Source organism: Chanos chanos, chromosome 12 (assembly GCF_902362185.1).
Source record: "Chanos chanos chromosome 12, fChaCha1.1, whole genome shotgun sequence".
Lineage (NCBI taxonomy): Eukaryota > Metazoa > Chordata > Actinopteri > Gonorynchiformes > Chanidae > Chanos > Chanos chanos.
In genome coordinates, this window is record NC_044506.1 from 16,285,066 (window position 1) to 16,416,950 (window position 131,885).

General features: G+C 42.1%; 5 protein-coding genes across 6 annotated transcripts in view; 1 reads left to right on the forward strand and 4 right to left on the reverse strand.

Annotated features, from left to right (window-relative positions):
* Positions 1-10,796: 10,796 nt before the first annotated feature.
* On the reverse strand, positions 10,797-13,461 carry LOC115824776 (progranulin-like). The gene is made up of 5 exons (XM_030788530.1): positions 13,456-13,461; positions 13,136-13,270; positions 11,959-12,234; positions 11,174-11,311; positions 10,797-10,802 (listed from the first exon to the last, which is right to left on the reverse strand). Exons 1-5 carry the CDS (start codon positions 13,459-13,461, stop codon positions 10,797-10,799), a joined length of 561 nt encoding a protein of 186 aa, XP_030644390.1.
* Positions 13,462-20,860: 7,399 nt separating this feature from the next.
* On the reverse strand, positions 20,861-85,945 carry elmo1 (engulfment and cell motility 1 (ced-12 homolog, C. elegans)). Of its 2 annotated transcripts, XM_030788956.1 has the most exons (23): positions 85,839-85,945; positions 64,842-64,973; positions 63,330-63,370; positions 63,092-63,164; positions 62,892-62,942; positions 62,010-62,179; positions 59,208-59,243; positions 57,118-57,217; positions 56,714-56,865; positions 56,441-56,519; positions 55,062-55,103; positions 54,771-54,821; positions 54,383-54,505; positions 54,154-54,282; positions 52,013-52,117; positions 49,964-50,072; positions 40,792-40,928; positions 29,332-29,495; positions 27,611-27,723; positions 23,173-23,280; positions 22,987-23,069; positions 21,462-21,539; positions 20,861-21,095 (listed from the first exon to the last, which is right to left on the reverse strand). In XM_030788956.1, the coding sequence occupies exons 2-23, from the start codon at positions 64,917-64,919 to the stop codon at positions 20,895-20,897; spliced, it is 2,223 nt and encodes a 740-aa protein (XP_030644816.1). In that variant the 5' UTR covers positions 64,920-64,973; positions 85,839-85,945; the 3' UTR covers positions 20,861-20,894. The 2 variants fall into 2 exon arrangements, with proteins under 2 accessions (XP_030644816.1, XP_030644817.1); XM_030788957.1 differs by lacking the exons at positions 55,062-55,103; positions 85,839-85,945 and adding an exon at positions 70,895-70,965.
* A 2,547-nt stretch (positions 85,946-88,492) lies between these two features.
* Positions 88,493-93,318, reverse strand: rp9 (RP9 pre-mRNA splicing factor). Its single transcript, XM_030789379.1, has 6 exons — positions 93,120-93,318; positions 92,833-92,863; positions 92,532-92,661; positions 90,957-91,048; positions 90,745-90,806; positions 88,493-89,173 (listed from the first exon to the last, which is right to left on the reverse strand). The coding sequence occupies exons 1-6, from the start codon at positions 93,266-93,268 to the stop codon at positions 88,969-88,971; spliced, it is 669 nt and encodes a 222-aa protein (XP_030645239.1). The 5' UTR covers positions 93,269-93,318; the 3' UTR covers positions 88,493-88,968.
* Positions 93,319-97,844: 4,526 nt separating this feature from the next.
* Positions 97,845-115,786, reverse strand: rmp24 (ribonuclease MRP subunit p24). Its single transcript, XM_030788531.1, has 6 exons — positions 115,729-115,786; positions 111,348-111,444; positions 105,741-105,760; positions 105,122-105,321; positions 98,200-98,399; positions 97,845-97,995 (listed from the first exon to the last, which is right to left on the reverse strand). The coding sequence occupies exons 1-6, from the start codon at positions 115,784-115,786 to the stop codon at positions 97,845-97,847; spliced, it is 726 nt and encodes a 241-aa protein (XP_030644391.1).
* A 14,472-nt stretch (positions 115,787-130,258) lies between these two features.
* Positions 130,259-131,885, forward strand: part of poc1bl (POC1 centriolar protein homolog B (Chlamydomonas), like) — a 12,825-nt gene continuing 11,198 nt past the window's right edge. The window contains exon 1 of the mRNA XM_030789099.1: positions 130,259-130,345. The gene's annotated coding sequence lies outside the window, so the exon portion shown is untranslated. The remainder of the gene's footprint in view (positions 130,346-131,885) is intronic.

The window sequence follows — 131,885 nt, forward strand, 5'->3', positions numbered from 1 at the left end:
TTACAAAATGTAGATAAATAAACAGAAACAAAGACCAGTAACAAAAAGGTGCAGCCTAACAGAGTGTATACAAACACAAGCAACAATAGACAAAGGACAGGTCAGACACAAGGGCTTAAATACAAGAGAACTAAACAGGGCAAACATGATTGGCTCAAATTAACAAGGGTAAAATGAGGTTAATAAATGGAATAAGCAGAATCAGGTGAAAGGCGGCGACACACACGGCACATTTTACAGTTGACCATGTGATTTCATGAGCATCATAAATATTGACCCATTTATATATCGTACTCCTCCTGCCACTGACCCTGGACCCATTTTGACCACCTGACACACATACAGTGCATTATCATTATTTGTTTATGAGTTTGGATTACTGGCAAGAGTGTTATTACACATGTCCTTGATTACTTATGCGGTGCCAGGTCTCCTCACTGACAGTCACACTCTGTCAGTCAATGACCAGAAAAACAACAACCACTCCTCTGACTACCACAGTTTGTGGTATGGGCATTGGCATGCTTTTTCTCTCACCAATTTCATCTGCACCTATAAATTTTAACTTGGGACAGATCTCAACACGGCGAACTGTGGGTTCACGTTTACAGAAATGCTGCTGACACCCAGATACAGCGCGTCAGGCAAAGACGAATGTGAGATTACTCAACAAAATTAAGAGCACACGTGTGTGTGCTACAGTTTTATTTACAGAGAAATTTGTAATAACAGAATTAGAGTTGATCATTTTGTTGATGTTTTCTTCTAGTACTTCAGTGTGGATCACTCTTTGGTACTGCGGTACCAAAGTCACCAAGTTGATAAGCCAACATAAATGACGACACCAGAATCTTCATTCATGTGTGTAATGCCTGCAAAAACACTAAAACTAGCCATCCCTGCTACAATGCATTTTTTTACCAATTTCACTGCTAATTTTACATCAGCCAGTTTATGTACGTTGATTAATCTTTCTACCACTATCTGCACAGCAAATGTGAGACTGTCAAGGCCTCAGTAGACATTGCTTACGATCTCTCTCCCAGACTCTCAGACTCCTCGTTCATCATTATTGTGCCACCTAAGGATCAATCCTTTACCCTGGTTTCCAATTGTCACCCTGTGTGTAAACCAAATGTAAAACCTAATCACACAGTACAACTTAATTCTCTCTGTTATGGATTTATGCATAGAATAATATTAACTTTTATTTTAGGGTGTATGTTGAAGCTGGTAAATACTTGTATGTGTTGGTATATCACCAGATTACAAGAGGGAAGCAGTTGGCCTGCTTTGCGATAATCATTATATACAGTAGCATAGTCATTTTGTGTGATACTAAGCTGGACTCTGAATTCTCATTGATCTCTAGATCTCTTTGGCTCATGAGACAAGATCCCCCCTTGTGAGTGAGGGAGGCATTCCCATGTCAAATTTGCAAATAATTATCACTACTAAATTGTTTATAATTATGTAGGAAGGATGCAAATTATTCCTAAACCATTTGACCACATATTTTCATAGGTTCCTGAAAATATGAGGGCAGAAAGGCAATACATGGCAATATGTTGCTGAAGTTTTCAGTTTGCACAATAATGTCAATACTGGGAATTCAATATCAAAGAGGGGACGTATTTTTGGATTAATGGTAAAGGGTATGTATCTCACTCAGTCAGACCATTTTTATCTGTGACAATGATGACAGTTTTGTGATAAAATTGCACTTTAATGCTATCTTTATTATTAGTCAGTGTTGTGGTGAAACCATTTTCTAAAGCACACAGACTTTGCAACAAACGGCCAATGTTTTGTTCTTCTGAAATGTGATGTTATTCTGTGTCAGCCATTAATCTTTCATACTACAAACTGTAATAAGATTTGATTCCTGATCTCCTGATCTCATATCATGTTTGAGAAACAATGTCAACATGGGCCCATTTTCACACCTTACTTCACAGGCGCTGAACAGTTTTGACCTCTTGACACACATACTGTGCCCTACCATCATTTGTTGATATCAGCTTTGACTACAGTCCAGGGTGTAAATATATGTGTCCTTGATCACGTCTTTTGTGCCAGGTGTCCACAGACAGGGACTCACGTTCTGTCGTTTGATGACCAGCAAAACAGCAATAGCAAAACAACAGCTTGTGCTATGGCCATGACAACTTTCTCTCAAACCACTTTCAGCCCCACCCCTAAAGTTCATTTGAGGACAAATCCTAAAAGGGGGACAATGGTTCACAGTCCCAGAGAGGTGGACAAAGTACACAACCCCATTGCTTGAGTCAAAGTATAGATACTCCTGGTCAAATATTACTCCAGTACAAGTAAAAGTCGTTCAGTTAAATTTTAACTTGAGTTAAAGTACTGGAGTACTTGCTTTTAAAAATACTTACGTATTCAAAAGTACATTTTCTTTTTAATGTCAACACATTGTTATATTGTTGCCATAATGCACTTACAGAGACTAATGATCCTGAAACAACCTACTGAATGCACTGACTTGCTTGTAGAACCTGTAGAATAAAAAGCTTGTGGAATATACTACAAAGCCTATAGAAACACAGTTGAATCAAATGCCTCCTCTATAAAAGACAGTATATTGCTTCAGGTAAATAGGCCCTAGGTTAACTCAGATCGGCCTTAAAAGGATAATGATGTAGGCAGGGTTAATTTAACTTCTACTACATAGCATTGCCTGTAATGTGAAACAGCTGGATGACCCTTGTCACCACTTGATTCCTGTCCCCCCTCGTACTGTTGGGACTGAGTCCTTCGTGAATCCACTGCCTTTGCGTGACCTCACTAATAGTACTGTGTTTGTCTGACAAGATTAAAACATATATTTCTGAAAGGACTTTTGCAGGAATGTTACTTGGCATTTTCACTAGCTAACTTTTAGTATGCATCAGCAGAGGATTCACACAGGACCTGGTGTTATGTCCCAAGCGGTTTCCAAGCTAATTGGTTTCCATACGTGTTCACATGCTGTGTTAGCAGTGGCAGTTGTGGTCTGCCTCTGTCACCAGAGTCGTCACACATTCACAAACATATTAATTGTGATTTTCAAGGCGCATCTCATATCTACTGGGGCGAATGATTTTAAGTGCGCAGTAAGCACTACATCACAGCCACCCATGGAAAAAGTTACGCAAACACAGTGCAGGAACGCGTATGGGCAGCAGTTAGGTTGAAAACCAGTTGATTTCAAATATCCCAAACATAGGCCTAAGATATAGCCATGGGTGCTCTGGTAAGGAACCTTTATCCTTATCATCTTTATCTGCCATAGTAGCAGCCATCACTAAAACCGCCAAGTCCAGTTGTTAAAAAAATGCAGCACGCACTTGACTGACATCATTGGAGTAGTTTACTGTGATTTGTTTTTGCCCTGTGACGAACACAATATGGCCTATCCCATTTTAGAAAAGAAAGTTCAACTTTTGAAGCGTTCAAAGTTACGCTTCAAAAGTAATAAGTAACGAGAACCTTCATAGAAACATAGTGGAGTGATATTTGTCTTTCAAATGTAGTGGAGTAAAAGTCATAAGTTTCCAAAAAATATAACACTCAAGTAAAGTACAGTTACTTGAAAAATGTACTTAAGTAAAGTACTCAAGTAAATGTACTTCATTACTGTCCACCCCTGCAGGCACACACATAGTCAGACAGAGACCAGTTTCTGATTACTCAACAAAATTAAGTGCTGTAGCCCACATAATGCCACTCTAGTCGGACAGCAAGAGGGAAGGCATTTAGAAAAGAAGCCATCACACATGAGAACAGTACAATGTTAACACTTCTACTGAAACTGGAAGTAATTGTGCATTTAGGGCTTGAGTGAGGTGTAGTAAACAAGACAGTAATACAGTAAAGCCATATTGTAGATTTTAAGGTCCTATTATTAACATATAAAATTTTACATGGGCTTGCACCTTCCTACCTGTCTGATTTAATTACTCCCTATAACCCACCTTGCACCCTGCGCTCTCAAGATTCTGGACTATTAGTCATTCCAAGAGTTAAAAAGAAGTATGCTGGCAACCAAGCCTTTTCCTACCGCTCTCCTTTCCTCTGGAATGGTTTACCTACAGAAGTTAGGGAGGCTCTCCATACCTTTAAAACCAGACTAAAGACTTATCTATTTTCTCAAACCTATGCATAATATAATTTTGATTTGACTTTGTTATAGACATGTAAAGCCCTTTGGGACTATTTATAGTGATATTGGGCTCTAAATAAACTTATATTATTATTATTATTATTATATTATTATTATAAACACCACTGCACAAAGATACACAAATAAATCACATTCAAATGTTCGATGTAAAATACAAATTGATCAGCTGCCTGTTCAGAGCTATGACTTCTCTCACAGTATATGGAAGTTGACTGTGTTGAGGACTTTCTGGAGACTTCAGGAACTTTTTAAAGCTCAAGGAAAGTTCTGGATCTTCTGGATGGGTTCTCTGGAGCATTCCTAAAGCCTATATTGGGCATGTCTGAGCCAAAACAGAGTTTGGTTTTACATAGAAATTTGTAATGATAGAACTGCAAAGATGTGATATCCCTGCTAGGGTTGGATGAATATTTTTAGTATTTGATTTTTCATGGATAAGGAGCTTGTTCTGGTACTACAATGTGGATCATTGTTCAGCACTTCAGTCACCAAAACAAGCCCAGAATACACAGAAAAGCACCAAAACTCCCTCCCTGCTACAGTGTTTTTAGTCAGTTTCAGTGCCAATTTGTACACCAGCCAGTTTATCAAAGTTGATAAATTTTTCCTGTCACTACCCTATGTGTAGCAGAAGTCAGACTGTCAAGGCTATAGTAGACATGCTGATAATATGAATACCAGACTCCCACATTCCCAGACACTGAGGTTAGTCTTTTGGTGCCACCTATGGGTGAATCAGCTGCTATAGCTGTCAGCTCTCATGCACTAGGCATAAGGCACACCCAAATGACACTGATCACACCATACCACATAATTCTCACATGGTGAATCCACAATAGCTCTATACCTGTTTATGGAGACCTCATCTTCACACTCACCTATTTTTTGACTGTGTAACAAAGCTGCAAAAATCATTCCAGCACAGACCAGGGACACCTGATGGGTTTTCTTTTTCTTTTTTCTTTTTTTAAATGAGGGATTCAAAGTAACCTTTACATTTGTCTGCTGTCGATCAAGTAGTGCCAGAGACTGTATTCACAGCTGAAAACAACCACATAAAGTTCAGTGAGTTACATTGCATCTTGTCATATGTAATAAATGAAAACTGTAGCTGCTTCCTTTTTCAGAATGTGAATTTGTGTGTAATCAGATGTCAGTGCTCTGTAGCAGCACTACACTCACAGATCAAACTACCCCAGGCCTAAAGGAACTGGGTGTTTGAGACTCTGTAGTCTCTAAAAACAAAATATGATCATTTTCAATCTAGTCCCAGACACTCAATACTTGACTGAATCCTGCCATTCCCTTCAACATAACCAGAATAAAATTCTCTCCTTGAAAAAAGCTGCGAATAGGATCAGTTGAATAGGAAGCATTTGAGTTGAACTTTGGGAAGGGAATACAGTTTTCTCTTTTAACATGGGTCCTGCCTTTTATGGCTTTGTGCATTAATTAATTCTAACTTTTATTGTAAGGGCGTATGTTGGCTACCCCTTGAAGCTGGTATGGATGCAGTGGTATATCACCAGATTACAAGAGGGAAGCAGTTTGACTGCCATAAGGTTATTACTGAATATCATAGCCAAACAAGGCCAAAACCAGCCTCTGAATTCTTACTGATCTCTTGACTTGCCTTTGGCTTGTCAGACAAGATCCCTATTTTTGGGTCACAGAGACATTTCAGGTTCAAATTTGCCAATAATCATCACCATGAACTGTGTACAAATGTGCCAGAGGGACACGTATTATTCATCGTCTGTTTGACCTTGCATTTTCAAAGTTCTAAAATATGTCAAACAGAGTAAACATGACTTTGCAGAGCCATGTGTTGAATTTTCACAATAATGTCAATATGGGGAATTAAATAAGAAAAAGGGGGCTGTGTTTTTGGATTAGTGGTACAAGGTATAGGTCTCGCTAAACTTTTACTTGTGGTGGTAATGACATTTTTGTGATCAAAGTAAACTTTAGTATTAACTTACAATGAACTTTACTATTAACTATTATAAAACACACAGACTTTGTGATAACCCTTTTATTTTGTTCAAAGTTCAAAGTTTCTTTTACTACCACATGACTAGGCTGGTGGAATTAATTCCAGTACCGAGTACAGGAATGGCTGTAAGAATATACCATATACAACACCAGTACAAACATAAGAACATGACATAAGTGCAAACATAAGGACATAAGTGCAAAAAGACAAAACATACCGTACATGACCCCACATATCATACAATCAGTCTGACTTCTGTGTAGTTAGCAACTGTACGGCTTCGGAGAAGAAACTCTGGTTAAGGTGTTCTGTTCTGCCTCCGAGTGACCTATACCTTCTGCCTGAGGGGAGACACTGAAAAAGATGGTGAGCTGGGTGGAGAGGGTCATTCGTGATCTCGATTGCTTGTGAGACGGTGCTTTGTGTGTATATGGAGTGCCATGTGGGGAGCTTGCAGCCTATGGTCATTGATGCTCTGGTGATAATTCTGTCCATTTTCTTTACTGTGCGTTTAGATGTGTTTCCATACCAGATAGTAGCCAGAAGTGCCAGGATGCTCTGGATTATGACTGTGTAAAATTGGACCAGTAGACTCTGCCTGACTCTGTGTTTTTTGAGTTGTCTCAGGAAGTAGAGTCTCTGTTGGGTTTTTTTGCATTGGATGGTTGGCGTTGAAGTCCCATTTCAGGTTATTGCTGATGTGTGTGCCAAGGAACTTGAAGCAGTCGGTTATTGTAATTAGTTGGCTGTTGATGAGGATAGGTGCTTTTATTGATTGTTTTGTTCTGAAGCTGATGATCATTTCAGTAGTCTGTTTTTCATTCGGGACAAGGTCATTTTCCCTGCGCCAGTTAACTGACTTCTCAACCTCCAGCCTGTAGGAGGTTAGTGTTAATTATTACACATTTTTAAAATTTAGTCATGGTCCTAGTCTTTTGGCTAAAATGTTCCTTAAATTTAGTCAGATATTAGTCATGGCATATTGATTCAATTTAGTCAATAACTCACTGACTAAAATGGTAAATAATAATATCATTTTAGTTGATGAAATTATATTCGCCTAATTGTAATAATTCTTTAGCTATAGATTAGAACTAGAGATGAGATGCATTTCCACTAGAAAATGCGAATGTGATTGTGCTGCATCATTAGTGTTTGATTCATACTGGTATGAGCTTTCTATTCGCTTCACGGAGCAAAAGTCCATTGAATCCAACCATCAACTGCCACTCTGTGCAATCCCTCGCATACCACTAGAAACCTAAGAGTTTCCCCATTCCCCTGTGATTGGACCGTTTAAATCATCCTTGCTCTTTCTAAAATGTTTTAGGATATAAATGTTGTTGTTTCATCATATTTTCGTCAATAATATAATGAAATCAAATTTACTTCTTATATCGTCATGGTACAGTGTTTCCTCTAGTTGTTGTCATCGTTGACTACATTAGAAATCCCCTCGTCAATGAATATTTTCATCATTAATTTCGTTGACGAGATTAACACTGTAAGTAGTTTCATTGTGTTCCAAGATCAGTCCTATGGTTGTGGTGTGGTCGCGTCGGCATATTTCTGATGGAGTTTGATGTTGAACTAAAGTCATTAGTGAAGAGGGAGAGGAGCAACGAGGACAGAACACATCCCTGTGGCACCCTGTGCTGGTGGTGAGGGGGTGGGAAGTGATGCTGTCGAGTCTGACAACTTGGCTCCTGTCCTTCAAAAAATCCAGAATCCAGAGGCACAGTGAGGTGTTAATGTTTTCCCTGATATGTGATGTTATATTATGACAACCATTAATATTTCACACTATAAACTATAAGACTTTATTCCCGATCTCACAGCATGTGAGAAATGTCCATCTTGATCTTTATTGTCTGGAGCCGAGGCATGTGTAACATATAGGGAGAAATGTTCATTCATAACCTGACTGATCATAAGATGGGGGAAAAAAAACAGATAGCTTGCTCTATATGTCCAATTAAAATTTATTTCCTGTGAATGCCGCTCAACAATGGCTTGTTCTCTGTTTAGATTTGGGGTAAATTGACTGTTTACTGCAGATCAACAGGAAGGCTGAAATATTACTTCTTACACTTTGAGAATTTGTGTTTCAGCAGTACTCAAATACACAACATTGTCTGCGTCCTTACAACAAGAAAGCCAAATACCTCAACTAAGCACTTTTTTTTTCCCGCACAAGATTTTTTGAGTTTAGTGAGGGAAAAGGGAATTGGTCACAGTTTTATCATAAGGGATATTTGAAGGTGATATATAATATTGGTTATGAATCACCACATGTGACACACTGGACTGAAACAAGTAGATGAAGTTGCAGTGCAGATATTTGTCACAGCTGGCTGAGTAACAAATACAGAAAACATCCCCACTAGACAGATAGCGTCTACCATTGTGTGGGCAGATGACATATCTTTATTACCTTTACTCTGTTAACAATCAAACAGTCTTGTGATGACCTCCCACAATCATTTAAGGTTTTGATTATGTTGTTTTTGCATTGATGTCATACATTGTTGGAGTTTGATAGGAAAGTGGAACACAGTAGCTACATTGGTTTCATAAATATATTGTCCAAGTGTTGTTCTGTCGCTGACATTACTGTACTATTATATGTGGATCCCTCAGTGGTACTGATCATCGAGAAATTTCACCACTAATTATCCAGCCTTTTTCCCAATGAAGAGATTCGATACATGTGTTGAGCAAGTTGTTTACGATACTCAGGTCAAAACAGGCCAGGTCCAGCTACCGGCAAACAGATTACTGTAGAGAGGAATTTAATCATAGTCATAAAACAGGGAAAGATTAAGACACCAAGCAAACCAAAATGTCACAGGAAAGACAAACACTTGGTAATAAACGTCGGCACACGGCTTATCAATAAGAAGACAATCAAAGGCTCGGTAACACAGGGGAATGTGAGACTTTGCAGAGACAAAGGGGCAAACAGGGAGTCTAAAAACAGAGATAATGAGGTCAGATGGCATGGAAGACGTGTGCAATGATGAACTAAAAAATCAAATGAACAAAAAATCAGTAGTCTGGTGAAGATGGCCACTGACAGTTTGGACCACTGAGGGGTGGTAATGAAGTCGTGGCAACTTCGTTAAGGGGAGATAACTAAAGCGATGCAGTAACAGCTGGCTGGATGTTTTAATACACTTTTGCTTTTTTTTATGTTCCTTCGGCATATTCTTTTCAATGTTAATCAAAAAGGAAGAAAGTGGTAGGTATACAGTTTTGGGCAACAGTGAAAAGTTACTGATACCTCCTTGAGAAGATTTCACAACTTCTCTCACACTTGCTTTACCTTTGGAACTTTGATTTGTTCAAAATTTTGTTTCAACACAAAATAAAATGCATTTCTAAAGGTTCTGTTTCTTATGTACGTAAATGTGTCAAAGGGAACAAAATGATAGAAGTATTCTTATCTGCAATTCTGAAAACAACGCTGAAATGTCTTAATTTCAGCTTTATGCTATGACACTCTGACCCGTCCGCAGGACACATAATGTTTGAGGGACATCATTTCAAACTTCCGTGAGGTCCACCTGTGATCATTTTTATGAACCAGTTTCATCCCAGGGCAGCCATCTGTTTATATTGGTGCTTGTTCATTTTGAAAATACTCCCATGAAGACCACGGAGCAATCCGCAGAATTCTGTCGTATTTGTGAGAATGAATTGTGGATGGAGGCACAGAATTTTGGAGCAATTAAACTACAGATATTTTAAGGTCAGGATATTTTGGCGAAAAATTAAAAAATGTTTGAAGTTCTGGAGCGTTGTATGGTAAAAATAAAATCCATGATCTTGTACCTTCTGAAGGCACTGTATATGCTCTCATTTCCTACAGGTAGCATGTATTATATTTAATATTGTATTTATATTATATACTACATTATGTTTGATGTGCACATACAATAAATTTCAATTAAATGCAATGAGGCCTTGCATTTTCTTGCCTCTCTGTACTTGACATGCCTAAATTGGACATGTTTGCAGTATCAGAGCGCAGAAGTAGGTATACATATCAGTTTCAGACCAACGTGACAGAGAAGTTTGACCCTTTCTAGTGAACATTTTCAGAACACTATTCCATGAAAAAGGTAGAAGAGACAATTTCATACAAACAAAATGAGGCAAAATATGGCACTTGGAAATGCTTTATTTTCTGAATCATCAAGATGCAATACATCACAATATAAGATTAGTGTTCAAGTGCTCAAGTGAATGATCAAATAAATCACAAAATAAAGTCTTCTGAAATTAATAAGTTTTTCATACATTCGGAGTGGGTTAGTGCACATCTTATTTTGCTTTTATTAATTGTAAACATATGTTTCCTACTGTTTAGATTTAAAGGAGCTGATCCAGATAACACCAAACCTCCAAAATTCTCAGGAATATTTGTCATCTTTCCAACATTGGCTCCAAAAGGCAAGACAACAGAAATTCATAAAACTAATTTTTCTGTATAACATGACCACCCTGAGTCTTGCTGTCCATGACCCAGTGCAGGTACATAATGGTTCTTCCTCTGGTTCTGTGTCACTCAGGGGACACAAAGGGACAGCAGCTTCTCTCACTCAGATGGAGCTACTCCTAAAGTGACCAAAACAAAACAAAAACACAATCAAAAACCCCCCCCTCTCTCTCTCTCTCTCTCTATGCTTGTGTGTGAGTGTATGCATGTGCACTTGTGTGTGAGTGTGTGTGCGTGTGTATGTGTGTGTGCCCTGTTTTGCTAACCAATCAGGTGACATTTCCTCAGGTGATTGAAAGTCATAAGTTGGATGACAGAGAAATGCATGGGTTGTGGCAACGTAATTGTTACCACAAGAGCAAAGACGGTAAGAATAAAATAAACTTCCATTTACAATAACACTAGAACGATTACAAAAATTTGTGAGCAATAAGTGATTAAGGTGGTTCTGTGAATGACATCACTGTTTTGCTCTGTTGCATTTGGTTACCTCAGTGGTCTCCACCCTCTGGGAGGGTAGACGTGGGGAGGCAAGCAGACTGAAACCTCCTCTCCGACAGTAAGTGGATGTAGGGTCACACTGGTAACCGTGGGGACAGCAGTGGACTCCATCCCTACAGCAGGAACCCTATTGGATGAACAATAAATAAATAAATAAACAAACAAACAAACACTCTTTCTTAATGTTCACTGACAACACAGGATTCAGATGCACAGGTTTTTAAAGAGTAACTTAAATATTATCCCAAATAACTGTAAAACAGTTTTATGAATGAAAAGGTATCACATGGCTGCCTTTCATGTTTTATGAGATGATTATGGAAAGTGTTAGAAATGTTTGTAATGATTTATCAGTGCACAATTTTTATTTTAGGCGGTCCAAACTCTTACTGAGAATCTCAGGTTCTGCTCTCATTAAGTTTTTTTTTTTTTTTTTTAAGTTTACTTTATTTGTCCACACAATGTGGAAATTTGACCTCTGCATTTGTCCCATCCAAGGTAGTGATGATGAACACACAAGCACACACACACACACACACACCCGAAGCAGTGGGCTGCCGCAGCGCAGTGCCCGGGGAGCAGTGCCCTGCTCAAGGACACCTCAGCCGTGCATATTGCGGGAGGGGAAAGCACCGCTCATTCACCCCCCACCACCTGCATTTTTCTGCCGGTTCTGGGACTCGAACCGGCAACCTTTCGGCGCCAATCTCTCTAGCCTTTAGGCCACGGCTGCCTCTTTACATACTGTAGCAGTAAAAGTCCAGACACACTCACCATCGAGTATGGACAGCAGTACCATTGTCCATAAGGACTCTTACAGCATGTTGTGCGATCTGGGCAGACAGTGTAGCTGTCACAGTAGACCACCGACACAGAGACGCTCTCGGAGCCGACAGCAGCTGAGCGGAGGGTCTCGGGCTCTTTTGCAGGTACCTGCCTCAGCAGAGGACCTTTGAAAAACGGCAGTCCCGCTTTGTCACACTGGCCCGTCGATAGGTTGCAGATGTAGCCTTCTGGGCAGCAGTGCTTCTCATCAGCACAGCAAACAGCCTGGGACACAAATGCATATCAAGCACGCTCAAAATCAAAATAGGCTGAGGATACAAACCTAGGCTTGGACAAGTGCTGATTGTGGCTTTCTCTGCAGAAAAATACAACTTAAGTTTATGGAGGAACATTAAATGGAGACCGTTGTGAACAGTCAGTTGTTATTTGGGCAGTTATTTCATTCAGGTTTTTCTCTTTCCAGAATATTCGTTAGTGACAATGAATATGTTTTAGAAAATCTTGGTTTTAATGTTAAGTTAAAGTCCAACCCCATGATTCAAAATAATTCTCTGAGGAACTTTCTATCGGTTTTGTGTGTGAATTGGATTTGTCTGCTTTATGGCTGTCGCCTTTCTCACCACTAGAGGGCAGAGGCACACAAGGTCAGGTGACTTTTAGTCAGGTGTCTTTAATCAGGTGACATTTCCTCAGGTGATTGAAAGTCATAGGTTGGATGACAGAGAAATGCATGGGTTGTGGCAATGTAATTTTTACCACAAGAGCAAAGACAGTAAGAATAAAATAAACTTCCATTCACAATAACACTAGAACAATTACAAAACTGCATGTCAAATGACATACTTAACTGTAGTTTACTCTAGGTGCATATAACTTGAGTACTACAACTGCTACAGCAGCCATTAGACATGTATTCAACTGTATTTATTTCTGCCATTAAAATAACCAGAAAAACCATTCATGTGCACTTACCTGAACTGCCACATTAGAAAAATGTAAAAAAAAAAAAAAAAAAATCCTGTACAGCATAGAGCGGCTAAAGAAAACGGCATTAGTCCATAGAATAGCTGTTATGTACCCATTTGATCACTTTTATTTTCTCTCACTTTTCCTGATGTTCTACCATTGAGAGCTTGACATTCAAAATATTAAAAATGTAACTCACATGGGGTGCAGGGCAGCATCCATAACCAGACTGAGTTTTGCAGCAGGTGTAGTCATCTGGACATTCATTTCCATCAGGACAGACCGTGCTGCTGGTAACCAGTCCAACCATCAGCAACATCACCACAGCGATCATCTGTGAGAGGAGAGAAAACAAGAAGACATGAGAGAAAAGAGAGAAAAAGGAGATAAAGACATGTCATAACCTCAGGTACCACCTGCTCTGAAATTGATGCTTTTTATTTCTATGCTCATGTAATGTTTGTTTTCTAAGTACGAATGTCCTTTAAATTATACATTCATTTAGATTTTCACGCTCACCTTCATGATCTTGTCTGTTACTGGAGCGATAGTGTAGTACAGTGGTTCCACTCAGAGCTCTGCGCGGTCTGTAATTCAGCTCAAACAAACTTCAGCGTATCCTTTTATGATACCATATTACTTCCCCATGTCAATTATGGAACAAGTTCCGGACATACACCTAGACGTACACCTACCGACAGACGATGAACAGAGTGTTTGTAGGGCAAGAGGTGTGGTTAGTGAACAATTTCATATAGTGTGAACAATGTCACGCCCCTGATTACGTCTGTAAAGTTAGCTTATCTGTCTCTGATTGCTTCATTCTGCATGTAAAGGGAAACTTGCACCCTGTTCACCTTTTAGTCAGCATTGTCTCGACTGACAGTGCTCACATGATTGTATGAATCATCATCTTAAATAGGCTTTTGGCCCCTAATTTCAGCTCAGGTGTTCTTCTCAACTCACTTGTATTTCTCTTCAAAATTCAGTCTGGACATAAATGTCAGCACAACATATGTTTGTTGATTCAGAAATGTGTAAAACAAAAGGTAAAAGATAAGTGAATGTGTCATGATGTACGGTTTATACAAACGCAGAAATTGAAATATGGAATATCTAGGCTTACGTTCAGTTGAGCCAGTCCCTTGGCAGTGCAGAACTGTGAGATTGAAATACAATGTGGTTGTCAGTCGCAATACCATACTACTAATCACTTATAAATGAATGAGTAAATCTCTGAACAAATTAAGGCAAACTTCAGTACGTCAACTAAGGCAATACAGTCCGTATTCACGGGGGATTGGTTCCAGGCCCCCCCTGCGGATACCAAAATCCAGATGCTCAAGTCCCTTGTATAAAATGGCGCAGTATTTGCATATAACTTATGCACATCCTCCCGTATACTTTAAATAATCTCTACATTACTTATAATGCCTAATACAATGTAAATGCTACGTGAATAATTGTTCTACTGTATTGTTTAGGTAATAATGACAAGGGAAAAAAAACTCTACATGTTCAGTGTAGACGTAACCATGGTACACCTCACTGCATAGTATGCATGTAGAGGTGTGAATGAACAGCACTCTCTCCTGCCTCAGTATGCACGGCTGAAGTGCCCTTGAGTAAGGCACCTAACCCTGAAATGCTCCCCAGGTGCTGCAGCTGTGTGTGTGTGTGTGTGTGTGTGTGTGTGTGTGTGTGTGTGTGTATGCTCACGGCCCCTTGTGTGTGTCTGTGCTCACTTGCTCACCGCTCTTAGTGTGTGTATGTGTGTGCATGTGTGCATGTGTGTTCACCGCTCTCGCAGATGGGTCAAAATGTAGAGGTCAAATTTCCCCGTTGTGTGAATACATATGGGGATTACACTAAACCACAGAAACTGGTCTGTTGCAAAATGCACTGCATCATATGATGTGGTCTAAAGAAGGTCTGTTCATATAAGCCTCTTCAAAGAGACATGGTACCAAAGATTGTTTGCAAAACAATATGTAACTTCGAGTCCATTATATCTTTAACTATGCATTGGTTGTTTGTACAATACTTATGACAATGTGATCTTCAGTCGTAAATACGACTGTGACTGCATTGCCTGCATAAAGCCTTAAAGAAAATTTAATCCAGCTGTACAAAAATATGGACAAATAACTAATTTTACGTCGTGTTATCTGTATCTTTATTGTGTTTTAGATTGTTTTTACTGCTCTGTGCAGATACACAACAATTAGATTTCATGTAAAACAAACATAGTGTTTGTTTATTGTTTTGCTCGTTCATGTTGTGGGCATACGAGCAATTAGATTTCACTTATTGATGAAACCGGAAGAACTTGAAAACTGAGGAATATTGCTCCTCCTAATCCTCCTATATTGCTTTTTTTTATCGAGTCCCACGCAGAGTAACACGAGGAATATAAATTCAGAATAATCGATGGTTTACGTTACAGTCATTCAGTGTGAACAGGGCTGTAAACATCTTATGTTTCAGATATTAAAAAGTATATGCAGACTGATTTGTGGAACTTCTCTCGCCAAAGCTCTCTCAGCATTACCATGATGAAGTTTTTTGGCGCACGTGTCCCAGGTGTCTTTTTTTCGCCATCTCTAAAGTGAGTCAAGAGATGATGTTGTGCAGCCTACACGTGAACACAGGAGGTTGTGAATTGCTAAATACCGAGAAGTTTTTTTCTGGCCTCTGGTGCCAGCGCGCGTTGCGTAGGCTTGCGCACAAGGCTGTGGTGCGAAGCGCCTCACATAAACAATTTATGGGTGACACGCACGTGCAGCGGCTGGCCATCTTCAAAACGTACAAAAGCACGTTAACAGCATGAAACAAAAGAGATCGTCCATGTTGCAACTGCAAATGCATATTCTGCCTGAGAAAGCCATCGGGACTTGACTCTGTCCAACTGGATTATTTTCGCAGTTAATCTTTACTTCCTTAGTGCTGATCCAGACCATAGCTCACCAGTGAGTTACATGGCTTCATCTGTCTTTCTTGGCTCAGCCAAAAGGCTATATGTACTCAGAAGGGTATGGGTTCAACATACCATTCATTAATTACCTATTCTGTAAGTTGAACGCATCAAAGAAGTTTGATTGTCCCTGACGTCTGGGTACATTGACAGACGAATAGGTTCTAGGTGATGTTTCATCTTGAAGCTGAAGTTAGTAGTCATGAAAGAAGAGCCCAGTGTTAATGCATATTTCAACACCTTTCAATTGACCTTTGAAGCACTTTGAGTTTATGATTAGACAAGCCCTTGTCAAAGTCAGTGAGAACTTAAAACTAAAAAAAAAAAAGAGAGAGAGTATTAAAAATCAAAGGAACAGTTCAAACCGAGAAAGTTTAAGGGGAACCATTTCCCCTCGGAAAAGCAAACTCAAAGTGATGATGTCCATTTTTTCTCTTCGTTAAACCTCTTCATCGTCCTTCTGAGTTCAAGCTGTCAGTTCAATGTGATCCAAAATCAAATGGCCCTCACTGTCAGTTTCCAAGTATCAATAGTCAACAGCTTTCTGACTGACTATGCAAAGAATGCAAACTGACCAAGTTGACAAACCTCTCAGGATAATAAACAACAGCTACACAGAATGACGAAAGTAGGGGGGTGTATGCTACTAACTTCAGCATGAGAAACAGATTCACGGACAAGTATTCACATGTATGTGACAAACTGAATTTGGCATGTAGGCAAAGAAAAACATCTGTCCTACGTGAAGCTTGCGCTGCTCTGAAGACCCACCGGCCAGATTTCGTAAACAGATTTAGAGAGAAAGCACACTCTGTTTTACATCTCGCTGAGAGATGTGCCAATGCACAGGCAGTCTGAACATTAAGACAAAAAGTAAACTAAGCATTGCCTACTGTGACCTCATTTAAACTTAATGCCTTCCAGTTTACACAGAAAAACCTTGCAGTGATCAACAAATGACCTAAATTAAAGCATGGTAAATGATGACTAAAATAGCTTTGTGATGTTTTGTTAATCAGTCCTGTATACAGTTTATGAACACAGGGGGAATATGCTGCCAAAAGGTACCAAAATCAATCCAAAATTGACTGAGTGACAGATTGACACCAAAAAAAATCAGAGAGACTGGATTGTCTCCGTTTGCCCCTTTTTCAGACAAAAAATTCAAGACACACTCAAGATGAGCTTTGTCTTACATTAATTACTCTGCTCTGATACAAAATACGAAATACAAAAACCCTACTTATTTCTACTCTGCTCTGATACGAAATACAGAAACCTTCTTATTTCAAGTGTCACTCCATCTCTGAGTGGAACATGTTCTTTATGCATAATTAATCCTTTTACTCAAGATTGTCATTTTAGTCATTGAAGCCTCACCTTTTTACTTCATTAACTAAATTGCTTTGTGGAAATCAGGGAATACCCTTATCCCAACTTACCTCTTCATACCAATGTCCCCTTGAGTAGGAAATATGCTGAAATCAATGTTTGTCCCAGAGTGAAAATATAGATGAGTGTTTTTGTGCTTGTTAAATGTCTGAGTAGAACAGTCATGATGCAGAGTTCCACCAGACATTGCATTGTTACATTTCCTTTAGCTCAGAATACCCTTCAGTCTCCTGAATTTGGCATCTGAATGTAAATTATGAGTTCATGTGCATGAATTGTGAGGATCTGATAAAACACTACGTCGGCTTTCCTCAGGTTTGTCTTGTTTGGGTCAGCCTAGATGGTTTCTGTGAAGGACAGCAGTGAAACGAGTGGGTGGAAGCACTTGGGCATGGAGACGCCGGCCCTCAGATTGATGCCATTTCTAATCTTATTTGATTAGCGTGGTTAGCTTGCAGGACGGAGTAGCAGCAGCTCCCCGCTGTGCCGAGGCCTCTTCCAACTGTTTTTTGCACACAGAGCACGATTTTCAGTTAGCCCGGGAGAAACGAAGCCACAGCTTCGCTCACGGACTGAAGGATGAGCCAGACTCGGGGGGGGGGGGGGGGGGGGGGGGGGGGGGGGGGGGGGGGGGGGGGGGGGGGGGGGGGGGGGGGGGGGGGGCGGGCTGAAGATGAGTGAATTATTCATCCAAAACCTTCTTCTGTTCGTCCTCTCCGTAATGCGTAATTGCCCTTTCATGTTCATATTCACTTCTGATGAATCCTCTGACGCTCATTTCTACCTTTCCTCCGCTTTGGGAAGAGATCACGACATAAACATAAAACCGCATGCGTACTGTGTAACACATTTATAAGCAAGACGTAACGCTCCGATAGGTAAATGAGCAAAAAAATGAGCAAAGGATGAACTCTTCCCCTCGCTACTAAATGTTAGTGTAATATATTTGGTTTTCAGCTGCTACCGCTTCAAGGATTGATTAGTTTGTTAAATAAAATCTTTGTGTTGTGGTATTGTCTATTAAGACAATAAGGTTCATAAAACCTTTCTTGACTGTCGTTTATGGAATCATAGGGCCGCCGTCGTTTTATGTGTGATTTACGACGCTAAATTAGAATTACCAAGAGTGTCAGTAGATGAACAGTAACGGCATGATTCAAAGTAACCTCAATAAATCAAACTTGAACGCCGACATCCGATTCTCTAGCTCAGGTGAGAACATAAATATGTGTTTTGTGTATTTTAAGAATACACATTTAAGTTTCCTCCCCGCATATACCGATTCAAACCCGAGAGAGAACTCCAGACAGTCGCTGATGTTACACTCTGTTCAGTAATGCTGTTAAGAGGGGAAGTGTTCAGGGCATTTGTGCAGTCTCTTGACTCTCACCAGCTTGTGCCACAACCTTACTGTCTGGTGCTTAGCACAGTTATGGGTCGCTAGAGGAGTAATAGCCAGAGCATTTCTCCCTGGAGGAGGATTAATGGTGTGGATCTGTGACCTGGCCAAGGTTTCAGTGAAGCACAGAGAAGGCTGGGTGCCTTTAATGATCGGGTAATAGACTCAGATCCCACTGCAGGCCTGGGAAGTCATTCACTCACATCTGAGGTCAGCACGCTACCATACCACACCCTGAGGGACAAGTGCTGGCATACAGTTGGAGGCGACATCTTCGCTATCTGCTCTGTGTGTGTGTGTGTGTGTGTGTGTGTGAGTGAGCGAGCGAGAAACCCAGTCCTCAAGTCCTTGGGGTGTACATATGTGGAACATGTAAATGTTCCATGCTTGTGTTCCAAAATAGACCTTACAAAGTGCATAACTTTATACTATGAATAACATGTCCTTAACATACCCCTCTCAGGGGGAATAGTGCATTCTATGGTGTGAGTGTATTCTGTTGCTCAGAACACATGCTCTGTATTACCCCCCTCCCCTCCCCCACACACACACACACACACACACACACACACACACACACACAGGTATTCTGTGAAGCATTCGGTACAATGTACAATGATATGATCTATGTTAAAGAGGAAAATGTTCTCCCAAATGCTCAGGCATGTAATAAGAAAAACCAGGAGCCGAATCTTGCAATGCACAGTTCTCCTCCTTTATCTGCTCCCTCAACTTCACTGCTCACAATCACATACCTGCATTCCACTACTCACACACACACACACACACACACACAGAGACAGACACACACACACACACACACAGAGAGACAGACAACCAGACAACTGAGCTCACACATGCATGTTACATGCATAATGTTTAACAGAAATGCAGTAACCCACATGATCAGACTGATTTGGGAGAGTATGGAGACTACAGTAGTGATGGAGCGAGTTATGTCACACACAGCTAAAAGGAGGACATCCTGAGGTGCTCATTTAATCAATCTTTAATGTAAACAGCAGGATGTGGGAATTAAACCTATAACATCTGAGGGGGGAAATCAAATAAAAATCTTACTAAATACAATAACCATAATCTTTTTTCAGTTAAATTAAATAAAACATAAGTTTTCAAATTGATGATGGTCCTGAAAAAAAAAACCAAACAAACAAAAACAAAATATAAACAAAAATAAAATCCCTTACCTAATCCCATAACCGACACACACAGACACAAAATAAAATCGTATAATACTGAGTACTTGGCAGCAATCACAAATATCACTAAATTTACACCAACTTACAAAACAGAAGCTCAATATTGCTTTGGAATGTTACAGCAGTCTAACAAGAGCCTGGTTGGTGTTGAGTGAGGAAAGGAGGCAAGTTCTGCAAAGCTTGTAACATCACCATACCGGCTGTGCCAATTTAGGAGTAAGACAACTCAAGAGATGTTCTTAGAGTAAGACACAGGAGGTTAGATTTTTTTGTACGACATTGCCAGGTTTGTTTTAACAGTCTACAGTTATGTGGCGAGATACTTTGAGACACCGGTAAACGCACACTTGGACGACGCTAGCCTTTGTTTTCCCCCCGTGTTTTGTGACTTTAGCTGCCGCTAGCAGAAGTGTGAGGCGCGCACCGCTGTGAGTGCTAAAAGCTTTAGGTTCCCAGGAAACTCTTCAACTACTCTGTAGAGGACGGTTATCCAACATCCAACAACAAAAACCAACCGAAACAGAACTAGGTCGACCGAGCTTTGAATAGAGCGCGTTTCTACGAGAGACCAAAAAAAAAAAAAAAAAGGCAGGAGACAATGTGCTTCTGTCAAGATGCGAGAAGCTTCAGAGCGAAGACGGCAGACACTTGTAAAACGAAGGCCGAAAGTTTAGGTAGGACCTGAGGACCTCTTTGTTTGTTTGTTTGTTTGTGGCATCTCTGTTGCTCTTTTTTTTTCCTTTTTTTTTTTTTTTTTTTTTTGCACTGATGTAAAGATTCAGTGGCGTGGAAGTTAAGCAAACCTATCAAGATGCGATTCTTTAAAAAGGGGATTTAGCATGTACAGCAAGAAAAAAAAAAGAAAGAAAATTGGATCCATTTTTTTTTGTTGTTTCTCAATCATTTTGTTTGTTTGTTTTCCAGTATGCATTAGAGGAAAAACAAAAAAAAACCACTTGGTCCAGTGAGGGTGTTAATTGCAGTCATACACAAAGTCATAGTTGCTGGGCTCTTTGGGAATGGGGGGCGGAGCCTCAGGTATCTGGATGTTCTCAAGATCCAAAAGGCGGAGCTTCATCTCCATGCTGAGTAGAGTGTCCAAATCTGACTTGGTGAAGTCACTGGTCATCTCCTTCCCCAATAGAGCATTCAGCCCATCTGTCCATATGCAGTACTGAAAAACATCCAGATGGAGAACAGGTTGCGACCATAACCCCTTAAACAGCATGTTTCCATGGGACCCCGGATACAGAAATTCTACCGTATTTCCAATTATTTCTGAAGTCGCCATGGTATGGTATTATTTGTTACCTATGTAGTTATAATTCAAATGCCCAAATAAATCCTTTTTACGGTCAAGAGATTCTTGCATCCAAAGTGAAATAAAAGCAAGTATATGTGTATTCTTGGGGGAAGAAACTGAAGGGATTTTGAACTAAACTGAATTATTTAAAATATTATCTGAGAGTGTCCGACTCTCGTGACGGCTGCTCTGTAAGCTTTTGTCTTATTTGGCGATCCTCTGATCACAGATGCTTACCTCATGCTTGTCAGGAGCGATGAAATTTAAGTACTCATCGGACTCGTAGAGGACAGAGAAGGCCAGCTCTAAGACTTCCTGCAAAAGAAGAGAAAGATGAGGAGGAATAAGAATAAGAATTAAAATGATGACAGACACACACACACACACACACACACACAATCAGACAGGAATGGGACTGCTGTGTTTGTGTGCTTCCTACCATGAGGTTTTTCTTACACGTTTCCTCTGCACATATTACCATGGCAGATGGCTGGTCTGTGGTGTGTGTGTGTGTGTGTGTGTGTGTGTGTGTGTCTTTTACTGCACGTGAGGGGGACAGACAAAGAAAAAAAAAAGCAACAGGACAACCCACAAAGGAACAGCTTAGACATGTGAAGAACAGAAAAAAAAAAGGACGTCATCCAAAGAAACAGAAGAAGGTCAGGTTACTTAAATAGAAATGACAATTTTGTCTTGAAAAAAAAAGAAAAAATTGTCACATATATCCCTGCCATAAAAAAAAAAAAAAAAAAAGATTCAAGAAGTCTACCAATGTAAATAGTTTTTTTGGCAGGCAGACAATAAAATGCTTTCATAACTTTATCAAACTTCCAGCAAAACAGTTTCCAAATATTTGTGCAAACATTTTACACAAAGGCCTGTTTGCTGAAATGCCTCTTTATGCCAGCGTGAAATGACTGTTATATTATATTAATTATATTAACTAAAAGGCCTGTCAGGACTGGATAACGGAACAGACTGCTACGCTGACAGACTGGCTCTCTTCAACAGGGCACTTTGCTGAGGTCTTGCCACGGTCCAGAGACTTTCCCCATCCTCTAGGTGAGTAATGAGCTAAAGCCCATCTATCGGCACACTCTCGCGGGCCTGAGCGCGGGTTTGGGAGAGAGCCCTCCCTCAGGTCTCTGCGGCCATTCTTTAAGACACGGCTCTATTGACAGGCTAATTAAGCGGTAGGCCGGGCAAACACAGTTGTCTTTTGTCTTCCCAAACGAAACCTACACACCTCAATCCGTCAGCGCCAGCGCGGCGGATGCGCCGAGCGATCGCTACGGAGACGGGACACGCCAAATACGGTCGCCTACCTGAATCAACAGCTCTTTCACCTATGAGATAATGTCTCCATTTCGGGGGGGGGGGGAAATGACAAAAAAAGGAGGCATATAGGGATCTATTTAGTCTGCAACATCAAAAGTCACTGCCTCAGTGGATCAAAGCGTTCCTGCAGGAGTGGGTGGAAGGTTCTGACAACTGTCACATGTTCTGTCTGAAGGTTTGATCTCCCGTTTTATTTCTATCTTTCTTTATTTATTTCCACAGCTCGTAAAGCCCATGGGAAAGGTGACTCTGGGGACGAGGTGACTTTTTTCATTAGTCTCACAACTACAGACAGGAAACGATTCAATCTAAACACGGCCCCTGATGTCTAACATGGGGCTCAATTTCTCGTTCTCTCTCTCTCTCACTCTCTCTCTCTCACACACACACACACACACACACACACACTCACTCACTCACTCACCTTATTCTGCTTGAGAGCACCCTTCTCTTTCATGTGAGGACAATCCTTCCCGGTGACGACAGCTTTGATATCTGCCACGGGAACTGCGGAGACCGGTGTGAGAAGATCAATAAGCAGTCAACAGCGTTCATACGTCTTCTCAGAGTAAGCACAGTTCAGTGTGACCCTGAGGCTGACGGCACTTACGTTTGTCCTGCAGTGAGTCGTGTGGCACCTCGCCCTGAGGGCTCTCCTCCAAATCTCCGTAGTGCAGGACTTTATGATTCGGCGACAAGCGACAGTACCAAAACTTATCTGTGGAGGGAAAAAAAAAACAAAAAACGAGGAGACTCAGTTTGAGGGCAAAGCTCGGTGACAAACGGTTGAGTCCTCCGTTTCACACCGTTCTATAGACAAGAGTAATGTAATGTTCAATAATGCATGAATAAATAGGATGGGTAGCATGCGGTGAGTGAGCAGGGGATGCAGTATACACATGCTCTTAAATCTTTCATTGTTGAAACAGCAAATGAACCAAGTGTCACAAACAAAGCAACATCATTTCAATAAAAACCAGAGGCATCAAAACCAATAAAATTGACCTGAAACAGACTTTGTCTGGTTTTCTATCACCTCAGATTCTCCATTTGTCTCTCTTTCTCTCTCTCTCTCTCTCTCTCTCTCTCTGTGTGTGTCAGTTTGTCCCTTACTGGACCACTGGCTGAGGCTTTTAGTGGTATGTTGTGACACCTTTCTCATACCTCATCCAAACAGTACCCAGGCTGGCGACAACCTGGCACTGCAAAAACACTTCATAAATTTGCTAGAGAGTGTTTGGTTGGCATGTGCCCACATGGCTCCATCCAATCCTTAACTGCCAGGAATAGGCTCTTGGCAGAGAAACGTAATGTTGTTCAACGTGAGGGGCTGAGAGTCGTGCAAGGCTTTTTTTTTGCTAAGCATGGAAAACTAGGAAAGAAGATTTTGATGGAAATAGATGGTTCATTAAGTGGTACTGTGACTGTGAGGCTTCCTTCTAGAAAAACTGATCCGACCACGGCTCAGCTTATCTATGAGAACAGTGCAGGGAACAGCAGAGGCAGCTGAACATCTGCCTATAGGAGCAGAATGTCACAATGCATATATGTCACTATCAGTTGAACATGCTGATCTCATGTATGTTCAATCAGTACATGCTCCCTTCCTTTAGTCTGGCTAGGTAACTGGTTGAGCACAGCAGAAGGCTCAAGTAAGAAGCAGTTTGCACACACACACACACACACTCTCTCTCTCTCTCTCACATATACACACGTATACACGCACAAGCACACACATGCACGCACACACACACACACACACACACACACATGCACTTCTCTGTTCCAACTACTGCTCAGCGTATCCATGAGAACAGTGCAGGGAACAGCAGAGGCAGCTGAACATCTGCCTATAGGAGCAGAATGTCACAATGCATATGTCACTATCAGCTGAACATGCTGATCTCATGTAGGTCCCAGCACACACGCACACACACATACACACACACAATCACTGACTTAATACATGCTACACATGTGACAACTGAACAAGGCTTCTAAAGACAGGTGGCACATTTGCTGAATTTCTGTAATTTTCTGCAAACGGAGGAATGACTGACGGAGAGAGATGGGAGGAGATTGGAAAGGAGGGGGGAGAGAAGAGAGGTCATTTCCTCTGAAGAGGGGTTTTGGTGAGTATAGGATGGTGAGATATGATTTGAGTGGAGCTCTTTAGGTAGACGTGCGGGGAGAAGAGAAGCAGAGTTGGGCTGAGTGATTAGGGGGCCAGCATAAGCAGGACAGAGGCCATCATTTCACTCCTTTCAATCAGTACACGCTCTCTTCCTTTAGTCTGGCTAGGTAACTGGTTCAGCACAGCAAAAGGCTCAAGTGAGAAGCAGTTCGCACACACACACACACACACACACACACTCTCTCCCTCTCTCACACACACACACACACTCACTCTCTCTCTCTCTCTCTTTCTCTCTCTCACACACTCACACACACACACACGCACACTCTCTCTCTCTCTTCGACCGTTAAAGACACAAATGTGCAAAGAACAACACAGACAAAAATACAAAATGGTAAGAGCATGTGGGTGCATTTCTGAGCAGATCCGGAAAAAATGATTGAGAAAGGCACCCCCCCACACCCTTTAATTTTCCCAAATGTAAAGGGAGCCATCGTACAACTGTTAGGGAGAAAGAGGAGAGGTTTGGAGGACTGTGATAGTGTGTTCAGCTCTGTGAGCTCATGAGATTTGACGGCGGTTGTTGAAAGGGAGACTCTAGCGTGAGAACAATGGGAAATATAAATGTCAACTCGGTACGATGACAACAGAAAGAAGTAACCAGGTTGTTCAAGAAGGCTCGAGTCCGTTTCAGAGTGTTGAATGAGACCGGTTTTCCAAAACGCTGTGAAAAGGTTAGTCAGACGGAGCATCGGCAGACTGGTGTCAGAGAACCGCTCTGGGTTATCTGGAGATTAAAGCTGTTTGAATTCTGTCTGCTTCCTGAGGGTTTTTTTTTTTCTTCTTTGTCTGCTCTTGTACAGCTTCTTCAATCTGAAGATGGTATTAAGAAAACGAACACGTTTTCGACGTGGCTCTAATGTCGAGCACACGTCCTCCGAGCTTACGCCAGGAGAGATACTCAATATCACATAGAGCTTGTTCTACCAAAAAAAAGAAAAAAAAGAAAAAAAAGAAAGAAGGAAACAAAGCAGGGTTTTTACTGTGGAGACGTAACCTTTAGATGGCGGATGACAGGCGACAGAATGAGGCAAATCTAACAGCGGGAATGATGATTATATTGACAAGAAGCTGAGTGGTTATAATTTGAGATGTCTCTAATCTAAGCAGAGACTGAGAGCATGTGACTATTACACTTGCAGAGAGAGGAGACAGAGAAAAGGAAAGAAGGACAGAGTGTCAGAGGGAGGAAGCAAGGAGGGAGAGAAACAGAGAGTGGGAGAAAGAGAGAGAGAGAGAGAGAGAGAGAGAGAGAGAGATGAGAAGTGATTTAATCCTGTATGACTGCAAGAAGCGTTAAATTATCCAGGCTAACTGATAAGACCTCCCTCTGTGGCTTAGCAGACAGAGCCCCTCTGGTGCCAGCCCGTGCGGAAACGGATATTACACTCAACACACACCCCAACACTCCAGTCTGGGATCTAAACACTTTCCTGCCCTCACCGCATATATAAATCTCTTAATATGTTACTGTTTTTGGCTCATTTTTAGAATATTTCTGCTTTACTCAAATAATTAGATTTTTCGTTCATATTTTTACTCTGGTTCACATTTTTGAAAAAATGATACCACAATCTCCACCACACGGGTCACACTGAGGAAGACGGTACTTTGTTTGGAACCTGACAAATCCAGTGGAGTCAAAAGTACAACATTAACCTCAAAGTAACCGGATAAAGAATCGGCACAAAATTTATACAACAAAAAGTATCAGAGCTGAAAAAACTGATTACGTGCTGTAAAAATGCACTTTTATGTGCTGGGGCATTTATACCGCTCTCACAAGTCTTTTAAAAGAATGCGAGAGTACAAAGACAAAATAATGGACAGTGTTATTTAAACATCACATCAGCACTGAAAGAATTCTTCCCTCTTTGCTTCAGTAATGGAAGTTGTAAAAAGATTTAGAAGGGCATCACATTTAAAGGCTATTATTTTATAACGTGATTACCCACAGCAAACTGAATTATTCCACAGCATAACAGGAACTGGCCACGTCATTTTCTTCTCACTTTAACATGGTTAACATGCCCCCTCTCTCTCTCTCTCACACACACACACACACACACACACACACCGCGACACATGCAAGCACATGCGCATGCACACACACACACACACACACACAGATTCCTATTTGAGAGGGTGTGACAGGAAAAGACTTCATATTATTCACAGTGGAGGATCATAGGCTTTTTGCTGCTAACCTCTTTTTCACCGTCTGCCTTTAGTCTGATTCCTTTAGAAGCTGAGGAATTGAATTAAAACCATTCCTCCATTACCCAAATCGATTCGTGTGCTTCAGAGCAGGGAGCCATACTACCAGAGTGCCACGGAAAAAAAAAAACAAAAAAAAAACACTCACTTCAAAAAGCAGTAGACTGAGATAAAAGTATTGTTAACCTATCCTAAGGCATCACGGCCTCTAAGAAGAGGCAACATTTAAATATTCATAACGCATTTAATTACCCTGTGGTGTTAAATTCCTAAAGTCTTTAATAATAAGGTCCCATTCTGCCAAATGAACAAAACAGTCCATCAGCTGAATTAGCGAGTTCTTTAAACAGGGTCCTGGGTCACTGCCCGTCGGACAGTCTGAGATCAAAAGCACATGGCCCACTGAAGAGAGCATGAGGGAGGCAATGAGCGAGAGATTAACTACATGTAGGGGTGGACATGGTAATGAGAAATGGAATTGGGGGGGGGTTTAAAAGCCCTGGTCAGAGTGTGAGAAGATGTGATGGACGAGGAGAGTTGATGATTTTTGATGAGGGCAGAATGTGTGTGTGTGTGTGTGTGTGTGTGTGTGTGTGTGCGTGTGCGCGCGTGCGTGGAAGTATCAGAACTGTACCTTGTCTCCTTCGGCTGCTGATCTTGCGGAAGCAGGTTCCCTCACACAGTCTGTTGAGACGCTGCTGTTTGATCAGCTCCATGATCTCCGGCTGAATTTTCTCCCGCAGCTCACTGCAGAACAACAGGAGAGGATCAGACATGCACACACACACATACACTAACACACGCACACACTAACACATGCACACACTAACAAACACACACTAACACATGCACACATATACACTAACACATGCACACGCATACACTAACACACGCATACACTAACACACGCAAGCGCACACGCAGAGGTACACACGCGCATGCACGTACACGCAAAAATGTACACAATACAAAGAATGTACAAGATGGACAAAATGTGCGAAAAATGTATAGGCACAAACACACACACACACACACACACACACAAACAACGCAGCTAAGACAGGTAAAAACCCTTAGAGGAAAGTCAATAACAGTATATGAAAAAAAAACTCAAGGAGAACAAAAACAGAGACATGGGCAGGTACATGAATGCACACACACACACACACACACACACACACGCACACACACGCACACACACAGACACACACACACACAAACACCTCCGTCTCCGTCAACATTGTAAAACCTCGGCGGGCTCCGCTCTGCACAAGCGCTTGTTGTTATCTGCATCATCTGCTTAGAGATGCTGTATGCATACATAAAGCATCAATTAAAATGAATTATGCATGCTTTTCATAACCACACAGCATGGCAAGGCCCAGCTTTAGAAAAACAGAGGAGAGTAATGAGGCTGCCGCAGAGCCGGCGTTCCAATCATATTCCTCTTTCATCTATGTGGCTATGCTAGCACCAATCTCATTTACCAAGCCTTGGTGCTTTAAGATCCTGAGTCCAGTGCATCATTAAATTGATTAGTGTTATGAGGGACTGCCATACATGATGCTGAGTCTAAGTCGAAGAGAAGGGGGAAAATGATCCCACACACTGTTAAACATGTCCATTTGGTCTTGAGAGAAAGGGCCACCTTTTCAGATTTTAGTGCACTGCCGTGCATGTTTTCAATGGACGGAAGGCATTTAAGGCCTTCTAAGAAAATGTCAGTGTTCATAATCGAATGGCAGACCCTTATCCTAATGCAAAGCACTTTCATACATAATTATTCTCAGTGGTTCTGGGCGTCCTAAAGTATTGAAAATGAATTCCCTAAAGGAATATTATCCCTGGTCTTATGTTAACCAGATAAAGATCAGAAGATTGATCTGGCCTCTTACAGGGCGATGCTCTTTACAGCGAGATGGCACACTGCTTTTCTCTGACCGTGCAGGAAATGTTCTCGGAACATTCCTGAACATTTTTGGTTTTGGTGAGTGAGGAGCCTGCAGCTAAGCAGCCAGTGACTGCTTTAATGGAGGGCCCACTTAGCCTAATAAGACATGGGCCATTAGTGGTGTCTTTATTCAGAAGTCTATTCAAGGGAAATTTTAATGCCTATTCTCAATCACATGGGGGTGGTGTGGGGGGGGGGGGGGGGGGGACGCAGGTGCACCAGGGAGATGCCAATAGTGAAGATTATTTTGCGCTTGGTTAAACCTGACTACAGAGAATCAGATGCTTCAGTTAACGGGATATTTTAAACTTTTTGTGTGTTTCCGAAGGCTCGTATGACGTCTGTGTGCTCTGTTGCCATAGAGACCTTATGGTGCGTCTGTGTGTGTGAGGCATGTCACTCACAGAATGGGGCGGGATTGGAAGTCCTCTTGGTTCATCCTCTCAGACTGACGAATCTTGAGGATCTCAGTGTAGCTCAGGTTCTGCAGGCGGCTTTTGAACTGGTCCAGTGAGTTGGGTTTAACTGTAAGAGCACGTGTGATCTGCTCCCTCACCACCTGCATCACCTGGGAGGGAGAGAGAGAGAGAATCACTATTTATTGTTTATATTTATCATGTGTTGGTGAAACTGACAAGGGGTAAACATCTCAAACAAGTCAAAAAGTCTTGTATAAAAAAAAGAGATTACAGTCACGTGACAACAGAAAGGTCATGTGATTTCCCCTAAACTTCTGCCCCAGACAAGTTCTTGTGGAAATTTCTGGAGACTTGATCTGTGTATCTGGTCATAGATGTGCAAGCAGCTTATGCAGAGGCAGGTTCTTTTACTTTAGATGCGACACTAGGAAATCAATCATCGTCCAAGAGGAAAGGATCATCCCCAGGTACCCCAACTTCAATTTAGAGACCAATTATTTTTGCTGAGCTTTATAAGCTTTCGTTGCTGGAATACACACTACACACTGAGGGGTATTGGAGATACACAGAAGAGTACGCGATTTGGGTGTGGAGGGAAGGGAAATCAGGTTTTCGAGTGTGTCTGTGGAGAATAGATCTGTTCCGGCAGATTCCCACAGGAAACGTGGAGCCCTCGGGCTGAAAAAAAGAGAGGTGAGAAAACCAGCTGTATGGTTTATGAGGTGAGAGACGTCCAACCCTCCCACAAATCTGCCCTGAGCCCTTCTCTCGACGGAGACGCCACCTTCTGAGCTCTGCTCCTGATCCGCTACGCTGCACTTACTCTTACGGGAGACAAACACGCAAATACGTGACCTCATACCCACAAAAGCCTTCCTCTGACAATCCTCACTCCTAGTGTGTTTATCCTACACGGGCAGAGGCTCTGGTTCTGGCTTTCGGCAGCCGCGAAGAAGCAGCTTCAGTTCCAGCAACCTTACAAACATGCCCTCACATCCTGCAGCTTCTCAATAACGCATAACTTGAAATATGCTAATGTAAGGTGAACTAATAGTGTATGCTGTGGGCAGTGAAGGGGAACTATGGAGAGAGGGAGAGAGGGAGAGAGAGAGGGTTTGGGGGGTGGGGTTTGACTTTAACATAGCCTTTAATAACTTGTACTTTGATTTTGTCCATATTAATTATTGCACCCTCGACCCCTCATACCCACACAAAAGACGAATTCACAAAATACGAGAGCGCGCGTGCGTGCGAGCGAGAGAGAGACAGAGAGAGAGAGAGAGAGAGAGAGGGAGAGAAAGCGAGAGAGAGAGAAAATACTGGATCCAGCTGCCTTCCTCACGACAGCTCCATTATCTTCCAGCATGAGCACGCGTGGCTCATTGAGGCTATGTGATTAGATGCAGTTTAATTAGAGATAAGGCCAGGCCAGGGACGAGGTCCTCCCCAATCACTTGGCAGATCTGCGTGTTCTCTAAACCGAGCAGGAATAACTGCTTCGGGAATAAATTGCTCCGAATTTTGAGATCCGCACAATGCATTTGAAAAAGCTTGACTACCTTCTAAAACAGCGGCGTATGTGAGAGCCTGTGGACACGTTCAAGCTGTCTCACTGACTGTCACCAACGCAGCCACTCATCTAGAGAGAAACGTCAGTTCGACAGGTATTTCTGAAATTCACAGGACCGTTTCTCGTGATATATCTAAAGCTCTTCTCCCTGAAAACTGCTCTCTTTGTAGTCAAAGTTTATATGCAGCAGTGATGCTGAAGGTCAAAGCATTAGGATGAGCCATTTCAGGCATTCTTGTGCAATTTACTGGAGAGAGATGGAGAGGTGAGAGGAGAGGAGAGGAGAGGAGAGGAGAGGAGAGGAGAGGAGAGGAGAGGAGAGGAAGAGATGTCGCTGCCGGGAAAGGTGGGTGGCATGATTTGTGAATAAAGCAAAAAATAGCTTTTTTTTTTTTTGTTATTCTCAGACGACCAGGATACAGACTCCCCCCTCCACACACACACACACACACACACACTCGGAGACACTTTAGACACCCGTCATCTCATGATAGTCTCCCTCATCTTCCTCTTCCTCTTAGAACCATCAATACACAGTGAATGAGTTCTCCCACTGCACAGGGATCTTGCTGCCTGACACACAGAGAATAGGAGAAGAGGTTCTGTGTGTGTGTGTGTGTGTGTGTGTCTGTGTGTGTTGTGGAGACATATAGCTCTCTGGAGACAAATGCTGTTGTTCTTCCTAAGCCCATAACTTTAGATTTATTGCCATCCTTTCTGCCTGCATTTATTCACAAAACATCATCATCCTTGAGTCTTTCTTTTTTGGGAATCTTCAAATGTCAAACTCCTGCCGCACATAAACCAAGCTGTCTTCTTCTAAACCCTACAACACAAGGCATTAAACCTAGTATTAAAAAGTGTTTCTAAAAGCAGCTTTGAAAAACAATTAAGTGATATTTACACAAGTCTGATCCAGCAATCTTATTTCCCCGAGCAGGAAACGTACAGTGGGAGAATTATAACGCACGGCAAAAAAGGATTCCTCACAAAACGGAAAAAAAAAAAAAAACGGGAGCCAAACCGCCGCGTCAGAAAACAAAAACAGCATTACTAAAACTGGATAAACCTGTTCAGAGACGCAGCTTGCCTTTTGGTGGATGCAAGTGGTGCTGGTATCCCTGCCCAAATGCGGCGGAGAATATGCGGAGAGAAGCGCCACAAAAAGATATTACCCATTTCCAATTTCATATCCCAGAGGCTGAGCTGCATCGCTAAACCCCAACAACAGATCTGGATTTTTTACGGCTGATTAAACACGTTTTAATCCAAAAACGTCATTTGGGATCCAAACAGGAATCGCAATGACAATAACAATTCGACTGTCTAGAGAATCTGAGACCAACCCGGGAGCAGCAAAACAAGAACCAAATCAAACGTGACCAGACACTGATGATTCGCTGCGGACAGGGCAGAGCGGAGCTGATGTTTTAGATTCATTTTTCATAGGAGGTGCATTTTACCTATATTTAATGAGGTGGAACGGTTGGGTCACACATACATCCACAGATCCACACACCTATACCTACCCACACAGAGTACAATCTTTTACGTTAAACAGAAGGGTGACTAGCATAGATAAATTCATAGCAAATGTTAGGAGGCCACATACAATGGGATTTATTGCCTGCCTGTGCTCTAGCTATGCTTTGCAGTCTCAGCGTTTCATTCATAACCATCCCACACAGCCCTGACAGCCAATCAGCACACGTCTCATCAGCAATCAGAGCATGTAAGATTTATCGCTCCTGTCTCAGGTTTTTAATTACAACTTTGCTAAGTTATCCATCACAGATTCACATGTATGTCTCATGGACACATAATTAAAACTCATATTTATTCTCAGATTATGGAAAGTCTGTGAGTCAGACAGACCAGCTTCTCCTAATCGACTGCGGAACTGAGCGACTTTTAAAAAGTCTTCCGTCAAGGTCAAAGAAAAGGCCAGTCCAAATGCAGTTATAGCCCAACAGGACATTCACGTTTGTCTGGACTTTTAGAAAAACGGAACAGGTGTATATCTGGGCTAGAAGGTCTACTGAAAACAACCCCCCCCCCATATGAACCTGAACTATCAAAGCTTTTACTTGTGATGATAACTATCAGCGTTTTTGATTGAGATGCTATCGACTTAAAGGTGGCATTATACAACTATATTAACGTTTAAAAAAACGTGAGGAAGCAAACGGTCCGACATTAACATTCGCTCACGGTGCCGGGTCATTTTAATAGACCTGTCACATCATTTTGACGCTTCTCATTTCTCTCTCGAGGCTGTTTAGTGTGCGCGGTCCGTCTCCCGGCCTGGCCAGGTTTCAGCAAATCCCGACCATCACAAAAAGGAGTACTCGCTCCCTTTGCTACGTCAACGCTGTCAAACCGGAGCCAAATACACATGAATGTCCAATCTGTCATCTCCGCTGGCTCAGCTTGCCTCAGTAAACGTTAACAGCATCATTCATGGCCTGTCGCTCAGTCAAGTTTGAGAACAGGGCAAACAGAACGCGTCCGTCATAAACGCAGGTATAAACGAGACCCTTCCCGAAAGGGCCGAGAAAGCAAAGTGCAAACATGATCTGGGACTTCATTCATTTGTTTATCCATCTGTTTATTCTTTACCACGCTCCACTAACCTCTTCCTCTTCCCCCACCCCCATTTCTCCATATTCATTTTTATAATAAGGGTCTCAATGCTGTAAGCATAATTTAATATATAGATGAACCTACTGACATGCTAACTGTATAATTTCTCTCTATCATTCTCCTCATCACCTAATCAGTTCATTCACTCCAAAGCAAAGGATTCACCCCAAAGCAAAGGACATCATTAATAATTGCACTATTATGACAAAACTCCTCTATAATTAGACACAGACTGTGTGACATGAACATATATGTGCATGCTTTTAAAGAAGAACGGCACTATTAGTTAGACAGTTAAAGGATAGACGATATCATGGTCACTCAACATGAAAATACAACACAACACTGAATACATTTCAACGTAATTGATATGGATTTAAATAAATGTGTGTCTTCAGAGAGGCAAAGGAGTAGCAGATTCAGCAGTAGTAAAGCTCTCTGGATATTTTCTGTACATAGCAGCAGGTCTGAGAACATCCTCCCTGATCTATAACAGATAAAACAGCAGGACTGAGTCCCACACCAGCACTGGGAGGAACACTGTATCTGCTCTCTCCACAGTTTCCGGTTGATGAATTTCAATCTGGCGGGTTGATGATTTCTATACACTGAGAGGCATGTCCTCTCAGCCTCACAGCAAAAGTAGAGAGAGCAAGAATAAAAAGAAAGAAAAGTGAGAGAGAGAGAGAGAGAGAGAGAGAGAGAGAGAGAGGCTGAGGGAGAATGAGGTCTGCAGCCTGGTGTGTGGTGAGCCATCGAGAGCTGTGCTTTTGTCAGGACTGTGTTTAGATCTGAGAAAATAGATTTGTCAGAATGAGAGATATATATATATACATAAAACTGATAGCCTTGTTGGTATGCAGCTGCAAATGGCTACGAAGACAAACCTGATTACAAACAGTCTCCCTCTCAAACAAATAAGTTCACAGACAGACTACCCAATAAAAAAACAAGACAGGGTATATTTTCATTCTTACTGAAAAAGGCTTTTGGAGATTTTGCAATAAACACAGCTGAGCCTTAGGGTGTAGTCTGCTGCATGCTGTAGCGAGTTCCCCTGCTCTAGCACAGTGATGCTGTTTTCGTAAATATTAGACACAAAATCCAATGAGCAGAGTACGGTCACTAATCCCTGTGAGACCTCTGGGCTGTGGTGTGTGACACTTCAAAATGAATTCTCTCAGAGGCCACAGGATTCAGCTGAATTATTTCCTACAATGATCAAGCCAACCGTTTCAATCGCAAAAGGACCTCGGAGATAAAAACCGAACCGAAACGCCCATTATAAATAAAAATGTTTTCTTCCGTGTTTCGATCCAGGTCTGTTTTTTTTTTTTTTTTTGCTTATTCTGACCTATATCTCTCTGGTCAGATTAGTTAGCGCGTAGCCGTAAGCCGCGGCTTTGACTGAAGGCAGTCAGCGCCCGGTCTGGACAGAGAACAATGCTCTCACCTCTCACATGCTAGGCTGCATCAATGCCATCTCCTTCAGAAGGGGAAAAAAAAAATACAAAAAACAATAAATGCAAACCTCGTTAAGGGTGGAGAGAGAGCCAGCGCGCAGACGGGTAGGGGGGTGGGAAGATATAAATAGCCTGTCTGAATTTAACAGAGGCAGAGAAAGAAAAGCAAGGGTGGGGGGAGGGAGGGAGACAGGAAGGGAGGGACAAATACAGAGAGAGAGAGAGAGAGAGAGAGTGAGAGAGAGGGAGAGAGAGAGAGAGAGAGAGAGAGAGAGAGGGAGAGAGAGAGAGAGAGATAGGTGGGCTGCAGATACCAAACACTCCGGGGGGTCTTTCAGAACCCGCGTGCAGAGACAGAGTCAATGGCTGTACCTGAACCGTGTTTGACAGGCTGCCTGAACAGCAATCGCTGTTCCTTAGAACCATCTCAGAAAACGCGCACTGAGAGCTCTGTGCTCAGCGGTGCCTTAAATACTGCAGTCAGTATCGTGAGTTGAAATCATCAGGTGGACAAGGCTCACCAAACATACACCGCCGCGAGCGAGGTTTGGCGCGCCCGCATGTGCTAGGATTGCAAGGCTTCACATTGCAAGGCTTCACATGTGAGGACACAAATGAACAGGAAAACAAAGGGGATTAACTCTACTCTAAAACCACAAAGACAACAATACATGCGGCAGTTCAGTATTGAAGACGGTATCTCTTAATTCATATGTTCAACAGGAAAAATAATCCAGACACATACGCTCCCTACTGACACACAATCGTACAATTGTATAAGAAATAATAGTTAAGAAAATGCATTAAAAAAAACAAACACTCATTAAGAATAACTGAAGGAGGAATGGCATTGAGTTTGTGTGAAAATGACAGTTAGCCCTGGTGCTTGCTCTGGATTGGGGCGCATTTAATAACTAACTCAAATCTGCCCCTAACCTGATTACGGCTGACGGCCATACCCATCTTCCACTCCATCTGTCTATCTGAACATTGCTCCGCAGCCAGGCAACAACACAAACAACCTTCCTGTCTCCCCCTCTCTCTCTCTCTCTCTCCTTTTCTCATCTCTCGCCTCTTCTAGTCTTTTCCCATCCTCACTCCATCCACAAACACGTCACATCTGCTTCCCCCTCAAGTTCTCTGCTTCCCCTATCTATTCTTACTTCTCTGATTCTAAACACACACACACACACACACCATCAGCCCTGCCCCTTTTCTCTCTTTTCCACGCACACATACACACACATTTTACATGCTGTCCCTCCATCCACTCGTGTCCCTTGCAGTCACTCAGCAGGGATCTGGCTTTTCCTGTACTCACATATTACTGTCACCTCCATGTCTGTAGGCTGGGCTCCACGCTGCCTGATCAGAGGCCAGCTGCTCTGACCCTTTAACGAGATGCCTGGAAACCGCCGTGCGCAGGAGGGGGGGGGTAGAGAGAGAGAGAGAGGAAAAGAGAAAGAGAAAGGAGGGGGGGCAGCGGCGAAAGAAGCAAAAGGGGTAACGGACAGATGGTTCCCCCGGTTTGTTTGTGCGCTGGAAACTGAAGCTTGGTTTTAGCCACGGTTTTGCGAGTAGCTCAATCGCCCATCCTCCCTCGCTGGATCAGCGCTCTTAACTCAGAGAGGATCGAAACGCCGAGCAGCTTATACCCGTTTCTGAGCGTTTAAGCCCTATTGGGCAGACGCCACGGAGGCGACAGCCAATGGCAGGCCGTGAAGGGGGGTCACATGTGCAGCGCTGTGTGGTTGAGGGTGAGGGAGGGTTTTTTTTTTTTTTTTAGAGGAGGGTGGGGGAACAGAGGAGAAGAGGAGGTGCTGAAGCGCTAGCTTACACAGAGTCGCCACATCACTAGCACTCTGCTTGGATGCTCTGAGAATGATTTTTTTTTTCCCCCCCAGTCAGGTGTCTTTGTCAGAGCTGACTGGGTGAAGACAGGAATATATGAACGTGCAGATGCCGGTGTACATACAAACACACGCGTACATACACACATATGTACATACAAACACATAAAATAATGCACACTGACACACATATGCCAGCAGTTCCATCTTGTCGTGGTACAGCAGGAACAATTGGAATATGGTCACCATGGAAACAGGCAAAATGTTGGCCCTGTCAGATTTTATTTGTGTGTGTGTGTGTGTGTGTGTGTGCGCATGCACCCTAAGAGCACCAGCATCAGCAGGAGAAGACCTGCCTCCTTTCCCTGAACCCCTAACACTCACACACACAACCTTCCCCATTTACACGATGTGACAGGCAGGGCTAACAGAAAGGGGGGGGGGGGGGGGCACACAACATGAGAGCAACTGTGTGTGTGCATATTTGAGAGAGAGCTTGTGAGTATGTAAATGTCAGTCTAGCATGTGTTAATATGAAACGTGTGTGTGTGTGTGTGTGTGTGTGTGTGCGCGCGTGCATGTGTGTGTGTGTTTAGTGTGGAGGTGTTGTGTTGCCCAGTCAGCTGTAAATAGAGCAGTGGTGAGCAGCCCGTCAGTACTGTAGGAATATGCATTCATAATGAGCCATGCTCAGAGACGCCAGCTGCGTCATGTAATCATTATTTTAAGGTGTATTGGAAGGTGCAGAATTGACCATGAATGCAAAAACGGGGAACGAGAAAACGGACCGCGCTTCACACTTATGCTGGAGTGGAGTATAAGTGTAAAGACTGTACAAAGGATAGAGGGGATGCCTACTTTAACGGGAAAAAAAAAAGAAAATAACAAACACACACGCATACACATATACATACATACACACACACACACACGCACATGCACGCACACACAAAAAGGAGTGAGAATAAATAAAAATATAGATTTTTCTGATAGCAATGATATAACCTGTAGAATTTTCAAGATGAATCAAAGTCAAAAGTCTCTTGAGATTGACCAAGGCACAGTCAATGAACTCTGCACACTAGATGTATTTCACCCAACAATCTTAAATATACACTGACTTCTCTGAAGGGATCTCAATGAGCCACAGTCAAATGATTTCCAAACAAATAATTCAACCTATGCTTGTAGGACTGTCCTTTCACCTAATTCAATTTTGATACTGATACTATGATATTGAAATTTAAAATTTTAATTTCAACCCGCATTTGTTCAATCCTGATATTAAAATTTTAAATTCTGATGAATTCTCATCACGACCGAGTCATCCGTTAAGCAGAAGAGATCCTTGCGTGTTTCATTCAATCACACGCCAGTGAAATATTCATATGTAACATGTGGCACCACTGAGCAGTGTTTGGGCCCCAAATGAATCAGACAGAGACTTCAGGCTTAACCTCCCACACATTACCCAGCTGGGGAGGGGAACAGGGAAGGCAGGCTCTAATCTCAATTCAATTTCAGTCATTGCTTACGTCTGTAGATGGCACAGAAACACATTCACAGAACTCAGATATCAGAGGAGACCCGGGCACAGCAGACGTGTTCCCGAATTCCCCCCGTAAGGATGGTGGCTAACGCGGTCTCACACCCGCTAAACTAACGAGACAGTTAACGGTGGTGGTGGAAATCACTTCTCTGTCACGTTTACACAGAGTTCCTTATTAATGACACGTTCGCGGTGAGGCGTCTCCATTGGCCGTGGGTAGAGGGGGTCTTAGGTGGGCTGGTGTTCTTGTGGTGTGGTCCTCCATTATTTAGATATGCCCCATACTGAAGCCAGAGCTAGGGATTCTTCTCAGGAGCACCACCACTTGTATGTTGGTATGAGGTTCACAACTTATGGAGCAAAGAACAAACTGTATTTTTTCCCCCATCTGGCCAAAGAGATAGTCTCTCTTTTACATTAATGAGGTCATAAGCTTGGAGAAAACCATAAACAAGGGAAAGCTCTCTGAAACTACCCACTCGACAGATTCTGGCAGGAGCCATCCGTAGACTGAGACTTAGAAATATTCAGGTTATGAATGTGCCTTAGGGCAAACAGGAACTTCATGTTGTTGTTGTTGTTGTTTTTTTTTTCCTTTTCTCTGTCTAGCGCCTCATGCAATCCGTCTTTTGCTTAGAGGACGGATCCGACCAGGACTTCAAAAACCATCTTTCTCATAATGCTTCCCTCCGCTGCAAAGCCCCACCACCAGTGATTACGAAGGGATTTTTTTTTCTTTTTTTTCTTTTTTTATGAGGCCTTCACATTGCACCAAGAGAACTGTTTGCTGCAAGACCGCCAAAAAGAAATGGAACCAAAGCGAGGGAGTGAGAGTTTGTTTCTTTTCCGTGAGATGGAGCGTTAGATTTGGTATTATATCTCCCTAAATCCCTCATCTCTTTTACTCAAGCCGCCACGGCGGGCCGCTGAAAGGTGCAACGTTCTGAAGCGAACAAGTGTTAAAAGGAAAAAAAAAAAAGGGAAAAAAGACAAGACAAGAAGAAGAAGAAGAAAAAAAAAAGCCTGGGCCCTGAGAAAAAGAAGAGGTAGAAACAGGCTGCAGAATTAGCTCCCAATTAGCGTCTGGCTCAAACCGTATCTTTATGTGAGCGTACGCCTAAGAAAACTGCCTCGCAGTGCATTATACAAGGAAAATATGACACTATGGTAGAATATCTCTCCCATTAATGCTGACCAGAGCTGGCAAAGAGAGGAGACAGTGATTTAGTTGGTTCAGCTCACCGCAGGGTAGCAGTGCAAAATAAATACATAAATAAATCAATTTTAAAAATTGCAAGGTAAGAAACGACCACTTATTTCTCCATGTTAGACTTTAACTGGATTGGAATTTTTAACTGCTTACCTACGTTATTAACTCATCACCTCTCCACATATAACAGTGGCCTTAAATTTTCCCGACCTCATATGAAGCGACGAAACATGAAGCACACTGAAACAACCATGCCATCCCACTTGGAAATAAAATGAGTTAAAGATTATTTCAGGAGAAAACCGATGACTCTAAAGAAGCGCTTAAGAGGAAAACTGGTGTTGAATTATGTCCTTGTAAAAACCAAGCAGTGGAACTACTGAGGAAATAACAGCTCTGCTGATCATACCCTCGCACGCATAACTATGGTATTTGATTCAGAAATATTTCTGAAAATGGCCAGTCTTTCAAAACCATGAGCTTTTTACTCAGTTGGCTGATAATGTACAGTATTTCATAACAAGACAAATTTCTCACAAGAGCTTCTCAGCATCACAGACTGCAGTCATACAGAGAGAGAGACACAGTCAAGAGCATCTGCCATACCCATCCTAGAGCTTCATGTTTGGTAATGAGACCCAATACGCACAGAGACAGAACTGGGACTTCTTCTGATCGCTAAATTAAACACTGTTCTTTTTTTAAAACCTCTATGCAACACTGCTACTTTTAATGAAGAATATGGATGAGGAGTAGAACACGACCAAAAATTCTCAAATGTGCTTTTCATCTAAGAAAACAAATGACAATGAATTTAATCAGAGCTCCCTACAAGATTGGCTTGAGGGACATGTTTTTTTTTTTTAAATTAGTTTTCATGTCTGTGCATCTTAATTAAGAACAACTACTAAAAGTTCAAACCAGCTGTGGGTTTTATAATATTTTGCTACATGCACAATTTAAGAATGATCTTTGATTATCCTAATTATACAAACGAAGGCCTTAGCCAGTATTATTTACAGATAGTATTTAACTCCTGCAAAGCCTTTATCAATCTTGAAACATCAGAGGTCAGGCTAATCGTGTGGCTAATGACTCATGTTGTCCTACTGTTGGAACTGAGAGACAGAAAGCAGTTAAAATCATAGCGTGATTCTTACCTTGTTGAAGTCCTCAGATGTGGCTCTCATCTCCTTCCAGGTCTTGTTGAGTAGCTGGATGCAGATACAGAAGAACTCCTCAAATGAGCGGTCATGAGTGAAGAACATGGGGTGGAAGTCATGGCAGTTCTCGCTGGCTGCACAGACACAGAAAAAGAGAGAATGTAAGTATTTCCTTAAGGTTTACACGATTTCTTGTTAAAGGTGCAGTTAACTGAGGTCATTCAGTGTTTTTTGAGACAAGACTGATTTTCTTTGTAAATTTAAGTGGTGTGTACGCATGTGTGGTCACAAGCTACCCCAAAGAGCTCTTGGTGACTGAAATTTCTGTGTCATTTTCACTTGTTCAGCTTCTTATTAGTAAAGATTCATTCTGAGGAAAATGTCTGAAAACCTCTCAAGGATATGTCTGTCTATATCGACTTAAACCACTTCAATTCACAGGAGTCATTCCTTAAACTCAAACTGATTAATTTCCAAAACCTGGGCACTACAAAAGACAGAAATAAACAGATTCATCTGACGAATATGCTGGAAAAAAAAAACAAGTTTCAAACAAAAACCTCCAGAAAACCCAGGTGTGTTTTGCTCAACAATGTTTCGCCTCTCAAGTGTGCTAATATTGTCTCAGCACACGAAGACAACGAGAGGAATGGACGGCGAAGCCTCATGATATCTCCCTCTGAAAAGAGACGTTTGGCAGGGCAGCCGTTCATTCTCAACCCAGAGGCTTGGAGCTCGGAGCTCTTAGGACTCCCACACACATGCTGAAAATGTGAACGCCGGTTTATAAATGGTACAGAGACTGGCACATTTTCTCTCAATGCTTTCCGCCTGACTTGGTAAAGCTGTTGCCTATTCAGAAAATTCACATATGCTCCTGTTGCAGGCCAGAACCTTTTGCCTTTCCATCCATCTTCTCAGCGCATTATGTACCCAAACACTAACATGATTGTTTTTTTTGTTTTTTTTAAATCCCACTCACGGCACACAACATCTGAGCAGGAATGTGCCTTTTTCCAGCAAAGTCTTCAGGCTATACTCATCAATAAGGGCTTTGGGATCAACCTAAAACTGTCTGTAAAGTGTTAGGATTTCTATTTTAATCACTTTATCAAAGTGAATTTAGGAACCATCTCAATTATTAAGCCTGTAAAAAAAAAAAAAAAAAGGCAAATGTTTTAAGCAACCATAAGCAGGAGATGATAAATAATCTTCCTTGTACTCTGCACACAGCTCTGTACCTCATAAAAAGTTCATCAAAACGTTACCTGAGGGGATGTGAAAATATTACTCTAGAGAGAGAAAGTATGTTCAGTGCATTATATAGCAAAAGATTCACAGCTTATTAAAATCCTCTTAAAATCAAATCGCCGAATCTTCCGAAAAGAGATCTATTAAAACCGCTGGTGGCATTGTTTTATTCTTAGAATTTATGGGCAAATTAAAGCAAGGGTAAGTGCAAGGGACCCTGCAGTATAAACCCCTGCACATTGTTACAGTGAAGTCACGCTTTAACGCCAAAAGCAGAGGGCTGACTGTGAGCAGAATTGTGCTCTAAATTGAAGGTCCTTCTTCAGGAGTGCACATTTAGTGGAACCATAGGCATCGCAGTTGGGCACGGGGGCCCCTGCAGAGGGCAAGTAATTGCATTGGCTTGGCCGAAATTGAAACTTCATCGCATAATGAATGATGCCCGTAGGGGCAGTCGGGGCTTTTATTTGGAGTGATGTGGCCAAATGCCAGTGCTATCGTTGTTTTTGGGGGAGGGAGAGGGAGGAACTTAACGAGAAGCTGACTGCTCAATCAGCAGGACCTTGTCCTTTGCCCTGACAGTGGAGCTAAAAAAAAATTCAGACTGATACCATCTACCTTTGTCCCTGGTCTTGTAAAGTCATAGGACCTCCAAAGTCATGTTAGAGAGGAGCGGGATCTGAAGGGGATCCATGTGGTAATGCACTTGGCGGTGAGGGACCAAAATGTTGTTTGTTTCTGAGAAGCAAGCTGAAGACAAGTTTAGACAAGTTCAGTAAGTTGGTCTGACTCCAACACTTTCTCTTTCACGGTTATAAACTGTGATATAAACGTCTCCCAGATGACGCATGCACTAATTCTAAATTCTTCACCTGAACAATGGAAATCTCACTGAGCTTATTTAAAATGCAATTGACTTTGCTTCGACAGACTTTTTTTTTTTTAATCAGGCCGAACCCTTACGAGAAGATTAAGTCCACAGCACTTCAAATTCGCAGTTACTCTCTAAACGGGCTAGCAAAACGGCAGTAAGCATCCTCAACATCCTGCTTCCAGTTATGAACATTCAAGACTGACCAGCAAGAAAGTTTCATCAAGTCTGTTAGGGATCACTGTGCGGCCCGATGGCTAGAACCCCATGTGACGAACGAGGAGTCCCGGGCTGCAAAAGATGACTCATCATCACAGGGATACAGCCAGATGGTCACATCACTCCAACTTAGAGCTACAATAACTTAAATCTTCTGAGATTCTCAACTATGCAACCACTTCACTGGAAACTTTATTTTGGATTTGTTTTTTGGTTTTTTTGTGACATCTGATTGTTTCCTCTGTGAGGTTTGTTTGTGTCACTGCTGAATCATCCTTCATTCACTTCTCCTTGTGTCGGTCCTCTCTGGCCTAGCGAAAGGGTGAGTGATCTGGACGATTGGCCTTCTACTGATAGAGTAAAAATTTCAATCCCAGACACAATCAGACCCCATCTGCTTGTTCATCTTAAGCCATATGCCTGGTTTCATCCTGGTTCATTCTGTGGAAATTGAAATGGGAATTATCTGGAACCTGATGAAATGCATCTCTACAGTCTTAAGTCTTACTGCGGTTAAGGTTGAGCATGGTGTAATATCAGAAAACAAAATGATTGGTTCTGAGTATCAAGCAACTCTGGATGGGACTATTTGGCAGAACTATACAAATTAGCTTTTTAAATCACCATACAAAATTAACACTTTTATCGACTGGCTAACGAGAGGCATCAAACATCATACTAAGAGACTGCTTTTTTCCAAAACCCATGGAACGAGCGAGCGACCTGCTTCAAGGTCAAAACAGAGCCACAGTGAAGCAAGACATGTCTGTGAGAAAGACAGAAACATGGGCCATTCACGTCAGTGTGCCGCATGGAAAGCATCAAATCGAGACATCAGGTCATTGCCAATTACGGCAGTGAACAGCCAGCCACACAGATGTGTCCCGGGATCAGAGAGGTGACTAACCGAAATAGAGAAAAAGCAAGCGAGTGACTGCCTGGCTCTGGGGAAAGAGAGACGCTTGCAAACATCTGTTTAAATCTCAGTCACAAACAGAGAGAATGAGAAAACAAATAAATATGCACTCTAGAGTCACCTTGGAGTATTAATGAACAACGACAAATAGAGACTGACAGTTGCCATTCTAAACTTAAGGACCTTTTGCACTCCTTGTGAGAAAGGGATGAAGGGTATGAACAGAATAGGTGTACAATGTGCCTTATGAATCCTTCCTAGTGCTATGGAAATCCAAGGTTACTCTGCTAATGAAGAGTTTTGTAATCTAGAGTCTAAAGAATTTTCCCCATTCACAGGCTATTAATTAAAATCAGACCGCAATTCAAGAACTGCTGTTAACAAGATAGATGATGTATATGTCCGAATCTCCAAACTCGGTGAAAAATGTTCCATGCAGAATGAATGAAAAATGACAAACATGTTGTCAGAAACGGTTTCTGAATCTTCCAGCTGTGAAAAACTAACAATTATGTTGTCAGAGCCACTTAATGTTTTTTTTTTTCTATTTTTAGGGAACCTCTAATGAATCTGAAGTTTTGTGCAGGGACAGGCACTTGGCCTGTGATGAAGGGTAAGAAGTATGAGCTGGCGAGAAGGTGAAAAGACAAGGAATGCTATCACTCTTGGCAGGTCACCCACTGTGATGTAAACAACAGACTGGAGAGCAGATGAGACCCACAGACAGCTGTCCAATCTGTTCACACATTTTTTTGGTCTGTCAAAGTGTGCCTACTAACAATACACCAACAAGACTGCCGCCATCACATCACAATGCCCCTCTCTCTCTCTCTCTCTCTCTCTCTCTCTCTGTCAGTTCCACTTCTTCTAGCGTATTTGAAGTTACACAAAACAAAATCTGTTTAAATCTTTAATATAACAATACACGATTATCTGTCTCTTCCAAAACTCAGTTTTAGAGTGTTAAGTGTACAAAGATACAGGTAAACTGTTAGAGGACACATTAGCATTGTTTAAACAAATTCTTCATTTCTACCTCACTTGGTCAAACCAGAGGAAAGCTAAGCTTACTGCTTGACAAAAACACCACATTTATGTGGTCATTTCTAATCTGTCTGAGCTGATATTTTAGATGTCAAGTTAAGACACAGGGAATTAAACTCAAAGGCAGTACACAGAACTGTCTAACTAGATTTCAAACTGTCTCTGTCCATGGTTCTATTCCACATAATTGCCTCCAGTGTGTGTTTTAGCAGTTTCAGCTCCAAACAGCCTTATTAGTGAACACACAAGCAGTGAAACTGAAGTGCTGTGTAGCACATTCTGTCAATACTTGATTTATGTCCTGTCCCTATTTTATGCCTCTAATATGCGAACAGTGGAAGCACAGCATGGGCAGAAATCAAAGCCAAGGCAAGCTTTTCCATGAAAGAAAAAAAAAAAAAAACCTTCACCGAACAAGCACACGTCTGTGGTTAACAAGGGCAGAAGCGTGCCAAGAGACAGAGGCTGCAATTACTCTCAAATCCAACAAAGATGTATCTTTTCTTTTGGCATCTGAGAAACCATTAGCTACAGCAGTTCTCTGGCATTCACTGCAGACTTGAATGAATGATCCTGGGGTCTTTTTTTTTTTTTTTGCAGGGCTAGTCGAGGCATGGCGCCCGCTGCCAATCTAAAAACTGTGCGGTATCTCAGCGGGAAGGTTATGCTGGCAAAGCGGGTTATCTTAGAAATGTCATCAGAGAGAGGCGTACTGCTACTGGTACGCCCTATTGACTGCTGCATTAAGATACACTCAGTCATCACAGCTGAGGCTGGTGGAGCATCACTGGTCCTCCACAGATCACAGCATCACGCTGATTGCGCACATACATACCAACACTGCACTGCTACTTGTACCTTTGTAAGAATGCTACTGTCTTGGCGAGTATCCACTCGCCTTTTACATCACCTCCGTATGCTCTGTAATTTTCCGCCATCTTCATCCCAAGCTTTCAATCAAGCCCTCGCCAAACTGTCAGTCTAACCAACCTGTCAAGCTTCTCTGGTCTCCACGACCAATCCAAGCTAAAGAACACCATGAACCAATAACCAGGGCCTTCCTACATGCTGCCATGGTCATAAATATTACATTTTCCTTTTTAAAATAGAGAAGCAAGAAATCACCGCGTAGCGCCTGACCGCTGCGGATTCCATTAAAACGCTTTCTAGAGTGACACAGACAAGCATAAATCTTTCAGCGCGCTCTCGTTTCAGACGGCAAAGTGACGGAGACACACCTTGGCGGCTTTTGAATAATTCACGAGCGCGTCGACACAAACCCTGTCCGAACAGAGCCCTCTCGCCACATTTCGATAGCAAAATCTCTCTGTGTGATGAGGGAAATGTCGCATTACCAGACCTCGGTGCACAACGGAGAGGTTCAGGCGAAACCGACCGCCCACGCCGATGAGGGGAAAGTCGGTGGAGTGTTTGACAAACAGCTTTTCTTTCTGATGAGCGTTAAATGAGCAATTTTCAACGCATTAACAGCGGATGCTGCTCCTCTGACTGAAAAATAGGTGGTGCCCTTCCAAAGGGTACTGGAGTGACCATGAGCTATTTCGGTTCATTCTCTGGATGGGATCGGAGAGAGACGTACATAATAATAGTAGAGAATAGCCTACTGGTACCGTAATCTGAACGCCCATTCTAGATTGTATAATTTAGAGGAACTCAATTATAATGACCGCTGACAATTTAAGTGTGTGAAGAAACACATCCGTTTTATATTTATCTAGCAAGATTGATCTGTGTGCAGATTTATAAGGAGAAAAATATCATCCGTCGACGTCCATTCTTAGGCCTCCCGCTTTGTAAGGTGTGCCTTTTTCACGTATGCACCCATTATAACCCTCATCTCGGTATCTGCCGGACCTTATGCGCATTTTTTTTATCATTTTATTTTTCTTAAGAACGCTCATTTCCCATAATGAGGTAAGATGCACTCAAGCTGCACAGACTAGCATTGTAACGGTACTGACTTTTTCTTCTTGCCATTGTCGGTCTTCAGAACTGCTGAATGCTCTGACTGGTCTGGCTTGATTGCCCAGCTAATGAATCAACTCCCTCTCTGACCATTTTTGTCTTCTTTTGATAATTATTTTGAAAATTATGAGGCAAACTTTAAGATTGGAGCCATCGCTTGGTACAGATTTTTAATCAACTTTTGGATCAGTTTTAGTGTTTCTCTCCTCACGCTTACAGTCACACAGTGATCAGCGTTATCCTCACTCATCTTGTTTCACATCCTCTGCCATAACAACACCGATTTCTTCGGACCCTTTTGTCTGTTCACTCCATAATACGTAAAAACTGAACTAAATAACCCAGCACTCTGAGGTACAACAAAAAGAATCGTTTATGACCATTCACTTGAATTAAAGCCCCAAATGGTGTGTTCAGCAAAAAGAAAATGCTCAGCTGGAAAAGAACCCTTAGCATTACTCTTGCTGTACAATATTGTAATGATTACAGTGAATCACTGCATATGCTAGGGAGTTGCTGGAGATTTCACAGTGTACCGCAGGAAACCACAGTTCAGGTTTCTATGGGAATTAATACACCTTGCATTCTTAAAGGATACCAAATTGGAATATCGATTCTCATTATGACTAAAACTGATCGAAACTTATCCATGATTTGTATTAGACCAGATACCATGAAAGCAACGAGACAGTGAGACATCAGACTGATTTCCTCTTCTTCCTTTGATCATTTGACATGATGCTACGTAGATCATACGGACACCATCTTCTCCATCTTCAAAAATTGTTGAATCTTGAGTTAACAGCCCAACCTTTGGCACTTAATTGGTCCAATTAATATTCCTCGGTGATCTTTAAGAACAGCTTTGAATCACAGAAAACACATGCTTTACACTCGCCTACACACTGAGATGAGCAAGCAGAGGTAGACAGATCTTTGCACTGATATGAGAGACAGTTGTTGTCGGCAGGTACAGGGCAGTATTAGATCTCCGAGAATGCTGACTAAGGTTAAGAATGTCCTCATTCGCATCACATGATTTACTGCATAATCCACACACACACGCATAACCCCTGTCTTCAGTTATGTATTGCAATGCCATCGACATAAAGGAAATTTACAAACAATAAATGACTGATTGGGCAATAAGGCGTACTGAGAGGGAAGCAAAGATACCTGTCTCATACAGACTGATGAATAACTGCCGAGAGGACGCAAACACAATGGATCACATGAGCTTTGGGGTTTTTTTTTTTCCATTTTTTAGGAATGACTCATCGATACTCCTCCTAACATTAAAAAAAAACAACAAAAAAAAACACACAAGACACTCCTCCAAAACCACTAAAAATAGGCTTTCCATCCAACGAAGAAAACAAGTCAAACAAGGAAGAGATCATTTATTCCAAAATGATAATAAAGCAGTAAAACATGTACTTTTTTTATTTAAGTCTTACATTCTTCTCTGGGCAAGCATTATGAGAAAGTTTTTTGGGTTTTTTTGTATTAGGAGCTTTGGTCCATTTTTGGATCTTGTTTGCGGATGTGTTCTGTCAAAAAGGGGTGAAGCTAGTCATCCAATCAGCAGCAGCTAAGACCCACAGGCAAAAGCAGTGGGAGTTTATCCAAAGGTCACTCCATCTAAACAACATCCTGAGGTCATCTGGAGAACAGTTGACACTGCCAGGAGAGATCTACCTCACACCTCTCTAACCCACATTACCACAGAACCACATCTCTCTCTCTCTCTCTCTCTCTCTCTCTCCCTCTCCCTCTCTCTTTCCATCTCTGTTACGTTCATCTCCTGCTTCTACTTTTCTTTCCCCGTCTTTCTCCCTCTCTGACAATCCTATCTATTCAACATGAGAGAGGTCAAAGAGATGTCAAAGTCTGGAAGTTTGCGAGCTCTAGTTCAGCCTAAAGCCAGGCTTTTTCCTCACTGGGCATATCAGAAACTTCAGGTGTTAAAACAGAATCAGTCGACCCTACACTCCAGCCAAAAACTCAGCAACTCAGCCCAGTTACAAAGACCAACATTAACGGCCCAGATGATGTGGGAGGGGGACGGGATGAACATTAGGCCCTCTTCATCATTTATTGATGGACTAAGCCACAATTATAAAGTCTAATGGCTGCTTTTATCTTTGGAGTGAGATAAGAGGCACACCCTTGCCACAGGAGAAAAAGAGAGAGGGATGAATCGGGTAGACAATCTTAAAGCTGGGTTGGCTGTTATTTTCTCTCACGGGCACATTTCTCGAAGGCATGGCATGAAAGCAAGCAAGACCAACAAAAACTTTTCAACTTACTTCCAAAGTCCTACTAAAAACCACTAATAAGGAATCTGTTGTCTCATTAAAGATTTAAAAAAAAAAAAAGAAAAAGAATGTTATATCCTTTATTTGACTTCCACCACTCTGACTGACTTTTCATTGTCTTGAGGTGGTTCGTTCACTGCTTCAGACAGAGCTTATGATTAAACTGAGACAGTCCACGTCATGGGTTTGTGAAGGTGCCCTCTCCAAACAAATAAACAAAGAAATCAACCAATAAAGAGCTAAAAGGTCATGTGTGGATGCTGATGCAGACATGCACAGAGTACAAACGGAGACTATGAGACTAAAGCATTGAATGTAGTCCAAAGGTAAGAGCAGAGACAATGGAAAAATACCAGTATTCCTTTCATGGCAAGGGTGTGAACACACATGCTGCCAACAGCCCCTACATATACATACATACATACATACATACTGCACCCACAATGAGATGGATTTAACACTAAAGAGATGGAGACTGAGGAATGGATACAGTAGAAGAGTGTGTGTCTTGTGTTAACAGAGAGGAGGGAAGAGTTATGGGGGGGGGGGGGGGGGACGACTTACGCAGCTCGCCCACTTTGAGAATCTCACACAGCATCTTAGTCAGTTCGATGCTACTGCGACCAAACGGACACTCGTGCTTGTCTTCTCGACTGCTGTTCTCCAAGACAAACTGAAAAGAGAAAGCACACATACACGCACGCACGCACGCACACACACACACACACACACACACACACACAAAGACACACAGGGGTCAAGGCTGGGTCTCTGATGATCCTCAATTTGACCTTCTAATCCAATAAAGTACAACCTATGGGTGCTCTTTGAGCTAATACTCAAAAGTGAGTATTAACTCAAAGAGAAGTCAGAGTCAGGGTATGACGGCAGGCTGTCAACTGGAACACTGTGCTAATGGGATTAAACATGATGTAGAAGAGCGCTGCATCCTCTCAAAGACACACACTCTACTCATGCTTTCTTACACTTTGCATTTGGAAGTCAACATATACCCTAGTGATAACACACACGCACACACCACACAAGTGTGTGTACGTGTAGATGCAAGCACATGCACGTAAACACTAAGCTACTGACAGCTTTGTTTAGGAGTGTCTGGGGGTTTCTCCTTCAGTGAGTGGCTCATAGTCTGAACCAGAAAGTCACAGCACACAGCAGATCTGTTAACATTTGTTTCCCAGTGCGATGTCTCCTGGAACGTGAAGTTTCTGTCATATGTATTTTCCCTCCATAGCACCACCACCTCAGAGTTGGTTAAAAAAAAAAAAGGCGTGGTTTTCTAGCGCTTTCATAATTATATTTCCTCTTGAGCGTTAAATTTCATTAATACCGTAATGTGTGCCAATTTATATTTATATCAACAAAGTGTTTATATGATATACAAATCACCAGTTTGGAGTTACATTAACACTGGTAAATTTGCTGGGTGATTTTACTTTAGTTTCTAGCACTTCTCCTTTTCTGTTCTTGTAGGTTCTCTCCATGAGACTACGCCCAGGCCATTAAATTACGGCTAAACCTTAAAAAAAAAACAAGTCAGTCTTTCTTTCTTCATATAGCACAAGGGAGTCAGAGTCCCATTTCTAAAACTGAAGTTGACACTGAAACCTCTCTTGTCCTTAGAATACCCTCACCATACGATGGACAAGTAATTTGTTTTTCGAGTTGTCTTGAGGTTATCTAGAGGAATAATTCCTGGTAGCCAAGGTCAGTACACCTCAAAACAGGTAGAATTGTATTGTAGACCAATAAAATTACAATTCCAGACTCGCCTTATCCTATTACGATCTGTCCAACTTGGGCAATCAACTTAGCAAGTGGTAATAGGGAACTGCTGGCTTTGGTTTCGTCACATTTACCTTGAAAGGTGATAGTTTAGATATTTGATGGGATAAGTGTCACTCTGTTAGAGTTGTTGAATTAGCAGTATTTTCCTAGACCCCTTTCTGTTTTTTTATATGGCAGTATGCGTGTCCCTGTCTCTCAGGGGTGAGGAAGAAGTCTGAGTATCAGTTTGAGCAGATTTAGGGAGGCAGTGTAGTGAGGTATTATAGAAGATGGGTAATCCACAGGGACAAAGTCTCTCTCAACTATCAGCCAAACCCAAACTCATTTCTTCATGTCTCCCTCTGGGACTGTTAGAGGGCAGACTGTTAGAGAGAGAGAGAGAGTGAGAGAGAGCGCAGAGAGAAGACCCAGAGATGGGTTTTCTATTTCTGCTCAGTGTCCAAAACACATTTCTCTTCACCTCAGGGATCAAAAAGTTACAACAACATTCTCACTTTTACCCAGTGGTGAAAAGTTCTGGGATGGAAGGGGAGGGTATTTTTGAAATTCGGTTATGTAACTAAATGTGTTAAAGTTATTACAGCTGTTCATAAAAGCACTGCGTGTCATACAAAAAAACAAAACAGTACATGTCATACAGTATGTGCCATACAAAATCAGATGAGAAAAGGCAGCGTTATTAAAACCCTCAGCCGCTGAAAAAAAATCTTATTTAAGAAAAAAAGTAATAAAAAAGTCTTGACTTGACTCTTAATTTAGTCACAGAATGAACCGGAGTGAAGTGGCCATGTCGGTGGCGCTTACTCTGATGTAGGCGTCCTGATGGTTTCGGGCAAAGTACAGCATGTTATCCAGTGCCAGCATCCCAGGAGGAATCTGAGTGAAGTCCACAGCAGGGTTTACATGATTCTGCGACAGAGAGAGAGAGAGGTGTAGGGGGGGGAGAGAGAGAGAGAGAGAGAGAGAGCAAGAGGGCGAGTTAAGAGAGAAAGTTAGCGCACACGCACACGCACAACCCGAAGCACCATTTTACTTGATGCTAAAAAGAAAAAAAGCTTCATCATGTTTCACACAGTATTTAGACAATAGTTACACTAGTTACTGTTTCTTTCCATCAAGTTTTCCTTTAGAGGTTTATGAACATAGAAGTAAAACAAACAGCTAACAGTGCTGCCTTTCTTTTTGTGTGTTAATGCGGAGACAGTGACATCAAATCTCTGTCTACTTCAAACCAATTTGCACATTTCAGACAATGAAAGATTGCTGTCACTGAACATCCCTCTTCTGTCTGTCTGGCTACTTTTTAAACTGTCTCTTCTTCTCTTGTCTCTCTTTCCCCAAGAGCACTTTGGGCTTCTGACAGATGACAGACACGCAGTTCTGAAAGTGGCAAGAAACCCAACGAGACACACGGCTGATTGCTGAGTGGTGCCAGGAGAGGTAGGCAGGGTCCTATCTCCATCTGCATATTAGCCACACACACACACACACACACACACACACACACTTTCATCTAAATGCCTATAGACAAGCAACAGAAAGACAAAGAGAGAGAGGGAGTGAGAGTGAGAGAGAAGAGGGAGGGAGAGAGAGGGAGAGAGAGAAGAGGAGGGAAGGGAAGAGAAGAGAAGAGAAGAAGATATGCAACAGAGAGAAAGAGACAGGGAAACACTGCAGCGGAAGAAAAAAAAAAAAAAACAAAAAAAAAAAAGCATGAACAGAGAGATAGAGAGGGGAAAACAGAGAAGAGGTTTTCTGTGAGTATGAAAGATAGCGAGCGAGCAAACGGAGTGTACTGCAGTGTACACTTCCCCTCTTGGAGCATGTCCTCAGAGAGTGCTCTGTTGACTGCTTACACATTCATCAATATGACAGTGCCCTGGGATGCTCTAAGCATCACAACAAAAGGCTCATTAGAACTCAGTCCTACTGGCCAAGACTGCAGCACCCAACAGCTTCAAAATACACAGAGAGACAAACTCCCATACTCCCACGCCACACTAAATACAAGATACAGCAAAAGAGAGAGACTCAATCACAGCGCTGTGTCACCCCTGCTGTACATTACAGGAGTACGTTGCATGTTCGTGCGTGTGTGTGTGTGTGTGTGAGTGTAAGAGAGGAGGGAGTTTTCATACAGTGCTGCAGGAATTAAAAGCAGGCCTTATCGGTGGCCAGCACACGGCAGCATGAGATGGGTCTTAGCGAGTCTCTCACGGCTTTGGGGGATGGGGGGTGGGGGGGGGGGGGGGGATGGGGGGTATGAGTAGAGGACGGCTTTAGCTCCCTCCCACCTCAACATGTCACTGACAGCGATACGCTTTTTGCACGCTCCGAAAGCAGCCCTCGCCGCCCGTAGCATCAAGTCAAGCTTCACCATCCGCCATCAAACACAGCACCTGCTGGACATTCCAACTTAGCCCTTTAAACTGGGTACGTGAAGCGGCTGGCAACACATCATCCCAAAAAAAAAAAAAAAACATCCATCCACAGCAACTGCGACCATGCACAGTGTTGCGTGTCAGTGGAGTGAGATAAATTGCCGTGTCTTAAACACGCGTTCAGTCTGGTGGGTGTGTAACGGACCGCGGAAACAGTTATTGGATCCGACACCCGTTTGACAAGCAGTGCCGTTTCCAAAGCTACTTTGACAGTGGCTTTAAGATCCCTGAGATTTTCTGACAAAGCACGATATTGAGTCTCACTTAAACTTTTCAGGCAGAGGCCAAACTAAATGGAGCTCGCCGCTTAACCGTTTCAGAGACGCAATCTGAATCGTCAAGTAGTTCCCTTAAATCAGGTGTTAGCTGACAACATTTCAAAATTTCACTGTTGCCAATTGTATTTCATCGATAAATTATTATTTGTGAAGGCGTCGTATTGATTTCCTATAAATATCCACCGCTAGGGGTTCTAAAATCTTCTCTGCTGTGAAAGTGACTTACAATGAAGCCCAGTTTTTTATAGTCTCTGGTGTACATGGACTTGCGCTTCTCGATGCTTCCGCTGTTGTTAGACTCGCACTCCACGTCAAAAGCAATCCTCCGCAGCTCAAAGATAATGTCCCTCTGAGCCTGTGAATACAGACAGACAGTCAAACAGACAGACAAGGGTCATTTTAGAGGCGGTGACTGGCAGGTTAGAAGGTTCATCTTTGGGGGGGGATGTGCTCACCTGGTCCTGGGGGTCCATTTTTGTCATCATGCGGTCCTCCAGAAGGTTAAAGGTTAAGACCTGCAGCACGTACAGCTGGTGTGCCATTTCATCATTAATGGGCTTTGGGCTCCTAATCACATTCTGAGAGAGAGAAAGACAGAGAGAGAGATTCATTAAAATGAGGTCCATTAGACAGAGACAAGGGCTGAGTACATTTGAAACGAGGGAAAAAGTCAAAAGCTCAGAAAGGGAAGAACACAAAGAACAGATGAGGCTGGACAGAGGGAGGGAGAGGGATGGGGGGAAAGAGAGAGAGAGAGAGAAAAAAAAGAGAGAAAGAAGGTGGGAGAGGGAGAAAGAGAAAGAGAAAAAGACAAAGGTCAAAGTAATTTGAGGAAGCACTCACAGTAAGGATGATGTTTCGCAGCTGCTTCTGTGCAAGAATGTGAGCCATCTCCTACAAAGAGACAAAGAAAGACTCAGTTACACACACACATGTATACACACACAATTATATTTTCAAGAGGCATGACACTCTTCTAAGGGTACAAGTTAGGGAACGAAACATCGATGCGACCGCAGAGAGGCCATTAAAGTTTTGCTCGGAAACACAGTAAAGCACTGGACAAATAGCAGTATCATTTTAATGATACACTTCACCTTGAAAAGCTCTGTTTAAATCAAACCAGACACTTACTGTTAGAGGACAATCAAGGATGTTCACATTTTTCTCATCAAACTACCGTTACGAGAGCAGCGAGGAAAAAGAAATACAGTGTGAGAGAGAGAAATAGAGGGAAGAAAGCAAAGCAAATTTTGTTAGCAGTGAAGAAACGTAAAAGGCAGCAGGTCTGCGAACAGATACAGGAGTAACTTTACACAGACAGTCGTGAAACACTGAAGATTTATCATAGAAGTCAGTGAGGCCTCTTCACATAAACTTAAGATAGCTCCTTCACTGCAAATGAATTAAACAACAGGGGCATGGACGCAGTCATCCCCGGCTTAAACGAACCTCAATCTGATTTCTTTAAGATAATAGTTACCTCTATAATGTGTACTGGTTTAGTGAGGAGGACAATGCTGTCTAGCGGGTATATTTAGCTGCTCCACGTTTCGATTTTTTGTCTTTGATAGCAAGTTAAGAAATGTTCTGAGCCTTGCACATGCAAGGACTATCAATTTTTACTGACTGCGTGAGATACATTTAATAACTACATTCATTTTTTAAGGGCTGAAGCGAGATTGGGAGACATGGGTAGGAAAAAGTCAGAACTACTCTCCGCTCTTGTCCCATTGGCTCATAAAGGGGAGGGCACTGCGAGCGTGGCATGTGTCTCATTGACTTGTCTCACTCTGCGAGACAACAGTGAGGGAAGCTTTCTTTAGGAGGAGCGGCCTTCTGTTGTCATGGCAACTGAGGGATTGACAGGCCAGAGCGGTAGAATAGGACTTTGACGTCAGCATAGCTGAGAGTGGTGGGAAGGTTGGCATGGATTAGCAGTGTTACAGCCTTCATTTACACACACACACACATACAAACACTAATGACCCTGTTACATTAAGCTATTACCAAGCACGAAGGCAGACTGACACGCACGCACACACGTGCAAACTTATTAGCACAAAATACACTGCTAGACAAAAAAAAAAAAATACAAACACACATTAAAACACCACTGAGGACAGCTACACATGCAGACCAACACAGACACACAAAATCAGAGGGCACAGAAACATTTAGGTAAACACATCTGTACGGACACATGTGAACATACAGACACACACACACACACACACACTTTCTCAAGACCTCTATTATTGCTGAGATTTGCAGATGTGCTGGCACTTGCACTCTGAACATTTCATACTTTTGGAGGTTTACCTCATGAAAAAACAAACAAACCTAAAATAATTTTAAAAAAAAAGAAGACCAAAACCAGCTGTACAGTGATGCACTGAGGCTGTCATGCACTGAGGCTGTCATATCAGCTCAAGAGATCCATTCTTCACTTTTAATGTCGGAAAAACACATCAATTAAGGGAGGGAGAGAAAATATGAGCATGCACAAGTACCTGTCTCTTCTCCTCAGGAGCTTTCAGAAACAGAGCGTTAATCACAGCTATGGTGTACGTCTGAATATCCTGATCCGTCCTGAGAGACAAAGAGAGAGAGAGAGAGAGAGAGAGAGAGAGGGACAAAGAAAGAAAAAAGAAAGAAAGAAAGAAAGAAAGAAAACAACATTCAGCCTACAGGTACACTTTTATGTTTACTGCTAACAAGGGAGTCATATCCTGCTGCAGTATGTGATTATTGAACTGTCCTTCCTGAAAACGGTTCCCCCGTACCCTTGTAAATGGGGTATGAGCTGCCCAATGGTGATCTCTTGCGCCACCTTCTGGTAGAGATCCTGACTGTTCAGCACCATGGACTCCAGGATAGCCAGAGACCTCTGCAGCACAGCCGTGTCCATGTTCGACTTATACACATAACTAGCAATCTGTGGTTCAGAAAGCAGAGGAAGTGCAAATTAGAGGAGGACTAATTTCCCTAGATTAAGAGATTAAAGATTAGACCTGTGTTATCCAGAAGAGAAAAAAAGAAGATATTCTTTGTGTCTAATAATGCAGACATGAGCAATGAGAGAACCTATGTTTTATTAAGTTCTCCATGAAGACAGAAGCAAACATGAACCTCTACAACATCACAGAGAAAGGTGCGAAACGTCGGACTCGTGGTCCTGTGAACGAACCTTCTTGATGAAGGCCACAGAAAAAGTGTCCCAGGATACAATGCCGTGGTCCATCAGCTCCACGAAAGCGGTCAGTGTGAACGACAAGAGGTCACCGAAGCTGCAAGAAACCACACGACAACAGCCAATAGCCTCGTCTCTAACCGCTGACACGAGCGTGGGCCAAGCCAAGCCAAATGAAGCCTCAGCTCTTTAATCGAGGGGGCGGGGGCAAGAGGCAAGAGAGAAGAGGCGCGATCTGCCGGCAGTGAGGCCACAGCACAGAGAAATGTAATGACACAGACGGCGGCGAACGCTCTGGCCCTGTGGAACAGCGCGGTGAGTTGCTTCACACAGAACCAGTGTGAGCTTGACAGCAGCACAGCAGATGGACAATATTGTCCCATGCAGATAGTTGGATTTTGGAATGATGGAGGGATGCCACAAATATATGTCAAATACAACAAAGCAGGGTTAGTCCCTACATAAATTGTCATTAAAATACACTGTACGTAGTTCTACAATCATGTCTGTTTGCTAATAAATGTAAATATGAAAAATAAAGAAAAACCCTAAAACAAACCACTTGGAGTGAGACTTAAGAATCTCATTGTTTAAGACCTGCTGTAAATTAGTTCCTTGTGTTCAAGAGAAAAAGATAGTATCATAAGTGAATTTGTACTTAATTTTTGTTCTTTATTTATTATTTGAAAAAAAAACCCCAAAACATAACTATAATGCCAAAACGCTGGAAATATTTGTCTGTCATTGTTGGACCACACCTTTATGTGTGGTCTTTTACTAAACACTGCTGCCCTCTAGTGTTACACCTTAGTAAGTCCAGTCAAGTCTGTATCACATATTGTGTACAATCCTGTTGTCTACATTATTCGATGCATTGCTCTTCACTCGCCACACAAGTCTATGGGCATATACAATCAACCTATAAACAGAACATAAAAATTGCCTAAAATAAAGGAATAAAACAAAATACATTATTTCATGTGAAAATAGTCCCGATGTTTCATTTACCAAGGTTACAACAACATATTCCTGTAGATTTGGTTAGAGTTAGAGAACATTTTGCCTTTGACAGATCCAGACGGCAGCACACACAGTCAGGCCTCACAGTAATATAGACAGTAGTTGGAGGACAGCAGTCCATAGATGAACCATTTGGGTGAGTAAGCGTTTTGCACCTGGCAATGGGCAGAAAAGTCTAACTGACTATGTGTACTAAATTCATGGTGTTTGTAGAAAAAGGGCGTCCAAGAATCTGTAACAATCTTATTTATGCCTCCCTCCCCCTAAGGTTTCACTTACCAATGGCAACGTAAGTGTAATATGTAATGCAAAAAAGACCTGAGATCAATGGTTGTACTTGACAACCACTTCTGGTCAACAGAACCCTCATAGACAAGGTGCTCTGCAACTTCCACAGGCAAGTGAATAAAATGTTTCATTATCTAACAGTGTGAAAATTTGGATAATCCTGCACTCTTTGTATCATCAATATGATGTCGGTAATAAACCTGCTATTGTCCCAATCAGTTGGGAAAACCTAGGTGTACAGAGTACCTGCACCAAATTGTGCTTCATTCGACCAAGTAAGACACTATTAACCAATCACAATACATTTCCAGTCAGTCATCCAACTGGAAGGAGTAAACTGAAAGTTAAACGAGACATAGGAGCATGCAGTCTCAGAGCTAGTGTCTATGTAACAGCCAGTCACAAATCCCTTTGGCTCAAAGTTTATTGAGGTTACTCTTGAGAATGGAATTGTGAGAATGTTAAAGAGAGAGAAACACCCTTCAGATGGGTTAGTGTGCTACCTCTACTACCATTGCCCAATACCACATGCAAAATGAGAAAAAGGACTGATTGGGTTACATGGGGAAAAAAAAAAAAGATATTTGAACCATACAGGTGAATTATTTGAAACTGAGAAGGCTGTTTTCTGCTGTGTTTTTTGGGCTCGGAGACCAGAGCTGAATCATGCAAACTCTGTCAGCAGGTTAGGAGTACAGAGACAGTGGGGTTTCTCCAGCCAAAGGGCGGGGGGGGGCGGGGGGGGGCAAGGGTGGGTGGGGGGGAGGAAGGGAGCTTACCATGGCTTCATAATCTTCTGTAGTTTCTGATACCGTCTGCAAAGGATTTAAAAACTTTGGCGTCAGGGAAGACAGCACAAGCAAACATGGACTCAAACTTACAGAGGCCAAGGTCCGATCTGTTAGCTTCCTGCTGCTAGGATCGCAAACTTAGACAGACTGTTGACCATTTGACATCACAAGTTACACTTTAAATATGTGCATACATTTTGGACCAGAGCTTGAGCCCATGGCATAACAATCACACAAGATAAATCATTTTTACATCATGTGTGGCATTAAACATGAGGGAGAGAACGCTTAGGTAATAACACACTTTAAATAAACCAACCCACTCTGAGAGACAAAAAGCATGCAAAGCAGAAACAGAGAGAAAGCAAAGGATTAGCTCAAAAACAATCTCACCAAGACAACCATCTAACAGATAGTGAGTAACAAATTCATTTGACTGAACATAACAACTTGCATTTGACTGAACATAACAACTTGCATTTGAATATAAATGATAGCGCTTACATTAGCGTTTCTCAAACTATGGGGTTGCAGATCGGCGCCAGTCCATGATGAGGAAACTGCTGGTCTGCAGAGCCCTGCCACAGCTAAATTATGCTGGGTGTTTCTGTCAATCACCAGATGAAAACAGTAACATTTTATTCAAGATTCTAGAACGTGGACAAGTTTTCCCGGGCGAGAACACGTAACATTCCAGAATCTTGAATAAAATGTTCCTATTTTCAAAGCAAGTTGTTAGGTCAAGGGGGCGGGGACCCGGCAGTTTCCTCGGCGCTGGTCCGCGGCCCATAGTTTGAGAGACGCCGACTTACATGACAACATTTATATCTGGAAAACATCTACAATGTATTGTACTACATTTATATTGTTGACAATTAAACTCTCTTTTTTGGGTGACCCCTCAGCGAGGCATTGGCTCTCTACATAAGACAGTTTATATAAAGACATGCTGTTCTTTGCTGTGGCCCGCTACTTTGCACTGTATTCTGAACACAAGTCTGGCTTTGGTGAAACAAAGAGAGTGTATATCTGATGCAAGTATGTACCAGTAGGTGGCGCTGAGCCCTTTCCATTCCTGCCCTGACATACATATAAAGTGATGTCATCAGCAGAAGCCTAGAGCTTAAAGTTGTCTGCCCTTAAGAGTGCTGTCATGCTCAAGTCTCTTGAAGAATCGTATCATGGTCAGTGGCTGACAGGAATTTGTGGCAAAAATTTAAGTGTGTGTGTATGCGTGCCTCTGTGTGTGCGCTTGTGTGTTTCATTTTGGTATGAAAGGACTTCATAGAAACCCACACACAGACCAACTGAGGTCATGAGCTGTTGACACAGAGCTCCTTTATGTAATGTGTGCTCACGGAACATGGAGCCCTAAGGACACTGCCATAATTTACTGCGCTGTTCAAAATCTCACCCCCCCCCCCCCCCCCCCCCCCCCCATCCCACCCTCCACCGGGGACTCTGCTACTGAGGTGAGGAAGGAGACAAAAATGAGATGAAAATTACAATGGTGTTAACATAAGGTGTAACCCTCACTAGCGTGGGGTGAGAGGGTTATCTCCTCAGCTAGCCTTGAAGGACGCATGACTAAATTATGCGTTTAAAGATGTGTTGCACAACCCAATCCCTCTAGAGCTTCAAGGGAGGTCAGAAAAACATCGACCAATCCGGTCTGACCTTGGCTGTGAGTCACGGTAGGGAAGTCTCGATAGGTGGAAGAAGAATAATTAAGCTGGTGCGCAGCAGAAAACAAAAAAAAAAAAGAGGCAAGATGCCCACCTCTGTCTGGCTATGAGTAATTTTCTCTGTGCACACTGGGGGTTAAGCCTCACCGTGGTGGAGATACTGCTGGGAACCTTGGCCATTCATCTGAATAAAGTCATTTGTGAAACTGCTCTGACTGACTGCATTACAGTTGAAGGTGTGTGTGTGTGTGCGCGCGCGCGCACTGTGGTGCTGCTGGCATCGCTGTATTTGTGCTGTTTGGCTTTCATATGACATAACCTTCAGCTCATCTCTCTCTCTCTCTCTCTCTCTCTCTCTCTCTCTCTCTCAGTTCCTTTCCTCAACCTTATGCCTCCTTCTCCCTTACCGTCTACTGCTCACTCTTTTTGTCTCTCTCTCACTTTCTCTGTCTACCTCCCTCCTACCCTCCAGCGAGGGATTTTGGTCTGCTAGCAGAATGCTGTTTTCCCGAGGGGTATGCGTCAACATGAGGGCTGCTGAAAAAAAAAAAAAAAAAAATCCAGCTCAGCAGTTAGTTGACCCTCAGTATAACCTTCAAGTGATATGACCTGACTAGCCGCCGCGCTGGCGAAGCTGCTCTGTTCTGTACTGGCAGAGGAATGAGAGGTGTGGGTTTTAATGAATCATTAATAAATCTCAGCGTGAAAGACAATCTCCCCAGCACAGTGCTTTCCTTTCTAGAATTTCACAATGCCAGTGAAAGTGTGCTGAAGGTTACGATTCCTTCCCCGCAGTCGGATTTCATCACTCACGGATTTTTTTTTTTTCATTTCCAAAAAGTACTGTCCTTTAATAGTGTGGATGTGGACATTTTTGGCACTAGAACTAGACTAGACTAGAACTGTCAAATAAGAACCTCATTCCCCATTGTCTCCATAGGTGTACAACGCAAATTCACTTTTCGCAATGTACAGTGCAAGTCAATGGGCGTGACTGATCCTCAATGCCTGCTGTTTGGTCACACCTCAGAATGGTTGGATGAAAAGAATGAACAGAGCAGTAGGAGGAGGAGAGGAAGAAGTAAAGGATAAGAGCGGGACTTACTCGGTGCCACTCTCCACCATCTGTGTGAGCAGAGAGATGCCATCCAGGTTGATGAACTCCTGGGCAAAGGTGATGTCTCGTGAGGCATTGGCCAGATCCTTCAGCGCGTCCAGTTTCATGTCCATGCTGGCTGATTGGATGCGTTCATGAAGTTGCTGTGCCATCTGGGCCTGTTGCCGTGGCATCAGTAACACAGACAATAGAGAGAGAGACAGAGAGAGAGAGACAGAGACAAACAGAGAGAGAGAGAGAGAAAGAGAGAGAGAGAGATGGGGGGGGGGTACATTCAAGAGTCAGTGTTGATACAGGTACTTGCACATAGCCGTGTGGGAACACAGCTGTTTATTCTGGAACGAGCCCATGGTTCAGTGAACTGAGATTATGTTTTGCTCTGATACCCTGCGCATATTTTCGCACTTTAAATCGTCTTCTAAATACAATCGCTTCAGGCTACAGATGGTTATGTGAGGAAATTGGCTATGAATTCTCATCACTATTACTAATGTAGATATTTAAAGGTTATATCTTTAAATGACGTACTAAAAAAATGAAACCTTAAAAACAAACAAACAAACAAACAACAAAAAAAAACATTGATGTCCAAATTCTTTTGTTGTGGGCTACAATATTTGTGCAAGAGACAAAATGTGGCTGTTACCTTTTTTGCCTCAACATGTCAGGCAAGAATTTCTAAAGCTGCAGACACTATTACAGGCTCCGGCAGGACTAACCTATCGCCCTTCACATCTGGAGGATTATGGGTCACGAACAGGAGTGGGCGGCACTTACAGGGATAAAGCTAGGTCTCTCTCTCCTACTGATAATGAGCTTGTGGAAACCGAGAGAGATGAAAACTTAGACAAAAGCAGATCTGACACTCACGGGCGATGTGGTAAGACGGAGGATGGAACCGTTCTTGATGTTGTTGCGATTCTGCGGCGAAAAGAAGAGAAAAAGAAAAGAGAGAGAGAGAGAGAGAGAGAAAGTCATTCTAAAAAGCCATTTAAAGTCAGCATAAGTTTGATGAAAAAGCAGAATTTTTGAGGGGAAAGAAAATAGAAATTGAAAAAGCACGAGGCAACCTTTTCAGTGATGTAAAAATTTGTGGGATCAGCATTTTGTAGGGCATAGGTTTCAGGGTTTGGCAGCTGCCACCTACAAGCAAACAAACAAACAACGGGAACAGCTATTTTAAATACCACTCAGGCATTGCGAGAGGTAATGCTCTTTGTGCAAAAAAAGAAAAAAAAACCAAGTCCATTACTGTCAAAAAGCCTTCAAAAAAAAAAAAAAAAAAGAAACTCAACTCAAATGACTTACCCATCACAAACTTCTTTAATGATGGCTGAGAGTGGCTTTTTCTGTGAGTGATAAAAATGAGAGACTTGGTTAAGGCGGGTGTTTTCTCTTTGGAAATTTGGGATGTAGAGATGTCGGAGAGGGAGCATTAGACGATATTTGCACGTCACGACAAACAACACTACAGACTAGGCCTTTGATTCCTAACGTGTATCAACACAACATGATCTGGTTACTGAACATACAGTTCAGAAGTGAGGTCCTAATACTGCTGAAGAGCGTCGGAACTGTAGCGTGAATAAAGAGGGTGAGCATTAACTCAGCAAATGTCGTTCTTAACAAACGGAGGCTCAACCCTTGAATACCGACACCCCCCCCCCCACCTCCAGCTCTGTAATAGACGGTTAGCGTGGGCCAAGTACAGCTGTTGTGGTCACTTAGAAGCGTGTGTTAAGAGACATGGGCCACCTTTTCAGCCTAATGAACTATAAACAGAGCTAAAACTTCCTCTATAACCTTATTGGCCCATGCTGTCATTAACATAGCTACGCATAACCGAGAATAGACTGGCAATCTAGCGTTGCAGAGCTGATGGGAAAACATTTTGACTGTGAGACAATAAGGCCCTAGGATATTCATGAAAATGAGAGAAAGACAGAGAGAGAGAAAGAGAGACAGAGAGACAGAGAGAGAAGAAGAGAGAGAGAGAGCGAGAGAGAGAGAGAGAGAGAGAGAGAAAGAGAGAGAGAAAAGAGAGAAAGAGAGAGAGAGAGAGAGAGAGAGAGAGAGAGAGCGAGAGAGGGAAAGGGAAAGAGAGAGAGAGAGAGAGAGAGAGAGAGAGAGAGAGAGCTAGCTGTGAGTGTGTGTAAATAAGGGAGCCAGCCGATGAGATGGTGATTTATGCATAGCTAGTCTCAGTAGGAACTGGAGCTTCTTTAGCACATCCTCACAGCGACTCAGCCAGGCATACGCTACAGGCTTAGCATCGCCACACTCATGACACGAACGTAGGATTAAAAGAAATATGTTTTTTTTTTCCCTTCTTTTTTTTTTCCCAAGCAACCATGCGTAGATGCCTCACGGGCTGAATGCCGCCTGAACAGAAATGTTTACATGTAGAATCATTTCAAACAAAACACGCAGATTTCACTAGTCAATGTAATGTTTTGTCAGGCATGACTCATAATAAAACACGACCCTGCTGCCATACTCTCTCTCTCTAATTCCAAGCAAAACAAAGCCCTGTGCATTGTGCAAGCGCTAATACAACAGGACTCACTACACTGAACACACAGATTATAAATGAGTTCTACAGGTAAAACTTCCAACTACACAAAACTACACACAGCAGCATGGCTGACAGACAGAGATGTGGCATTTTGTTCTCAGCTAATGAACAACAATCCATAGAAATGTATTGCTAAAGGCTATTTATGTCAACATTATCCATTTAACATTAAAAAGAACGTCAGAGGCATGTGAGAGGCAGTCACTGGCGGGGCCGAAAACCCCCGTCGCTCCTCAGACACCCACCTGGTCGATCTCCATGAGTTTGGGGAAAGCTCCCGGCCACTCGATGGCCACCTTCACTATGTCAGCTGGTGGCGGCATGGCTGCTGTTTTGGGTTGCTAGCTTCTCACTTCTCACCCGGCTCTCATCCAAACCTGTTGGAAAAGCACACACGTAAGGAGGGGAGGAGGGTAAGTCAACACACGCGCATCCAGTACAAATACCCGCTGTACCTCAGAGCTCTGTCCTGACCGAGCGAAGAAAATATTATCCAGCTCTTCACCTGAAATAAGCATATCCCAAAACTCAACTGGTAGCAAGGAAAGAAACACGAGCGAGATCAAAGTTTAAATTTGTAACTGTTACATTTTTCAACTGCGTCCGTACTAACGAGATACATGCAGCGAGGAGACTTCTGGATCGCGGCTGGAGACCGGCCTTCACTCAGCTGCACGATCAGACGTTTTCTAATACACACGCTGTCTTGCAGATTCATTTGTGAGGGTCATTCCAGGAGACACACTTTGTTGTGGTTGACTCCCTGAATAGTCTGTGTGTGTTTGTGTGTGTGTGTGTAAGAGAGAGACACACACAAATCTAAGGTGCTAAAGGCCTCAGGTATGAAATAGCTTTGGCCTTTACATCCACAACTCTGTGGGTTTTAATCCCAAAAGGTCTTGGACATTACCAGTGAGTATTAGGAGTGTGCAGACTGACTGGTCTGTTTAACAAACTGGAGATGTGATTGGTTAAAACTCTCCTGAGCTTGACAGATAGGGAGTTAAGCCCCTTATCACAGGAGGACTACAGCACTGGAGCAACAGAAATGGGTTTACACGCACCCCAAGCTGCGAGGTTGACAATAAACTATATGATTATACAATGGAACAGCATAACATTTCTAAACTATTCATAGAGCCAATAGGTCAACCAAAATTAATGAACGAATGAATAAAAGTGAAAACAAAAAATTACGAGACCTCAAAGCATTGTATTAATTATTCAGTTCTCTAGGCAGTCTGGATGGCTTGGATCATCTTTGCTCCATGTGGATAAACCCCATTACATTTTTAATCCCCTTTCATAATGCATGGGGCTAGTTCCCCTGGTGAAAACAACCACACATACACACACATACATGCACACTCGCACACACACACACACACACACAACCTCCCACACATGCATGCACGCACACAACCACACACACACGCACACGCACACACACGCACACGCACACACACACACAAACACATAACAACACGCTATCCTGCATCACTGCTGTCTATTCAACCTTGCTGCCATGTCACCCGTCTGGCATGACTCATCCCATAATAATCTGAGCAGACTTTACCAAGGGTCTGTTGCCATGGCATCCATTACATCAGTAGATGCATCACCTCCTTTTTTTTTTTTTTCCAGGGTGTGTTGTTTTGGTCGTGCTCATGCATCTCATATCATCAAGTTTCCATTATTCCTATTAAATCTGTAATGTTTTCTTGGCAAAGAAAAAAAGCAAGGCGTTTTTGTTTTTTTTTCTAAACAACATTTCTAAACAGCTTCGTTAAAAGTTGACATTAACTCCGCTCTCTGAATCACAGCTGAATAATAGGCAGGCAGTGACGCTACACTGTCTTTAAAAGATTCTCATTCTATCCTTCACCTCCCTGTTTTCTTCTCCAACTCTTTAACTGCCTATTTTCTCTTCTCAGAAGAGATGAGGAGGAGACCTGGCAGGGAAGCGAGAGTGAAAATGAATGGATAATAAGAAATAGGCACAAACTATCTAGAGAAACACAAGTTGCCCTTTTTTTTCTCTCTCCCTCTCTCTGTCTCTCTCTGTCTCTCTCTCTCTCTCTCTCTCTCTCTCTCTCTCTCACCCCTCTGGGGAAATATAAGTCTGACTTCACCTTGCCTGCCTCTATATTTAGGGTTTCAGTCACAACACATTCACGCTTCTCCAAAAAGCATAGCTGCCTAGCCTTCAGAACCTTCCCTACCCTTCAGGTATCCATCCAACCCCCCCCCCCCCCCCCCCCCCCCCCGCCACAACACCACCACCACTACTACTATGCACCATTGACCTTTCTCATACAGGAGAGATGAATGAAGGGTTCTCTTCGGTAAAGGCCAACAATAAACAAAACTGTTAAAGTGGAGCGGTGTGTGTCAGTGGGAAGGAAGGCCAATCAGCTCCCGGTGAGTATGAATTAGTTGGAGTCACTGCCGGGATTCAGCAGTGAAGATGCAATTATAAAGATGTTATTAGGCAGGATGAGGTCAGTGGCAGACTGAAACACAGTGTGTCATTACTGTAAATTTTGTTAAAGGGGCAGAGCAGATTCCTTCTTGTTCAGTTTCGAAAAGACTGATGCATATCTGCCCTTTTTTTTTGATGAACTTATACAGCGAATACAGGGTCTATACAGGGAAAAAATACACTATGGACTTGGGTGAACTCTTTCTCTTTTTTTCCTTTTTTGGTCTGTCAAACTGGACAGTGGTCATCTTTTGGATCCCAATCTGCTTAACCTCTTTCATTCTATGGCCTCATGCTTCAGTGTATCAAAACATAGTAACGGTTAAAAAAAATTACATATTAAACCTTTAAAAACCATTTGTTTTCTGAACATCAGGTCCTGTCAATCAATACGTAACGTTCAGAACTGATAGCAGAAGGGCTGATTCATGTTAAGCTTCGCCAGTCAATTACTGCAGGGAAGGGCGAGAGGTTTGAAATCCTGTTCTCATCGATTCGGTTTCCCTGGACACTGACTCAGTGAAAGTGAGGCTTGTCAAGATGCTACTCGAAGCAGGCCCACCCTACGCCTGTCCGTCTAGAATATTCCGTGTGTGTGTATAGCTGAGCGGTTAAGAGCTGACTGTTAATCAGGGTTTGACTCACATAAAAAAACTCTCAGTGTCATCCCAGTCCAAGAAGATTTGTGGTTTAAGGTCAGCCAGTAAACATTTTCTTTCTGTGGTGTTGCTGTGTTTGCCAAAGCTGCTGGGGTTATTAAGAATGTCACTGTCACGCTTAGTCAATTCCTTTCTCTGTCCTTGAATCATAGTGAAGTGAAATAGACCTCCCTCTACAACTACCAAAGGGGTAAAGCTAGGCTCTAATCCTCTCTCTTTCTCGGTCTTCCTCTTGCAGCATCTCTTCATCTATTCCCCCCCCCCCCCCCCCCCCATCTCTTGCCTGTCTTGTGGGCTCAGCTACATTGTCAATTCTCAGTCTTGAAATTCTGAAAGAGAGAGGGAGAGACAGAAAAAAAGAGACAGAAAAAAATAGAGAGAGAGAGAGAGAGAGTGAGATGGAGAGGGAGAGGGAGAGTGAGAGCGAGAACAAGAGAGCAAAGAGCAAGAAAGAAAGAAAGAACGACACACAAACAAAACAAACAAAGAGACAGAGAGAAGCATATTGGTTCCAAGCAAACAAACAAAGAGAACAGAGACAAGCACATTGACTAAGATGCACAACATTCCATTACAAGTCGCTGCATACCATATCTACCTGACCTCTATATCTACCTAACATCTATATCTACCTAACCTAACATCTGACCATGTTGACATAGCACTGACAAGAGAAAAAACAGGAGTAATTCAGCCACAGACCAGAACTTGATTACAGAGATTTCAAGATCTAAACACCCTCCATTCTGCATTAAACAGAAATGGCTTAGCATTTCTCACTACAATACCACAACAGAAAAAGAAAAATTCAATAAGGCACACAGCTTTCTTACTGACTTTCAGAAATTGATATGTGCACTACATCAAAAAACATAATGACTATGGTGTTAATTCATAAAAAAGAAAAAAAAAAAACATTTTATGAGTGCATGGTCAACGCCATAATGGAGACCTGATGTGTGGCTAGGCTTTGTCTTTTTCTCAGCAAGAGACTGAACTCTCAGTTTTCATCTTCTGAGGTAATTTAAGAAACAAACGCAGCAGCCTCACAGTCGTACGGTCACCCATAATTCTGTGGTTAATGCTTCTCATCTTCAAAGGGCGACACAAAAAAGACAAAAGAAAGAAGAAGAAGCGACTCAAGAAAGAAAAAAACAAAAAGTACACAATTCAAAAGTTCTCACTGATAAGCAAAAGGAACTGTATTTTGTCAGACCGGCAGTTCTCCAGACTCCTCACTCTGAACGCTATAGCAAGGTACTTCAGAGCGACAGTCAGTCAAACTTGCTAGTTTGTCAGGTTTCAAAACACAGAGGGCGAATGAGTTTTCTTTCATGTTCAGACTGGTTGGATTTTGTGTGTATGCACATGAGCAGGGCTGTGGGGGACAGTCTATAAAAGGGTCTTTTACAGATTCATCTGACACTTCCTCAAAGACCCCCAGGCTTTACAAAATAAAAAAAAAGGGGGGGGGGGGGGGAGCGACAGGATGAGGGGCCAGAAAGGCTCAGAGGCCTTTGTCTGTGGACTGAAACAAAGGATGAAGAGACAGCTACTGAGTTATTACTACTCGGTTTCTCTCTTACACCCAACACGAACACACACACACACACCCACCCAACACACCCAATACACACACAGACAGACTATAAAAGATATGTCCAAGGTCTCTTCTTTCTCCCCACAGGGTCTGTGTGTAACATATCCCTCCAAACACTTCCAAAGCAAAGAGCAATGGGACTTGTCTTCACTATGTCGGATATTCACTCATACATACATGTATTCGCCTCACTCACTCAACCAGTTCAGAGGCTCTGGAGGAAAGCAGATATTTCTCACTCACACACACAGAGAGCGAGAGAGAGAGAGAGAGAGAGAGAGAGAGAGAGAGAGCAAGAGAGAGAGAGAGAGAGAGAGAGAGAGAGAGAGAGAGAAGCAGCACCTCTCCACACGAAGAATCTAAGTGAAGTGAACTGTGGATTTGAACCCATATTCCAGCCTTATTAGCCGTTGGGTGACTGACAACAGCTGAGAGAAAGAATAAATAATGTACAACAGTGAAACATAAGCAGAATTTGAGAGTGTGTTGAGAGAGAGTGTTGAAATTTGGATGTTCCAGAAGAGATAGGAACTCATCTTAAGGATGAGCTCTACCAAAACAAAGCCTTCACTCTATACCAGTCTTTACTGGGGAGTCTTTACTGGGGAAATTAGTTTTTCTGTAAGTTTAGTTTTTCGTTAAGTGGAACCAAAAACAACAATTGAAGTGTGCTTCAAATGTATTTCACTACAGTATGTATGAAAAAAAAAAACAACAACACAAAAACACTGCAAAAACAAACCATTCGACAATTCCTCCCGCGCTCTCCTTTTTTTTTTTCTTTTTAAATATATAAACGCAGGCCGCAGTCGGTGGCTTTGTTTCACAAACAAGTGCTCTTTTTTTCCTCATGCACTAACCAGGATATCCTGTCAAAACGACTCCACCAGAGGTTACATGTCTCTCACTGAAAACAGCACTTAACACTTCTACGGTATCTATCTCTCTCTCTCTCTCTCTCTCTCTCTCTCTCACTCTCTCACTCTCTCTCTCTCACTGCAGAAAGACTGCAGTGAGCTCAGAAACTGCACAATAAAACAAAGTCTTAAAACAGTAAGAAGCACATAGACATGTGAGGACATCCGACAACAAACACCATATCCATTCAATGCATTTGCATCAAGAACTATACATGACTAAGGGAAAAATGTGTCTGATCTAACTTCAACCGACCGTGAGGGTAGCACTTCCTACAAAAGACCACGCCAAGTAAGTGTGATACTGCAATAAAATCAAGAACGTAAGAGACTAAAGGGAAATCTGAAATGATGTTACATGCACATCCTTGAAAGGAAGGGTGTAAACCATAGGCACATCCATACCTCAACAGCACATCGAAAAGCAACTCTGAGACTGAACAGGTGGCTCATGCCAGATACTCCAATTGGGGTCAAAGTTGGGCCTTCAGCGTGGTGCTCAGTCCAGAGCTCTGACCACGGGTACACACTCAGAGAGAGAAAGGGATGTGCACAGGAGCTGAGCAAGGTTTCCAACGCCGAAGGCCACACCCTGGAGCTCAACATGACCCGCCGCTGTCCGCAGTCGAAGAGAACTCACCCGGAAATCCTCCCAGCGAGCTGCCAGAGGACAAACTTCTCCTCTCTCTTTCTAGATTCCGAAAAAGAGACAGCGGAAAAAGAGGAGAAAAAAAGCTCTTCATTCAACTGTGCATCCTCAAAGATACAAAAGCCTCCAGGGTCTAAGGTTCAACCATCCAACTTCACCGGGTCTCCACTTGGCCGGTCAAAGACAGAGTGAAGGGAAAGAGTGAGAGAGGGAGAGATGCGAACAGAAGGAGGAAGTAGGCGTTCGTCACGAGAAGAGGAAACGGGCCCTGCCGAAGCAATCTGAAAAAGCGCCAAAATTCAAAGATAAGACACAACTGAAGCAACGTAGAGGAAACTGACTCAAAAGCTGGCAACTGCGTTGTTTTGAACCCATTCTACAGCTGTAGGGTGTTGCCGATATTCAAAACCCTTAACAAAAGCCAGGAAAAAACAGCTGATCCCCTTTTAACTGGAAAGAAACAGAATCCAGTTACAGGATAAACTGATTGTTTCTCTATGCTTCACTTAAAGGACAAAAAGATATTGATTTGACTGTCTTTTCCCCTCACCTATAAGCATACAATTACATTGGATCAATGTGGACTGGTCACTGCATCTAAAAATAGACTAGTTAATTACTCAGTCATCAAATGCAGTCCATGACACTGTGTTGTTTTAGTGCCTCAGATGGACACACAACAAAACAATCCCACAGATTGCTTAATTACGCATTTAAATTTCAACTTTACTGACAGACAGCCTCAAGGCCCAAATATTAAACCTAACAGATGTCTCATGTCCGGAGGTAAAGCAGTAAAAGTGTTTAATACACTGTGTGAGTTCACTGCAGAAATATTTACAGAATTCCTTTCACGTCATAACACGAGCAGGAGTTCTGCAGCAGTCAAACACACAATGGCAGTAAGAGAGTGCACATTAGCTTTACCCAGGTGGCTGTTTTCAGATCCTTAACAAAAAAGAAAAAAAAAAAAAAAAAAAGACTGATCAAGAAGGACAAGAGCCACTGATTACACCATTCCACAGACTTTCATTTCAAACATCACCACGCTTGCAATAGCTCAAATGCTTCCCTCATTATTGATGCAACAGTAGCAGCTGGGTCTTCGAGATGAGATGAAAAAGGGGGGGGGGGGGGGGGGGTGTCACAAGCTTTAGAGTCTCTAATGTCTCAGTGGTCATTAAAAGTGTAGGGGGATGATGAGTTAATTGGCTCGTGTCTGTAGAAGACGAAGAACATATGTTTGTCCCACCCAGTGTGGGCTTTTTGGAGAGATTTGAGCACCGGTTTCTAGGCTGTGGTGGATGTGTTTCTAGGTTATAAAGCGGGATGGGCTGCAGGAGGAGCAGGGGTTGGTCTATGTTTAGAGAGGAGAGACGATCGCTAAGCGACGGAAAGGGCTGGGCAGTGGCTTTCGCCGCCGTGCGGTTCTGTAGATCAAGTGAGTACAGTGATGAATGACACACAAACAGTGGAAAAATTACAGCCTCGAATGGTCAAGGCTACGGTCACCAGAGAGAGAGAGAGAGAGACAGAGAGAGAGAGAAAGAGAGAGAGAGAGATGGAGAGGAAAAATGAGTCACAAATCTGTATGGCTCTATAAAACATTTCCACAAAAAGATGAAGACTTCTAAAATTAAACCGTGACCTTTCTTCATGTCAAGGTCTCCAACACAACAAATCCATGTAAGAGCTTCGCACTGAAGTTTACAGCATACTTGAAAAACCTCGTTAAAACACATTTATACACCTGTGTCAAGCGCTATTTATTCCTCAGATTAAAATCCTCCTCACAAGGCTGATCGCTACCGAGGATATTCAGGACGCAAAGCTCCTCCCATTCCAAACACTCATATTAGTTCATATTACTCTGAAATATTCACTGCATCCACTAACAGCAGCCCTAGTGGAGATTCACTCTTCCAGCTCATCACTGAAGCAATCATGTCCTTGGAGATGCATGTGTTCCAATTAGCCTTTTCTATATTTCAGTAGCTTTGCATCCACCCTCCCCCACCAAGCCAGAGGCACCCAGGGGCCATTCTCCCAACCCTGTGGGGTGCCTGACAGTGAATATTAACTTGCTAAGTCTGAGCCCTTTGTTGGAACATACTGAACGTCGGTGACAGAGTGGATGCCACAGTTTAATACATCTACCCATTGGCAACTAGAATCTGTCTCATCTGAAGGCTTTTCGATCTCTTCCAGAAAACAGTGATTACTCAAACCCTGAAGGATCATAAAAAGTTTCAGACATGGATGCACAGACACTACGTAACTTCAGAGATGGGTAAAAGGAACATTTTCAAACACTGTCTTTCTCACACTTTAATTAAATTTCATCTACTGTACATGAAACTTTAAAAAAAAAAAGGGAAAAAGAAAAAGAGAAAGGCCGACTGGATCTATGCCTGCCGTACAAAGCAGCCTCATTACGTGAGGCCACGACCATCAGGAGTTCTCTCTCTCTCTTTTTAAACCAAGACAACAATTCTCCGCATTCACAAATTCAAATAAGAAAAAAAATATTGTTTAGAGGAAGTATGCGATCTTGGATAACCTCCTGCAACACGAGTCCTCCAGAGGGAAAGAGGCATCAGCAAGAATAACATTACAGCTAATAAATGGATTTCAAACTGGCAAAGTCCTGAGGAAATGTCGATCTGGAAATCTGCAGTGGACTTACCCAAAAAAATGCTGGATCTGATTTAAATTAAAGAAGGTTAAAGATTCGGGTTTTTAAGAGAGTGTTTGAATAATGATCAGGTCTCGGAGGAAACATCAAGGGGAGAGGAGAATCAGAAGCATGAGGCATGGAGAGGAAGACAAGCGAGTCGCTGACTGCGTGACCTTCTGTTTGTAAGCTCCGCAACCCAGCGGGCGCTACTCAAAGCAGGTCAGGCCCTGCCTTATCGCCGTGGAAACGCAACCAAACCACTGACTGCAGGGAGGTGGTAGAGACAACACAGCAGTCTTACTCTCACTGACAGAGAGGCAAGGGGGGCAGTGCCACACACACACACACACACACCCCTCTTAAACAAAAGGAGTTCACTACAACACTCCCACATTGAGATGCAGGCAAAAGATATAACACAGTTAAGTCATTCGCGGGTCATGTTTTTTTTTTAGTTTAACACCAGGAACTCATGCAAGGTAAATGGATTATATAACACAATGTTATTTTAAAATGTGGCCCACAAGTCTAGTGGTACATTCATGAACATCCTATTGTGCAAGCGAACCAGCAAAGATAAACACAAAACAGAGTATTACACAATACACTTTTCGACCTTGACACCTTCATGGTGTTCACCATTATCTGCTTCTGATCAGAGTATCATATACTTCACCCTCATAAGCCAGTCTGCATTTGATAATGGTTTCTTTCATAAAATTATGTCTACTTTATGTCGAAGGGACAGGACAGCAGAAATTCTAGAATTTTCTCCCACTTCCCCACAAATCTTCAGCCAGTTTGGCTTTTGGCTTCAAATATGGGTAATCTACATAGCTGAGAGATTAGGAAGGGGCTGCAGTCATGTCCCACAGCCGTGACGGAGGAGCAGCTAGTTCCATATCAGGAATGCAAAGCTCAGCTCCTTAAAACCCTAAGCTTTTGGATATGGACCTCGTAACCCGTCTCAGCCATACAGGCCCTTAAAGAGTTCCAGAGCGTTCTTCTGAATCATATATTTGCATAATTGTACGCTGCATCACAGCAGGTATGCTAAACATCCATGGTACGGTCGTTTTGCTGTCCAAAACACATGACCTCAAAACACAGAACTAAATTCAGTGGAATATTTGTTCAAATCATTTGAACGGAAAGGGAAAAAAAATGAATGACTGAAAACTACAGGACGAGTCTCATGAACCCCCCCCCCCCCCCCCCCCCTTTTCTGGAGCCCCAGGACAGTTCACAGAGGTCAACTCAGCCTAAAAGTAAGCGGCTGACCTCTGGTTGTGTGGGCATATCAAAGAGGCGTTCTCAGCTGTCTAAACCCTCCCTGAACCTTCCCCTGACAGACGACCGCGTTTGGGTTTGGACTTGGGGGGGGGAGGGTGTGACCATCTGCATTGTGCTCAAGCTAAAAGCTGATGTCTGTGCCCCGAGGAGGCGGGAGAGGTGTGGAACTCTCAAGGGAGCGACAAAGAGAGAAAAGAGCTTTATTTAGCATCACCAAAACTCTGAATGTTCCTCTCCTCCCCGCAGTGCAACGAATGCACGGATACGAAGGTTTCACTGCCCTCGGTAGCACTTAACATAGAGTGGGATGGAGTGGGCACCAGCGCTCCGGCAGAAAACAGAAACTAGGGGGGGGAAACACACGTAAAACTGCTCTTTCAAAAAAAAAAAAAATCTCTCACTCTATATATAGTCCTGCATGTCAGCGGTTATGAAACATTTCTCTCCATTGAAAAAAAAAAAAAAACCAAAACAAAACAAGGTATTGGATAATTGCAAAAAGTGAAACAACTGTCCATTTCCGTATACCTCGGGGCTATGGTGTTTAAATGGGTCCATAGCAAAGCTGCGATACCGTTTCCAATTACGCCGTAAACAAAGGAATAAAAGGTAAAGCCTGGTAGGTGGGAAAGACAGTAACATCAGGAGTTTGTCGGCTGGTCCATTTGGCATGACAGCAGGCGCGCAGCATGCCGTCTCTCACTCTTATACCTTGTCACTGGCTCTCCGCCAGAGAGGGCGGCCGAAGTATGGCAACATCTGAGATTACAAATACAAATATTGCAAATACAAATAGGGACTGGTCACAGTTCTAGACTAAAGCAAAAAAAAAAAAAAAAAAAAAATTGCAGGGGAACGCACATACGAAAAAAAGACTGCTGTGGTGGGCTAAAATGTGTGTATGGTTCGCAAGAATAAGGAAGTGGAACAGCGTATTTCCCCATAAATTTAAAAATATACATTTGAGGACAAAGGCGAATGTCTGTGTGCTCGCCGGTATTGTCTGCGATGGTTTGTCATAAAGGGATGGAGGGGAAGTCTAATAACACACAGGAACGAAAACATGTACATGCTAAATTTTGACTTGTTCAGACTAAGCAACTTCATAGGTAATTCTGTATACAACTGGCTTTCAGAAGCTGCATTGGCAGCAACTAAACAGATTACAGGTCCAATCAAGGTAGAGAAAGTGTGTGTGTGTGTGTGTGTGTGTGTGTGTGTGTGTGTGTGTGTGTGTGGGAGGCCGGGGATGTCCCCTCTGTCATGGTTTCTTGAATAATAATGCGCTTACATTTCAGAGTGAAATTAAGTGTACTGATCTGGATTTAACATGTTTCAACATACCTCAGCAATGCCTTCATATTATCAAATTATCCTTGACATGAACCACACTAAAGCTAAAAAGATCCAGCTCTTCATTATTGAAAACTAGCCGAGAATCAAGGAGGAGCCCTTGTGGGAGTCATTAAACAATATTCACAGTGAATCGAGACACAAGCAAAACTGGAGGGAAACCCAAAGTTCTAAACACTGGAGAGGGTTGGAGAGAACTCATCTGAAGTGCCATTGAGCAGGTTTGGGAGTCTTGGTGAGTCACTGTGTATGTTGGAGCTGGTACAAAATAGTGGGATTAAACCAACACAATAGTGTAACTAAACGGTTTTGGTTCATTCATTTACATCGAAACCACACACGCATGACTTAAACGAAGCTAATCCGCTCCCACTCCCCTCTCCCTCCCCTCCCCAACGGGATGAGAAAATACAAAAATTATCGTAATTGTGGAGGATTCACATTCCATTAAGCCCATTCTACCAAAAAAAAAAAAAACCTCAGGCAAACAGATCAAAATATTTGTGTCATCACAAATATTTTGTTTTACAAATAGGTAAAAAAAAAAAAAAAAGAAAGAAAGAAAGAAAGAAAGAAAGAAAGAAAGAAAGAAAGAAAGAAAGCACACGACTTCCTTTTGAATACCACCTTTCAATACTTTTCATTCTTTCAATACGTTTCATTCTTTCATCGCTGTGGAGGTGTCTGTGTTTACATGAATGGAAGAGATTATTGTTGCAACCTGAAGAGAACTTGTCAGGACCTGACTCGCGGACACTGCAGCAGTCAGAGCGGAGTGAGACAGGATGGACCTGACTCGCCGACACTGCAGCAGTCAGAGCGGAGTGAGACAGGATGGACCTGACTCGCGGACACTGCTGCAGTCAGAGCGGAGTGAGACAGGAAGGACGTGACTTGCGGACACTGCAGCAGTCAGAGCGGAGTGAGACAGGATGGACCTGACTCGCGGACACTGCAGCAGTCAGAGCGGAGTGAGACAGGATGGACCTGACTCGCGGACACTGCAGCAGTCAGAGCGGAGTGAGACAGGATGGACCTGACTCGCGGACACTGCAGCAGTCAGAGCGGAGTGAGACAGGATGGACTTGACTCGCGGACACTGCACCAGTCAGAGGGGAGTGAGACAGGAGGAGGAAAACCTGAAGTATCAAGTTAGTGTCGGTTGTCCATCACGGATGGTTGAAGGGCCACAGAAGGTTAAAAAAAAAAGAAAAAAACCCTGCTGCTCCAAAAAAATGACATTAGACCATAACTTATTCCATAATCTGTCATGCTGTTTAAGATTAATTAAACCTGTCAAGTTTGCCAATGGCACAGACTTTGCTCCCTGGCCAAATTTCTTTTGCTCCTATTAATTACATTCTTGACGTTTGCATTAAGATTCATGATGAAAATGTCAACATATTTTATATTAACCCTTACACTACGCTTTACCTTTGATTTAATGTCCTGCAGGTCAACTCCTAAAAAGAGCCATATTTTCTATTGAACAAAGACAAACCGACAAGATCCCAGACTACGTTGTGTGTTTGCGGCGGTGGAGTATGTCACCTGACTGTGCTATTTCCTACCCAACCGACAAAAAAAAAAAAAAAAAAAGTTTGTTCTTTTTTCAATACTTATTTATTTATTAACATAGCAACCAGCCTGTGCTATGCAACACACTTGAAAAAAAAGGAACACGGGAAACTTACTGAATAGGATCTGCTTAGTTCCGAATATTAAATATGTACTTTTTAAGAAGCTGCGTTTTCCACACGTTTTTTTAAGCTGAGTTTTTCATGTTCTGCAGTTTCAGAGTGACATGCCATTGAATCTCTGATGGATTTTGCTTAGCCTAGATTGAGGCCCACAAAGAGAGTCGGACATTTTTGATTGATTTGTAACTATTTTTACATGCCCTCCTTAAAGAAAATGGTTCAAGTATGCAAGCTTGCTGTGGTTTGTGTAAAAAGAAAAAAGGGGAAAAAAACCCCCAAAAAATGGATTTGGTATGAACCCCCCTGGGACTACTATTAACCAGCAGACTTGGCATAACTGGAAAAGTAGTCATATCCCTGCTGCTACCCACCCCCCCTCTCCCTCCCCCCTCCCCAACCACCCATTCTAACCAACAGCGGAAAATATTCTTGGTAGTAACAAAAATAAACACCGTTTAAGCTACGTGTACACACAGTCTTAAAATGGAGTGGTCAGATGCAATGGCTCACTTCACAGCAGTTTTTCTCCTGCCATGGAGCGACTGCTAAATGTTGAAAACACTTTTTTTATAACAGTAATCATGACATATTGTGTTACAGTAGGCATGGCCAAACTGTAGAATATACTGTAAGTAACACTCCAGTTATCAAGGGCACTATCATTTCAGAAATGAAAGACTGCAATACAAAACCATGTGTTCCGGGCACTGTATTTAGCTGTCTGGCCTCAATACACTTCAATCCCCAGTCTCTCTGTAGGCACCGTATGAACAAGAGACTGTGAGCCAAGCCTACTGATAGTAGGACGTAGGTGCAAGACAGAGTCAGTGACAGCAGTCTGAAATGATACAGTTTGTGCCTAGCACGGGAGCAGAGAAACAAAGGAGACACTGTGATTAACCAACACACACACACACACACACACACACACACACACACACACACTGTGCCAGCTGTCCCCTGCCCATCTCCTCCGCCCCCAGCTGTGCCTGACACAGCTCTCTTTCTCACACACACACACACACACACACACACACACCTCTTTCCCCATTTTGGTTGACTTCCAGAGGCCTTGCCCATGACAAAAAACATGGGACCACACCCCCAAGTTGCCACTGCTGTCTGCAAGGGCCAGACAGTGCCACACTCCTGAGAGAGAGAGAGAGAGAGAGAGAGAGAGAGAGAGAGAGAGAGTGAGTGAGTGAGTAAGTGTGTGTGTGTGTGTGTGTGCGCGCACACGTTTGTGGACATGCTTTTCATCTCTCTCCCTCAGACTAACCCACTCATTGAGGTTTGCCTCAGGCTGTTATTCTTTGCTGTCGTAAAGCATTTTTCGCCAAGGGACGCCCTTCATTTACGCCACTGATGTGGGTATATTTTGGGACAAGAGGCACGGGTACAGGGAACTCAAACTGAATCATTTGTAACCTTTCATGGGTTAATTGTGGCTTATGCATTTTCAGTGTGGCAAAGAAAGAAAAAAAAAATACTATTAGTTGAAAACATCTCACACACACACTTCACTCTTTGCTATTTTCAGAGGGCTTTTAACAGGCTGCAAAGCGTCATTACGTAAATGGTTGAATGAATTCCATTAAATCAAAACAATCCAACTAAAAACTGGTCTGAACGCTGGTGAATTATTCAGTCGACATCACTCTATAATGACCAAACGTATCGTGCCAACAGGACCGGGCATCGGTGCTGAAACCAAATGATACGGATCATCTCGGGACAGTTCTCTGCTGGTGGAGGAAGCGGATCAGCATGCACCGCTGGCAGCGACAGGAAGCAGTTCACCTAACATTAGGACCGGACATTTCCTCCATGCCACAGACGGATGTTTCTTTTTACACTCAGCATTTTTTCTTTTTTTTTTTTTTGCTCAACCATAGCAAACATCCCGGTGACCTGTGAGCTTTGGTCTATAACGTCTACATCAGAGGTGCCCTAAATCCAGGCCCCCGTTCTCACCTCTTAGCGTGCTCTTCAGCCAATGGCAGAGCATGTGTAGTTGGTTGCAAAAGAAAAGCAGCGGTACTCTGGCCCTCCAAGACAGGACCTCTGGGCACCTCTGGTCTACATCATCCAATCAAAACACTACCTAACACTATCACAAAAGAAGGGTCTCAGACAGTTCTGCACAGAGAAAACACGAGACCAGCGCGTCGCAACAAGATCAGCAAAAGCCCAGAAGCTTAAGTTAGTCCATCCCTATTAAGCAGTACCGAAGCTGGCTCAGGGAACACTGCCACTGTTTGTTTGTAGACACACAGCGCTGCGAGGAGCAGCCTCCGTGGCAAAACTATGCAGCAGGTGGCTCACAGACAAACGTTTGGCAGGGCCAGAGAGGGCTGCAGCCAAAGAAAGAAAAATAGGTGGGGGGGGGGGGGGGGGGGGGGGGGGTGTCGGGGAGCTGCCGAGACAGCGCTCCACTCCAAAAGATGCCTTTAAAAAAAAAAAAAAAAAAAAGAAAAGGAAAAAAGAACATCTGAGGTGTACATTCCAGCTGTGACGGTAGCATCCTACGTCAAGCGTGTCTGGAGAGGAGCTGCAGACGGGAGAGAAGAGGGGTGGGGGCCTGGGGGGGGGGGGGGGGGGGGGGGCGGTTACGTTCCAGAGGCTAAGGCTCCGTGACATCGCTTCACAGCCTGCTACCCCCCCGAAAACAACCACTCATCTGCCTCAATTTCTGGCCTTACAGAGGAGACCGGATGGCCAGCTCACACAGATGTGTTCTGTTATAGGCTCTGAATTCCATTCGGCTCTGCTGTGCTGCTCATAGCAATATCACTGCGGACAGAGCCCTGCTTAAGAAGTGATAGCATTCATTTAAAGAATTAGACTGCACCTTTGAATTGGAATGCATGTAACTGTTAGATAGGTAAAGTTATCCCTTCAGTCCAATCAAAAGAGGAGAGTCTGTGATCAACTTTAGTCTCACAATAAAACTGAAATTAAAACAGGGTGCAATTTGCATGTGAGCTAGGACGCCGGGAGAGATGTTCATTGCGACACACTACATTTGAGTTAATGAAAGGATGACATTAGACTGCTTCTGCAGCTCTGGCAACCTTTCAATCTGGAGAGTAAACCTATCTCTACCATCATTCAAATAAAGCAGCAATGGCTCCTACCTAACAGATAAACAATACTTTACCGAATTAGGAACCTTTTAAGTCTTACCGCCAGACACAGGCAAAACATTTGGCAAATGGGCGAGATGATACTGGCTCTCCGCTGCATCTGCTCAATGACAAAGACTCAAAATTAGTGTCAAAATTAGACACCACTGGAATGGAATCGTGCTTCCCACAGGATTCCTTATCCCTCTCCCTTTCTGACAGAGCCCAGCGGTGCTGAAAACTGTGTTCAAGGTGACGAATCGAGAACGTTGATCGACTGGGAAACTAGCTCTGCCTATTTATGACAGACAGTCATGTGACGTTGCAGGTCAGTCAATAACACTAACCCAGAGGGAAGGTGGGGGGGGGGGGGGGGGGGGGGCACATATCATTAATCAGATAACTTTACATCAGAGTTAAAACAGGTCACTGTCAAATACACTGTGCCAAGCAAACTCCCCACAAAGCATTGTCCCAAAAAGTCCTTTAATACCCTACAAATGTGCATCAACAAATATACTTGTATGTTCAAGAAAAAACAAACAGTATGATAATCTATGTTCTTCACACGAAACATCCATCTATTAATAACTGTGTCTCTTCTTCACGTGGGTGGTGATTTATTTTTTGAGTTTTGAAATATAATCAGTTTATATGAACCATTGGGTTAACTAGATATTAATCCCTTCCTTTTTTTAAAATGGAAAGCAGCTGTAAAAAAAAAGACCACATAATCTGCAGAAATCATTGCAAGAGTCAATAAAACTTGAGCTGTAGCAATACATACTGCAGCATCTGCTGGACTTTGGCGACAAGTTTTAAGACTGAAGGTCAGGTGGCCATGACAATTCCAATCACACCGTAATATATACAGCACATCTTCCCATTCAGTTTGACGATCTTGTTGGAAATGCACACGATGTACTTGCCTAGGGGGGAAAAAAACCCTATGAAATGTCCTAAACAAAAATGAAGTGGTTCAAAACATTTTTTCTGATGGAGAGTTTGAAATTTAAATACCTTGTAAGGAGATTTTAAGTAAGAAACACAACAAAACTGTTGAGCAAATCTCTGGAAACTCAAAACCAAATGTTGCTTTGTAACAGTGTTGGGGGGGGGGGGGGGTAAGCTGGATCTAAGCTTTTGCTGATCAGTAGGATTATATAACCAAGTAAGACTGTGACTTTCTCCAAGGAAACTAACGAGCAAATTTGGAAATGATCCTTCCATTGCAACGTCTGCCTGAAACCAAACGAGAGAGAGAATGCTAGGGGACGAGTGCGGATCATAACGGTTTCTTGGAAACAACAGTGTGAGATGATGTGGATGCTGTTGCACCAAAGAAGTTTCCTTCCACTTCACCTCCCAAGCCATCCATATGTGCTGTCCACTCCAATCAAGGCCTCCGTTTGATGGGACCTGCACTCCAAGAGGGCATAGCCTCCCCCCCCTCCCAACCCCTCTCCCACTCTCTCTGAGTCTCTGAGTCATGAACAGCACAAAGGCTTCATCATGCATGGCCCCCAATGCAGACAAGCATGTAATGTCTCCTCTGTGTGCAGGGAGCCAGTAAAACGTTGTCATGCTGCATATACTACATCTTAACTCAGTAACAAAGTCACAGCTAAAGAAACTGGATCAGAGAAAGAAAGTGCCATCAGCGGTAGAACTCTTTTTCTTTTTTTTTTTAAGGTCTCTGATCCACAGGAAGCAGTCAGGATCACGCCTTGGATTTGCCCTGATCCACGCTGAGGCGCTAACATCATTAGCATCTTCACACAGTGCCTTCACACAGTGCCTTATGCTCTTTTCGCAAGGGGAGAGAGAGAGAGAGAGAGAGAAATGATGAACTGAAGAGACAAGGAGCTAGCTTGCTTTTAGTACTAAACTTGACATGCAGGTCTGTGGTTGGAGGCGAAGGGTGGTGTTGGTTCAGACAGCCGGGTTTCTGACATCTGACAGTGATCAGAGAGAAGGAAAACTTTAGAAGAGCCAGAAAGGCAAGCCACACAGCTGGACCATACAGACAAGCACAGCTGGACGATTCACCATCACGCAGCTGCAGTCCAACGAGGCAGAGAAGGAGGCCGTCGCAACAAAGAAGATCTGTGTCCCAGTGGTGGCGGCTGATGTTTGCCAAACCAGCACTTGCAAAGCCAGATCGTCCGTAAATGAATTCCGCTTGCCACAGAAGCTGTGCCACCACCAGGTCATTAACAACACAGGTGCAGAGAGACTTCCAGCCAAAAATAGTAGGAGCGCGATCAAATTAGTTAGAGTCTGGAGAGCCAGTTAGAGAGATACTAGCTGAGGCCTGATTATCTCAGTGTATGAGGCTACATCCCACAAACCACCCCCCCCCCCCAAAAGGAGAGAGAAATGGTTCGATCTCTGTGCAAATCCACGACGGCCTGGTTTTGCACAAAGCATTAATCATGCCAGAGAGAGAGAAAAAAAAACAATAAGTAGAACAGTTTGACAGTGTGCTGTTGGGTACAAAGAATTTGTGTGCGCTACCGCAACACTAACTGAAAAAAAGTGACTAACACCTTAATTTACACCTGTCTGGTTTGGTAATTAATGTTGTACCAGAGGCGGTAATTATATGCACAGCAACCCTCATCTGAAATGGCACACAAATTTAGCCAATCACAGGCTGTATTGAGGTGGGGTGCTGAAATACCATCAGATAGTGACTGGGGTCTCCCTATGGAGTCAGTGTGAACAATGACAGTATACAGTGCCAATGTTCCACTACCACAAAAGGGTTCAGAGTGCTTAAAACTGCTACAAAAAACAAAGTGAGACTCATATTTTCAAAACACTGAAATGAAAGAAATGAAAAAATTCAAGGAGGAACGTATCAATCTGACTGCAATAACAACGAACAGACCGCCATCATCATTTCTCTCAAAGAGAGTGCTGAACAGAAATGGATGTAAAAGAAAGAAAGAAAGAAAGAGAGGGAGACAGAAAGAAAGACAGAGAGAGAGAGAGATGACTGTCAGTGAAAAGTGCTTATAAATTGGCAAGGTTGCACTGAGAGGTGAGAGATTGAGATAGTGCAGAAAAGTAATTCATACACACAATCACACACTCCACGCATGTGTGTGATGAATCTGAATGAGGTGAGGCTCCCAGTTTGGATCTGTAAACTTGGAGTTCTCCATCAGGGGACTCATCTGATCTCACTTACGGAATTTATCACACACACATACAATGATGTGCTTGGGGCTGAAGAAAAAAGGAGAAAAAAAAAAACTCCCAAACCGAAGAAAAAACAATGTGTGCACACAACTCATTGTTCTCTACTTCATTTCTCAACGTGTGAGATGTTTTCCCTCAAAGGCAAAACACTGTTTAGAAATCTTCAGTCCATCAAACAGACCAAAACTTAAGTTAATGTTGCCATAACAACAAGCTTTAGGAACAGATGGGTGCAGATGCTGTGCTGTCCATCAGCATGACCATCACAGTTTTTATCCAGGTGGGGAGAGGGGGGCTGTATTCATCTCTGGGGGGAGGGGGGGGGGCTGCCCCCCTCCACCCATCATTACATCAATGATCCAAACCAACCATTTGAGAGCAGTTCCATGACTGGAGTTTTGATTGAAAGCAGCCTGACCTAAAAATGAAGCGTACACAATGTAACTGCCACACACAAGAATCTCAGTTATGGCAAACAGACCGTGTAGCTAAGGAATTGGCCACTGGGAAAAGGCAGTGAGGTCATCGAAGCCTCGGGCTACTCGTGTGATTCAGTAACATGAAGTTGAAAGAAACTGACTGTCACAGTTAGGAGAAAAATTTTCATCTGGTGCTGACGAAGAAAATTCCCAAAGAGACAAGTACATGTCCAGAGGTTGAAAACTTTTTTAAGCAGAAAGGTCATTTCCAATAGAGATTTCAAACAAACAAGGGGGGAAACAATGACTTAATAATGACACGACTTCCGTAAACATTCACAAAGTATCGCTCTAAGCTCCAAATATCTGTCACATTTTGTATCTGGTATAGCGACTAGAAAATACAGCTTTGATAACCAGTCTAACACGATTACAGTATGGTTAACTCAGAAACCATGTTTAGCAAATTCTAAGACCGTCAAGACGCGTAAAACTAGACTACGTCAAACTGACGACGGATAGATACTACATGGAAAACCACAAGCGAAACTCTCATAGTTGACTGCAACCTCCTCCAATTGTTGAAACTAATGCCCAGATTAGAGAATAGCTTACATTCATCACAGAGGCAAATGGCATTTGCTTGTCTACCAGGCTTGCGCACACCCTCTGAAAACACGAGATGGACCCAAACGGATAAACACGACAAACACAGCAGCCTTAAAACAAAACCAAAAAAAAAAGTTAAAAAGCTTCGTTACAGCGTAACAACTAAACTAATATTTTTCAAGCCCCGTCGTGTTCGATAGAACACGTCTCTTTCACAGTTGTAACCCGTGAAGTTTGTAAGATCGTGGATATTAAGCGTAGTGCTGTCGCCGTGCCTGTTCCTTTTAATAAACAGGAGCGCCCTGATACCGCGTCCACCCTTTCATTAAACTGTGCAAGTCTAACAGCATCGTGAGTATAGAGTATTGTGACAGCAACCCGCGTTATGGTTACACTCGCTAGACGTGTTCTTGTCATGCAATCAGTTGCCAGTCCGTGTTGTCGACTAGTTCGTCTGACCGCATTAACTTGAATGAGCATTCGTGAAATGGCAAGAAGCACATTAGATCTCTGATTACGTGCTAAAACGAAATGGTCAGAAATTAGACTAACCTGGTGAGATGCGGGGACTTTCCGTCCACCAAAGTGCTGATGTTCGGAGTTTGTAGTAGTCTCTTTCTCTCTCTTCCCTCCGCACTAGATAGTGCTGATGTCTCACTTCCTCTTTCCTTCACCGACTGCTGGTTGGTTCCTCTCCTCCGAAGAGCGATGCGCGCGACATTGACCAATTACAGCACCACAAATCCTGACAATTGAACAGAGACGCAAATAATTCGTCAATTAGTGGAGGTCACTAGAAATATACTCAGTTTGATCTAATTGCGTGTATCAAGAAATATGTGGAACGAGAATAAAAAGTTCTCATTTGCAAAGCATTTTAATGAAATTTGATTAATGATAATTTGGTCAATGATGTGCTGCCTACTTCTCTTTAAGGGAAGGGCTTAAAATGAACGATGGCTTTAATAATAATTTATAAGCCACTTTTGTATTAATTCAAATGAACGGTATGGTGGAGTATGCATACTTCTATATTTATCCTACTCTTTTCTTTTTTTACAGTCCCTATCTTTCTTTCTCGCTCTTCTGATTTTTTTTAAATCAATTACAGTCAATTGATACATTAGTGATTTAAGACGGATCCTTGCAGACCTTTTATTTATTTGTTTGTTTGTTTGTTTTTCATGATAAGCGTTGGCGGTCGTCTGATGAGCTACAACTTACGTATACAGCTGGAAGACAGTCATAGCATTAAAACTAAACCAATGTGTTCTTATATAATTCGTGTTAATACCAACTGAGTAATCTAAAAAAAAAAAAATTGTGCATATCTGATACAAGTGTATGTACACCTGAGCTATACCACAGATTTACTGATACTGTTTAAGGCATGGAAAGAACATGAATTGTGTAGCAGATATGCTTTTTGTGAGGTGTTTTACATGTTCTAGGAGGATTAAATCCTTTGAAAGCCCTCTAAGAATCTCCAGTATTCCATTAAGTAAAGCCATGTGATATCAAAGATTATATAATCCAAAAAAAAAAAAAAAAAAAACTGGTGAGAGGCACAAAACAGAGAATGTTATAAAACATATGACATATGTGTTCAAATTTTATGACCCTGTCAGTAGTCATCACGATTAGATCATAAAGGTTGTTTTTTTTTCTCTTTCCTTTCTTTAAAGCACATATGATAGTCAGTGTCACAAGAGTCCATCCACTCGGAGAAAATCCGTTCATGTTAAAATGGATACTTGTGTAAATAGGCACGCTGGTGTACAGCAGTCCTCTCTTGTTTTACTTGACAAAGCACAAAAGAGCTTGATTACATTTGTCACTATTGTTTCCTACTTACCTTCAACTAAGTTCAGCACAGATTCACTCTGATTCATGTTTTCATGAGCGGCTCCCAAGAAAACATTTACTTTTTTATGTACGACGTTTTTACTTCCTCACTACTTCGATTAAGTGCTCAGTTTTATGATGTTTATTAGAGTGAAGCTTTGAATGAGAAAACGCAATGTAACGACACCTAGCTCATTTTTGAACTTCAGTCTCTATCAGCTTCTTCGACAGGACTTAACCAAATACAGATAGGAACGTTTTTTGTTGGGGTTTTTTTTTTTTCAGATGAGTTTAATGCCCCTCCAAAGAAAGACAAACCGGTTCAATAGCAGGCGTCTACTTTCTCTCACACTGAGAGTCACAGGGGGAACGTGCCAACGAAAGAGGTAAATCTGGGAGATTCATGCCTCTAGTCAGATGAAAAGGGTTACATGTGGCACACAAGGTTCCAATGCTGTTGATTTATCTGACACACTTGGCAAAAAAAAAAAACCCCACAGAGAACCAGAGTTACAATGGAAAACTGGGAGAGGAGAAGAAACATAGCTGACTGTGAGCCCCACTTCCCCAGCAGCCAAGAGACAAAGTAAAAATGGGTCTCAGCAGGTTGGACATATATATGAAAAATAGGAGCAAACAAATTAACAAAAGATTTTATATTCAAACAAATGTGTTTCCCCAGAGACATTCAGTGGTCTTCTTACTGAACTCTGTAATATGCTCAGTGAATAGCTCCATTCTTTTTTTTTTTTATTATTATCATTATTATTAAGCTCATTTTAAAAAACGATGCTCTAATTAAGGAGGAGTGCATTGAAGAGCTCTTTTCATGTGTATCACTTAATACAAAATGCCGCATGTACTTCCCAGACTACCAGGGGGGTTCCAGCATTCAGAGCTCAGTTTGAAGATCAAAGAAGTTTTTTTTCCCCACCTCCTTTACAAGAGGCCAGTGTGGAAAGCGATGTCACTTCTTCAAAGCAATGGTAATTGGCTGGACTTAAATCATGGACGGGATGCATAAGGTGTTAAAAGAAGGTCATTCGTCTGAGGCAGTACGAGCTGGTAAATTACCCAGACTTAGGCTTTCAAATGAGAGCAAATAACGAGCTTTAAATGTTATTAGAAAGACGGCGCGGACACACAAGGAACGCGACACGCTCTACGGCAGCAATCAAACAGTACAGGTGGATGGCATGGTAATCCCACATGTGAAACTGAAATGTCTAATGAGGAACTCTAAGAAATACAATCAAAACTTCAAATACATTTCAAACAAGCTTCCTCAAATTCATTTACTGGAGTTTAGATATTGTTGAATGCAATGTGGACCGGCAAAACACAGAAGAATAGGAATTCGTTATCATCTGTTTTCAAAAACTTGTCTGACAGGAAGGTTGAGAACGGGATGAGTGACACAACAGTCACTTGACTGCCAGACGCAATGGTCTTGTAAAAGCATTTGCAGCAAACAAAACAATCCAGTATGAATGAATAACGTCTTTTGACATAGACAATCTTAAGTCGTCACGCTTGTATCCCAGTATTGCACATGCAACAGTCTGACTGTATCCCTTTAGTCACAAAGGGCTGATGAAGATGCCTGCTAACTTCACCACACTTGGCGACAGGCCAAGCAGAGATTCCATGCATTATTAAGCAGGTTTGACTCTTAGGTCAGGGAGCTTTAAGGTAAAGAGAGTCAGCAACATCTACTGTCTGTTCACCAGTTTATACTGAGAGCTGCAGGGTTACTAGGTAACCAAGCTTCTTTTTTGTTTGTTTGTTTGAAGCTGGTACCGCTGAACACCAACTGATTCAAATCTTTCTTCATTATTCAGTCAGAGTCTGTGTTGTCACTGCCTTTAGCCTTGTGCTGTTTCTTCTTTTTCTTCTTGTGCTTTTTCTTTTCCTTCTTCTTCTTGTCTTTCTTTTTCTTCTTCTTGCGGGCTCGGTCAGAGGAAGAAGACGAGGAACTAGAAGCGGAGTCGGAGTCAGAGTCGGAGGTGGTGTCTTGGAGCAGTTGCCTGAGCTGCTGTATCCTGGGGTAAAGAGAGAAGAATGGATCAATACACTCTGAGTGAATCCAAACCTCTAAAACATATTGAAAATGCCAGCAGAAGCTATTTATAGGTAACTTGTCCAAAACATCAGGGTTCCTAAGATAGAGCCTCGATGATTCAAAGTCCCAGCTAGTTTTCATATCTTTGATTGGTTAATGAGCAAACAAATCCGTCAACCAGTGGATGAAAAAGGACTCTAGACCACCGAGACCTGTCAGAGGAATCCTACTACAAATATAACTTAAGTAGGAACTTCTTTCCTCCCCTTTAATTTTCTGACAGGAATAAGTACATCTATAAATTAACAGGAAGGCAGTCAAATGCTCTCAAGCTCCACAGTGAGTCTGTAGAAAGTTCTCACTAAGCTACTGACAGAAACAGCTGCAGATTTTAAGAGCAAACATAAAAAAAAAAGACAAAATGCTGACTGGTTAAAAAGGGACAAGAAATAACAACAACAACAACACCATCAACATCTCCACAAACAATGGTACTTGTCAGAATGGAACGACCATCCAAAAAAACTGAACACTTTCATGAGACTTCAATTCCAACTGATTTACAAAAGTATATTCCAAAAAAGCACTTCATTCTAGGAAAGATCCCAAACACAACTGTCCTAAAAATGTCGCTTGCGAGAATCGTGGAAAAGGCTGAAAAAAGCCTTATTAACAATGCATCAAGAGAGAAGCATGTTGTTTTTCTGAGGGCCGACATCCTCTCACAGAACCTGCTAAACCCTGGGAACCGCAGACAACCCCCTCCCTTCAGTCAGAGCCACAATTCTCAGTGATTCATTTCTCATCACACTGGCACTGTTGCATCAGTTTAAAAAGAGTCTGACTTGTGGGTTGTTTTTTTTTTTTTTTTTTCAACTGCACACTTCAACAACTTTCTCCTTCTTTCTCAACGCGAGACTAAAAATACTAGCCGTTAGTTCCTCTGTCATAACCAAAGGGGCACGCAACCAACCAAATGACCGAAATCGCTAGAAATGCACACGCAACCGAGTTTATTACCTCGTAATAACTTTTAATTATTCCCCCATAGAGGCAGTTTCTTGTCATTACACAGTACAAGATAATTAGAGAGGAATGGGGAGTTATGTAATCTTCTGAGCTGCACACTCTTTTGTTGCAGTGACACAGTTCAGCCTCGTTGGCATTTGAAAGACCCCCATACACTGGGATACGTTATAAATAACCACTCCCTGTAGAGCCAGGGACTATTAAAACCTCTTCAAGTCACCATTTATTTGATATAAGCCTGCTCTAGATTACATCTTTTCTTGCTGGCCTTTTGAAGTTCCTATCACCTTCAGCATCGGTTCACGCTGAGGACGTGCAGCGTCGCCCCATTCTATCTGAACGCTGGGGCATTAAATAAATTAAAAAAAAAAGATATCATTTAGAGAAGAGAGACATGCAGTGCTTTGTACACGGAACATTAGGCAGAGCACAAAACATGGACTTCATTCAAGCTGACTTTAGGACTCGCAAGTGAAATTGTTTAAGATGATTAAAGTCTGTTTAATGTAAAACAGAATTCACCTGCTCTCTTTTTCATTCCTTTTGTTTTCTCTTATCAGGTCGTACATTGGATCCTCGTGTGCCTGGAAACAATTACACATCATATCAGTTGAATGAGACCATAGCAAGGACAACTCTGATACAGTTAGCTACCAAATCTCTTAGCGCGACAAAGATTCACAAGGTCAATGAGAGAAACACTAAAAGAAAAATCAGCAAAAGCAAATACTTACAACTCTGAACTGTTCAAGTTTCTGATTTCCTTTAATAAAGAAAGGACACTCTCTGTCTCCTGTCCGGTGGCCATAGCGCTTACATCTCCAGCCTGCACATAAAACCAGATCCCCTAATCAGTCCATCTGCTTTTAGATTTTAAAAATATATATATATACATATATATAAAAATATACACACACACACACATATATATGTGTGTGTGTGTGTGTGTGTGTGTGTAGACATTGCTTTATGAGACATTTCTTAAATGCATAACCTCATTCAAGAGGTTACACTTCCAGAAAGTTATATGTGTATATCCCCTCCCCATATTTACTTCCACTAACATAAATAAATTGCTTGCCACTGAGTCTAAACAGGCAATCAGTAGTGTCAGGAAATACCTCATTATCAGAATCTACAGGAAAACAATCAGACAGCTCTCATTCTGTCCAAAGTATATTTTACTGAAATTGACTTCCACATATGTATATTATGCACACTCCACAGGAAAACTGACACAGTATTTTAAGTCTCTGTGATAACATGAAGAACTGTGGGTAACGCAATATATAATCAGTGTCTTATAATAGTAGAGCATAGGAGAAACGGATCATGTCTAGACTACGTTCAGCTCATTAAATGGATCATCAAGTAATACAACCAGCTTTAAAGAGCCTTCTTCTTTAGCTTAGTCATTAAAAGCAGATCAAAACCAACACTCGACACGCCGAAGGCACGTGCCTTCCCTTGGTACCATCGATTTCTTTTCTCTTTTATGCTGAAGCACTGCTGTGACACCTTCTGGCCAAAAAGAGGGAGTTTAACAGTTATTTTTATCACTGGTGCCAACTAAAGGCTTCCAGCGGGGCCATCTCACTTTTAAATGCTGCGTTACATTTGTGACTGGATTGACTGAAGCAGCATTCTCAACATAAAGGCCTTAATGAACAAGATTCGTCTGAGCAGCATTTGGACATTTTCTGACGAGGCTGCAATTGTAGCACAAGAAAAAAAAAAAAAAACCTCCGCTTTGCAGTACAATGGAGGTAATTATGACAGTCATATTACACATGCTTCTGTCAGTCTGGAAGCAAATCATTCAGTCTGTTCCCTCACATCTTGCTACTGTCGCCATATAAACAACGTTCACCCAAGACACGCACAGCAGTGCAGCCCTCCACAGAGCGCTAGATATGAAGAGAGAGAAAAGTAGATAGCGTGGTGCAGAGCATATGCAATCAGGCAGACATTTCGAACAATGGAGTTAAGTTCTTTCTCTGCAATCTAACACGACACACAAAAAACATACGTCTTTGATTTGTCCCCGATGCTGAACAACATGACTTGGCATTTATTTTAATATGCTTCTGTATGACTGAGGCAAGAGATACTGCTGACACTCGTACGGTCACGGGGACACACAGGGTCTAATAGTGTGAAAGAGCATTTTTGGGACATGTTACTTGTTTTAATACTGTTCCCAAATCTGAGATGATTCTTCTGTAACGGTTTACACTTTGAGTCTACTAAACAAAGCTGTTTACTGATAACTACAGTTTTGGGGTGTGTGTGAATAACTGCTCACTCACACTGCATGACTTTGACTTCCTTCCCCAAAGGCATCCAAAGCCCTTTAGTAGGTGCATGGGCCAGGAAGTCCCTGGCTTCCTCATTTCCCGGTGTATCAGGAATACAATCCTCAGGTCGGGTTTCATCCTCCTGTAAAATTACAATTAGATGCATTACAAACAGATACATTTCCACAGACATAAGTTCTGCAAAATATTAGGATACACTTACTATTATTATTATCATTTTTACTCAATGCCCATTTTATATGAGTAATGTTAGTTCATACAGCACAGTCCACAAACATATGTCTCGACAAACCTTAATAAGTCCTGGGGGAGGATTCTCATAGCTGAAACACAAATAAAAAAACATGGTTATTAATGTTCTAATTCTGAATGAATCACCATGTATGATTCACTGAAGCCTGTCCAACGGACAACGCAACAAGATAGTTATGAAGGCTGTTCGCTGCTAACTAGCTGTCGTGCGTTAATGCAACGTGACGATGAGCAACTGTCTAACCATGCTTCAGTCTTCAAAGGTGAATGCAATTCATTATTGATATACGAGTTTCGCACTGTCGTAAACTGAAACCTGCCACTTACAACGTCTCCACGTGTTTGATCTTTTGCACCTCTTGGCAAAGTTTTGTCGTTTGTTTTTTGAATTTTTCAACCTCATGTTTTGATCCTTTATGCTTCTTTCGTTCTCGACTATGCTCCCTTTGCTCTCTTTCTCGTTTTCTACTTGACATTTCGATAATATGCTAACGGACACGTTAATATGACCTTAAGCATAAGATGGTGGATTAAACGGCAACCGTTTGTAGAGTTTTTATGGATTACTCTGCTCAAGAAATGGTTTACCATCAACAATGTATCTGAAGTTGATTGAACGTTTTCTTCCGGGTAACCTGTTGGGTGACAGTCACGTCATGCCATAATAAAAGTCTTGCTGTCGCCACAGATTTGTAATGCAGCCTTTAGATAAAAACTTTCAAAATTAATTTTAAAAATTTTAAAAATTAAAATGCTTGAAATGGTTTTCGACTGGTACAATATGCAGAATCGACTAACAACCATTAGAAATTCTACTTTTTCCACAATTGAACTGTTTTAACTCAATCTGATCAAATGGTGCTCGAGTGTCGTCCAGTGTCCAGATGGACGTAGAAGCTTAAGGAATAGGTTTACTTCTCTGAGTATGGAAACCCGTTTCCGCCACTTAAAAGAAAAAAAAAACAGATCACAACTCTTTATTTTCAGATGTCATCTCGTTCTTTACACATAGTATCTCATTATTTAGAAGATATATGTAGTTAATTAGAGATAGTATCACGTTATTTCGAGATAGTATGTCTTTATTTGTAGATAATATCTCATTATTTTGAGTTGGTATTTGGAGATGGTATTTCACTAATTTAGATAAAGTATCTCGTTATTTAGAAATATTATGTCGTTATTTTGAAATATCATTTCATTATGTTGACATAGTGTGTCGTTATTTAGAGATACTACCTCGAAATTTAAAATACTATCTCATTGTTTGGCGCTACATGCAGCAGAGTTAGTTGAATGCCAGGCCTGTACTGTTTCTGCAGAGCTTCCCATGCATGATTCCGTTGAAACCAAATGATTTGCTGAGTACATCAGCATTTAGAATGAACCTGTGCCTCAACGCCCGTGTATATATATGATCACGAGTCTCCTCTGCTGTTGACGACAGACCGAATTAGTCTGCTATCTCGAAAAATGAGATAATATCTCGAAGTACTGTCTCTAAATAATGACATACTATCTCAATATGTCGAGACAGTACCTCTAAATAACGACATATTATCTCTAAATAATGAGATACTATCTGTAAATAATGAGTTGTGATCTGTTTATTTTTTCTTTTAAGTGGCGGAGACGGGCTTCCACATCTATACTTGTCATATTTAATTGATCCGTGTTGAAGTAACTGTGTCTAATGTTTTTATCATCTTGGATGCCAAGTTAGTAGACTATAATTTCTGCCTTTTGGGATGACATGTTTTACATACGTTAAGCATGACCATTTCCCGTGTGTTTCCTTAGTGCTGAAAAGTTAGTTTTCCATAAATCACAGGGGAAATAATATTGTTTAGACTTTGCAAGTTATGCTACCAGTGACATTTTATTGGGTTTGTTAGACCAGCTGAGACCAACTGTATCCAGCTGAAATAAACAGCAGACAATGCCAGTTACATCTTTTTGGTTTCAACTGGGTGGTGAAGCAACCAGTGCCCATAGCTCTGTTGGTTTAAATGGGTTTTAAATGGTTTCAACTGGTTCTTAACTGGGTAAACCATTAGAATCTGAAACCCAGCTGGATCCAGTCGAAACCAGTACAGACTATTTGAGACCAGATCATTCCAGTAAGACTAGCTACTGGATTTTCAACTGGAGTTTCCGCTAGGGACATACATTTTATATTATTCCATGTAATATTAATAAAGTCTGAAACCAATGTGAAAGGAGAGAAAATCCTTTGACTAAAGAGAAATTTGTCTGAGAGGGGACATTTAAAGTTTAAGAGAGCGGGGTGAGGTAGAATTATTTTCCTTCATATAATCTATAAGAAAGTATCGCGGTAGTGTTGCTCTCGGCTTTGCCAGGTGTCCACGCGAACACGTTAAATGTTTGCGGTTGGGAAACCGGCAGGGGATTGTCTCCCCGGTCGCTGCAATAGCGACTACCACTGGTTGGTCATGAGTGGACCAGCGACAGATGGACCTGGGGAGCGATGGATGGACCTGGGAAGCATAACAGAACCTCTGTGATCATTACGGCTCCCTGGAAAACTTTTCCATGGCCTCCACCTGCAGTGGAGGAGACATGTCATTGTCTACGCCGTCCCTTAGTTGCAAGTGAAAAGTGACGGGGAATCGAGAAATACATCCATTTAGTGCAGGGGTCACCAATCTTTTTGAAACTGAGAGCTACTTCAAGGGTACTGAGTAATGCAAAGGGCTACCAGTTTGATAACACACTTCTGAAAGAACAAAGTTGCATGGTTTACCTTTAATTTTATATTATTATTAATGATATTCTACGTGAAGCCACTGATCACCTTAATGATTCATCACAATATTTATTCAGAATGATTCAACAAGGTAGGAAACAGACTTAAATAAACACAACACAATTAAATAAAATTTTAGACTGAGCTCGTTGGTGATTAGTGCTATATTTAGAACTGGCCTGCAGGCGACTGATGTGGTCCCTGCGGGCGACCTGGTGCCCGCGGGCACCATGTTGGTGACCCCTGATTTAGTGTGTCACCAAGCAAGTCACCTGGGCTACAGACGCATTATACGTCAGACGGCTACTCAAGGAACGTATATGGCAGTAAGCACAATAAATATTTACTAAATTTAGCTATGCTTATTGCTTTTATTTTGGGTCCTAAGTAAAACTGCACAGGAATTCAACCACGTGAAAAAGAACATTTGTAATTCTTCAAGTCTGTCTAATCCTGACACATTTAAAACATTTCAGCCGATTCAAGCAAAATGTTTCTCCACCCTCTATATTTTACATCATGCAGAAAATAACAGAAAAGAACTTAAGACATCACAACAGTGACTTGATATTCTGCTCACATTTAATCTACAAAAACTGCCTCATACACTGTTTACCCTGACAGATCAGATTTGAGACTTAAAGATCTACATTTTCTGGCACTGAAAAGTAATTCTGTTGCTTTTTTGAATGCACTAGAGCCACCAACACCCTCTACCCAAAGTTATTTTTTTATGTCTGTTTGTCACTTACCTTTTGATCAGTGTTTTTGGTCTGTCATTAGATAAACTATTACATGACATTGGTTACTTCTCTGGCTCATATGTCAAAGACTGTTCAGTGGTCTGTTTCTGAGATGCACTCAGCTGAAATGTGGCTCACACAGGTCTTTGGCATTGTATGTTTTGCTTTGTATTGGTGTTCTCTTTGTTAGTGTATTTGTTTTTTTAACAAAAATCATGTTGTATCTTTTGTCTGTTGTAAAATAACAATTAAAATAGAAACATGGATATTTATGCACTACCTGGTGTCGCTATTAATGTAGTCTGGGCTTGCATAAAATGCATTTGGAACCCTTAATGACTTCATAGCTGATATGGTTATTGTTCTAACTTATGATCTGGGGCAGATTAAAAAAACAAGGATTGAATTGGAGTAATTGCATTTCTCTTCGCAAAGGAACCTTTGTGAAGTAGCTCCCCAAAGTCCAGAAAACATCATGTCAGTGCAATCACATGTAAAATTTGGTCATTTCCTAACTGCCTGCTCCCTCTGTCTCTCTCTTTCTCTCCCTTTCACACACACAAACCCCAAAGAAACAGACAATTTCAACTGTTGTACATTGGATTTATTGCAATAATTGTGTTTATTAAAAAGTGAGACAGATACAAAAGTAATGATTTGCATAAAACACTGCCAAGAGCAGAGTGAAAAACAGTGACTGACCAATATAGACAAAAAAAACCATCTTTGGTCTTTGTGATGTGGTATCCTGGCAACATAGCCTATCAAATGTAAACAACTCTGTGAGCACCACTCCCAAATATCATTACATGATAATCAAACATCAGACCAATGTTCAAAGCCAAAGAGTACAAAATTATTCTTACAAAAAAAAAATACGTCACGGTGATCCAAGGATAATCTGCCCGCACTGGCAAACGTATGAATAAGAGAGCAGTTCTCTGCGAATCATACTGTGCACAGATAAGTGGTACAGGTAGCTCATTGCTTTGCTTACTTTGCATACATGCTAGGAAATTGAATCTTGGATACCACGGTAAACAGGACAGAGTCGGTTGAAACATCACGTGTCTTCGGCACATATTATTATTAGACGGAGGTACCAGGGAACAAACAACCCCATAAATCTATTTATATATTTTTTTTTTTCAAAGCAACACTCTTACAAATTGGCTGGTTACTCCACTCTTCCCCCCGTGAGCGATGAGCTCACATACTCTTAAGAAGCAGGGTCGACCCGAAATGCGCCGAAAGTCTCCTGAAATTTGCCAGCAGGTATCGTTTAGCAGTGGGGTTCGTGGCGATCCTGCCCGGAAGCACAAATTCTAGTGCGCTTTAAACCACGCCGTGGACACGGGTCCACTAGGGGGTGCTGCAGCGTTCGCCAACAGGTGATCACCCTCCCCTTTTTTTTTTTCTTTTTTTTTCCCTTCTCCTCCTTCCACTTCTTCTCTAGGGGCTGGTTGTTCTGAATTTCAGGAGTGTGGTTTCTAAGTAGGCCAGAGCCCGTTGCTGTGGGGCTTCTGTGCTGTGCCAGCTCCCTCAGAGGGAGGATAAGAAGTCCTTCAGTCCCCTCTTCTCACTCTTTTGGTTGTCATCTACCATCAGGAGCTTCTTGAGGCGAGAGAAAGCAGACTTTTTCACGCTGCCCGACTTTGACGCGGAGGAGCCTGTGCTTTCAGAAGATATGGACCTAAAGAGAGGGGGGAGAAAAAAAAACAAAAAAAAAAACGGAAATACTCGGTATTATTAAGAATGCTTACGGTAAACTGAAATGGTTCGCCAGAGGTTTGTTCCGAGGTCAGAAAAGCGGTATGCGCTCATCTAAGCGGGAAAGCCGACAACAAACGTGGCGAATGATGAGCAGATATAGCCAAATAAGGTCAGAGATGTTTACCTTGGCGTGCCGTTAGGGGTTTTTGCACCGGAGCCAGACTTTGGGGTGGTCGCGATGCCACTGTTTAGAGGCTGGTAGTGGGCTTTGCGTCTGCCGCTGCTTGCAGGAGTGTTCTGGCTGCTCTTTGACAGAGATGCCAACAAGTCCCTGTTCACTCCAGCACGTCTGGACGTTTTGCTACATGTGTTGCAGGTGGCCATCTGACAGAGGGGGGGGGGGAAGAACTCTTAATGAACAATGAATATGTTTTTTTTTTTCCCTGTGAGAACTACTAAAAGAGCAGTATAAAAAAATAGCTCTATCAAAGCACACTCTCGTCCCAGTTTCAAGACGCTAACTGATTTGGCATTGTTATTATTCTGACACCCACAAATTCTGAAAATTCAATCTATCTACAGATATGAAAGCTTCGGGTTTTTAAGACTATGCAAATATAATTACAACGAATTACAGATTCATATCTTGTTTAGGAGCAATTCAATTCAAATCGCTCCACTTTTACGTTTAGTCTGGAAACCTAAAATATTTGGCATCTCTGTGAAAATCAAGATATAAAAGTCCCTCAAACACGAGAAAACTTTTATCGCTTCATGTAATCTGCCGGAGCTTCTGACAACTTCCTAGCGCATCAACCAGTATATCAGTTGCTGAGGTCTCTACGGGTGGTCAGCGAATTTTAGGGAGCAGAAATGGGGGTGTTGTCCTATACGTTTCCCCTGACTTAGCAGCCCGAGGCACTTGAGCTGGAAGAGGCAGTTATGACAGAGAGCTAAAACCAGCCGTCTTCATACATCATGTATGTCGAGACATAACTATGCTGATGTGTGACTGTCAATACGTGCAGAAACCAGAGGAGGGGATTTCACAGATGGATCAGCGAGGGGGAAGACATGCACCTCATGAACCCCACCTCAACCTCTGTCTCGCTTCCTTACCCTCGCCCAAATACAGAATTTAGTCTACGGCTGGGAGGCTGAATTTTGTCTGTTCCAACTAAAAATAGGAAGCTACAGTCCAATGGCATTGAATTGTAAATGTCATTCAACAGAATATGCGCTACTTCAGTTTGAGTAATCTTATTCACGGACAATTTATGCAAAACTTGCCCTGTTTAACAAATGAGCTGTGATCTGAATAGTCTGACAATGCTGTGTGAACAGCTCTGAAAACCGATTTACTCTGAATTGGCCTTTTTAGGAACTCCTCAGCAAAGAGCCCAGACCAAACCTCAGTGACGCACTAAAGAGATGCCTGACACATACTCTTCCACTGATGTGCCGACAGCCAGAGGCCATCAGCAATTTAAACAATTTCTAATGATTGTACTTTGCTGTGCAAACAAACTTGAATGACCCCTTATACTATCATTCTTAAAAGCTTAAGAGGACTCTAGGTGCTAAAGCATGACCTGGAAACCAAACAAGCCTCTTTTTAAAGGCAAACGTAATTGCTTTCAACAGCAGTGCATCAAAAACATACAAACAAATTCATTCAGTAAAATAACTTGTCCCCACGGGCTAACAAAGACTTACCGAGACAAAAGTAGCCATTGTGGTTGAAAGTAACAGGTGGCTGGTTTGAAGACCGGTTGAATCAGATGATCTAACAGTACCGTACATGCAAGTTCCTATGTTTACTGCTGCTCTTGGCATGCCTGCCGTTATAAAGCACGGCTGCTGTGACACAAAGCCACTCAGCCAATCAATCAGAGAGGAGGCAGAGTCTCTGTGACTCAATCTTTACTCCTATTGGCAGTTTTAACTGCACTCTCCTGTTGCTTATGAAGACTAGCTTTGCCAAATTCCAGAAAAACCTGGATCAAGTGAGTGGGAAAAGCCCAGCGTCACACATTAATACCCACAACAATGGAAAAGTCCTCCTTTTTTCTATTTCAAATATTCAAACGCTACTTTGGTCATTTTACGACTCCCCATAATTAAAAGTGAGGTCACATTGGAAAGTTATCCAACCTCTGCAAACTGCCTTTAGGAGGGACAAATCGATTCATTTAATGGATAGAGCAGGGCACCCACACAAAAACTCTTTCAGTTGGACTGACTAATAAACTAAGGTTTGAAGCTAAAAGACAAACACAGTGAAAAGGTTTTTTTCCCTTCCAATCAAACAAAACACTAGAGTTGAAAAAGAGTTGACTTTCAAAATTATTTTTACAGATCTTCAAAACATTTGTGTCAAATTTAGTGTTTTTGTATGCTACTCAGAATAATTACCTGTAGGTATGAACCTAGGAAATCTACATTCTAGAAAAACAAAACAAAAAAAAAACTTTCAACTTTTCCTTGATGTCCACATTACCCAAGCTTTATTAAGCCATCCAAACTGTTTGTGTTACTGTGTTTAAACTCTTACTGATTAAAAAGATTGATTTATTTATACTTTTAATGGAAATGTTTTGCAGCTGTTTACAGAATAAAAGAGCTGAGAGGAAAATCACTTTTGTCCTTTGTTAAACCACTCAGAGAGACCGAGCTGTTCCGACTATCCTCACATGATTGCTGATGAGATGCCAAAAACAGCATAATGATGAAAAAAGTATTTTAAAAACAACGAGCTATGATTCATAACAAAATAAATAAATAAATAAATAAAAAAGCTAAAAAGCTGTGGTGTCTGTCTCTAATCTCCACCACAAATCCAAAAATCATATCAGATTCTCCAAAACAGCAATCTGCCATTAAAACAGATGTGGCCGGGCTTACTATGAGTATCTCTGGCCAGGTTTGATTAATTACAATCCCCAAGGATAAAAACTGCCAAAAAAACAAAGATGGCCAGAGATCATTCAAAATGAGCACAGACTGGTGGCGTCTCTGAATTCCAAAACAGATATGCCCTGGGAAGAAGAAGGGGGAGCTGAATTCCCTTTTCCAGATCCTCAGTAAGAAAGAGGATCTGCCACAGATTCTTTATTAGATATGACTAATGCAGGGACTTCCATTTCTTTGGGCTCTCATCCAGGTGCGAGACGGTACACGAGAAGTAACAGCGTTGTCCGGAGAAAAGCGCAAAGCAGGGGCGGGTCAAACGAAATCTTCTAAACCCATCTTAATTCGCCCCCCTCAAAATGCTTACACACAACCCGAAGTCTCAGGAGGCTATTCGTGACACGTTGGCCAAATGGTGACGTGTATTTTGATACTCAATATGTGATCCCGGGTCATCACGTGCCAAATTTCTGCAAGGGTTCTAAACGTGGTCCCGTTGCTATTTTGAACATATATGCAATGCCGCTGCTGCAAATCCGAGGTGTATGCATTTTGAAACCTTGTTTAATCCAGATTAACTGCTTCTCAAGTGATACTGCTACTCTAAAACTGCGGCAGCTGATTGGGTTGAGAGACCTTGCCGACGGGGAGGAAAGAAACAGAACAAGCCTTTATCTGCTTGTAGGTCTACGCCGTGTAGGGTGCAGAGTCGTGACTGGAATGTTAACACAGCCAAATAAGTCTCTGATTGTGCTTAGAAAAATTATGTGTGGGAAAAACTTTACAGCTGAAAATTTGTAATGCAGAAGTCATGATAACTGCAATAACTGCACTGAAGATCATTTCTTTTAACCCAAAACGGAGGACAATGCTGTTTTTAGGACTGATTCCTTATGGATTAAAGGTGTAAAGTTTCTTAGGTCAGAAGGACATGTGGGGAGAGGTGAACACACAAACTCAAAGTTGCCAGTGGATCTGCTCAAGAGGGGAATCACAAAAGCCGCGGGAGACGCCAGTTTCTGCTCCTCTTCTTAACTTACCTACATTCCTACACACAAATCAATCAGCAGACGGAGTCTTTGTTATCTATTAATAGCTCAGACTCTTAAAATACCCTCCTCCCCCCCAACCTCTCCCCCTCCTCCAACAGCCACAAGCCAGGCTAGACTGGCTGCTCTGACCTTCCTGCTGAGAGTCTAAAAGGCACAGCTGCCCTTGACATGCAGGGGGGTGGTGCAAAACTAGTGCATGTGAATGTATCAATACATGGGAACTGATGTGCCCACCCTTACCAATCGATGTCCCACCCTACATGCCCTTCCTTTTCAACTATTGCCAAGTCAACCATTACAACCTCCCCCCCTCCCCCTTACCCAAGGGCAGAAAAGCGAGATGGCACGAAAAACAGGGGGCTGGATGCAGAGTGGAAAAATCTGAGCCTGGGTGTAAGGACACCCTCCAGAACGGTGACTGACACGTCCAAATTGACTTGTACATTCTGTTTACAAAGTTCTTCTCAATCATCACAAAGATTATGATAATGGATTAGCACAGATGCACGTGGAGAGTGGGTCTACGCAGGAATTGCCTATAGGAAAACTACCTCCGGTTCAACAGTCGTTAAAAACAAAAGGGCTTCCCCTCCCTGGTCCCAGGGGCACAGAGATCCCCTGCCTACAAATTCTCACTGGATGACATCCCAAAGAGGAGGATTCACCACCTCCTCGTTGAGGGTTTATGATGCTGAAAATTCCGGTAATCGGAGCAAACCACAACAAAGTCAGGTTTAACGCTAATCCAAATGCTAGGTGTGTGTGTGTGTTTGTGTGTCTATTATTATCTCGGCGGATGAATGAACTATGAACATAGGTTATAGAGATAAGTATAGCAGAGATGCCTAAAATAATTTTGCTGAAGACCAAACGGAACTTGCACGTGAGGCATGTCAAGCCTGCTCACTTTCGACTTATTAAAAATCCAAGGCTACCCCCTCCCCGCCTTTTCCAGCCTTCACCTTCGACCCATCAGTTCACACCTGCGGTCGCCCCAGACCATCTCCCCCGCACCGCTCAGAGGCTGAGCCAGACGGAAAACCGCGGGTGAGATATTGTTCCACAATCAGCTCTTGGAAATGGGCACTTGGCGGTTTGGAAACACGTGGAGAGCATGAAGGTTGCAGCAGATGCGGCGGGGAGACAAGAGGACCTACTCTCAGTCATCACCTCTATCTAGGTCTCCACTGTTGATTTTCATATAGCTGCACCCAGAGCTACTTGAACACAAATAAAATGACTAGATTAAAGCCAGACAGACACCCAGAGGAATTATTTGTTCAAACTGAAGCCCAAGGAGCTCCTCCAGATGCTATATGTTTACTTATGAAGGTTTACGCTACCGAGAGCCTGTTTGGACATGTCTAAATTTGTGGTGTGGACTTGGCAGCACTGAGCAAGTTTTTAAGACGCGCGTCTATTATGGGTGTATTGTAAAAGTCTAACTGACGTTCTAGCCACAGCAAGAATGAATACATAAACATTACTGAGAGACTTAAAAGCATACAAAAACATTAAAAATAGCACGAAAAGGTCAACTAGTTCACAAAACAAAAGATGGATGTACACATTGGACATCCACAAAAAAAAATCACAAAGTTCTTATTCTCCCTTTGCCAAAATAAAAACAAAAAAAGTTTGATCGCCTACAATCAGCCTTCCATGGTTAAACTGTGGTGAAACACAGAGGCGTTAGGATACAAACAGAAAACAGACGCCCGTGCTGTTCAGGGTTGTATTGTGCCTGTCCAACTCCATCAGCACAGCGTGTTTAATGAGCTCGGCTACACCATTATAAGGAAAAGGAGATGTTCTGTGAGTGACAGGGGAGTAAAGCAACCTGACCTACGCACCCCTCACATGTGCATTATACCTGCTCACACTGCCAAGCGCTGACACACACACCTCTCAAAAATATGGGCAGAATCCGCACACACCAGCCTTCCCCTCCTCTAGATGCTCAACTCTTCCCTGTATCACTAACAACCACTCGCTAATGTGTGAGCACCAGCACGTACACAAAACCCGTGAGGACGATACAGACTCTTCATGGCCAAAAATACCCCCAAATAAACTGTTCACATTCCCAGCAAGCTAATGTAAAGGAAGCTGAAAGAATGAAATTATTTTCCAGGCTTAGAATGTTTTTTAAATGACATGCTTGGCTTTTGGATGAACGTTGTGCTGACCAGAATCAAATTACCCACAAAAAAAAAAAAAAAAGTATTGCATAATTCTAATCAACCCTTAGCAACAGTTTCAAACTGAATATGTAAGGTAATGCACGCTATGGAATGCTCTTAAATCTCTGTGAGTGTTGCTTTTTGCAGACTGACGTGTGAGAGACCCGTGGTTAAAGTATGCTGAGGGTGAACAGCGTACCAATCACATGGACAGAAAGGCGGAGATGGGAGGTATTTGGTGGACTGCGTCAATGTCATATTCACCGCCTCAGGCAGAGAAACAACCCCATTAATGGATTTCAGCTTTCCCAGTTACCCAGACTCAAAGTCAGAAAGCCGCTGCAAACAGATCCTCCCTGTTAACTGAACCTTAGCGGTCTACCCAGTAAGGGCATGAGCGAGAATGATAGTGAACAGGGACCACAGATGAGTGCAGCTCGGAGAACTGAACCACCCTGACCAAAGATCACATTTCTGCTTCATTACTTCTCCTAGCATTAACATGTGCTCTTAGTTAAATCTGTGTTGAAAAGTCACATTAACACGCTAGAACTGAGACATTACCGGTATGCGTGCACGACTGACTTTCTGTCGAATAACATTCAGTGATGTCAGGTGTGTGTAAATATGTGATCACCAATGAGGTGAGACAGATAAAAGAACTCTTGCTTAGAATACAGATATAGAGAGCAAGCCTTTGTAAGTTTATTTGCTGTTTATTTATTTACATATTTTTTTAGATAGTGTGGGGAAGGATTTGGATCACTGACTAAATGACCATAACATTTAGTCAGTGACACACATTCTCAGGGTGAGCATATTGTCACATCCCGAATAAAATGGTTGACTGAACTCAGGCCTGGATCATTAAAATGAAGGACATAGGGTATTGAGGGCTAAGCTGCACTGTGTTTTCGGGTTGTGAATATAATCTAGTTAAGAGTGTTGTGTAGACTCTCACCAGAGTGTTGGAGGAGTTCCTGAATCTCCGGAGGATGTCTTTCTGCTCCAGGCTGAGTCTCCTGCCTGCTGCCTCCTTTCTGAGGAGCTGCTGGATCCGCACGGAGGGCTTTCGTTTGGGCCGCAGCCGCACACGGTGGTTGTCCGGCTGTCGCCACTGGAAACAGAACGGACAGACTACAGTCTCTGGGACATCTGGGACTAAAACAGAGAAGGACGAAAATCGCCTTGAACCGGATGTGCTTTAAGCCCATGGGCTAAAATAAAACAAGTGATTACATGCTCTATTCTAGGGACAGAAAATATTTCTTTCATGTATTGGATCAAAGGTCTGACAACTTTTCCAATATGTGATCATCCCAGACTGCAGTCTCTCTGGCTTTTAGGCCTGGCTTCAGCCCAGAGCAGTGGAGTCTTGTTTTACAGCAGGGGGTTAGGAGGGCACCATCATCCTTGCTGAGATTAACACTACTTTTCAATGCCAGGACTATTTTTATGGGCACTTGGATATATATCTGAGTTGATAAAGGAGTCCAGCATGAAAGACTTAGACAAAGAACAGGCTACGAACAGAATCCATACCATAAAAGTATAATGTAATGAAATCCAGCAGAACTTACCCTCCATCTGATGTCTTTGCCTAAAAAAAAAGAAAAAAAAAAACATGAAGGATAATAAATGAAGCCAACAAATTTATAGCTATATTAGGTCTGCGGTAGAATGCATGAGCTTGGGTGAATTTCTTTTCCCTGGTGAGTCTGTCTCATTTTAATATAGGATTCAAAACTGTATTTTTTCAGTATTCCTCAAGGCACGATAAGTAAAGTGGAGATCTAAATGGAGAATGGTGGAGAAATGGAGGTTAAGAACTGTGGCCCCTTCCCCCACATTACTGTCCTGCTGCTCAGCGACTTTCCAGTCGTTGTCATCTATTTGACTGCTTTTTACAACTTAGGAAGAAAAAGAGGCTCAGGTAAAAACAAACTTCACAAAACCCTTTTCTCTGGATTCTGTTTCGAGACAAAGCACAGGGGCTGAGAATCAGACAATACGAAATGTTTTCGAATGGCTCTGCTGGCACTGAAGCTAAGGAGTAAATTCTGAGGAAGAGTACGAATGAGGCCAGCTACATCTGGTCAGACTTTATAAACCTGGCTAAGATTAGAGCGCGGTACTAAAACCAGTTGTTAGTGTTTGGAAGAGCAGAGGCACGTGCTGACAGGGGGGTGGGGGGGTGAGGGGTTGTATTTTCACCAACCTCTGCCCTGGTGACAGCTGTGCACAAGGCAACGACAGTTTCCTTACACCCCCAATTCTCTTGTTTACCACAGAGTCTGTGACAGAGACTGTTTACAGGAATAGTGGACCCAGTCACCGAAATTTCATCCCAGGCATGCTGACACACACGCACAGGCCATATACCACATTATCTGCTCAGACAGAGGATTGGTACATACTGCAGTAACGAATGACTGATCCAGTTAAACCCACTGTCCTACTGCTGTGAATGAGACTATATGAAAATCCATACAGCATAACAATATACTGTCTTAAAGCACTTTTTTTTTTTTTTAGATAAGACAAGATCTTTTAGCTTAGCATCTGGTGGGAAGCGGATAGTTTGTCTTCCACTTTCCTTTGATGCATTGTTAAGATTAGCACCATAAAACTCAGAGGGCAGGGACTACATATTTACACAGAACACAGCAGAACTTTCTCAGGAATGGGTTCCTGTACAGAGATAGTGTAGTCTGTTAGTGAAGACCTTCACATTTCCAGCACAGCATTAATCTCAAATTTAGTGACAAGTTAACCAATGATTGAGAAAAGCAACCATGATATTGTTCAGTCGATCACTGTGTCCAGGCAAATTTAGGACAATTAGCAATTTCTGATTTAACTCCAACTACAACCAAAGCTTTTTCCATTTTGAAAGATGTTTAAAGACAGCTGTAAAAGATTGCAAAGAAAACATACTCAGTTAGGTAACCCATTTTTTATTGACCTAATGTGCTTCTAATATGTCAAACACCACAAAAAGGCATATAACAGTGCTCCAGAGTGTTTGAGATCATATCAGCGATAAAGGAAGAGAAGGTGGAAAGTAAGGTGATATTCTGATATTTCACCCTTTTAAAATCGCAATTGTCACGAAATTGCTATTGTCATAGGCCATATTGTTTTGAAAGACACGTTTGAGTGCTAAAAAAGGTTGAGTTTTTTGAGCTACTATACTGTGTTTAAAGTAGACGGAAGTGTACTTCGAAAAGAAGGAGGCCAATGCGAAATACGCGACATTGGTCAGCTTCAAACTATTTCCCATTCTTAACGACCCACTGGAGATGCGATACCATGGGGCCTCTTCAGTGAGGTAATCTAATTAACATACTCTTCATGTCTCTCCTTTTAAAGCACAGACTTGGCTGAGATAAACATCTACTAATAAAAGAATACTTCTCCAGAAGAGATGACATCAAGCAAACACTGGCATTGAGACAGACAGTCTTTGTGGCTACACAGATACAATCGAAGGACATAGAAACGGATGTCCTGTTTACTGGAAAAAGGTAACTCATGTCCATAAATAAGACGGACGCAACAGTTTGGCCCCAACGTCGTATCAGGGTAGTCTCAATGTCTTTAGTGAGTCGGGAGGCTTTGGGTGACGCTAAGCAGGGCTGAATCTTTTGTTTCTGTCTCACTTTGAAGCTGCGGTCGAGGCTACTGAGAAGGGCTGACAGCAAATAAGAGCCCGCAGTCTCAATCTAATTTGTCATCACTGGCTACCATAGACAACACTCTCCCTGTGACAGCTTCCAGTAAGAAACACTTAAGTGCCCCATGAGTCAGGCTTCTAACACTCCGTTTACGTAGCAGAGAAACTGATGGGATGTTGTACACACGATTAGCACAAATACTGAAAACAAGTTAAACCACAGCCTTAGGTGGGGAGGGCGGATATTTAATCCAACAAAAACATATCATATGTTCAAAGCAAATGAAAATAGTCAGAAAAGAACTTCATCTCACAGCCATGCTATTTATTCTGACAGTCAGTCTACATAAAAACCCAGCTTGTTGTTTTTGTCCAAATGCGTAGAGTTATGCGCTGAAGCTAATGTTGAGTGGTATTTTACTGCGTACAGCAACGGGCTAAGAACGATCAACAAAGAGCAGCCAGAAAGTGTGGACTAATGAGCCCAGAAAATAGGTCACAGTAAGGTCCGCCTCTTAAGAAAACAGACTAATTATCTTACTAAACTGACGTGTTCACATTTACCCCAGTGAAGTAGTTATTATTAATCTTTGTATTACAAACAAAAGGATCCGAATTTAGTTAAATTCTCCCTTCCTCTGGAATAGTCGACCTACAGAAATTAGGGAGGTAAACTGTCTTCATAGCTTTAATAACAAACTAAAGACATCTATTTTTTTTAACTTATGGATAATATCATTTTGATTTGACTTTATGTATATGTAAAGCTCTTTCAGACTATAAATAGTGACACTGAGCTCTAAACAAACTTCTATCATTATTATTATCATTATTATCATTTTTATTATTAGTTAAACAGCTGTAGTGTCTTGAAAACAGAAATTCGAACTTGGACAGCTCGACAACTCAGAGGCCAGTCGATCACGACCGACACATCAGTAGTGCGCACTACGTAGTTATACCAAAGGTTTCCGACCGATTGCATGCCGTTGACCAGAGGGCTGTTCTACGAAGTGAGGTAACTGGCTTATCCAGGTAAGTTCTGGATATGTTGGTTCTGGATATATCCAGAACTTATCCAGATAAGTTCTGGATATATCAGTAAGTAGTAAACCTCCTGAAAGAACAGCCCTACGGCTTCATTCTCCTAGCAAAGCACAGCCATAAGGCTCTTCTATTAGGAGGTTTACTACTTACTCTGAGTTAATTGAACCAGAAGTTAGCTGGATACGCCGATTACCTCGCTTCGTAGAACAGCCCTCTGCAAGCAGCTGAGATAGAAAAAAAAGAACACAAAAGAAACCAACAAACCAAACAAACAAAAGAACGACTCTGAACTGGTAGGCTACTAAGGACTCACAAAAGATTCGTTCAAAAAGAAGGACTCGTTCGCGAACTGTACACCACTAGTTTCTTGACTGCAGGTTGATAGCTAGCTAGCTACCTGATTTTATCATACACGAAAAGGATAGCTAGCTACTTTCATACCCGACAGCAGGCTCGTCAGCTACTTTTTATCATACACGTGAAGGCTAGCTATACGGAATGCCAGCAAGCCACTTTTAATCATAGCCCACTACCAGCTAGAGAGCTACGTTTTAGCATACATAGACGGGCTAGAGATACAGTAGGCTTGTTAGCTAGCTATTCTTTATCATACCCAACTGCAGGCTAGCTAGGTTCTTTTTTATTATACACAGAAACGTATCCACATTTGGGCTGTCGGTAACTGCAAATTAAGTTCGCTTTGGTGTAATCAACGATTGCATCGGAACACCTGTAAAACAAAGTGATACTTGATGGTAGAACGTCCCAGTGCTGTTACACTCTATAGCAGCACCCTTTCGGATGTCCTTGTTCAGTCAAATTACTCGACCGGAACTAATATAAGTATAAACACTGCATAGTTTAACGGCGAAGCAACAAATGACTGAACAGTGGCAGGTGATGATGTCGTGGCAAACTTATGGATCAAGAAGGATAATCTATACTCGATATCAGTGGTTCTCAACCGCAGTCCTTAGAGCCCCAGTCCTGCACACCTTTGTCTTGAACTCTATCACAGTTAATTGAGCTAACCAAAGGCTTGATGATTAACTGATCAGTGGAATCAGGTATGTCAGTCAGGCGAGTTAAAACAAAGACGTGCAGGACAGGGGGCCCTCAAGACTGGAGTTGAGAGGAACCCCCCACTTTTAGTTTTCGTGTCCACTGTGCCCACAGATTCTCTGACACAAGTGGTGGTTGATGGAAACAGGACAATTTGGTTATGAAAGTACAACTCTCTGGGCTACCAAAGTCTCCTCCAGGCCCTTAGGGAACAGGCTCTTTGTGAAACAAAACAGTAAACTGAGTTCATTAATGCATAATCATACCAAATAACTTAAAGTAAGATGGGGGGAAAACAATGAACATCCACAAGAAGAAACACTGAAGTAGAAGAAATGCCCTTCACATCCATACGAGCAAGCACCGCTCTGGTGACCTTGGTGTCTGCACATGTTTGGCCCACTTGACGAGAAGAGGGTCTGCTGCACGCACAGTTGAGTGTATGGATCAGAACTTCACAGCTGGAACTTCACTATAATTAAAAGCTTTCTGCCTTAGGTGATGGAAACATTTGTGTATGTGGCAATGATGCCAATGCATCTGAAATGCTGTTGGAAGAACATGACCAGCCTGGCCATTCCGGTAGTTCAAATTTGCAGCAGTCTATATGCATTAAATCCACCTACTCAGTTTTTAAACATTCATGGAAGTGTAGGCCTACTCTTTTTCCTCCTAGCTCTCACAGTACACTCTTTCCTTGTCATGTGTCCTGAAATCCCTGCAAAATCAAGATCCAAGGGTCAAACTCTTAGTGTTGACCCCTGGTCCTCTATGGTGCCATTGGAATGACACGAATGAGTTAGAATAAGCGGGCTGTGAATGTTTTCTGTGCAAAATAAAAGTTGTCAGTCAAAGGACGTGCTGTTTATTTCTATTCTTATGAGCTCATATTGTGCAGTGCATTACAAAACTTAATTATCTTAATGCCTTTAATGTCAGGGTAACAGTCATATCCAAAAGACTAAGCTTTCAAGGACAACATTTGTCTTTCTTTCAAACATTAAGTGACTACGTTTTACCCGTTAGTGGTTTTCCAAAAGAAACCCTTGAGACCATCGACCTGGACAACAGATGAACAGAAATTACATGCAAGATTAATTGTAAAAAGTGACGCTCCAACAAGTGGCATCAGAAATGTCCAAATCTTCCCGACACAACACATGCTCGGTTGTTTGAGTCTGAGTAAATGACAGCTATACGCTTTACAACACACAATGCTTTGGGTTAAAAACAGTGGGAAGGCTTCCGAAACGTAGAACTCGGGTGTGATCTGCCATCTAGTGTCAATATACTATAATTACAACAGGCTTACAAAAACGTGTCCCGAAAAAACGCCCCAATTATTCATAATCACTTTATGTACTGTGTCGTGGTTCCACATACACGTGGTGTTCTTACTTACATGAAGAATCGTGACTGCTCTGGACAGTTGTCCTTGTATAACAGAGAGGCCTGTCGAATAAACTGAAGGGTTTTTTCAGAAGGCATAATTTCCACTGCTGCAATAATAGCTTAACGATGTGAGTACCGAATTAATGTTTCCAACGAACAGCAGCCGCGGTGCATCACTTGAGTAACAGACGGTACGGGAGTTAAAAAATTAATAAACAATCAAAAAACTGCTCTACTACGTTAAAACATCTTAGGGGAGAACTGCCTCGACCTTACAAGACCATGCAATACACACAGGAAGTTTCCCACAGTGCCTCGAGTGTCAATATGGCATTGTGGGAAACTGAGTCACAAGTGTTCACATTGCGCTTAGAACTACAACATACAGATCGATTGCCTCTATCAGGGTGCGATGTGCCTGTTCGCGAAATGAGTTTCCAGCAAGAACGCATCTGGTTAGGTCCATGATATTATATGAGGGACGGATGCATGAAGTTTATCGGCATACGTGGCTTAGATGTGTATATACTCATTACAGCTTTGATTGTAATAGTGTTCTAGTTGATACAAAGTGTAGAAGCTGAATATTTGATTCTAATTTTTAACAGAAGTGACAATAGGATGCTTATTTAAACTTTGAGGCAAACGATGTAATAGCCTACTGAGCAGGCAACACAATTCATTTCAATCTTTTACAGCTAACTATACTACTTATTATTACTAGCAAATCATTCCATCATCACAACCCCAATGCATAAGGATGATTGCCCCCCCCCCCCCCCCCCCCCCCCCGACCACTTTTAACTGACAATGTGTTCTCACGCCTATACTTATTGTGGGTGGTTTCTACTCTTAATAATTTGTGAGGCAAAGCTTGGATGCGTTGGCAGTCTTAAACGTAGCCCACTCCCGGGCTGAGGGGCAAGTCATTTTCCAGTTTTTGCCAGGAATCTTACACTGCATACACTCACTGCTATACAGGACAGCCAAGGAATGATTACATTTTGAGCCTACGGCGGTATTTAGGACACGATCAAGGTCAAGTTAAACATTTTTTTCATCTTGTGATAAATGAGAGAGGAATTGCGGAAATCACAGGGAAGAGATGTGGAGGTTTTAGTTTTACGCGCCCTGGGGGGACGAAGATTGATTGTTTTGAGAATTGTGTTTCGTCTTCAATTTCTGACGCCGCTGGTCCGAATTATAGCCTTACAAACCCATTTCGCATCACACTCGGACAGACCACCCCGAAACGGCTGTATTGCAGCTTAACAGAGATTCGGGAAAATAATCGCATTGACTTGAACAATATATGCCCCGTGGTGCAGCGACTATGAAATTGGATATTCAAAGTCGATGGAGGAGCTGTTTGCCTTTACTCAGTGACACTCTGAATACTCACACATAGTGCAGATATTATGGGAGGCAACGATCCTGAGACGGAACCACAAAATACTTCTCCATACGGGGCGTTTGGACGTGACTAGGCAGAGAAGTTACCAGGCTTTGTTCAAAGCGAGTAGTGCTCTGGATGACAGCATTGAAAACCGGACTGGAACACCTGCTGTCCTTATCTGAGACACAAAGCTTTCCACAGCTATCCCACGCGCATCACCTTTCGCGAGAGACGCGCGGACCATCTTAAAGCACTATTATGGAGCCTTAATGAAATGCGCAGGTAAAATCATTTATCACGGACACTAATAGTTGTTTTTCCTTTTAAAATCTGAACGCGTTTCCACTGCCTTAATGTGATTTTGTTCAAGTTGAAGTACGAGTATTTGGATGAAGATGATAATTATATATGACAGCAATGTTATTATATAGAATGATGATGTATTTCAGTTGCATCGACGGGTTGAGCGCTGGATGCCATTATACCAGATAAATTTGATGTAAAGCAGTCAGAGGTGCAACTTTCAACATAGGCATATTTTTGGTTTGATGGTTACGAAATTGGTCTCATGGTGATGCAGCTCAGAGTGTTCAATTCAAAAACCATCTCCCGCTGTCTTTTTCCACACTTCATCTAAATTAGACGTTTCAGCTGTTAGTCTAAGACGCTGTTAACTTAGACATTTAATAATAGAATCAGAGACATCCCATAAAACAATTCATTTAGTTGTCAAATCTTTCTGAATAAGTGACAAACATGACAATGTGTCTCGCAGACTCTGTTGCCCCATCACTATGCGTCTCTCATTCAAGCGTTACTCCAGTCACATTTTACCCACAGTTAAACAATGTGCTGGAGAACGCGTATAGTTTTATATCATTTTATTCCATGATGAAAATGTGACTTAAGTAAGACTCAAGACTTAGCACTGCGGATCTGTATGACGGAAAAGCCTGTCTGTTCTCCACTCAGCGGGATGTACACAAGAATTTTTGATGTTAAATACAAGTAGGTTGACTGTATCATAAGCCATAGTTTGCTTTCTGAAAGATCCTAAATGCAGAGAGATATCTACCTACTTACGTGTTTATACTGACGCGAGCCTCCAATTCAATCAGTCATTAATGAACTGATGAAAGAAGATCAGTCACCTTTGTTTTCTCTAAATAACCGTGCTGTTATCTCCAGAAATCTGATAGTTAATGAATATTTACCTGATCATTTTTTAAGGTTTGTTCAGATTATAGATGCATAGGTCAAAGAAAAGAAAATTTGATGCACAGTAATACCTTGACACGTACAGCATAGCTACAAAAGTTGTCCTCGACTCTTTATGGACTCCCTACATGTTCTCCAAGGTTTAAGGCCACTGAAATCAACTGGGAAGTTTGGGTTAGGGTGAACTTAGTTCCCTGTGGGCAGTGGCTGGACTGGATTCACTGTGCCTTTCAATCATTCAGTGACAGGTAGTTTGCAGTCCAGACGCTAACCCTCACCAGTATTCACTGGTGACTATGAAAATATTATCCATAACAACCAGAGGCTGCATTATTTTTCCCCTGATATTCAGGAGAATCTTTTTTTAATCATCGGAATGTAGATTTTTACACTTGGATTGCAGCATCTTTATTTGTAGCTGGTGACACCATAGAGATGTTATTGTGTCTAATGATGGTGCCAGATATTCAGTGACTTTTTTTAATACACAAAATGCCCTCACACTCAACCCGATAACTCTGTAAGTCTGCTATCCTGACAGTTATCCTTTAAAGTACCTCATGTCTTGGCCTTTTTATTATTAAAAAGTGTGTGTTGTTAGGCCTCAGGGATTATTTAATGGAAATATGAACGCCGTGCTCAGCAGGTTGTAACTACGTAACGTTAACACACAGAAATCTAATTAGCGTCTTGTCATCCAGACAACACGGTAATTATTCCGAATGAAAATAAACGCGGGTTCTGGATGAATTGTTTGTGGAATGCTACAGAAGTGTGTGTTGAAAAGAAAGCTGTCATGCCTATGTCGATTTTAGAATCTCATCAACAACATGTTTTGCTCAGTGTGTCAAAAAAAGGAAAAAAAAAAAAGCGTTACTGCCATCTTTAGGCAGTCAAAGTATGCAGTCAGCAGTGAGCTGGCCACCATCCGGCAGAAAGAGCAGAAATGTAACGCTACACCAACTCTACTTGTGCTGAGCCTGAAGAACAAAAAACTGAGGACAGTGATGTAATGGTAGGATATGCTGATTGAGCTAGGGAAGGATACTGAATCCAGTTTCCTGTTTCATTTCTCTCCAAACAACCGGCTGACCGTCAAATAAAGTCACACACCTCAGTACAAGTCTGGTACAGATACATACTTCAAACCTTTGTGATGGTGCTTTTCTTATCTGTACTACACTCAGAACTCTGCATATTGGCAATAACAGATTTCAAATGCTGTCCTGGACCTTTTTATTTGGGGGGGGCGAAGGGGGTGGGGGCATTGCACTTTATCACCCATACCACAAAATGCATCCTTGGCCATTTCAGGCAGCTCTTTCTCTAACTGCCATTGTTCTGACCTTTAGTCAGAGACATCACATGTTGTTTGTGCTTGTCTCAGACTGCCTCTTGATATTTCTGTGTTGAGGAAATGAAGTTATTAAATTTTATTGGCCTCTGGTTGCCGGGAGCGGAAGCTATTATCGGAAACTGATCGACAACTGAAAAGAGAAAAAAAAAATCAAATCAAATCAAAAGTAGCCTACCATGCAGTGAAAGTTTGAATCATCACTGAGTTTCAGTAAAATGATCTGGACAGTCCCTGCATTTCTGAAATAGCAATGTGTTCTGTACTGTAGCATCTTCTCTAAAAATACAGCTACTGTCAAAGATGCATCAACTCTGAGTCGTTAAAACAAAAACATATTTTCACATTTATTTACAGACTTAGACAGTCGCTCGCGTCATTTTTCACATTTGGAATTCACCGGAAAATTTTCTCATTTCGTACCAGTGAACAGCGTGTTCTGGTGTTGCCAGATCGCAATGTCTCCTGATTGACAGCACATCTCTGACAACAGGCACTACAAGTTTACATTACTTTATTTAGGGACGAAAAATACTTGTCACATTTCTTTGCACGCCTGCTAATATGGACCCAATACTGGCCAAAGTGACTAGGAACATTCTCTAGGGATTATCCCTAATTCATAACCAGCTGATGAAAAAGGTCGCCATAAACAACTAACTACAATGCAGTAATGAGTTGTTAGGGGATTAAAAGTAAAAAGTAGATATAGACATCAATGATATTCTGTGTACTCTTTCTGTTGCTGTTGAATTAAAGAAGAAGGCTTTTTAACTACTGTGCACCAGAGTTCTGTTTCAGGCAGTTTCTGCCTCTAGTGTCATCCTGTTTGAGACACGATGGCAGAGGATGCCCCGTTCTGCCATGCATAATCAGGTTTAAGAGAACAAAGATGCCAGCTTATTCAAAAGGTCTGTGTGGTTCAGTGCCCAGGCAGAACACTGCTTTTCTCTGCCTGTCTCTGTGGAATGGAAAGACAGGATGGGGAAAACTCACAAAGAGAGTTTTTCACCACAGAGGGCTACAGTGGGTTATGCTGTTCTCTTCAAAGCCTTAAAGTGTTTCTAACTATCCCCGTAATTAATGCTTCAGCCGCACAATCTCGCTAAACACATCCCCCTTGGTCAAAATCGCCGGTGCTTTTGGCCTTTGACCGATGAAATACTCTTGAAATACACGGTTTGTGATACAAAGCCACTAAGGACATCTCAAACAGGTCCCATCTCAAGTAAAGCTCTTCTGGTTTGGCCTACTTAACTAATTAAATGCTATTAAATGTCGGATGAACAAACACACTTATCAAATCTTGTCGTTGAGGAGCTAGACGCTTTGATATTCTCATAAGACATAGCGCGAATGGGTACTGTTACACTTTCCTGTCTGTCTCTGGAACTGATAAAGACTCTGTCCTCTGAAACAAACGTGTTGCACGGTGGTTGCTCCTGGTACAGAGGGAAGGATGCGGGGTCGGGCCGAATCTGCCCGGGATGACAGATTGATGGTGGGCTTTGAGAACACTGGGCCACCATTGTTTCAGGAGAGGCGGATCTCACGGGTCCATTTGTGGGGGCCCCCTTCAGAAGTCAGAGCACAAAAGAAGCTCATACTGACCTCTGGGACACTGCCCACATTTTCAGTCCCAGTACTATGCTGGTGCTGTAAGGTGGGAAGTGGTCTTTGCCGTCCGCTTCTAAATGGGCACACATCATCGCTCTCAATTGCAACGACGACATGGAAGAGCACGGACATTGTTGTTGGGTTTACTATACGCCATTGTTAGGAAGCTGCACGAAACGAATGCGGGAGATTTCTTTTTTTTTTTTTTTTTGTCCTTTTTAAAGGAGGAGTTTGAGAGGAGCAATGCCGAACACGTATCTGTTCATTCCTGCGTAGCAGTCGTTGTCCTGATTGTGTAAGTGGTGCTTATTAACTTACATCAATACTTTAATTACTGATTTCATTAATTGCCTGCAGCCATTCCTGTGAAGCTTTGAGCAAATTCATTTCAAAACTCATTTATTTCATGGCTGCGCTGATAGTAAAAAGCAATCAGATAAGTGACTGACGAAATGGATAAGTAGTTGACCTACTTTACATATAAATCAAGTAGCGTTGGTAGACAAATATCTCTTACTGAGGGCTTACGCTGTCTCTAGGAAATATTTGAATAAATGTAGACTCAACTAAAAATGAATATTTTTGTTTCCGTCGAAATGATAGGAGTTCTGCACAGCAATGTATTGTCACGTTAGCACAGTTTAAAAGTATCTGAGCAGTTCAGAAAGTCACTTTTTTTCCCTGTTTATTCTGAGGTATTCTGTTTGTTAGAGTGCCTCTGTATTGCTTTGTCCTGTTGCTCCCACCAATGTCAAACACACACTGGACTTTCAATTCCTCCGTTATCTGATTGAACTCAGACTGGATTACAGCTTTTTTTTTTCTTTCCATCTTTCTCTCTTTTCTTTTTTCTTTTTCTTTTTTCTTCCTTTTTTTTTTTGCCTGAGCGGAAGCGTTCCTTCTCGGCTCTTCTTTCCGTTCACCTTGCCCGGTTGTCCTTGCTCCGTGGAGCGTCATGCAGTGTGCGCCCCTGCAGCTTCAGAGAACAGTTTTCACCTGTTTTCACACCGTGAGCTGGGAGAGATTACACTGAATTTGCTTTAATAAGTGAGAGAAAGAAAAGAGAGAGAGAGATTTAGAGACCCGTTTCTTCACCACGTAGAGAAAGATTAAACTTGGAAAAACTGAGAATGGAGAGGCAAACAAGGGTTTAGCGGTACCTTAAAGAACGCTGAGTTTATGGAGAAGCTGATGGAAAATGAAAACGCTAGTGGAAAGAATTAAGAGATTTAAGTAATGGAATAGATATCTGTAAACTTCATTTGATACTAATTTAATTTCAATAACTCTATACACCTAGGCTTGTAAAACTTCTAATTATCCCCACACACACAGAGAAACTCCTTTCCCTGATTTATCTTTAACATGATAAGGCCTCTGACAAAAAAGGAAAGCGTTATGTTCTGACTTTCCTTGGCACCGGCCTCTCAAGAGATTGTCTCTCATAGCTGGAAGGTGACTTACAATGTCGTTAACCTCTCATTTATGCAATTTAGGCCAAGCTAGCCTGGTTTCCCGGAGTGATGGTGTAAGAGAGGGGCAGTGCTTCAAGGTGAACCAGCAAGACTATTTTCAGTGCTTGTGATAAATGTGGCATCCGTGACACGGAGAAGCACATGTCTGTACCAGCTCTCTCTCTCTCTCTCCCTCTCTCTTTCTTTTTCTCTTTCTCCTCCTCTCTCCTGGCCTTCTTACCTTCTTTGGCTCTTATTTGTTCTCTCTGGCTCCCATTGTTTCTGTCTGTTTTCTCCACAGTGAAAGAGCAGAAGCGGAGGGAGGAACAAAAGCGATGTGTTTGGTTGAAGGTGACCTGTGGCCAGGCCAGGGGCTGCAACACAGGACATGGGAGCTGCCTCACACTCCCGCTCGTGTCTTGTGTTGCAGCCAGTGGAACAGCCGCACTGCTGACATCAGGAAGAGCATTCCGCCCTCCCACAACACCAACACACACAACGCACAGATGCACTCTGAGGAGGACAGAGGACCAACATACGGGACCTCTCGGGTGATACTTTCTCATCGTTCCACAGCACGGCAAACATACACACACACACACACACACACACACAAACGCACAAACTGTTTGATTGCACTGTATATATTGATTAGGGCATATATGAGCTTATAGTTTGGGGAAATAAAAAAAAAATTCTCTAGTTCTTTCAATTAAATTTTTTTTCTTCGCCAGATGAAACTGACAATTTCTCTTCTGAATGACAAAGACTGTCTACCTTGAGATGAAGTGGTGCGTTTGCTCCTTCGGATATCTAAACATTATCACAGTACAATAGGAAGAGACAAGGTCAACATTAATGCACTCTGGTGGATGTAGCAACTCTCCACTAGCACTACATTGCCTGTCTGGTCTGGTATTAATGGTCTTTTATCTCCCTCAAGGTTACGGATGAGCAACACAAATGAAGAGGTACGAGATAGCCTTTACACTGCACGCATGTACACACAGACAGACAGACACACACACATACACTCACACAAATACACACATACACGCACGCTCACACACACACACACACATATACACGTACATGCGCACACATGCACACGCACACACACACACACATATACACGTACACGCGCACACATGCACACGTGCACACACGCACACACACACACACACACTCACTTACAGAAAAGCGGTGTAAATATTCTGATTGCTTTGCCTCTCTGCCAGCTGAGACTTGTTGGGGTCGAGGGAGAGATAGTAAGTGCATTTCTTTTGGGGATATCACTTACTTAGAATGGAAACTTGAGTGCTCACTGTGATCCTGATTTTGGGGGTGGCAGAATTGTTTGTGTCAGAGGAATTGCGGGACACAGGGATGTGTTGTGAATGGAGTGTGAAAGCTCCAACACAGAATGTCTGTCCTCCACCAGAGAATGGTGCAGAGGGAAAGGGAGGGGCTTGGTTTTTAACAAAGCTGAGCAGTAACACAAGACTCTTCTTCTCTCATCAGCTAAAATTAATATGTCATTTTATTCCAGACCTGTCTCGGTCAAACTCTAATTAAACTCCAGATTTGATGAATGTGCATAAGGATGTTGTTCCGTTAATAGATCAGCAAAATGTAAGCCATATTCTGTGTTTTTAAGGAAATAAGAAACACATTGAAGTCAACACATGGGAACACATACACTGTTTCTGAATCATAGAGACTGCCTTTTATCCTGTTTATATCAGACGTTACTTGTCCTGTTGAAACTCTTAGTTGAAGTCCTGTGTGTGTGTGTGTGTGTGTGTGTGTGTGTTTTCCAGATTTTTATTACAATCTGTCTTTTAACATCCTATCCTGACTTAAGCAGCAGAGACCTCATACTCCTAAGCCAGTCATTTCACTCAGTCATTCAATGAGGTGCTGCAATGTATGAGAAACTCAGCCTTCCGTAAACTGATTGGAACACCCTTGGTGAATTTGATGACATTGGAAAGGGAAAAAAAATTCGCATCATTATTGTTTCGAATATATTCAGACAGATGCCAGAGCTTCATATGTGACAAACAGTAAGGAGCTGTTTATTGTTTGTCCTTTTTTTGAGTCTTCTGCAGAAACACATCAGAAATCACAGAGAGACGGTCTGGATGAAAATAAAAGTCAGTCTTTGAAAGCTCCTCAGTGAAAGACTACATTAGAAATGAAAAGCATTCATTAAACCTGTCAGCTGTGGTCTGTCCATTAACCCTGCATCAGACCAGTGGCTGTATTACTAGACAGTAAGACTATTAGAGTCAGACAGACTGTTGGAGTAATGCCATGCTTTATGGAGAGGGACTTCACCTGAGATTCACTTTGTTCTTTAAAAACAAATCCCATCTGACGTATCATCATGAATGCCAGACGGGAAATCAACAATATCTGCACTCAGCACATCTTTAATCAAGCCCCTTCATCTGTGTGATGTTATTTACACCTGTGTATTCATTTACACATGCAAGGTCACTATAGGTGGTTGCGGTGAGAGAGAGAGAGAGAGAGAGAGAGAGAGAGACTGTTTCCCTCTGCGGCTCATTTCAATTCGCCTTTGTGCTCCTTTATAAAAAAGTCCCTTCCACACCTGAGAGGTTACATCTAAGCACTCTGGGTTCTTGAAAGGACTCGCTCAATATACCGAATTTTTTCCCCAGAGGAAGAAAAAAGTGTATAAGAGCGCAGCAAGGCAGAGCGAAAGAATGAGAGAGAGAGAGAGAGAGAGAGAGAGAGGTTGAGAGAGAACCAAAATGTAAGTGATTTAAAACGGAGTCCAGTGACCTGTACAACAGCTGTGACATGTCACAATTCTAAGACGATCCGTAGAGGATTGTCTGCCTGGAGTTTTCGGAGAAGGGAACAAAAATATACACAGCGAAAGGACAAGTGCGCGATTTTGGACGTCCTTGGCAAGCTTTAAGGCCTCGGTAAGCCTCTGTGCTGGAGACTGGATTTTGATAACGTACAATTCACCATCTGCTCCGCTCATCAGCACTTGTGTCTGCTGAATGAGAAACGATATTAAATCATTTAAAGCAGTTACTCACTAATGCACCATTCTGCCTCAGTATGTCAACATTTTAAAAACAAACATACAAAAAAACTGAAAAGAAACATTGACAGTACATGACAGTTGTATACTGTGCCTTGATGCTCATTAATAACATGTATCATGAGCACATTGATTATTCATATCCAAAACATTCTTAGTCCTTTCTGAGTCCTAGTTTATATCAGGTTACATTAAATAGTAATGCTTGTACTGATTGCAGAGCTTCTTGGTGTATCAGTTTAAGTGGTAAAAGGACTGTATTCTAGAGCCGTATTCTAGGATCGGCAAACGAAAAAGTGAAAATCTGGCATGCAGGCACTCTCCAACTTTCCAAAAAACCCCAAAAAAGTCTGTAGAAGCTCCATTATTGGAATTACATATGAGATTGGCGGGTGTGGTACACAGCTGAGACAATGCTGAAGTGAGCTCTAGGCTGGGGTGAACAGACAAGGTGACCTCAGTGAGACAGTCACTCAGACAGACTGCTGACAAGTCACTCACACCGGGTCCTCTATCATGGTTTATTCATCTTCAGGCACAGAGCAGGGACCACTGCTCCACAGTTATGCCAAGTATCGGTAGAGTTCTGGCTAAATGTATTTTTAAAAACCTTCTGACAAGGACAAAGCTGAGTGTTTCTGAGTTGAAATATCTGTGCACTTTAAGAATAACTGGACGATTCTTTTTTATTCTCCTTGAAATGTAGATATCCTACGAATAATATATATATATATATATATATATATATAAATCATTCTCAATCATTTTTACTGTCAAGATATCCTTGGCTTAAGTTATTCTTATCGTATCTCTCCCACTTTTGTCTCTGGGGGGAGACAAAAAACTCATCATAGCCTATTTTAATTCTCGTGCTCCTGAGTTCTGAGTTCTTTCTTTAACGATTACAACCTGCATGTTGTGGATGACAGAAGACGAGGTCGCCGAACTCGTGAAACGGTGCTTTTGTCGTTGATAGCGTAACCTATTTTAGTCAGATAAGAAAACTTTACTGTAGCTCTCAGAGGCTCAGCCACCGTTCTGAGTTTTTTTTTTTTTATGATCAGAAAGCCGGAGTGAAACATAGATAGCTTTTCTGTCACTCCTTAATATTTTGCGAGTGGGTGCAAACGACATGCTTTTCATGGCTGGCAGCCATGAAAGCACCTCGGCGAGCGCCGGCTCTGAAGGATCTCGTTGTGACCACGTTTGATAGATGTGCAGTGGCGGGGGGAGGCGGGGAACAATTCACGCAGTGTTATCAGGAGCAAACAGGCAGTGTCAGGAGGCCCCATCTGCGAGAGCGAGATCAGAGTCGCATTGAGCGAACGCTTTCCTGCGCGAGCGGCGACTGGCCGTGACTCATCTAGCTGCTGGCAGTGTCACGGTAGGAGAGACGAACGATTTAGCTGAAGAGGGGCTAGCGAGGGGCTCCAAGGGCCTAATCCTGCCATCTCCTTCGCTGATGGAGACAATAACGTAGACGGTGCTGCATCATGAATTTCTCTCATCAGTATGACAGTCACTCTCTTTTGATGTACTCCTCCATAAAGTCCATGAGCGATCACACATTGTGTAATGAAAGAGGCTTAAGTGACTGTTGTGTACTAAGACACAAATATATGCCCAAGTGAAATTAGAGGTTGCTTTATATTCTAATATTTGTTCAGTTACTGAAACACATTTAACATCACCGGCTTGTGCTCCATCCAAATCCAACCCTTCTGTTTTTTTTTTTGTTTGTCTGTTTTTTTGTTTGTTTTAATGTTGGAAATTCGAGATTACCTTATCAGTGCATATGGGAAGAAAGGCATTAAGTTAAGGTAGAAGTAAACTTTGAAAGCTAAACCTGAATAACTAACAGTGTCTTATATTGAGGAATATACAAGACTAGGAAGTCTGACTGGAAGCACACATATGCTTTTATTTAGGAGTATTACACCTTAATGATATTTTTCACGGACACAACTTCTGTCATGAACATTGAGAGAGGCTGGATGCATGTCCAGAAAGACCCAGGTCCTTTACTGAAACCAAGAGTTCGGGGAAACGGAGAGGTAAACTAAAACTGCACAAAGCAAGAACAGTTAACCAAGAATTCAAAGTGACAGGACTCTCTCAAACAAAGAACGCAGCGAAAAAAAGGTCTCGAGGACTAAGGCTCAATCTTAACAAAGAACTCCGAGGACCAAGGGCACAATCCTAACAAACACTTGAAAGACTTCACAAAGCAAGAGTGAAAAGGCAGTGGTATATATACAAACTAAAGATGAAGGCAAAGTGACAGAACACACGTCTGAATAGGAAGAAAGGGAGCAGAAAGATATACAACTGAAAACGGAATCATTAGACAGTTGAAAGAAATGAGACGGAACACAGGCTAAACAATTCAAACTTAATTCCAGAAGGGGAGAGGAAAGATGTGAAAGCTATCATATGATGTCTATCTCCCCTTAATGCTTTCTGATAATAATTTGCTGTTCAATGTGCCAATCCCCATCAAACAGTAAAGGCTGTACTTTTCATCTTGAAGGTTTGAATTGGAACAATACTAAACAATGCAGAAATAGAGATAAATGGTAAACCATGAAACCCTAAAGGGATTAAACATGTGGCTATAAGTCATAAAGGAAATGGTAACTGTAAGAATAGATGTTTGACATGGAAGACCTGATGGCAATGATATAAGTGAATTATTGATTATTGAAATTTGTCTTTTGCTTGAAAAACTTGTTGTTTTTGATGCTATAACACCCAAAATTAAACCTCCCGTTGCAACAAGATGTTTCTCTCTCTCTCTCTCTCTCTCTCTCTCTCTCTCTCTCTCTCTCTCTCTCTCTCTCTCTCTCTCTCATTCTTCCTTATTGCAGACTATTCCAGAATTTCCCCTCCATTCAAATGACCAAATTACTTATGCATAATTGAGAGTTTGCAGTTAATGAAGTCCTGTTTACTTTAATTACTTAGTGGATACGTTTCCCTTTCTCTGGATACCATGGGCAGAGGTTAAACTGGTGACAAAGTAGTTTTTCACGAGATAGATCAACAGTTTTTGTGAGTTGTCTTCCTGCAATCTTCCATTTTCTCAACTCCAACGTATATGAACACAATGGCTATTGCACCTGCTTCTAGCCAGCTCCCTGTTTAGTCCCTCACAGTCTGGCCTTACTCTCTCTCTCTCCTGATTAACACTGGCACCTAATGCTCATTGATTCAGTTACTATGCCCTGTACATATAGCATTCATTGTCAGTTACTTCTCATTGATTCAATAACTATGCCCTGTATATATAGCATTCATTTTCAGTTACTTCTCATTGATTCAATAACTATGGCCTGTATATATAGCATTCATTGTCAGTTACTTCCTTGTGAGGTTTTGAGTGTCTATCACACGTGCTGAACCAGAGTTTTCTTGCTACTATGGATTTTTTTGTTCGTGTATTAAACTCGGACTTTGTTTAATGATTTGGACTTGGTATTTTCTCTGTGTTGATCCTGCCTGTTTGTTATTGACCGTGGTCTGTGTTTTTGTCCTAAGATCTTGGATTATATTTGGATTTTTTGTAACCATTCCTGTAATAAACCTTATGAATTTTTACTTGGATCCAACAGCTTTATAATTACCTCTCAGTCAGGAAGCAGGGGCTTCAAATAAGCGCGTGACACAGTAATAATATGCACAGAAAAGAGCAAATAGTCTGTTTAAATAATGCCAGGTGCCTGTTTGCTAAATAAATAGAAACAATAGCCAGAAATCAATAATTATATGAAATTAGTCAGCCTGACACATCCATTATTTAATATGTAAATGTTTGTTATGTAGACTGTGAAGTTTCCCCTCCCCCTGACAAGGTTACTTCCAACTGAAGTTCTAGCCCAACTTCCTGTATGGTTATGACAAACTCACTTGAAGTTTCACCTCCAAAGTTTCCTGCCGCCTTATGTTCATGCTTACTTACACACAGACTGACAAAACAACTTCAGACTCAACTTCTGACATTTACATCGAATCTGGCTTACATTGTTAACAAGATAATGTTACTACGTTTACAAGATAACTTCAGATTTCATTTAAAATGTTTATTTCGACATCATTTTTGCGCAAAGCCCCCCTTGGCATGCACGCGCACGCACGCGCACACACACACACATACACATACACACACTCCCCCATAGATATGTTCACATCAACAGTTATATAGGAACCATGAAAAATAACAGAGATAAAAGAGTACACTAAATAAAAAACTGTCAGTTTTGTCATCTATGTGTTGCATTATGTATCTGACCACATGAATGCTGAGGTGTACTTGCCCCGCCCTGCGCTTGGCATTCATAAATCAACATGGCCGACAGCTCGTCCATGCTTTGAATGTTAACTTCCTGATGTTTATTCTTGAATGAGACACAAAGCTCACACTAAATATTTGCTACTTTTTTTTTTTTTTAATCTTGTGCTGGTTTCTCAAAAATGAGAAATCCAAGTGAAACACCATAACAAAAAAATTATGTTTCAGTCAGCGAAAAGCAGTTACTGGAAACAATTATAGGTGGTGATGCTCCCCCAAAGATTCCCTACAGTTACTGAATGTACTAAACTGGCATCCTCATAAACCCCATTTTCTCCCTCACTGCTCTCTACTTTCACCAATTTGCTTCAAATATGAAATAAACAAATGGTAACAACAGACATGGATCTTTTTTTGGGGGGGGGGGGTTGTAAGGGATGGGGTGTTTGATCTTTCGGCAGTTTAGGAGGACCTGCCGGCTGACAGAGGAGCCACAGAGTGGGCTGTTGAAGGCAGTCAGCAGCTTCAGTCGTAAGATGGCTCTGCACCTCCTCTAACCTTGGCACTGTTTCAGTAGCACACAGCAGTCGCCGTGGCTGAAAATCTGTCTGAAGTTGTTTTGTGAGTTCTCAAGAAGGTGAATGTGAGAGCATCACGAACATAAGTACACGGTGACCCCTAAGCTTGGCCAGTCCTAATCAACCAACTGAGACACACCTTAAAATGAATTCTGATGACTTGTTTATATTATTACGTATTCATTTTACAATCACACGGCTTTTAGAAGAGCAGACCAACTGGAACACGCTTGGTGAGGTCTCAGGGTTTGTTGACGCACATTGTACAGACAGGATTTCTAAGAGCCAAAACCTATTTAAATTAAGACTCCATAACCTCCAGAAAAAAGCTCTATTATACACGTGATTTACAATGTCACTGGAGCCAGCATACATAGTGTGCCAGTTCATTAGCTGTGTTTGACATCGCTGTTATTTAAAGCCATATTTAGTATTCAGATTTCTCTGTGACCTAACAATGCTCTGGGCTGTGACTTCACAATGTTCCACACCCTTGTGAGTCTTATTCTAGTAGCACTCAATGGACTCACAGATGAATGTTTTAATTGCATTACAACCTGCTAGAGCCTGGTGAAAATTACATTGCATTTAAATAGAATGACTACGCCATCAGTCATTTTAATGTTATAGTGGGAAATGTTATTAAAACGCATTTTTCTGTTTTCTATTATCACTGTTATGATGACTAAACTGGTATACAGTATATGGAATCCATAAAGCATTGTAAAGTTACATATTATATTAGAAAGTTACATCAGAGTTCTTGTATGCTTAGATGAATGCCCATATGCCTTCTCTTCACTGTTAAGTGGTATGGTCTGTGCTATGTGGTAGCGGCTTAATCCAAACTTAATTTACCAGCAACAGCCACTAGGTGACAGCACATGCTTTATTACCCAGTCTCCTTCCATTTATGTGCCATGGGGGATAATTACAGCTGCCTGAATATGGACAAATCACACAGTACTGCAAATCTCAGCAGACTCCGCAATGGAATAACATAATCATTGTCTATTGTGTAAAATGTTATTGGCTCAGGGGTTTAGGATTTAGGTTCTCCGCTTGCTATCTGGCACATTTTTCCCTCATTAAATCAACAGAAATATTTTTTTTTTTTCAGCAGAACACCTAGGCTACACAGGCTGAGACTGTAACAGCAGTGTTGCTCCAATATCAGCACCATTACATTTCGAGGCCAGAAATGTTTTCAAAGCCAAGCAAGGTAGAATGACAGAGCTTTGAAAATGCTCTAGCACTGCCTTTCAAACAGATTTGAATAGATCCAATTAGAATCCATTTACATGCACTAGTTTTCCACAGCTGCCAGATCCGTGATATACACCCCAAACAATAAGTCCTTATAATGATTACAATATTAATCATATTAAAATTTCATAAATTCATTAAGGTGGTTAATGCAGAGCATTTACTGTGCTGAGTGAGAGAGGAGCATACAATACACACCATATAAAAGAGCAAACTAGCACTCCACAGGTTGCAGCTTATTAACTTTGTGCAGTGAAGGGAGGCTGTAATGTAAGATGCACTCGGTGTAAGTGCCCTGTGCGTAAAGGTTGCAACAGATCTTATCATGGATTTGGAACTCCGGCCGTGGAGATTAATAGGAGGGGTTTTTTTTGTTTTTTTTTGGGTAAGGATGAGGACAAGAAAGAATGAGACCAAGAAACCTGGCAAAATGTCAAGCATCACAGGTGTTGTGCAAACAACGGCCTTTCATGTCACCAAGCGGCAGACGGTGTCCGGCCCAAGCAGGACGTGTTGGAAAAGACAACAGACCAGTCCCAATAAGGCAAACACACACTGGGCGGAGACTGTGACAGGTATGGGAACTAATCCATGGATTACAGGAAAAAAGCAGAAGGTGAGAAATGTAGTGAATTTGTCAACTTACATAAAAGCCACGGAGTTGTGTGAAGAGACTGTGTGCATTACATCCACATAAATTCACATTTTGATCCTGAAATAAAATGGCTTTAAATACTGCATCTTAAATATACTCAAGTAGTGAAACTTATAGTAAGAAAGGTGAGGCACTTATGTATATGGTGATATAAAAAGCAATCATAAGGAAGTGACTCATTTAAAAGTGCCTTTTCAAAACACTGTACTTGAGAGAGAGATTAAAAGAGATAGAAATGGACTGAGGTACATTATGAAACATGTAATAATATGAGCATGTTATTTTACCATTCTTAGACTGTAGATACTGAAATAAAATGACTGTCTGAAAAAGCCAGCCGAGACACACTGTATATGAGTAATGTACTGGTATGACTCCAAGCTTTGGTGGTTGTCTTGACAGCGACAGAAGAGAATGAACATAAATGTTTCAAACAAAAGAGTTAACCGGGGAAAGAGCTCAGCTTTCTTTCATGTAATAGCTCCCCAGTCTTCAGTTCAAGTTCAGGCCTCTTTAATTATTACTTTAAAACAGAACAGAGCTTCAATAGTTGTTGTACTTACTTAGAGCTATTGGTTAATAGTTGTGAACAATTAGAAAACACAAGGTTTACTTTCAGGATCATAAACATACTTTTAGGATCATAACAAAAAATGCTAAAGAAAATGTTGCTCAAAAACCGTCTCAAAGTTCATTTGGCCTATCATGTAGTTGTTACTGTCATGGAATACACATATGTTTTCTAGCTTGTTAATCCTTTGTGTTGTAACAGCCACCAGTCATATCAGAGAAGAAGGGTGAGGCGTACTTTGGCCACGTTGCAGAGGTGTTTGCCAGTTCCTTGAGGACACTGCTGTGACGAGCTGTTGTAAAACGTGCTGTGGAGAGAGAGACTGACCTCACTAACACCTGGGAGTTATTTTTTTTTGCCCCAGGAGGTTCAAATGCAGGAATCCCACAAAAAAAGACCACCTTAAAACAAGAAAATCCATTAAGATCTATTTTTTAAATGCACATATTAAACACAGTTGTTTTGCCCCCCCCACCCCTTTATTACTGGTTGCATAATAAAAGCTTTCAGTCGGTCAGATGCTCTTTTCCAGCATTTTCCTTCTTTTGTTTTTTTTTCCCCCATTGTTTAGTTATCTACATCATAGAAAGCATTTTTGCTCCTGCATCACAAGGACAAATTATCTCCGCGTGAGAAGTAGTAATGAGTTAGAAAGCTGTTAAAACAAAGCTCTACTAAGAGGTGCATGTCTAAGCCAATGTTCTAATAGGTCTAATTTATGGGCAATAATAATAACCTTAATCAACAAGCACAGATTAATGTAGCCCATCACTGTCTTTTTATAAAATCCTCTGGTTAACGGGTCGATTCTGCTGAGGAGAAGTGGACACGGACTAATCAAAACATCGTAACAACAACAATAATAAAAGTAATAATAAAAGCGCACGCTTTATGAAGATATCAATAATTCTAATGATAGGATTATATCACCACTAATAATCATATCAGTATGTTCTGTCTTAACATGCCCCAGTATGTCCTTATATTGTACTCCTGACATTTTTATTGGTAAGAACTTCAAACTATTTATCGACAGTACGGAGACGCTGATTCATAATGGATTAAAAGTAATTTATGGTATTGTAACCTAAACGTACACTTATTCCATGTACCATGTCGAAGTACCCACAATGCTCCAGTCACGTGGTAAAATTAACGCAAGCTAGACTGTCAAATTCTAAACTTCCTGGGGACCAAGGGGAGGGAGGACTGAACAGAAACAATCTTAGATGAACGGGGATCTCTAGGGTGTCAACACCCGTTTTTTTTAACTGTACAACCAAAATAAAATTCGTTATACTTCTTTCGAGGCGGTTAAGTTTGTGCAAAAACAGAACACTGTTCCAACAGGTCTGTTCCAAACACGTCGGAAAGTGGAGGGTACCGAGTTGTCCAAAAGCGATCAACGTGGAGAGAAGGATGTGGTTTTTGCTGACAGCGAGCTAGCCAACTCTTTAGCTGGATCGCTAGATATCGCTAATATTAGATCAGTAACGACAAACTGTTCCCCAACGGAATGTAGAGAAAAGGTAAGGCTCTCCTCTTAATGTTAAGTGTATTGTCTGCAACGTATTCAAAATCGTACTGTTAACGTAATTAAACCAAACAGTACCCCTTTCCCTTTTTGGCTTCTTAGAGCTAACTCACTAAACACTGAATGACTTCCTTCACTCTTTTAATTATCGTGAGTGTGCAATAGCTGGTTGATTTTATTAGCCTAAAATCCAACAGACATTTTAATATTATTTGCAACTTTACTCTTAGGAAACAGTGCAATACTTTTTAATAGCCTATGACTTACTACCTTATTAATTTATTTCAGTAACGTCCCTTTTCCACGTCATATCCCCAGTACTTTGCCAAATAGTCACAACTTTTCATATTCCGTAGCTACTGTATGCGTCACTAGTCTAGTCATTGCTATGTTTGATGACTTTTGTGAATCCTGTTGGACTGGTACAGATGAACGTCTCTCCAGCTTTGCTGCTTGCGTAACACTTCAAGAGCAATAATAAATTCATTTGCGGATAAGAATCAGCATCGTGTTGGCCGTTTTCCTGGTACAGAGATGATTTAAATGATTCATCTGACTATCAAGTTAAGACCCTCGGGCTTTCCTCTTGACAAAATTTGTTTTCAAAAAGAGATGTTTTCAAAAATACATCACTCCCTTCTTCAGCTTCAGATCCACAATCACTGTATTCATCTGTCAAGTAATATACTCTGAAAGTACATCATAAGCTATATAAGTTCCACTCTGTGTATGATGTGTCTGTGTGTGTGTGTTTATGGTAATGAGAAAGTCGCCTGTATGTACATATCATGCAGACAGATTTTTACTCTCTGCATTTCTCAGCACTGGAGGCAATTGAGAATAGTTTACCCTTGAAGGGTTGCGTTGGCGTGCTGCTTTAGGGAGAGTAAACTATGTTCTATTGACCCTTTTTGTTCAAGTGGCTCTTCGTTCAGCACCGTGACACGGTGACACAGGTGTAAGTCGAGCGAGACTGCAAATGCGTATGCTTATTACGGCACTTTCAGAATTCTGCCTGGACATGACCTGTCTGACGGGATCCTCCGGACTGACGACCAGGTGATGTGTCTCAGCCTTTCGTCGGGCGAAACGTTCTCTGAGTAGCTCTTTATTTGTGGAGTGCTCTGATCGCCATAGCCCCGCTGAGGTATTCGTGTAATTGTACATCCTGTGTAGTTTTGGAACCGGAGCCCTCACTACAGCTGTGATCTCAGACCACCCCCTGCCTCGCTTCGCTCTGTGGTTCATGAGCAGCTTCACTCCTATTATAAACACAGATGGCTGTAGACGTAAGACTCTCTCTCTCTCTCCCTCTCCCTCTCTCTCTCTCTCCTCTTTCTTTCACTCTCTCTCTTGAAGAAATTTCACAGACAAAAGTGACACATCGATGACGCTGACGCCGTCGGTATAACGTGTAGGTACAGCACTCCTGTGGAACACACGGAAGCCTCTTAATTAACGGACATGGGTTTTAAGCCCTGGGGGTCTCTTGTGGGTTTTGACTGCGGTGAAATCCTCCTTTGTATGGGCTATCA

What these genes read in the sequence shown, in the direction of transcription:
- rp9 (XM_030789379.1), bottom strand. Translation starts at nt 93,268, where the DNA reads ATGTCAAGTAGAAAACGAGAAAGAGAGCAAAGGGAGCATAGTCGAGAA. An exon ending in ATCAAACACGTGGAGACGTT is followed by an intron (nt 92,864 to 93,119) that starts GTAAGTGGCAGG and finishes TTTGTGTTTCAG; the next exon opens with CTATGAGAATCCTCCCCCAG. An exon ending in AACTTGAACAGTTCAGAGTT is followed by an intron (nt 90,807 to 90,956) that starts GTAAGTATTTGC and finishes AATTGTTTCCAG; the next exon opens with GCACACGAGGATCCAATGTA.
- elmo1 (XM_030788956.1), bottom strand. Translation starts at nt 64,919, where the DNA reads ATGCCGCCACCAGCTGACATAGTGAAGGTGGCCATCGAGTGGCCGGGA. An exon ending in CAGCAGCCGAAGGAGACAAG is followed by an intron (nt 23,281 to 27,610) that starts GTACAGTTCTGA and finishes TTCCCTCCACAG; the next exon opens with ATAAGTTTTGGTACTGTCGC. An exon ending in TCGCTCCTGACAAGCATGAG is followed by an intron (nt 21,096 to 21,461) that starts GTAAGCATCTGT and finishes GATGTTTTTCAG; the next exon opens with TACTGCATATGGACAGATGG.
- LOC115824776 (XM_030788530.1), bottom strand. An exon ending in GATGCTGCCCTGCACCCCAT is followed by an intron (nt 12,235 to 13,135) that starts GTGAGTTACATT and finishes TTTGTGTCCCAG; the next exon opens with GCTGTTTGCTGTGCTGATGA. An exon ending in ACTGCTGTCCATACTCGATG is followed by an intron (nt 11,312 to 11,958) that starts GTGAGTGTGTCT and finishes TTCATCCAATAG; the next exon opens with GGTTCCTGCTGTAGGGATGG.
- rmp24 (XM_030788531.1), bottom strand. Translation starts at nt 115,786, where the DNA reads ATGTGCTGTCAATCAGGAGACATTGCGATCTGGCAACACCAGAACACG. An exon ending in GAGCAGTCACGATTCTTCAT is followed by an intron (nt 105,761 to 111,347) that starts GTAAGTAAGAAC and finishes CTTTTTTTTTAG; the next exon opens with GCAAAGACATCAGATGGAGG. An exon ending in GGAACTCCTCCAACACTCTG is followed by an intron (nt 98,400 to 105,121) that starts GTGAGAGTCTAC and finishes CCCCTCTGTCAG; the next exon opens with ATGGCCACCTGCAACACATG.